The sequence below is a fragment of the Astyanax mexicanus genome, chromosome 18, assembly GCF_023375975.1.
Source record: "Astyanax mexicanus isolate ESR-SI-001 chromosome 18, AstMex3_surface, whole genome shotgun sequence".
Classification (NCBI taxonomy): Eukaryota; Metazoa; Chordata; class Actinopteri; order Characiformes; family Acestrorhamphidae; genus Astyanax; species Astyanax mexicanus.
Genome location: NC_064425.1, coordinates 29,869,358 through 30,013,536, shown reverse-complemented (window position 1 = coordinate 30,013,536; position 144,179 = coordinate 29,869,358). Strand labels below are relative to the sequence as shown.

Sequence of the window (144,179 nt, the reverse complement as noted above, 5' to 3'; positions counted from 1 at the left end):
GGAGTGGCTTTACTGCGCCTTACTTTATTTTAAGTGTGCATTATAGTTTGAAAAATATGGTAAATTGATCATGAAGTGTTACCTCAAGCTTGGGAATGCCCACACCTGTATAAGTTGTGAGGTGTTACCTTGTAAAAAAGGCTGAACTCATGGCAAGGCAGGCTGGCCAGTGTTTACCACCACTCAAAAGACAACACCTCACCACCCTGAGGTAAAACTTTATAATTAATGTATTTACTTATGTCCCAAACCTTTAGCATATTAGCATAGTTTGCAATTGAATCAAATTGCTCTTCATCAGAAACCACACAACCAGTTTCGACACATTGCTCTGCGTAAGCATCAGTATTTTCCAATTGGTTTGTACTTGAACACTGAACCTTCTTTACCCAAACTCCAAACTCAGACACTCGTTTACACAAGGTAAAGGTTCTCAAGGCTCAAGACAAGAGCTCAAGTATTCAGGTCTGGACATGACATCACTTGAGTTTCCTCACTCCTCAACCGCCCATGACTTGAATCCTTTCTTTTTATAACTTCTATACTAGTAAAACAGCTGGTTTAATGCTGTACATAGACTGTGTATAGCTGGACAGAGCATCGTCTCTCAAAAGTGAAGCCACCACAGGTCGGGCGCCCCCTGCTGTTCGGTTTCAGAAAGCCGTGTAACCCCACCCATCCCCATAGGTTTCAATGGCAACTTTCAATCACATTTTTTTCTAATATACTGTAATTCTATCTCCTTTATTTAAATACAACAGCTAGCGTAACCTCTGCTTATATTGTTAAATTTTATATCCCCACAGAATTCGTTTTTTAAAACGTTATTAAGCTCTATTCAAAAATGGTGTGGTTATTGTAAAAGGGCTGGTTATGGGCGGGACCAATAACAGACCGTCAGCTCCGCTCCGCCCCGCTCTGCAGTCTGTGACCGCGAGGCAGCCCTCAGGGGCGGGGTTATTCAAATGAGTAGGCTGCTCTCCACAGTCTTTCTCCATCCTCTGGTCTCTACTGCGCAGACTCGTGTTTCAGGATCGCCAACATGGCGGAAGATTTTGGCTTCATTTTCATTGAATGAATGGGAACGGCGACACGACGTCCATCTTTTTTTACAGTCTCTGGCTGTACAGAACACATTTAGGTTTAGTTGCCTTAGCCAAATGATATAATTTGTTTATAGGCCCAATCCCATTTCACCCCATGGCCCTACCACTTACCCCTACCCCTCTGTTTTGCACGTGCACACCAAGGGGTTTAAGTGGTGTCCCGATTCCTGTTAGGCTGAAGGGGTAGATTAGGGGAAGGGATAGGGCTTGTTAGCCCTTCAAACTGAGATTTTTTAGAGGCACACTTCAAACCAAGGGTAATGAGAATCACTGGTAAGATTGCAGAACAAGTGACCAAAGAAACCCACAAATATTAGAGTATTTTCCTTGTTAAAAGTGACGATTAGCACTATATTTCATTAATTATTAATTGAGTAGTTTCAATGTTTTATGGCCAAATTACATGGTGCAACAGATGGCATGATGACTGATGATGGGGGCAAGATAGCAATGAGCATCACAACGTGGCTTGTACAGGGTGTAAAGGCCAATTTATACTTCTGCGTCAAACTTAGGCCGTAGCCTGTGTTGCCACATACCATATGCTGTAGCTTGCCGCGCACCTCTCTGGAAATGTAACTACATGTTGCGCAACATATATAGCCGCAGCTGGGATTGGTCTGCGGGGCCTCGTGTCCCGCCTTTGCGTTTTAAACTGCAGAGCTGCTGATATGCGCACGCAGAAGTATAAACATGCTCTGCTGCGTAACGCACTCTCGTTGAATACACATAGGGCTATAGCGAAGGTAAAAGCAGAAGTATAAATTGTGCTTAAGATAGCAATGAGCATCATGACATGCCTTGAACCGGATGTAAGATCGCAATGAGCATCCTGACATGCCTTGCACAGAGTGTAAGATAGGACCTAGATATTATGTGGGATGCTATAGGAGGCACTATGAACAATCCATTCCTACCTTCCTATCTTCCAATTCTTACCCTATCTATCAACTCAGCTTCATACAACACATTGAAACATTTCTGTAATGATTTGATTGTATTTGCCAGTGAGAGCACTAGTAAGGTGAGGTTCTGATGTTGGACGGCTTGTTATGGATTGCGAAATCCACTCATCTCAAAGGTAGCGATTGGAGCTCCATCACTCCGGAGAACACAGTTCCATCGCTCATTAGTTCATTGCTGGGAGGCTTTATACCCATCTAGCTGACATTTGGCACTGGGCATGTAGCATTTCCTCCAGGACTTTTAGGAGAGCGTGGGGAAGGGAAAGTCAATAAGTGCCAGGTTCATGTTCATTTTACACTCTGCTTAGATTTCATAGATTTCATAAATTACATAAATAATTTGGCATTATGTACCACGCTTAGAATCAGTTTAATCAGTTTACTAGCTTTCTAATAGATCTAGTTTTCCAGCTGAAAGATACAAGCTGTATAGGGATGGCATAGTAAAATTAGCTGAGCTACTTAGCTAACTTAATTGCTTTACTCTTGGATCTACTGAGGCTTTCTGAGGTTTTGATATGGCTAATGTAGTATTGTAAACATGTGGAGCAAAGTGTAATCCAACATTGCTCAGGGTAAAGAAGCACCTGCATGTGTCGACAAACTATTTCAATGTTAGCTAATAATGCTAGCTAGATTAAAGGTGTCCTTCTGCCAAAATCCACTTTTTCGTGTTCTTTATAAAATACAGTAGGTCTCTTTAAGTTGTATATGATGCTGCACATGAAACTGTTCCTAAACCTCCATTGTCTGCAGTAGCTAGTAAAATAAAATACTCAGAAAAACGAGTCGAAAAGCAACCAATGGATTAGTATTTATGGCCTCGCCCACCTTTGCTCACAATCGCCCACAGACAGAGCTGAAGACAGGCAGCCATGCACATCTCGTCAGACAGAAATTAACAGTACTAGGAACAGCATTGCAGTTCGTTCCTGTGTTGTTTGTGCAAATAACACATCAGTGTTCTTTCTATGCTTTGCCCAGTAATTCAGAGCTAAGGAACAAATTGTTAGAATTTTTCTATGGAACACCACCAGCGAAATACAACTGAGATAGATAGGTATATATTTTTAGAACAATTCTACTTAGACTAGTTAAAAGTAAAAATCCGCTTGGGGTTTTGTTCCAACTGCCTGGGTGGCTCTGCTGTGGCTCAGCCAACAAGACCTCTGTGTTTACATGGGATCTCCAGTGGATTTGGCATTTTACAGAGACTCTAAGACTAGGTCAGTGGCTGAACTGCACTTAGCAGGTCATTACACTACATCATTACATGTTGTAAAGTAACATATGACATTATAAAATTGACATTGACAGTGTAAAAAATGTCTTAATTTTAAAAAGTTTCTAACTGTTGTCCATCTTGCTGCATTGCAGTGCTGTTAGCCAATCAGAGGCGATATGTTTGCAAGTATGAATATTTATGAGCAAGAGCCAAAATCCTATCCTATCTTCACTTGCATGCATTGTTTTATATTAAAGCCCATCTGCAGTGTTTTAAAATTGTGATTTCAATACATGTAGTAAAATTCTGAAGCACCAGCTGCTGCCCATTCTACTGCCAACGCTTTTCTACGCCTCTTGACAGCAATAAGTGAATTTTATAGAGTGAATTTAACTGAATTAGAATCATTTTGACACTGGTTATTACTGTATCTCACACTCTTTCCATATGAAATGATTCTTTCCCAATGCAAAAACACATCCATCAACCAACTCCTAGAAATCTCTGCTGCAACAGATGAATTCATACCCCTGTAACCTAAGGCACAAATTAGCCCAGCAAAGCCGTGTACTGTTGATATCCATGCATGGGCCTTTTCACTGAATGTTACTGCTCAGTTCCACAGTGTCTCTTGACGCTACATGCTTTTTAGCTCTGGATATTGACAGTGCATTAAGTGTCTGAGAGTAATGGGATAGGACTTGGGCGAGCTCCAGGACGGAGCACTTTGGGAGAGGTGAAATGAGGACAATGCGAGCCATTCCTCACAGCTCTGTTTACATTTACCCCACACCTGCTTCCTCCACACTGCTGTACATATCACACCACTCCCTGCTCGGGCCCTCAGCGCACTGCAGAGTGCTTTATCGGCTCATTTCTGCAAACAAGAGATTCTTTTGTAAAATCGGAGAGAAGGAATGAAGGAGGGGATTTTTGTAGAGATGCGATCGATCTGATACAATATCGGTATCGGGTCCGATATTGACGTAATTTAACGTTTCGGATATCGGGCGAATGCGGCCCATCCACTTACCACTTATCCATATTCCAGTCCACAGCTTAAACTGGACAATAAACCCGCTGTAACGTTAACACAAAACTCATCACTGATCCGGATTCCAGTTCCAGAGTTTACCCTGAACACCCAGCAGCTTCAGTCTGCGGCTGACTGAGTAAACTTTAGCTGTTTGTCTACAAAAAAAATGTCGATGATCTGGAGAGTTTTGACTTTGGAAACGCCGAACAGCAGAACGGCTACATGTAATATTTGTAATTTGAGGGGTGAACAGATTAACACCAGCAGTCTGTTAGCCTAGCTAGCACTAAACCCACAGCAGCTGCATTCTGGTGTTGTAAAGGTAATAACTACAGACTGGAGTAAACTGTAGTCATAATCCACATAGTCTATAAAACCACAGGATCTACCAACACTAACCAGCACAAACACACCCTTCTGCTGTTAAAAACAACGATTAATTTAGTTCGGAAATACAGTTAGCATCACCAGTTTGCCGTTAGCCATCTCCATTAAGATCTGCAGTCTACTAGCCTTGCTAGCATTGGGCCGTCTGCTGCATTCTGGTGTTTTAAAGGTAATAAGTAACTATTTCAAGTGAACTACAACCATAATCCACATCGAATATCAAACCACAGATCCTACCCACTCTAACCAGCACTGAGAAATCAATCTGTTATTAAAAACAGTGATTAATTCAGCTCGGAAATACAGTTAGCGTAGCCGGTTAGCCGTTAGCCGCTGCAGCTAATCCACTACGCTACACTCTTAAAAATAAAAGTCTCATGCGCAACCAGTACAAAAAAAAATTATTATATATTTAATACTTGTCTATGAAAAGAAAACTATTGCGTGTTTGTGTATGAAGTGTGTCAAATTACTCTGAAATGCATTTACATTAAATGCACTTGTTTATACTCTTCAAAGGGCTGTGTGGTCTGTTTCAGCCTCATTATGTAACCTTAATCATAGTACTATTTATAAACAAGAAGAGCCCTTTCATCGGTATTTGTATCGGTATCAGCAGTTTTATATCACTTTTATATCGGAATCGGATCAGACCTGAAAAAAGCGCAACGTTCCATCACTATTTCTTTTTTTATTTATTTATAGGAATGTCTGATGTGTTTACATTTAATCATATAATTTAATCAATATAATGAACTGAAAGATTGAAAGGTTAAAGATTTCAATTCATGAAATTAACAGAAATAAACACATGAAGAGAAAATACCATTAGTAACAGCCACAATAAAAAAAATACATTTTTGAAATTACAAGATTTGCAGTAAATGTATACAATGACATGCCAAAGGTAATGGGGAGCAGGGTACAACTGCTTGGCAACACCCATATCTGTATAAGTTTTGAGGTGTTATCTTGTGAGCAATGTGAGCAGTGGACAGCGCAGTCCATGCAAAAAGACAAGCCTTCCATAGTCCATTATCTTCCATAGTACACGGCAAAAGTCATGGGATACCCACTTGTAAAAGAAAAGTGTATTAAGTATACTTTTCAAAAGTATACTTAACATGCAAAAGTACACACTTTTTAAAATAAAAAATGTACTTAAATACATACTAAATGTACTATTTTACTAACTTATGGTAGCTTAAGTATATATTTATAAGTACTATATTTAAACACAACATAAATTTAAAGTATTAAATTGTGATTTTGAGAGATTTTTTTGTACAACTGCAAACTTTAGATTTAAGTATGTGGTTTCTAAACACCTTTTTTAATACACTTATATTGAAGTACTGTATATTGTAAATGTACAAATTTGCGTATTGATGCACATACTGTGTTAATGCTACTGAAAAAAAAACACTAAAATGCACTTTAAGCTGTATTTAATGCCACTAAATATATTTTCTATTATGTAATGTAAAGCTTGGTTTAAAAAAACATTTTATGGAAATGCAAAGAAAGTATATTTAATGTGTATTTACATAAAGTATATTACATTAAAAATGCACTTTTAATTTGGACATACTGACATATATTCCTTTTCATAAGGGACAATACAAGGTCCTGTCCCATGACATATGGCATGTCAGTGTTACATGCCAAATTCTCTTAAAAAATTTGTTCTGTATTGCATACAAAGTAGTATAACACATTTATTCATCTTCAGTCATGAATATACACTCAAATTAGACCCAGATTACCCAGGACGGATATTAGTAAGTATAAAATGCCCACTGATTGTATGGATTACCAATTCAGCAAATCAGCTTGTCATTTCCTAAGTACATAATTGGTCCCTGTAATTATCACACTGACCGCTCCTTTCATGGCACTGTAACAATACAATGGTCATTAGGACAAGCTGTTAATAAACCATAAAGAACTGGAAATGGTGAAAAAAATGAAAAGAACAGGGACTCTTGATTTTAGGACTTTACTGCCATCTACAGGCAACAACAAAAAGTGTCATTAACATACAGCACTGAACAAAGGTTTTTACTGTATTTACTGTAAAAACCCAAGATCACATTAGAACAGGTGCAGCTGAACATAAATACACATTTTTTAATTTTTGTTAAAAGAAAATTCTTCTTTTTAGGGTTGGATACCACTGGTTTAGACACTTTCATACTATACAAGACTTTAGCAATCACAAAAAAGCAACCAAAAAAATGTCATGTTTTAAGGAGCTACTCGAAAGAACTAGGCTTGCTGATGTTCAATTCCATAAGCAGCTTACTTGATTTAATATCATTAAGCTCTGATTTACCAAACCAGGTGTTGAATGACAACTACAACTCCAAATCAGGAAAATAAAATGGAACAGCAAACATGTTTCTTACATTTATTTTACTTTGAATTAACTGCAGTCAGTTCAAAACAAAACAAAACAAAAACATAATGTCAAATCTATTTATGCATTTCAGACCTAAACATTTTAAACATACAAAGTTAAATTGGAGCAAATTATGGCTAGAAAAAAAAAGAAAAAAAAAATCTGCAATATTACAAAGGCGTGGCTGCATGAACAGAGGGTATGATATAGATAATAATATATAATATTTTTGCAATAACGATATTCTTGGCGATGTGAAAAAATATTGAATTAAAAATAAATCAAGAATACACTACTGCAACAAAATGAAAACCTAATTCAATAATTGCATATGTTATAATATGTGGCACCCCTAACTGAGATATTAAAAAATACAAGAATTTTATCAGGCCTGATATATCCCCAGTTCAGAATGTGTGGAGAATTTTGAGACAAACAAAAAATTATTAATGATATTTCTATACTCTTACACACATTAATATATGTAAGACACATAATTCAAGAAGAATGGGACACCTGAAGAACTTCATCACTTGGTATACTGAGAGAAAAAACATCCCTTGTGAGAAGGAAAGGCAACATTATAAAGTGGTGAATTATTTACCGTCCAACTATTTTTGGAATGTGTTGCAGGTCTAAAATGCAGAAATAGTATAATAACAAAAAAAAAAATAAAGTTTACAAAACAAAACACGAAATTTAATGGTTGTATACACAACTCTGGAAAAATTTAAAGACCATTAAAAATTATGAGTTTTTTTATTTTACCAAAAACCGAAAACCTCTGGAATATAATCAAGAGGAAGATGGATGATCACAAGCCATCAAACCAAGCTGAACTGCTTGAATTTTTGCACCAGAAGTGGCATAAAGTTATCCAAAAGCAGTGTGTAAGACTGGTGGAGGAGAACATGCCAACATGCATGAAAACTGTGATTAAAAACCAGGGTTATTCCACCAAATATTGATTTCTGAACTCTTAAACCTTTCTGAATATATGAATTTGATTTATTTGCATTATTTGAGGTCTGAAAGCTCTGCATCTTTATTTGTAATTCAAATAAATGCTCTAAATTACAATATTTTTATTTGGAATTTGGGAGAAATGTTCCATACTTTATAGAATAAAACAACAGTGTTCATTTTAGTCAAACTTATACCTATAAATAGCAAAATCAGAGAAACTGATTCAGAAACTGAATCCAGAGCTGTAGGGGGTTTGGCATATTGTAAATGAGGGTCACTTTCAATGTATTCTAAGTTTAAGTAAAGGCCTAGATTTATCATAGGTGACCAAAACCTTTGCACAGTAACATATAGTGGGGAAAATACATATTTGATGCACAGCTAATTTTGCTAAAAAGTTACAAAAGTATGGAGAGGTCTGTACTGATTCTGAGAAAAGGTCAGGAATCAGCTCAGAACTACATGGAAGGACCTGGTTAATGACCTGAAGAAAGCTGGAACCACAGTCTCAAAGATTACCGTTACTAACACACTACGCCGTCATGGATTAACATACTGCAGGGCAGTATGTTAATCCTGCCACAATAGAGGTTTTGGTGTCAACAACACTTGCTGTATTTGGAAGAAGAAGAAAATTTGTGAGTACAACCCAAAGAACACAGTCTCAACTGTGAAGCATGTTGGTAGAAACATCAATCTTTGGGGTTGCCTTTCTGCAAAGGGGACAGGATGACTGGACGGTATTGAAAAGAAGGCAACATTTTGGTCAACAACTTTGGCCAATCTCCAGACCTGAACACAATAGTATTCTTTTGGAGGGACACTCCAAACCAGCAACAGCCCAGAAACTTGAAAGATCTGGAAAAGAATTGTATGGAGGAATGGGTCAAAATCCCTGCTGCAGTGTGTTCAAACTTGAAAACTTGGTCAAGAACTACAGGAAATGTCTCACCACTGAAAAGCAAGAATTTGGTACCAAAGATTAAGTCCTGTTTTTCAAGTCGATCAAATATTTATTTCATGCCATAAATTGCTAATTAATAATATAAAAAGCACACAATTTGACTTACTAGATTTATTTTTAATTCTGTCTCCCACAGTTAAAGTGTCCTTAAGTGTATCAAATACTTATTTTTCCCACTGTATATAGAAAACATCTACGTTTTTTTTTCACCAAACAATGTGAACTTAAATGGTATAGATATTAATAAATGGTCAAATAATTTTATTTATTTATTTTTATTTCCATTGCCAAGTGCTTAATGGCTCGTTCACCAGAGAAAAACACATTCTAATATAAAATAAAATACCCACAGTTTCACTTGTGTATCGTTTTTCACAGAATAGCTTGAAGTCCTCGGCACAGTTCGTTCTTACTGCTGCTGTTCCGGGGAGGGAAATGGGCACAGGTGCTCAAAAAGGGTACATAGAGTTCTGCATGAGTAATCGTACCATGCTGTACCTCACCGCACTGTCAGGTGAGAAAGCACTATAAGTCTTTTCAATCAGTGTCTCCCAGTCCTGCTGCTGTAGTTTAATGTGCTGAATATTGTAGTGTTTTCCTGCTCCAACCCCTCCAACTCGTTCAATCATTAGCTCATTAGAAAAACCTTCTGAGCATCTTATAGTGAAGTTAACAGCAGGGAGATTTATGAGTCTGTACTACTATATAGCATAGAGTTGTAAACTTTTCTCCAGAGCTTAATTCTTAAAGCTGGTTGGTACGAACTGGTCTTTGGTTGTTTGGAGGTAAGTTGGTTAAAAAGCTTGGGACAGCAGTCACAATTTTTTTGTAGTTGCAATTCCTACTCAGACCTTTGGGGGCAGTACTGGTTATTTACCCCAGATTACAAGCCAGCCAAAAATGTAAGCAATGTGGTGATCCTTTTTCCCCCTAAGTTTATTATTTTTATTATTATTTATTTGTTAATTTTTTCTTGTAATTTTTTGTATTCTTGCCTTTCTCCTAAATATAATGTTTTTTTTTATGCGTCCAGTAAGTGTAGGAGTGCCAACTGCCATAAAACCGACAGAAGAAGAAGAAGAAGAAGAAGCCATGTAGTAACAATGGAGGTTCAGAAGAAGCTGTTGCTTCATTCATCTGACTAATGAACCTTTAAACTTAAAGTTCAAAGCTCAACATAAGTGGTTTAATTATATTTGTGTTAGCAAAATCTTGGTACTTATTTGTATTCATTTTTTTCTTTTGTATTCATGTTTTTCTATTTTTGTTCTCTTCTTTGCACTGTCTTTTAAATATGGACAAATCCTGCAACCATATACAACAATTTTATTGAAGCTTTTTCATGGCCATAACAAAGTTGGATTGGTTCTTTACTGTTTCACTACATTTCTCAGGATTTATAAGGACTTCTAAGGACTATTTTAGCCGGACCTGGTGAGAATGATCTAATTCTTTTTGGAAGATCCTTTTGAATAATGTTTTTGTGCATTCATCAATCAAGAAGTTGTAGATATTGATTTTTATTTTTGTAATTTTGTACTTGGTAAATTTGGGGTTTAGTAAAACATTTATCTGCTCTAATAAGGTGGTACCCTTCTCATTTCTAAAATAAAAAAAATACATAACGTGTTATTAAAACATAAATGTTACAAGCTGCTCATCCAAGAGAAAACATACCCCATACTGGTATACTACCCAGTTAAACTGGTTAATAAGCTTAGCTCTTAACCAGCACAGCACATGCTTTCATTTGAGTTTGATGGCTTAGCTCAGAGACTGTAAAAAAGATGGACGACGTGTTGCCATTCCCATTTATTTAATGAAAATGAAGCCAAAATCTTTCTCCATGTTGGCGATCCTGAAACCCGAGTCTGCGCAGTAGAGACCAGTGGAGGGAGAAAGACTGTGGAGAGACAGCCTACTTATTTAAATAACCCCGCCCCTGAGGGCTGCCTCCTCAGAGCTCACACAGTCTATGGTCCCACCCATACAGTCATTGGTCCCACCCCGGCTAGGTGTAACCAAGCCCTTTTACAATAACCACACCTTTTTAAATAGAGCTGAACTCTGTGGGGATATAAAAATTGAAAATATAATCAGAGGTTACACTAGCTCTTCCATTCAAATAATGGAGGTAGAATTACAGTATATTGAAAAAAAAAAACATGATTGAAATTTGTCTGTTTTGCCATTGAAACCTATGGGGATGGGTGGGGTTACACAGCTTTCTGAAACCAAACAGCAGGGGGCGCCCGGCCTGTGGTGGCTTCACTTTTGAGAGACGATGCTCTGTCCAGCTGTACACCGGCTATGGTTTAGCTGGCCTACTAGCATGTCCATCTTGACCAGGCTGGTCATACTGGAGCACTAGCTTGGTCATGGTGGTCATACTGGTCAACGTACTTAATAATACTAATCACCAAACTCAGTCATGCTGCTTTAATAGCCATCTTAAATGTTTCATGTTTGTAGACAAGCACAACCACAAAACATAAAATTAATGAAAACATCATCTTTGCTGGTTTAAATGGGTAAGCTGGTCAACCAGTGGGATCAGCTCCAGTAAGTCACTTACTAACCCTCCACCATAAAACTTGAGTGATCATTAGAGAAAATTAAACCTTAACACAGTTTAAATAATGTTATGAGCATGTAAATGTAAAATGACATATCTACTGTTTTTAATGTGTAAGTTCATAGATGTTTATATTAGACACATACATACATACATACATACATACATATACACACATGGGTCATTGTTTAGCATTATTGCTATTACTTACAGTTAAACATAACAAAAGGGTAAAGAAACCTAATTTATCACTTTTGTGCTTCTGCCATCACCATTACAATCACTGTATTTCACTTTTGTCAAGAAAAAACTATAACATATGTACAGTGAAAATTAAAGATGGACTCTTGGTGTTTTGGGCCGATCACCCCTACCAACTGAGGACGTGGCTGGATGCCACATTAACCTTTTCAGACAAATTCATTTTTTGTTAATTTCACCTAATTTTGGTCACCTCATTAACAGTGGAAACCTAATCTGGTTGTAAATTAATGTAAGGGCTGTACTCACCCAAAAATATTTACATAATAGATATACGTGTAGATTAATGTCAAAGACTTGTTTGCCTTTAAAAGGACACCAATCCAAACTAATTTTCTACAATACAAAAAGATAAGAGACCACATAAAAAATTATGAGTTTCTTTGATTTTACCAAATTAAAAACCTCTGGAATATAAACAAGAGGAAGATGGATGATCACAAGCCATCAAACCAAACTGAACTGCTTAAATTTCTGCACCAGGAGTGGGATACAGTTATCCAAAAGCAGTGTGTAAGACTGGTGGAGGGGAACATGATGCCAAGATGCATGAAAACTGTGATTAAAAACCAGGGTTATTCCACCAAATACTGATTTCTGAACTCTATGAATATCATAAACTTTATGAATATGAACTTGTTTTCATTGAAAGCTCTGCATCTTTTTTGTTATGTCAGCCATTTCTCATTTTCTGCAAATAAATGCTGTAATTTTTATTTATTTTATTCATTATTATAAATACAGTTTGCAGAGCACAGTGATGAGTCTAGAGAACTCTGTCCAAAAATGTGCACAAGCAACACAATAAACTGATTTCTGGGATATTATACATGATTTGCAGGCGTCAGAGACACTATCAATATGCAGGAGATTTAATATCTCTGTTAATGTGCCATACACTCTCTTTCTCATCATATAATGTACTTTACTTTTTACAACCAACCACATAAAAAAAAAAAAAAACTGTGAAACTCTATACTGCTATTCACAGTATGGGCTAAAAGCTGCACTGTTGAGAAAGAAAATATTTTTTGTGTTTTACACATTACATAAATGTCCTTACTGAGCTGCCTGCTGCTAATGAGTGAGTGTCTGCAGCTGTGCTTCAGCTCCAGAGCTCCATCTAGCAGCTGAATGAGAAACTGCAGATTTTTCCTGAACCAGGCAGCTTCAACAGTGAGCAACACAGAGCTGCTGTAATCCTTAAATCACAAATATAAACTGATCGGCTCTCAAAATTGGCTAATTCGAAAAATATGGCTTTGTATCGGTATCAGCCAATTTTCAGCCAAAATATGTGACTGGCCGATAACGGTAGAAAGCCATTCTATCTTTCTACCTGTATTAAAAATAATTACAACATGAAAAAAATTGCCAGTCAAAGTCAAAGGCACTCTGATGAAAAAAATGACTCAAAAGCCTTTAATGTGTCATGGCATGTAAATTTATTTATTTATTTATTTATTTATTTTTATTTGCCATGACACATTAAAGGCTTTTTTAGCCATTTTTCTTTTGACTTATATATTTTTTCATATTTCAATTTTTGCCCAGCTTCAAAACCTGCACCTGTTGGAAAGATTCACAATTCTAATACTCCTAGCGCTTCAGCCCATATTTTTCTTTAATAATTACAACATTATTAGGAAGTTGTTTCATTAACTGAAATCATTTTACTGAAGTCACTGCAACATAACGCAAATCTGGCAATTATTTTTTACATTGTATCAAATGAATGTAATATTCCAGTTAATCAAGTTTCTAGAATTAGAAAAAAAATCTATAAAAAATAAAGCTCTACAAAGTTTAGAAGTGACAATGACAAATGGCTGTTAGTGAGATTAAACAAAAAGGGCGTGAGAGAAATTCACAGTATATAAGCTAACCTGAATATCTTATGGGCTCAGTGAGCTGCTGTTCTGCTTTATTCAGTCTAACGTCAGTCAAAATGTAGATCTGGGCGTTTTACCCATGCATGGTGTACTTTTCCCACATTACCCACAGTTCCCGCTGGTCGTCTTGGTACCACAGGCAGCCGTGCTGCCCGTCTTCGAACACTGCTTTATGCAGGAGCCCAGTCTGTCTGCCAGCTGGAACGGGTTCAGGAGGTGATACTAAAAGCACAGAGAGTAATATGGTGCGGTTTTCTTTTAAATATGTATGCTTTGTTTTTCAGACTCTTTGTCTCAGCAGCATCCTTTCAGCTGAACTATGAGTCTAATGTAGCTAAAACGTAAACTGAAAGTTTATTCTACAAATTAGCATCAAACAAACTGAAATTAGCTTAAAAGTAAAATAAAATGCATTTATTGTGAATTTTAGTTGTTTTGATGGATACATATTACACATGTGAATATGGTTGGGAGTAAAAAATGCTTAGATGTGGTTTTATAAGTTAAACCATAACCTGTGTAGCAGAACATCTCATAGAAACTACATATCTTATCATAGCCTAGCCTAAACTAGGTTAGCTTTGTTTTTAGCATTGCATTGTTTTTGTGATTATTCCTTAGCTTGCTGTAGAGCTAGAAGCAGACATAGTGTTTAGCGTCTGAAGGCTTTAACAGTGAGCTGGGTGTGTATGGGTGAATACCAATATAATGTGCCTTTTGTGTAGCAGCCTTATTATTTAAATTTCATACTACTACCTGATTAAGTTCTATTTTTTAAATGGTTCAATAACACATTGTACAAGGATAAGGTCACCATGAACAATTCAAAATGTTTGCAACTCTAGGTGAGCTATATTTTTAACTATATCATATATTTATGTATTTACATATATACATATATACATAATTATATATTTTAATATATATTAAAATCTTAAGTTTTCTTTACAGCTTTTTAAAGCTTATGTGCACTATTACCAGTCACCAGTAATGTTTAGTTGCACTTACTGCTGAACAAGGGAGTTATGTCAGATAGATTTTTTGATTGTTTGCATTATCTACTTTTTGGTCTTTTAAGAAGTTTTAGGTAAAATGTATTCAGAAATATTAATAAAATGCTTTTAAGCAACACTGTACATAATCAAAATTTTAAAATATGACAATATGAAACAGTATATTAAACAGTATAGTACATTTAAAACCTTACCAAGACTGGTAGTATATAAACAATTTTACTCAACTATTAAAAAGCCTAGATATTGTATATTACTTTAATTATGTTGTTTGTTCTAAATATGTTGTTTGTTCTCATTGTTGTTATTAAAGACACCTGCTCCACATATTTTTAATAGTTACATATTTAAATATATAAAACTAATAGCGACCATTTGCCTGTAATGAATTACTACTACCTGTCGAGTAGAGTCAAGGCTGGGATCAGGTTCATCCGTCATCTGCACGGTGAAGTCTGAGGAGAAACGTGTGCACTGAAGGATTGCGGCCATTTCTGCATCTACATCCATTGTCAGGTTTGTCTGTGCAAAACATCAGCAGTGATCAAAGTAAAGATTACTGGTACATTCACATGATGGTGTGTGTTTATATCAATTTGACTGCTTCAGATACAACAGCAGCTACCCCAGAGAACACAGTTCAACTGCTCCACATACCAAAGATATGTTTTTTTGTTGTTGTTTTTTACCATTGCTCTAGCCTGCTATAGAGCAAGGTGACCAGGCTTTTTGGTGCTTGATTGACAGCAGAATTCACTAATATATAGGGGTGTCCACAAACATTAGGTCATATTGTGCATTTTAAAGTGACATAGTGGATGTTTGTTAGCATACTATTATTACTATATACATATTTTTTACTATATCAGCTTTATAGTGCTTAAAGAATACCAGCTATATAAAAATGTGAGCGTTAATCTGGAACTCTGATTATGTATCGTAAGTGTACAATACCTTAAAGGAATATGAAGCATCAAATGCAAAATGTTCTTCACAGTCTGGCACAGTCCCTTTGTATGTAACCAGTGCTTTGGACCGAATGGAGTGTTTGGGCAGTTTAAAAATACGGTAGGTCCCGGATGCATATTTAATATCACCTAAAAAATATAATTAAAAAATGACAGTATTAAAAAACATAGCATATAACTAAATTAATTTGAAAGGTTTTCATTCATTTTAAAATGTCTAGTTGTGGTCTCTAGTAGGAATTAATGCCATGTGAGACGTTTTGTGGGGGAAAAAGTGTTGCGGTTTCTAACAACAGTTAGAAATGTTTTAAAAAATAAAGACTAGTCTTAAGGTCTATGTAAAAACATGAAATCCACCGGAGAGCCTACGTAAACACACAGAGCTGAGTAGTACTGGTCCAGAAAGTACAAATCCACCCCAGGCTTTTCTTGGCTGAGCAGCAGCTGAGCTGCCCGGGCAGTTGGAACAAGACCCCGGGTTGGATTTTTACTTTTAACTGTAAACAGAACTGTTTTAAATATACACCTACCTATCTCAATTGTACTTCGCTGGTGGTGTCCCATAGACAAATTCTAAACATTTGTTTCTTAGCTCTAAATTACTGGTAAAAGCATAAAACACTGATGTGTTATTTGCACAAATAACACAAGAATGAACTGTCATGCTGTTTCTAGCGCTGTTAGCTCCTATCTGACGAAACCTGCCTGGCTGCGTGGCTTCAGTGCTTTTCCTGATCAACTCATTTTTCTAAACATTTTCTTTTACTAGCTACTGCAGACAATGAAGATTGAGGAAATGTTTCATGTGCAGCATCATATAAAACTCAGTGGAACCTATTGTATTTTATAAAGAACAAGAAAAAGTGGATTTTAGCGAAAGACCTTTAAGCTTAAGCTACACCTACACTAGCACAGAAAGGGATTTGACTTATAATAGGATGCTTTAAATCAAACTGAGACTCTTAGGTAATAAATTACACACACTGTATACAAAAAGTACTCTTATCAATTAACATGCAACTAAACAACTTTTTAATAAAAAACAGCTTAAAATTCAAGTGAATTGACCTGATATTACCTGCTTTCTTTTGAAGCTCTTGATTGTGGATTTGAATATGACTGGCTGCAACCAGGTAAGGCGTGCTGAAGCCCAGTTCCTTCACGAGGGATATGAGATCTTGCCAGTAGAGACCACCAGCCATTCCTTCACCTGACACAGGAAAACATTCAGGTCAGATTTGGCTGTATAGAGCATGTACAATATAATCCACAGATTAACAGTGATGGTTTGGAAAATAGGAAGAAAAATCTTTACTTTGCAATTGTTTGTGTGTGCTGTGCAGCTATGGTAATGCCTAATTAATACATAAACATTTAGGATTGGTTTCCCAGACAGGGATTAATCCTAGTTGTACACTTAATTTTCCTTTCCTTTCCTAAATCTCGATTTAAAATGGTTTAGGCCTTGTTTAGGGAACTGCCCAATAGGGTTGGTTTCCAAGACAGTGATTAAAGGAGAATTCCAGTGTAAAATTGACTTTATGGACAATATGTCAACCGTCGAGCATGAACGAATAGGTAGGATAGTTGAGCAGATTGCAAAATTAATTTCTTGCAAATGAATTCCAGCTGTTGCTAAAAAAATATCTGCTTACAGTTGATATTAGAATGCAAAGAACCAACAACAAATTACATAAACATTGCTTAAAATGTTTTACTATTCGTTCGTGCTCGATGGTCGACTTATTGAGACTTAAATTTGAGATGGTGACACCTAGAGATTTACCTACACTAAATGCCTCATTATGAATATCAGGGCTCTCTGGATTCTATCAATGAAGTGTGGAGCTACTCTGAGCCTGGAGAACAGTGGAAAAGTCGATTTATCTGCAGGGGAAAATTATGCCCCATCTCACTCATTTTAAAGCATGTTTGGTCAAAGTGCACAAACTACTGGATCTCAGAAAGCTGCAGGTGAGCGGAGGTGGGCTATTTAACAAGGTTAAGTATTTTTTATTACGTTTTAATACATCCAAAGTCCATTTCACACCAGTGTTCTCATTTAAGCCTAGTCCTAGTAATCTCTATTGACAGTGCTGTATAGACCAGGACTAGGCTTTCCTTCCTGGCAAACCAACCCATATAAGTATATGAACAAATAATCTATTTTCAGTTCAAATCCAGTCTTTCAAGTAAAATAAATATAATTTTTTTTTTACATTATAATAATACAGAAGTAAAATCAAATAAAAAGTCAGTTTTCATAAACTCTCTACAATATGACACTATTCAAAGTGTTCAACGGGCAATAACTCTGTGCTTTGTGATTCACTTGATTATCAATGCTTTTAGAGCTTTTGGATAATTCACAATATTTAGTAAGCTTGATTCCACAGATACAGAACCACGCTATTTTTCTAGAGCTACAGCTCTGGAAAAAAAAATAAGAGACCACTTAAAAATGATGAGTTTCTTTGATTTTACCAAATTGAAAACCTCTAGAATATAATCAAGATGAAGATGGATGATCACAAGCCATTAAACCAAGCTGAATTGCTTGAATTTTTGCAACAGGAGTGCAGGCATAAAGTCTTTTTTGTTATTTCCGCCATTTCTCCTTTTTTGCAAATAAATACTCTAAAAGTCTATTTTTATTTGGAATTTGGGATAAATGTTTTCTGTAGTTTATAGATTAAAAGAACATTGTTCATTTTACTCAAACATATACCTATAAATAGCAAAATCGGAGAAACTGATTGTATGTATGTATATTTATTTACAATTGTGCTTAGGCATTTTAGGCTATGGTCACTCTCAGTATGCTGCCATTGTTAACAACTTCCTACTCTCTCTCTCTCTCTCTCTCTCTCCCTCTCTCTGTGGGATATTTGAGCAATAGTTGTTTGTAGATGCACAAAAATGTAGGTCAGTAGTAGAGAAGAAAGATAAATATGTGTTTAAAGTTGTAAAAATGTGTCAGTAAACAGTGATGAGAAATCATTGCGAAATCCTGGATATTTTGCTACATTGAGAAATCCTGGTCTGACCCATTTTTAGATCCAGAAAAAAAGAAGATATGTTCGGGAAAAAGAGGACATAGGGTCACACTGCTTTTTGTGACCTTCTGACATATTTTTGAAGATCCATTTGTCCACTATTCAGTGTGCAAAGGAGCTGATAATAGTATGCACAAATATCAAATTTTTCCATCTTATTGCTAAAGAGATTTTCACCTAGATAATTTACAAAATAGTTCAGATACCCCAAAGAACTGCATCCTCTCTGAAAGAGTCTGGAACCACCTTATTTGCGTACATGTCACTGAAGTAAAGTTCACCACCTTCCTGTAGGTTACAGAAACAAAATAAAAGCAACATTAATAAGTGCACAACAATAATATGTCATTAATAAATGTTATTTTTATTTCATATACAGTGGTGTGAAAAAGTGTTTGCCCCCTTCCTGATTTCCTGATTTTTTGCATGTTTGTCACACTTAACTGTTTCAGAACATCAAACCAATTTAAATATTAGTCAAAGACAACACAGGTAAACAAAAAATGACATTTTTAAATAAAGGTGTTTTGATTAAGGGAGAAAAGAAATCCAAACCTACATGGCCCTGTGTGAAAAAGTGATTGCCCCCTTGATAAAACATACTGTCTTTGTTGTTTCTGACACCTGAGTACACTGTCTTTAGCCACACCCAGGCCTGATTATTGCCACACCTGTTCTCAATCAAGACATCACTTAAATAGCCTGCCTGACAAAGTGAAGTCCACCAAAAGATCACAAAGCTACACATCATGTTGAGATCCAAATTCAGGAACAATTGAGAAAAACGTAACAAAAAAAGGTGTAACAAAATGCAAAAAATCAGGAAATCAGGAAGGTGGCTTTTTCACACCACTGTACAACAATAACTCTAATACACTGTACACAAAACAGAAATATTACACACTTGTGACAACCCTAAAAGGTAAGTTCTTTTCTGCTTTGTGCAATATTTAAAATTTCATTATTGATATTTAATGTGATATGAACTATATAGACCAAAGTACTAAGACATTTTTTTATGACATGCCTTTCTACAGTTGCATCTCAAAAATAAGAATATCGTTGAAAACTTACTTTATTTCAGTAATTCAGTTCAAAATGTGACACTATGTGATCTTATATAGATGTATTACAAACAGAGTGATCTATTTTAAGTGTTTCTTTTATTGTTATTGATTATGGCTTACAGCCAATGAAAACCCAAAAATCAGTATCTCAGATAATTAGAATATTAGCTTTTGGTACTTTTTTCAGTGTGGCAAGTCCTGCTGGAAAATAAAATCTGCATCTCCGTAAAAGTTGTGAGCATGAAGTGAAGGTAAGCATGAAACACTGCACTGACTTTAGACTTGAACACAGTGGATCAACACCAGCAGATGACAGGTCTCTCCAAACCATCACTGATCATCAGTTAATTTTTACATTTCATTAGGAATCAAGGAACCAGAGTCTGGAGGAAGAGTAGAGAGACACACAGTCCAAACTGCTTGAGGTCTAGTGTGGTTTGGAGAGCCATGCCATCTGCTGGTGTAGGTCCACTGTACACAAAAAAGAGAATATTAGTTTTAGCTACTAGAGGAAACATCTCACCTTGAGTACCTTGTAAGCTTCTCTCAGGACAGCTCTTTTGTCTGGACACAGGCATATCACACAGTTTGATCTGTACACAGGAAGAAAAGTTTATATGTTTTGTATGATTTTAGATAATCATTAAATTTAGGATGTTAAGCAGAGAAGAGGCCTGATACATTGAGTGAGAAAGTGAAGAACATGAACAAGACTGGTGGGAAGAACATGCCAAGGGTTATTCCACCAAATATTGATTTCTGAACTCTTAAAATTGTACGAAAATGAACTTGTTTCCTTTTCATCTGAAATCTCTCCATCTTTTTTGTTATTTTCTGCAAATAAATGCTCTAAATTACAATATTTTTATTTGGAATTTAGAAGAAATGTTGTCTGTAGTTTATAGAATAAAACAACAATGTTCATTTTACTCAAACATAAACCTATAAATAGCAAAATCAGAGAAACTGATTCAGAAACTGAAGTGGTCTCTAAGTGGTCACTAGGCTTAATTCCTGTACAGGAAACTGCACCATAATGTATTAAAGCAACCCAATATGTTATAGTTTAAGAACTGTGGTTAATTACTGTGTTGTTGCAGTGTATTTTCTAATGCAGAAATAATGCACATATTTCAATCAAGTTTTACTTAATTTAATGCATAATGCTTAGTCAATGTTTTTTATATATATAATATAAGGTGGGATACATACACAATCACATCCACAGAGCTGTCTTTGATCCCTGCTTCACCGAGCTTCTCCATGTACCCTTGAAGAAACACAGTGTTTGGCTTGGCATAACCAAATAGCTCCTGGTGGTACTGGATATATTTCCTTGATGCTTCTACCTGAGTAAAGAAAAATCATGGATTTCTTGCTTAGTGCTTGGCTAAGTGGACCTAAAATAATATCATAATATTATGCCACTGAAAAAAAACCTAGGTAACAGTCAACAGTTAAATGTTCATTGCTATCTTGGCTACACAGTGTCAATGTTGAAGCATGGAGAGATTGTGGAGAGCGGACGCAAATGCAAGTCATTTATTTACAAATGAAGAAAACAAACAATAAACCAAAAACGTGAACAGCAAAGAAACACTGAGTACAAAAGGACTAAAAGAAAACAAAGAATGATGCGCAGACATAATCTGAACAGACATAATAACATACAAGAACCGACAAAGGAAACAGGAAACACAGGGGGCTATAAATACACACAAGGTGGGGAAAGGAAACAGGGAACAACTGGGGAAAGGTAATGAGGGGCGGAGCTACAGATGAAACACAGGTGAAGGCACTAGACGGGGGCGGAGACACGGAAGAACACACATCAGAGCACATGCAGGACATAAACAAACAAGAGGGCAGTAAAAACATGGCGAGAGGACAGGACAGACACGGAACAGGGCCAGGACGTGACACACAGACAAGTCATGTGCGCTTAATGTGTATTGCACACACAGAAGGACACGCAGCAACACATAAAGAAAAATAACGTTGCTGTTCATGAATGACCTGCTCGTGCACCTTCTCAGCTGAGATTACATTACATTACATTTGGCAGACGCTTTTGTCCAAAGTGACTTACAATAGTGAAGATGCACTGGACGTATCCAGGCAGCTGTGCCATTAGAATAGCAATCTGCCAAAATAAGTATCAGGGCTGATTTTTTTTTCTTACAGATTGAATTACTGTATCTGTTTTAAACAGTATAATTGAACAGATACACAAGTTGATGTGTAATTAGTAAAGTACCAGTTCTGGTGTCATGTCAATGCCAGTCACATGACCATCTTCTCCCACCAGTTTGCTGAGCATGTAGCAGTCCCTGCCTGATCCACTTCCCAAATCTAGAATCGAACACCCCTTCAGTTTCTCAGGAACCACAACACCACAACCAAGGAACCTGCAGTAGAGACCAAACCCTGAGTTACACTCTGAAGAACTGACAAGCTGAAGGAATTAAAGTGAATGAGGAGAGAGCAGTGCACTGACATGCCAAAAATCATGGGCCTTAAATCATGAGAGACAATATGTAAGCTGACTACACAGTGCAAATGTTGTGAGGTGTTTTCTTGTGAGAGAAGCTGAACAATGTAAGGTGATGTGAATTAGCAGAATTAGAATGAGGTCTGACAATGGGTGCCCAGATGTGTGGGTATTTAACATTCCTCGATCCAGTGTCACAGATGTGCCGATAATACACCATAGAAGGTATTACCACCCACAGTGAACGGCGCAGGAGCACAGTAATAATTGTGACTGGCAGAATGAGGCTAGAAACAGTCAAAATACTCTGGTTAAAATCACATCCACATTGAATGTAAAAGGCCCACATTTGTGGCAGAACAGTATATAAAGTATTTAATCAAACCACACTTTTGATTTAGAATTGAGTCACTGTAACAGATGTGCTGAATGTGTATATCTGTACTGTACATCACCTCTTACAAACATCTGGATGGACTTGTTGAAGGGCTGTTTTGGCGCTCGGGGACAGAAGACGAGAGGGCGCTGGGCAAGCAGCACTGGTCTGCAAATCTTCTCCAGTCTCCAGAGAACTGTAATAACTCTAAACCAAAAGAAAAAAAAAACCACAGATCCATAAGAAACAATGCATAAAATAATTCTCTGGATACTGCCCAGAGAGAACACACCTCTACACAACAGAACAAATGATAAGCAATAAATAATGTGTATTATCTTAATTTCTGCTTAAATTTCTAAATACAGTTCTTAATTATTTCATCCATATGTTTTAAACATCTTGAAATCAAGCTACAATTAGCTAAATCTTTAACATATTTAAACATATGGGTGCATCTTAAAAAAAATGAATATCATTAAAAAGTTTCTTTAATTCAGTTAAAAATGTGATTATATATGATATATTATATAGATGTATTACACACAGAGTGATCGATTTTAAGCGTTTATTTATTTTATTATTGATGATTATGTCATACAGCCAATGAAAACCAAAAATCAGTGTCTCAGAAAATTTGAATATTAGAATTATTTATATGTTATAGAATTATATCGAATATTATATGTGCCAAGGCCTGCTGGAAAATGCGAGAGGAAAATGAAGAGTGGAGAGACACACAGTCCAAACTGCTTGAGGTATAGTGGGAAGTTTCCACCAATCAGTGATGGTTTGGAGAGACATGTCATCTGCTGGTGTTGATCCACTGTTATATATCAAGTCTAAAGTCAGTGCAGTGTTTTCCCACAAAATCTAACAGCACTTCATGCTTCCCTCTGCTGACAACTTTTATGGAGTTGCGGATTTCATTTTCCAGCAGGACGCGACACACTGCCCACACTGCCAAAAGTATCAATTGGTCTTATTTAATATTTTAATTTTCTGAGATACTGACTTTTGGGATTGTCATTATATAATGTATATATAATGTACACAAAAAAAATCACCTTCAGCAGAACAAACGATGATAGCTCTGATGAATAAAAGGAAAAAATCTTAATTTCTGTTTAAATTTCTAAAGACAGTACTTAATTCTTTTATCCATATGTTTTAAATCTGGAAACTAAGTTACATTTTGCAAAAAAAAAGTTTTAACATATTTAAACATATAGGTGCATCTAAAAAATAGAATATCATTAAAAAGTTATTTTATTTCAGTAATTCAGTTAAAAAGGTCATGTGAAACTCATATATTATATAGATGTATTACACACAGAGTGATCTATTTTAAGTGTTTATTTATTTTATTGTTGATTACTATGGCTCACAGTCAATAAAAGCCCAAAAATCAGTGTCTCAGAAAATTAGAATATTATATAAGACCAATTGGTACTTTTGGCAGTGTGGGCAGAGTGCAGCAAGTCCTGCTGGAAAATGAAAACGACTTTTAACGACTTTTTCCATATTAACATACAGTTACGTCTCAATTTATACATATATGTTTGCAGTGAGGATAAAAAAAAAACAGAAAACTGAGGTAATTTATTTCAGCAGTGATACTACAGCTAGTCTACTGTTCACCTCACCCAAAACCACAAAAACTCACCTTCACTTTCTCATGCACCACAGACGCCATGCTCACAGCCGGGTTCTGAGGTAAAAACACCAAAATAATTCAGTATTAGGATGAATATAATGTAAAATACTGTTTTAAGCTGCAGTTGACTGGTTCTCAGACTCTACTTTATCTTTCCAGCGCTGAAAACTCAGTAAACACAGAGTCCACAGTATGAGGAGGCGGTACTGACCTGGCGGTTCTGTATCGAGAAGTACTGTCGGTTCCGGTATGAAACTTGCAACAGAGCTTTCTGAGGGAAGATTTCCTTTTTAAGTGCAAGACGCAGAATTACCTTCCAGTCTGTTTTATAACACCCGTATTTCGACAAACGAGTCGATATAAGAGGCGTGGCCTGGCGGAAAACAGGTAGGAAATTTAAAAGGCTAAAGTCCAACTAAAGGAGCAGAGGCCGCAATACCACCGCCAACCACAAGGTGTGAGTAAAGCCATATATATATACATCCTCAATTCTCAGGCCTTTAAACACAACATAAACATGTCCAAAATACACAATTTCTCACAATATAAACCAGGGGTGTCCAAACTTTTTTTGTTGGGGGCCAGAAGGAGAAATATTTGAAGTCACGGGCCACAGACTCTATAATAACACAAATAATGTAATATACCACTTTAATTAATAATTTTCTTGATTATTTTTATGTACACACCATTTTACTTGACTCACTATCTTTATCTATCTTTGACAGTGTTGTGTAAACTAAGATTTTTCAAATTGGTGTTTAATTTCATGATGTCTCTTAATATTAAACTTTTAGACTGTTTGCCCCGTTTGTCTGCGCTAGAAATGCACACCCTCTCCGCTTTTAGACTCTTTGGCCCGTTTGTCTGCGCTAGAAATGCACACTCTCCGCTTTTAGACTCTTTGCCCCATTTGTCTGCGCTTGAAATGTGCACCCTCTCCGCTTTTAGACTCTTTGGCCCATTTTTCTGCGCTAGAAATGCACACCCTCTCCGCTTTTAGACTCTTTGGCCCGTTTTTCTGAGCTAGAAATGCGCACTCTCTCCGCTTTTAGACTCTTTGCCCCATTTGTCTGCGCTTGAAATGCGCACCCTCTCCGCTTTTAGACTCTTTGGCCCGTTTTTCTGCGCTAGAAATGCACACCCTCTCCGCTTTTAGACTCTTTGGCCCGTTTTTCTGCGCTAGAAATGCGCACTCTCTCCGCTTTTAGACTCTTTGGCCCGTTTTTCTGCGCTAGAAATGCACACCCTCTCCGCTTTTAGACTCTTTGCCCCATTTGTCTGCGCTTGAAATGCGCACCCTCTCCGCTTTTAGACTCTTTGGCCCGTTTTTCTGCGCTAGAAATGCACACCCTCTCCGCTTTTAGACTCTTTGCCCCGTTTGTCTGCGCTAGAAATGCACACCCTCTCCGCTTTTAGACTCTTTGGCCCGTTTGTCTGCGCTAGAAATGCACACTCTCCGCTTTTAGACTCTTTGCCCCATTTGTCTGCGCTTGAAATGTGCACCCTCTCCGCTTTTAGACTCTTTGGCCCATTTTTCTGCGCTAGAAATGCACACCCTCTCCGCTTTTAGACTCTTTGGCCCGTTTTTCTGAGCTAGAAATGCGCACTCTCTCCGCTTTTAGACTCTTTGCCCCATTTGTCTGCGCTTGAAATGCGCACCCTCTCCGCTTTTAGACTCTTTGGCCCGTTTTTCTGCGCTAGAAATGCACACCCTCTCCGCTTTTAGACTCTTTGGCCCGTTTTTCTGCGCTAGAAATGCGCACTCTCTCCGCTTTTAGACTCTTTGGCCCGTTTTTCTGCGCTAGAAATGCACACCCTCTCCGCTTTTAGACTCTTTGCCCCATTTGTCTGCGCTTGAAATGCGCACCCTCTCCGCTTTTAGACTCTTTGGCCCGTTTTTCTGCGCTAGAAATGCACACCCTCTCCGCTTTTAGACTCTTTGCCCCGTTTGTCTGCGCTAGAAATGCACACCCTCTCCGCTTTTAGACTCTTTGGCCCGTTTGTCTGCGCTAGAAATGCACACTCTCCGCTTTTAGACTCTTTGCCCCATTTGTCTGCGCTTGAAATGTGCACCCTCTCCGCTTTTAGACTCTTTGGCCCATTTTTCTGCGCTAGAAATGCACACCCTCTCCGCTTTTAGACTCTTTGGCCCGTTTTTCTGAGCTAGAAATGCGCACTCTCTCCGCTTTTAGACTCTTTGCCCCATTTGTCTGCGCTTGAAATGCGCACCCTCTCCGCTTTTAGACTCTTTGGCCCGTTTTTCTGCGCTAGAAATGCACACCCTCTCCGCTTTTAGACTCTTTGGCCCGTTTTTCTGCGCTAGAAATGCGCACTCTCTCCGCTTTTAGACTCTTTGCCCCGTTTTTCTGCGCTAGAAATGCACACCCTCTCCGCTTTTAGACTCTTTGGCCTGATTTTCTGCGCTAGAAATGCACACCCTCTCCGCTTTTAGACTCTTTGGCCTGATTTTCTGCGCTAGAAATGCACACCCTCTCCGCTTTTAGACTCTTTGGCCTGATTTTCTGCGCTAGAAATGCACACCCTCTCCGCTTTTAGACTCTTTGGCCTGATTTTCTGCGCTAGAAATGCGCACCAATTCCAATATATAGAAATACAACGTTGAATAAAAGGTAAATGGAAAAATATTTAGCTCCAAATATTCACCAAATATTAACAATTAACAGTTAAAGAATGCTATATTCATAAATAATTAGAGCTGTCAACATTAAAGCATTAATGCACACGATTGATTTGGAATTAGTAACACATTATTTATTTTTTTTAGCTAAATTTATTACGCCACAATGTTTGACCTCAACATTTTTTTTCTCTAAAGCGGTTCACTTGTAGTCAGAACGTGATCCAGTCTCAATCCGACTCAGGTTTTAAATAGACTTCTTTTTAATTAAGCTAAACTGCTGATAAGGAGGTGGAGATTACTCTGATATATTAGCCAGAAAATATATTGCTATGAACTAACACAGTCTTTGCTGCTCCATGCTGTTTACACATGCTCCAATGTGCAGAGGTCACTGTTCACAGTCGTATGACTCTACGCTGCAGGTTCCATTGAAAACACTGGGTTTGAAAGCACAGCGACAGATTTTCAGCGTTCTGTGTTAAAGCAGCTTTACACTGCACTGTGCCTGTGTGAAACCAAACCAAATAGAAAGAGAAAACGTTTCAAGTAAACAAACTTATCAATCCGTACCATAAAAAACAACTACAAATGTGAAAATGCACTTTTATACGCAGCAAATTAAGTTCTAATTCAGAAATCCTTATAACCAAGCTGAGACTTTCCTCAAGCCAATTTGTCATGCATTCTTTATTTCAGCGCCCCACATTTTGGCTTTTATCTCCCCTCAAACTACATAAGTATAAAATAGTATTTTAATTGACACCACAAATATAAATAATATATATAAAATTATAATATAAAATGTCATATAAAATTGACATTTCTTAAATTCATTCTTTTATTTGCATTTAAATATCCACTATAAAAACTTGCGTCTTAAGAAGAACAAGTGCGATTAATCGCAGTTAATCACAGAATATTGTCATGATTAATCCGATAAAAATGTTTAATCGATTGACACCACTACATATATTACACAGGAATAAAGAACAATTAAATCAACACAGATTCAACAACATTACTATCCATTTCTCACCTTATTTTTGCTGAATTCACAATGAATGTTGGGTATTTCCATACTTATTTTTTGGCAAGTGACCAACTGATACATCCTTGGTTTTTGAGGCAGAACAAGAACGAATCCAACTTTAACTTTTTCTTGGTAAATGATAGAGATGACAAGAACAAGGCAAAAACAGAAGGAAACCACAACACAAAAGAAAGCATATGAAGTAACTTATTTAAAAAAAAAAAAAGAAAAACAAAGGTAAAAAGGTAAAGGTTTATGGCAGAGTAAGTCATAGGCACCTGAGAAATTTGTACTTAAACAAATTATCCCTATGCGGTTATCCTCCAGTTAGGTTAGGATATATTAGGTATATTAGGTTAGATCTGATTTAACTTAATTGTCATTGAGAAAGTTCAAGTACATGCCAATGAAACACAGTTAGCATCTAACCAGAAGAGAAAAGTAGCAATCACAATACCTGGATTGGGTAATCAATATTTCAGTGAGGTGAAACAGATGTGCTGCTTTTGAATTTGAACAAATCAATGCGATTCCATACTGCTAGCTGGTTTTTAATGGTCTAACTGGTCTCTGATGTTTAAATGTGTTGAAAAGCTGGTAATTCAGGTGAAAATATACCCTGTAACGGTAATCAGGCCCAGTAAACAAATTTGTATCCAAAGATGTTCAGTTTTTGTGTAGATTCTTCTTTCTGACAATATTTTGCATTTATTCTAATGACACACTTTGGCTTTAATGTCAAAAGTACATTTACTATTGAAATTTAAACTGGGTTTTTTAACTGAAACATGTAACATGTAAACATGTAACTAATTGACTTAAACAATAAAACCATCTAAATTTCTTTATTTTGAAATAATAAATCATTTTTAGGAAGAGCCTCTCAGAACCAAATATGGGCAGTGGTTTTTTAACCTGCGTTATCACCAAATTGTGGACAATTTTTTTTATAAAAATGTTCCTCTACATAAAATTGTAAAGACTTTGGATATCCCACTATCTACAGTAAGTAATATAAACAACAGATTTATGGAATCGGAAGAAATTTCTATGCATAATGTTGCTGTCCAATGAAAAACACTTATCTTCAAAACAGCAACTTTACAGGCGATAGAAAAAAAAATGTGTAAACTTGGAAGACACTGTAAAAACAGTTTATTCCAGGTAATTTTGAAGAGTTTTTATCGGTCCGTTCATCATGAAATTTTGGCACAGTGTAAAAGACAGTTTGTTTGTTCAAATTATGTAGTAAACTAAAAATCGACAAAAACTGAGATACGAGTTTTTCATTGGACAGCGGAGATATAGTCCAAGGTTTATGGTCAATACTGGATGCTGGTGATCTTCGCGCCCTCATGTTGCTGTCTTCTCTGAGCCAAAGCACAAAGTATCTGCCTCACTTAATTTTCCCTATTTATACCCAATCATGGTAGTTAGTAAGTTGCAGATGGCACCTATTGTTGCTGTTTTTTTATTAGTACAACTTTATTTTCCAGCCATTTCTGTTGCCCTGTTCCAACTATACCATATGTCAGGTTCAGACTGTCTACAATGAAATAAAATTAAAAGTAATCATTGTTAAAGGGGAGCTTTGAGGAGCCTGTCAGTTTAAGTCTTATTTAAAACACATTCAAATTGTTGTAGTGAGTGGATCACCACAGCCAAATCCAAAAAGCCATCTGAAGCCTTAAGAAAGAATGGTGTACATGCAGATGAGTCTGGAAAGGGATTTGAAAAGATCTCAGAACAATCAAAAATCATCTATTTTACTGTCCTTAATCTATGAACAAATGGAAAACATTAAACATAAAATTTTGCCACAAGTGATGCAAAAGTTTCTACCACCTGAAAAAGACCAAAGACCATTTTTTGCCAGTGAACATCTAGACAAAGACTAGAATGTCTTTAATAATGTGCTCTGAACAGATGAATCCATAAATAGCTTAAGACTTGCTGAGTCATGCCATGCAAGTGACCAATCACTCTGAACTCTGCTGAACTCTGCTCAGCAGACGGATCAATCTGAACACATCATGCACATGACACACACTACATGACATATCTTTGAAGATATAACTTATAATACCCTATTAAATGACCATGAAGAAATACATTTTACTTAAGTTACCATGGGAATTTACTGGGAGTCCATACTTTACATGCTCAATGTACACTATTCAAATTCTTTGGACACACCCTCTAATGAATGCATTAACCTTCATGTACTTTATGTTGCACCCATTGCTGACACAGAACTATGCATGTACAGTAAAGTCACTGTAGGAAAATACTGCCACAAAACATATTCTCTAAAGCAGATGAACGTTAAACAATTGGCACAATACTTTTTTTTTTAAGTTGTAAAGTTAGGGATAATGACTTAGGTGATGATCATTCAACATCCTGACCTGACTAATGCTGTTGTTGCTGAATGCAATCAAATCCTTACAGCAATGCTCTGTAATCAGGTAGAAAGCGTTCCCTGGATAGTAGAGACAGTTACTCCAACAAAAGCACAATGAACTCTCTTTTTTTCAATACCATTGCTTTCAGAAGAAACAGTGAATGAGCTGGTGTCTCAATACTTTTGTCCATATTGGGTATGTACAAAGAGGTTCAAGGAGATCCATTAGAATAATCAATGCAAATAAAAGCTGGGTGTGTAATAGCACAAGTGTAATTTGTCGGTTTTATGGTCTTATTTATTGGACTGTGAACTTTTAACCATTGCCACATTGCCATTGATTGTTGACGCCTTCCTCATAGTCTATACTAACTGTGATTATACCTGTAACTCTTTAATATTTGGACTTTGTACTTCCATTATTTAATAGTCAGACTTAATAATAATATGCAGTTATCCCAATACTTCTGTTCACATACTGGAGCTAGAGATGCTAAGAAATGCTGCACTGATCAGTAGGCAGGGCTGTTTCAAGGCATTTGGGGGCCAAAAGTAAAATTGTTACTAGTTTCATATTTTGCCAGCTGCAGGACTCACCAACCTGGCTGGCTACTGTCAGTAACTAGTGGGAGGAGCCCCCTTAAAGGGGGATTCCAATAACAGTGTCATTTTGGTTTGGGCACCCCTGATAATTTTCATGATTTTTCTTTATAAATCATTGGTTGTTCAGATCAGCAATTTCAGTTAAATATATCATATAGCAGAAGAGCACATTGACATTTTTGAAGTGAAATGAACATAACAGCCTTTAAACTCTTCCTATAGCTTCCAATGAGAGTCTGGTTTCTGGCTGAAGTTATTTTGGACCATTCTTCTTTACGAAACATATCCAGTTCAGTCAGGTTTGATGGTTTCTGAGCACGAACAGCCAATATAAATCACACCACAGATTTTCAATTATATTTTTATATCTGGGGACTGGGATGATCCAGATTCAAGAAGGTTGTACTTGTTCCTCTGCATGAATACTTTAGTAGATTTTGAGCAGTGTTTATGTTTAGGGTCGTTGTCTTGTTGAAGTATCCAGCCCCGGCGCAACTTCAACTTTCTCACTGATTCTTGAACATTGTTCTCAAGAATCTGCTGATATTGACTGAAATCAATGGGAACCTCAACTTTAATAAGATTCCCAGTACCTGCACTGACCACACAGCCCCACAGCATGATAGAACTACCACCAAATTTTACTGTGGGTAGCGCTGGGAAGTGTTTGTCTTGGAATGCTGTGTTCTTTTTCCACTATGCATACCGTCCTCCAAATAACTAAATTTTAGCTTTATTCGTTCACAGCACCTTATTCCAAAATGAATCTGGCTTGTTCAAATGTGCTTTAGCAAACCTCAAGCGACTCTGTTTGTGGTGTGTGCTCAGAAAAGGCTTCTTCTGCATTTCTCTCCCATACAGCCTCTCCTTGTGTAAAGTGCATTGAATAGTTGAACGATGCACAGTGACTCCATCTGCAGCAAGAAGATGATGATGTAGGTTTTTGGAGCTGATCTGTGGTTTGACACTAGAACTCTGAACTAGAACTGTGCCTGTGGTTCTTCCATTTCCTCACTATGATTCTCACAGTGGAAACTGCAGCTGAAATCTCTGAGATTTGAGCTTATTGTATCCTTCCTCTAAACCATGATACTGAATAGTCTTTGTTTTCAGCTTATTTGAGAGTTGTTTTAAGGCTCCCATGTTGCCACTCTTCAGATGAGGAGAAAAACTTACCCTTTCCCATATTTGGATTCACGTGTGTATGTAGGTCAAGGGTTAATGAGCTTATCAAACTAATTTTGTGTTCCAATAGTTAGTGCTAAAGGTTTTGAAATCAATAGAACAACAAGGGTGCTCAAATCTAAGCAGATGCCTATTTTTGTTTAAATAATTATTGCACACTTTTTGTAAATCCTATAAACTTCATTTCACTTCTCAAATATTACTGTGTTCAACAGCTATATGATATATTTAACTAAAATTACCAATGATTTATAATGGAAAATCATGAAAATTATCAAGCGTGCTCAAACTCTTTCATACCACTGCACAGGTCATGAACAATTTACACTTACTCTTACTCTTGTTCCATGACTTTTGTCATGTCAGCGTGCATTCTGGGAAGTCCTGTTTAGTGTGAATCACTGTGCGTGCACAATTGGCTTAGTGATGTTGAAGGTCTTGGCATAGTCTGAGCACTGTACTATGAGGAAATGCCTGATCGACTGTGATGAATCCTGACATTTGTGAGTGTGTGTGTGAGTGTGGCGTGTTTGGTATGTTTGCGTATGCCGGGAACACTCTCTTCCCACAGTGTTCTGCTTGATATTAAGTTGAATCATTCGGCTGTGACCCCCTCCGTATGCCCTCAGTGTCCTGGGTCACTCTCAAAACAATAGACCTCACTCAGGACTAAGGGTGGGCCAAGCATGTCTCGCTTCACCTCCCTGTAAGTAAATAGCTGTGGGATTTTCAGAAAGGCCTCTTAAACCTGCTTGACCTGATGCTGGTTTGATAAAAATGTTCAAGCTTTGCTTGACAGATGTTTTATTTTACTGGATTAAAGACAAAGACAACAACAACCGACATTCATCATTTGTGTTTGATTCAGATGGAATCTGGCCTCTGTCCCATTTATTCAGTTAGCACATACTGTACATTCACACTAGAGGACAGGTCAGAGGACATGACAGTTCCTCATTCTATTCACCTAAAGACAAGACAAGACAAGACAACCATTTATACAATGTGTTGGGCACAGATAAAATTTGGCCTCTGCCTTTAAGCCATCCATGCAGTGAACACACACACACATACACACCAGTGAGTACAGTAAATAGCCAAACTCGCATAGTGTCATTGATGATAGATAGATTGATAGATTTCTAGCGCAGGAAAACGGGGCGAAGAGTCTAAAAGTGGAGAGGGTGTGCATTTTTAGCGCAGAAAAACGGGCCAAAGAGTCTAAAAGCGGAGAGAGTGTGCATTTCTAGCTCAGAAAAACGTGCCAAAGAGTCTAAAAGCGGAGAGAGTGCGCATTTCTAGCGCAGAAAAACGGGACAAAGAGTCTAAAAGCGGAGAGTGTGCGCATTTCTAGCGCAGAAAAACGGGGCAAAGAGTCTAAAAGTTGCCGTAATTAAGGAGTTTTATATTAAGAGACATCATGAAATTAAACATCAATTTGAAAAATCTTAGTTTACACAACACTGTCAAAGATAAAGGTAGTTAGTCAAGTAAAATGGTGTGTAAATGAAATAATCAGGACAATGTATTATTTAAAGTGGTATATTTCATTATTTGTTTTATTACAGATTGTGACCCATGACAAATATATTTCTCCTTCTGGCCCCCAACAAAAAAAGTTTGGACACCCCTGGACTAAACCCATCACTCACTGCATTTTATAACTACTACTGTGCAATATTTATTTAACGTGCATTAACCAACACTGTATATAACCATTATATTTATGCATAGAGACTCTTTTAATATTTAAACACCACACAATCAACAGAGGTATATAACATATTTCTTTTGTAAAGATACTATATTGTAACGTGAGCAGCTCCTTTTTTTGTTTTTATGTTATATGTTTGCACTTTGTACATGTGTATAGTGACGATAAAAGGCATGTATTTATTCATTCATCATAACCACTGAGCCACCACTGTTGATATCCCAGTGTTTTTTTTTTTTGTTACTATATAAAAGTACTGGGACAGCTGCCAATTCACTGTTTCTTCTGGAATCAAGCATATTCAAATCAATGTATCCTGTTTTTGTTGGTGTAATTTATATCTAGGGTAAGGTGGTCTAATAGAATGTAAAACTACTATACACCAACGTGTTAAACAACCACTCAAAATACTCTGTAAAATATTTAGGTGCTCTTATCTGGAGTGCTGTTAACATGTGGTTCCTGAGAATGGTAACTCTGATGAACAAATCCTGTACAACAAAGGTTGATAACTGATAACTGGTCCTGATGAGAGCCAGTTTCATCAGAATGTTTTTTTTTTATTTCACCAAATTGAAAACCTCTGGAATATAATCAAGAGGAAGATGGATGATCACAAACCACCAAACCAAGATGAAGTGCTGCTTGGATTTTTTGCACCAGGAGTAAAGGCATAAAGGTATCCAAAAGCAGTGTGTAAGACTGGTGGAGGAGAACATGCCAAGATGCATTAAAAAAAACTGTGATTAAAAACCAGAGTTATTCCACCAAATATTGATTTCTGAACTCTTAAAACTTTATTAATATAACTTGTTTGTTTTTTTTTGCATGTTTTGCGGACTGAAAGCTCCGCATCTTTTTTGTTATTTGAGTTATTTCTCATTCTCTGCAAATACAGTAAATGATCTAAATGACAATATTTTGTCATGTTCATTTTACTCAAACATATACCTATAAATAGCAAAATCAGAGAAACTGATTCAGAAACTGAAGTGCTCTCTTAATTTTCACTGTATACCTTTAACTCTACCTCTTAACAACTTTACTACTGGTGCTCTCAAACACACTAAGAGGAAAGAAATTCAAGTAATAAACTCTTGAAAAGTACAACACAGCTGTTAACTGAAAGCGTGAATTCTAGGTGACTCTACCTGGAAGCTGGAAGCTGACTGAGAAAATCTAGCCAATCTAAGCATAAGGTGCCATCTTTTTGAAGATTAAAAAAATATATAAAACATATTCTGGGTTGTTTAACACTGTTTTTGTCTTTCTTCATAGTTTTTCCTCATAGTTCGGATGACTTTAGTATTAATCTACAGTAAAAACCATTTTTAAATGATGAAAAATCACTGAATTTAAGGTGTGTCCTTGTGTTGATTGGTACTGTGTACAGTGCGAATGACTTTGTCTCATTCTGTTAACACAACCCTTTAGTCACACACACTCCAGTTTTACAAACAGCATAATAAACACAGCGAGTAAAAGCTGTGGCGTCGGAATCAGTGGCCCTTTGTACTCCATCCAGAGTCCACGGCTAGTCCACTGCAGGCCACGACTTCAAAGCAAGCCAATTTTTTTCTGTGTTTTTTTTCCACTCTGTCTGTGTTCTCTGACAAGCGAGCAGTTGTCAAGCACCGGAGCTTGACCTCGGTCTTGGTCTCAGACTTATTTGTTTAATTTCTGTTCCTTTTTTTCTGGTAGTCAAGGCGAGCGCGGGGTTATTTTCAGTTCAAGCCTAACAAACACGTACTGTACGCCGCGGAGAGTTCACTGCCAGACCAAAGGTTACGAGAAGTTTAAGGAAAGGGTAATCATTGGAAGATCAAATAAAGTGGAAGCTGAAGGGGGGAAGGGGGTGGGGAGGACGTGTGACACAGACAGCCTTTTCCTCAGCAAACAAAACCACACTGTTCTGCTCACACACACGCACACACACACACACACACACACACATGTGCACCACACTCATTTAACCCCCGCTACCCTTTGAACTCTCTTTGTGAGAGCGTCTAAGCAGGCAACGGCAACGCACTCAAGGTTAGTTATTTCCCTTTGAGAACAAGAACAATGCAGGTTGGAACAATTTCAGCCCCTGCTGGGCTGAGTCACTGTAGATGCAGATGCTGTATGTGATGCACGCCAAAGAGATAAAACAATCAGACTAAATATATAAGAACAGAGAGCCACCTGGACCGTGCTTTTTTTTTGGTCTGATGACAGATACCATTTGGAAAACAAGAGTTTTTAAAGTTTCTTTAATGAAGTAAGTGGACATATAGTTGAAAGAAAAAGTATGTGAACCCTTTGGGATTACTTGGATTTCTGCATAATTGGATTTCTGCACAAAAATAGACAAACACAGTCTGCTTAAACATGGTTTTATTGAACACAACATGTTAACATTCACAGTGCAGGGTGAAAAAAAGTATGTGAACCTTTGGATTTAATAACTGGTTGATCCTCTTTTGGCAGCAAAAACATTTCCTGTAGTTACAGATCAGACCTGCACAACAGTCCTCTTCACAAAACTTCATTTTCAGTTCAGCAATATTCTTGGGATATCTGGTGTGAATCGCTCTCTTGAGGTCTTGATGCCCCAGCATCTCAATTGGGTTGAGGTCAGGACTCTCCAGAACGCATAATTTCTTCTGTTGAATCCATTCGGTTGTTGATTTACTTCTTTGTTGTGGGTCGTTGTCCTGTTGTATCACCCATCCTCTGTTGAGCTTCAGTTGGCGGACATGGTCTTAAGTTGTCCTGCAAAATGTCTTGGTAAACTTGAGAATTCATTTTTCCGTTGATGACTGCAATCCGTCCAGGCCCTGAGGCAGCAAAGCAGCCCCAAACCATGATGCCCCCTCCACCATGTTTCGCAGTTGGAATGAGGTTTTAATGATGGTGTCCTGTGCTTTTTTGTTGTGTGTGTTCCTTTCAAACAACTCAATTTTGGTTTCATCTGTCCACAGTATATTTAGCCAGTACTGCTGTGGAACATCCAGGTGCTCCTTTGCAAACTTCAAACGTGCAGTAAAGTTTTTTTTTTGGACAGCAGTGGCTTCCTCCGTGGTGTTCTTCCATTAACTCCATTCTTGTTTAATGTTTTCCTTATTGTAGATTTGTCAACACAAATGTTAGCATCTGCCAGAGATTTCTGTAAGTCTTCAGCTGACATTCTAGGATTCTTCCTCACCTCATTGATCATTCTGCGCTGTGCTCTTGCAGTCATCTTTACAGGACGGCCACGCCTAGGGAGAGTAGCAAAAGACTTGCAGCTGTAATTGAAGCAAAAGTTGTCTGTACTAAGTATTAAAATAGGGGGTTAAATATTTTTGCACGTCACACTTTCAGATTTTTATTTGATTAAATAAAAAAAAATAAAAACGTTTATAATTTTTATTCCACTTCACAATCATTTAAATTTCAATGAAATATGTTTAAGTTTTTGATGTTGTAAGGGAACAAAATGTGACAAAGTTTAAGGGGTATAAATATTTAACAATTTTTTTAAGTGTTTGTATAATTTTTCACAAAATGTAAAATAATTTAGGAGCCCTTACCTTATAGAACCTTTACATTATGGTGAATTTCTGTTAATTTTATAGCACTGATCTAAGCGACTCTTTTGACCCGACATGTGAGCCAGGCCGAGAAGCACGTAGGCACTTTTATTTTTAATATTGTTCCTCTCACTCGCTCCATATCCTCCCTCTCCTATAAGCCAGCATACATCTGATCTGATATATTTCTGTCATTTACATAGACATAACTGGGTCACATGGAGTGCCTGTTATGGCTTGTGGTATTTGATCAAACATGGAATATGCATGGTGTGGTTTATGCATGATCTTTCTTCACTCTCATGTGTATGTGTTTTACTATGTGTGACAGTGTGCATACTACACTATATATGCATGCATATATACTCATATACATACAAATGGTCACATTACATAAGAAGATAAAACAAAATCTTCATATATTCTAATGGAAGTAAATATAAAAAAGATTTAAGACAAAAAGATAGGAGTGAAAAAAGACAGAAGTAATGGAACACTCAAGTAATACTTATTTGTGGTTTCATCTGAAATCAAAGGTATTAAAAATAGCTTATACTGCTTTTGTTGGATTAATTGTCTCTACTGACCAGCAAAGGCTTTCTAAACGGTTTTGCTAATTTCTAAACATTGCTGTGGTGATTTGATTGCATTTAGCGACAAGAGCAATAGATGACTTCCACTGACTTAATGCACCTCATCTCTAACTCCTCAGTTCTTTCCAACTGCATTGGATGAAGCACCATCATTCTCTAGAACAGAGCTCCACTGTTTTGCTTTATTATGCCCCTCTAGCACACGTCTGGCGTTAGGCAAGGTGCATCTATATATCTTAAACTGTTGTATAGCTTGTTAATTTTCCTTTCAAATGGAACCACATTTATAAGTGGTCCAGCGGGCTAAGTGCTGCCACTATGATCAGGAGATCACCAGTTCGAATCCCTTGTCATGTAGCTTGCCATCAGCTATCGGAGCCCTGAGAGAGCACAATTGGCTTTGCTCTCTCTGGGTGGGTACATTGCGCTCTCTCCCCACATCTCTCCAAAGTGTGATGTCGATCAGCACAGGGCGTACGTGAGCTGATGTATCAGAGCAGAGTCGCTGTGCTATCCTCAGAGCGCACTGGCTAGTCGGCATGGGATAAAAATTAGAAATTAAATTATTAATTAATTAACAAATGGAGCCATATTTGTAAGGAACATACATTTGTGGGATGAGCAGCAGAGTTGAGTATGTGGGTTGTGCCCATTCAAAATTCCAATAAAAAAACTCTTCTTTGCCAGTGCCGGAGGGCGGGGCTGGAGCCTATCCCAGCCGCTATTGGGTGGAAGGCAGTATACACCCTGGGCAGGCCGTCCATTGCAGGGCAGACACACAAATACGCTCACACCTAGGGGGCAGTTTCAACCAATGCCCAATTAGCCTGAACCCGGAGGAAACCCACGCAGACACGGGGAGAAAGTGCTAACTCCTCAAAGAATAACCCGGCTCACCCCAGCCAGGAATTCATGGTGCTCCATCCAATACTTTTGGAAGGAATTTGAGAGTTAGTAGTAGTCATGTTTTGCTTTTGCTGCTGAATGCAATCAAATTACAACAACTATTATATTTCACAAAGAACAGGAAAAAGGGGGTTTTAGTGGAAGGACACCTTTAAATAATTCTGTGGAAGCATGGTTGAAAAACCACTGTGTGTTTTTTTCTTTCATTAACCGAGGGGTACCAACAATTGTGTCCACATATGTACTTAATACATTTTTTGTGCTTTCTAAAATCTGAAATACTGTAGTTAAGGCAACAAGGTGAGGTAAGCGTTCGAGTGGAACCCACGTTATCTCACCACCGGCTTGTTCCTCGCCGTAAAGCGAAGTGGAGTAAAAACAGGCAGTGCTGCAAAAGCGATAAGGAAGTAGAAAATGAGAACAGCATGTTTCACTTCCAGAAAGCCCGGCTGCATAGCTGAGGAGTCCTGCGCTTAAGGTTACTGTGACTTTTTGGGCGCGTGCCTCGAGGACACGGCCCGAGAGCCGGCCAGGCGGCCGTATTCCAGAAGAGCGGCTCCCTGCGCCATAAATCAAACGTATGATTTAGAATTTCCCACTTAAGCGCAAGGGTCATTAGCGATCATCAGCCGAGCGGGCCATGCTTTATATGTATTGTTCCACATGGGCAGATTCATGCCAACTGTGCAACTTTCTTTGATCCAACAAAAATGCACGCAAGCTCTCGGCCAATTACCAGGGAGCGGATGTGGAAAAGAAACTCAGCAGGATGGTGGAGCTTGTGTGTCCTCCACTCTTAAAGGCTGCTGGATGCTGCTTTGGCAGCTGCCTCTGCAGTGGAGAGTTCAGAAAAAGAGAGAGAGAGAGAGAGAGAGAGAGAGAGAGAGAAAGGGAATAATAGCAATCATGACTGAAGTGGATGGGCACTCATATTCGGCTCATTTTATCAATCACGGGGTTGCTCAAAGAAAAAAGACGAAGCAAGAGTGAGCGGGAGGGAGCAAAAGAGAGAGATAAAGCATGTTTTGGAGAGTGTGTGTGTGTGTGTGAGTGTGTGTTTTTGTGTGAGTGTGCCACTAAAAGCGCTTTACGCTTTTCATAAGTCATGGTTATTGAGGTCTGAAAGTGCTTTAACAGGAAGTTAATCCTGTCGGCGCACACATTTCTGCCTCCCACCGACCCCCCACGCCACTTTGACACACAAAAAAAAAAAGAAGCCATACGTGATCTGACCCAGTTTCCCAGCGAAATATAAAAGAAAGCCCGGATTCAGAAACAGCCTTTTCATGATTTTCCTCGTTCCGGCTGCGTGGAGCATTGCCGAGATCATGCAGAGACACCTGAATGACATTCTACAAGGCTACACTCTGCATTTCGTGTGATCATGTGCCACTTACATTCCGTGTCTCACTCTTTTTTTTTTTATTGGACAGATATATATATATATATATATATATTTATGTGCACGCTTGTGTGTGCAAGAGATGCAAGAGAATGCGTGAGCTGAGAGTAAGAACATACACAGAGAAAGAGAGAGAGAGTATAAATAAAAGACGAGAAGCTCTTTCTTCACTATTTGCTCAAAAAAATAAATAAATAAAAAGAAGAAGAAGAAGAAGAAGAAGAAGCATTGTACCTTCAGGCCCTTCAGGGCTACAGCCTCCCTCGCCCCGCGTTCCTGCAGAGTGTCCGTTTCTTCCAGGTTTCCACTTTACAAGGCACTGATGTATCTTGATGCTGACCCCAGCCAAGCACGGGGGCCATCTCTGCCCTATCACTTCCTCTCACGTCTGTGTCACGCCGACCAGCAGGAATTAAGGTCACAACACAAGGCCCAGCGGAAAAATTTGGGTCAGCAGCAAGGTTGAGACCGGCTGAAAAAAAATGCTTTTAGCGTAAATCAGACGTGCGCTTTTCGGACAAGCTGTCCTTTCCACACTCGGAAAGGTAGCCAGGGTGCAAATCTTCCTCTATTGTGCAGCTGAGGTGGATTTTCGAAGGTGGACTTTCACAGTCGTGAACGTTTCTTAACATTTGGAGGCTCATTTGAAGTGACCTTCTACTGTTAAAAAAAACATATTTTGTCCCTCAATTTTTAAATTGGAATATTATTGAAAAAAGTTACTTTATTTCAGTAATTAAGTTAATTAAGAAAATGTGAAACTCTCTCTCTTTCTCTCTCTCTCTCTCTCTCTCTCTCTCTCTCTCTATACTCTCTATATAGATGTATTACACACAGAGTGATCCATTTTAAGCTTTTGTTTCTTTTATTGTTGATGGTTATTGCTTACTGCCAATGAAAACACAAAAAATCAGCATCTCAGAAATAGAAGAATATTAGAATATTATATAAGACCAATTGGTACTTTTGGCAGTGTGGAGTTGTCAGCAGAGGGAAGCATAAAGTGCTGTAAGATTTTGTTGGAAAACACTGAACTCACTTTAGACTTGATAATAAAACACAGTGGGTCAACACCAGCAGATGACATGTCTTTTCAAACCGTCTCTGATTGGTGGAAACTTCACACTAGATCTCAAGCAGTTTGGACTGTGTGTCTCTCCACTCTTCCTCCAGACTCTGCTCCCTTGATTTACAAATGAAATGTAAAATTTACTGATGATCAGTGATGGTTTGGAGAGACATGTTATCTGCTGGTGTTGGTCAACTGTGTTTTATTAGGTCTAAAGTCAGTGCAGAGTTTTCACTGAAAATCTTACAGCACTTCATGTTTCCCTCTGCTGACAACTTTTATGGAGATGCGGATTTCATTTTTCAGCAGGACTTGGCACACTGTCCACACTACCAAAAGCAATACTTTAACTGGTGGCTAGTTAGCTAGCTATGCTGTATGTATAACTTGTTAGCTAGAAAATATTCAATACATGTTGCTGACTTTATTTAGCTAGCTAGCTAAAACTGTAGGTTTACACAAGAACAAATGTCTCATCTGTCCAAGGTATCCCAACGCTAGCTAGCGTGCTGATACTGACGCTTCATGCACACTTTAATTGAAGAAATTAGCCCCTCTCGCCCACAGCAGTTATTATTTTGGTGTTGGGTCTCAGCTATGCAGTGGCACGGGCATGGTTTTGCATACTTTAAAAGCAAATAATGAAGTTGTTTTGAAGTGATCTAAGACTTATTTGTGTGATTATAAATGTTTATAAATGTATATTAAGAGCTACAACCTGCTATAGAACTTGTTTAATGTCAGTAGTAGTCAATTGTAGTAGTAATGTGAATTCTTACTCTTGTTCATTTTTACAATTCAAACTGCTTAATTTTACTTACTGGAGAAACATTTTTTTCTAAGTAAAGCTATGTAGAGAAACTCTTTTAACCTTATTATTGGTTAATGTCTGTTTTTAATGTCTGTTTTAAGCCAAAATTACCAATTTCTGTTCTAGTTCTACTTAAAAATACAGTGCAACGTTTTTTGCAACCTTATTTATAAGCAATGTCAGTTTAAGATTTTTAGTAAAGATTTGAATACCATTTGAAATGTTTTACTTTATTTCAGTAACTCAATACAAAATGTGAAACTCATATATTATATAGATGTATTACACACAGAGTGATCTTTTTTAAGTGTTTATTTATTTTATTGTTGATAATTATGGCTTACAGCTAATAAACATCCAAAAATCATTGTAAGACCAATTGGTACTTTTGGCAGTGTGGGCAGTGTGCCAAGTCCTGCTGGAAAATGAAATCTGCATCTCTATAAAAGTTGTCAGCAGAGGGAAGCATGAAGTGCTGTAAGATTTTCAGGGAAAACAAAATTGCACTGACTTTAGACTTGATAATAAAACACAGTGGATCAACACCAGCAGATGACATATCTGAGGTCTAGTGTGAAGTTTCTATAATCAGTGATGGTTTGGAGAGACATGTCATCTGCTGGTGTTGATCCACTGTGTTTTATCAAGTCTGACAACTTTTATGGAGATGCGGATTTCATTTTCCAGCAGGACTTGGCACACTGCAGAAAGTACCAATTGCTCTTATATAATATTTTAATTTTCTGAGATATTGACTTTTGGGCTTTCATTAGCTGTAAACCATAATAATCTATGGCAAATTCAATAGTTATTAACAGCTATAATTCCATGTCTATGTCTGTGATACACTCCTATTTAAAATACAAGACAAAGAAGAAGAAGAAACAAATTGATTTTGATTGTGCATTTTTGAACTTTATTCAAAATCTGTGCAAGTAAACACCAAAATGAACACATTTCAAAAAAATGATATCACAATAATATTCAATATGCTGCAGTGATCCTGCTCGAAAACAATTTCTTCTCAAAACACAAGATAATTCTTTGAAGCATCAAAGGAACCCATATTTGGAGCTGTACTGTATTTGATACTGTACTTGATGTGATTGTTTTTTTTTATTATTATCTTTATTATTATTTTCACCTGTTTGGTTTTAATCTTGTAAAAAATAAAATAGAATAAAAAGAAAATAAATATTTTCATATGCACATCTGTTTCAAAAGTTCAAATTACAATATTTTGCTCAGCAGTCTATTTCTCATAATAAACAGACAGAATACATTTTACATATCGGGCTTCATGACAAAATAGTTATGCTTAAGACTTTTTGAACTCCCCCATGTCCAGTAATACATAGGAACCTTCTCATGCATCTGCATGCAACAGGCAGCAGTGTACTGTTGAATATTTGACATAACACAACATGTCGCAGAACGGATTATCGTCTTTTTTTGTTTTTTATCAAGAGACACATGCAAAAGAAGGACGAAAAAAAAAGGGAATAAAAGAACATCCTCTAAAGTATGTACATATTCACACAGCCGGTACTGTGAAGTCTCTTTAGGAAATTCCAAAACTAAAATGCTTCTCTTTTCATCCATATAAAATAGCTGTCTTTCATAAAGATAAAGATTATGGTATGTACATAAATATAGTTTTCTAAGAGTCTTTAAGATCGAGGGGACAAAAATAACTCGGTAAATTCCCATATTGTAAATGTAAGACCATACATTGCCATGTGTGGAATGGTAATGGTACCACGGTACTCCCTTCATTAGTACGACACACCCATTAAAATAACACATATTCTTCTTAGCATAACTAGAACACTCTCTACATCTCTGACAGGCTTGATTTGTCTCATTTTAATGCAACCATTCAAATTTCTTGCAACACATTTATTTATGGCACATGCTGATGCCAAGACATATTCATAACAACAGATTAAAGTCAAACTTTACCTGATCAGGTTTGTACGCTTTTTTTTTTTTTAATTCATCTTATAGAGTATTGAAAATCTTAACTCTTGGCTCGGTGCAACAAAATGCTGAGTCATTGTAAAGCACTTCACAAATCAGTCAAAACAACGACGAAATGAGTAGAATAATAAGTAAAATAAAATAAAATAAAATAAATCAATAAGTAACACTAATACCAAAAAAGTATACGAGCTTCACATATCATACACATACATACTGTTTCATATGTTTTCATATGGATGAAGTTTGTCCATCTATGATGGTGAACAAATTGGCTAGACGGAGCAATACAAACGCAGACAGTTCTGTCTGAAGTGGGACATACGTATCTTCATATTTCATATTTTCTTTTTTTCAAATGCCTGCATGAAGGCTATGAAAGTTACAGCAGGTCAAGGTCTATTCCTGTGCAGCATCACAAGGGAAATTAATATCTGCTTAGTGCATGCCTACTGAACTAGTCAGGGGAGTCGCTGGGAAAAACAAAACGCAGCCCTGCAACATAATGTAGCTACCAGAACTCAGCTTTAACCATGTTGGTGATAATTATTTTTATTAATTTGATTTAACTGAAAAAATTCAGCTCACATTTTAAAATGACATTCTTAAAAAGGGGTGCTTTACAGTTTCTTTAGTAAAAACCTGTAACTAAAAGAACCATATGGATGGATATTTGATTGTTTGCCTGATTAAAGGAAACCTTAGTTGCATTCCAAAGCCTAGGCTGCAGCTAATAAGTATGTAGAGGATATCCTCTAGGGCTGCACAATATTGAAAAAAAAAAGACATTGCAATATATATATATATATATATATATATTTTTGACGATATACAACGCTGGAAAAAATAAGAGACCACTTAAAAATGATGAGTTACTTTGATTTTATCAAATTGAAAACCTGATGAAAGATGGATGATCACAAGTCAACCAACCAAGCTGAACTGCTTGAAGTTTTGCACCAGGAGTAAAGGCATAAAGTTATCCAAAAGCAGTGTGTAAGACTGGTGGAGGGGAACATGCCAAGATGCATGAAAACTGTAATAATTCCAGCAAATATTGACTTCTGAACTCTTAAAAACTTAAAACTTAATGAATATGAACTTGTTTTCATGGTTTCATTTTATTTCAGGCATTTCTCATTTTCTGCAAAAAAATGCTCTAAATGACAATATTTCTATTTGGAATTTGGGAGAACAGCAATCTTCATTTTACTGAAACATATACCTATAAATAGCAAAATCAGAGAAACTGATTCAGAAATGGAAGTGGTCTTAATTTTTGCCAGAGCTGTATATTTGCAGTCATTATATCAGTAGCATTAAAAGCTCTTACATGATAATTGACTAAAATAATTATAGTGCAATTATTTTTGGGACAGTATATTTTCCAAACCAAAAACATATTTTATTGCACGGGCAAAGCATAAGTGCCGCAGTTGCAAGAGGTGGGACATTTCCTGTAACATCAAGACAAGGAAGGCCTCGTTACAATGATCCATTACATATAAGTTACCAAACATACGTGACCAATAGGCTCTGGAAAAGAAGTCTCCATATGACTGCAGCCTTGGCTTTGGAACGCAACTCTTGTGAAGGCATTTTTACTTCTTTTTTTAAGTAGGGTGAATTCAGGGTGATTGGGATATATATGGTCAGATGAAAGAGTTTAAATGAGCAAGGTTATATTTCTTGTGTGAAGGGGAAAAAAAACAAGAATGTGAAACCTTAAGATCAAATTTGACATCGGTATTACAGAACTTGACATCCCAATCACCCTTAATTCACCCTACCATAACCCTTTTGGCATACAGTGTGGGTTCAAATTTAGATTTAGAAAGCAAATGTTTCATTTCTGCATTTGTGAATTTGAGGAAGTCATCCAGAAAACAGCGCTAAAGGACAGGAGATTAAGCAGTGGGGCCATGAACGTACACAAAATCAGACGGCTCAGCTTTCATCAGTTGACCAACCAAATGGCAATACAGATAAGGAAGCAGAGTGAAGAAAGACAAGCACATTTTCATTCCAAAACTCCAGAAGTCTTTTGATCTGAATCACTTTGTGACTAAGATTTCTTCAGTGACCCGTTTAGCCGCGGTGAGTCACAACTGAGAGTTCCGTTGTGAATTTGTGGGTTTAGTTTGAAGTCAAAGACCTCAGACTCCTCTTTCACCTTCATCTGCACCCTGCACTGTCCTGACCTTGCTTCGAGCTCTGCACTCTCTCTAACCAGATGTGCATTGCTCCTCTGGAGCATGTAGTATAAAATAGGGTTAGCCTTAGTCAATCGTGGAGATTCTAGCTGGCAGTCTTGTTGCAATTTATCATCCAGGTTCACCAAACTAACTGATGCTTTCAAGTCCCGGGAGGTTGGGGCGATGTCAGCTTTTGACCTGGAAGAATCCTGCTGTGTTACGTGGACAGAGATCTCTGAACGAGATTCAGGTCTGTTTGTACCTGCTCTCACAGTAGACACACTGCTGGGACTCAGGCGCTGACGAAGGCTTTGTAGCTCCCCATTGTTATGTGGCTCTTTGATTGTACTCCCATTTAGCGTGGGATGTGCCAGTGGACTGAATGTACTCCTGGACTGGGACAGTTCCTTCAAACAGTTATCTGAAAGAAGAAGCTGTTTCAAAACATTAAATCCACGGCCATCGTTACTGTGAGATTCACACTGTGGAAACTTAGTTGGTGGACTGTCAGCTTCCGGAGGGCTGGATGGGTTGCTGGATTTCTGATTTTCAGGAATTCCAGAGTTCGAGTAGTCACTACTGGCCTTTTGGGTACCAGGACTGTGACAGACGTCTTGTCGGCTCACTTCAGCTCTCTGGTCCTCTGGTTCAACCGATGAAAACTTTCGCTTCTTTGGGATGGTTGGTCCCTGATGCTCCACTGGTTCCTCTTTAACAAAGCCCTTTTTTGAGTCCTTTGTGACTGTGGCTGGCTTTAAGGTTTTGTGTTGCTGTTGGAGAAGATGACAAAGCAGACCATCTCTGGCTGTATCCACCGGTGACAGTGGCTCTTCTTTTATGCTTTCCTGATAAGCAATATGAGAGCTGTATCTTGGTGATTCTGCTAAATAGCTTTGCTGCTGCTTCGTAACTTTTTGTAAGGTGTCATTATAAATTTCATCTTCCACTGGCTCAGTTTTGACTGAAACATCTGTTGAGGATCTACTCAAATTATCTTGGCATTGCGAGTGGTTGGTTTGCTTTTCTGTGGAAATGACCTTCGCAGACTCTCTCTTTCGTTTATGACCAACTCTTTCTCGTTGGGTTTTATTCCCAAGAAGAAGTTGCAAGACCGTGCGCCTCTCGAGAAGATTTTCAATCTCTGACCCATGCTGTGTTGGCTCTGCTACACCTGGGACTTTCATATGACTTCCTTCCCAGGTTGGGGTGTTGCTTTTCTGAACGGGCGCTGTGAGCCTTTCTAGCAAAGCTGCAGAACCTGATGATGATTTAAGTTCTTGTGTCTGTCTTTTGATGGGAGGTAACGAAGCCTTTGGTGGGGGAGAAGAAGTGGTGGGAGTTTGTTTCCCACACTGAGCCAAGTTCTGCAAGAGTTTGCTGGCAATGAACGGTTCTTTAACACTTGAAACTCTTGCAACAGTTGAAGGTGTTTTAGTTTTACACAGATCCAAAGGGGCAGACTGGGTATGTGAAGGGCTACATAAGTTGTATGGTGAAGCACGGGTATTACAGTCTCTGGAGCCTTGGGAGAATGTTGGCAGTAGCTTAGGACTTCTCGTATTCAGTCTACAATTTGGGCTAAGTTCCCTTGTATCCTTACACCTGCCAGCATAAAAGGGACTTGGACTGCTTGTAGATGGATTACTGACCTTAGATTGGATTATAACTGGCTGTAAATCAGGATTAACTAAGGCCTTGCTTGCCTTCTCGTTGTTTTTGTGATCGAGAAGCAACTCCAAAAGGGTAACCTTGTGATGAGGTTTCATCTCTGGACAAATGTTGTGTAACTCTTTTGGTTCTGTGGGGACTATGCCAGTTGGACTCCCTGACTTCCACCTGTTTCTCAGAGACTCAGTGACCTTGTCAAGTGCAGGTGAAGATGAGGAAGACAGTGGTGTTGGCATATTTACTTTATTCTTTAGAGAGAGGTCAATCGGAGAGCAACTGGAGTAAGTGCTCTCAGCATCACTGCTGTCTTTTTGTACACTGCTACCAGAGTTTGAATGCTCGCTGTCTGAAAACAGTGGGGAACCGCGATTAGAGGGGACACTCATGTCCTCCTTAAGGTGGCCATGGCAGTTCGGTCGTTGTGGAGTGTTATGGCTATTTAGAAGCTGAAGAAGCAAACTGCTGCAGTTCTGCGATGGCCTGCCTGGCCGGCGCTCTCTGAAGGGTTGTGTCCTCCGCATTGAACCCTCTGACCTACTTTGGCCTGTACTAACGCTTGGACTTTGTCTGTTGGAGCTTGTTGACATTTGAGCAGGTATCCCATTTTTGATTTGTAAGGAGCTTAGTCCGTCCTGGTTTGTCGGAGGCTGTGCAGAAGTTGAAGGTTGTGTCTTTGCTTGGGTTTGGTGTGTGGCCATAGCTGCAAGCCTTTCGCTGGCTGATCGCCCAGCTAGCTGAGCTTTAAGGGCTTGTTCTCTGGAATACTGCTGCAGGTGAGCTTCACTAGAGAGCAGTAGGGCCAGCTGACTGCAGGCCACACTAGGTTTGGGTGATGGGGCAGGGCTCGACCTGATATTTACCAGATTAGCAACAGCTTTCAAACGCTCAGTGCAAGGAAGGGATTCTGTTGAAGGGGAACGAGTATTGTGCTGCAGTGCCATTGGAGACTCTGATGACCTCTCCTGACTTGGCCGTCTGTGGCGATATGACTCACTGCTGATGGCTTTCTGGACTTTGCTGCTCTCTGTCCTCCCTTTGAAATGACTTGGCCCTGATCCATGACCATGCCCGGGTGCCTTGTCTTCTGGGTCAGGTTTACTGACTGGACTGGAGGCATCCTGTGGCATCAAGCTCTGGACAATCTGCTGTGACAGGGCCACGTTTTGAAGTCTTGTGTTGAAGGACTGGAGCAGACTTGCTAGCAGCGTGCTCTCTCCTTTACACTGCGATGAACCATTCAGGCCACCGTGGTGCTCTTCCATTCGCCCATTAACTTCCACAGAAGGTGTTATTCTCCTTTTGCTCTCATGCTCAGTCCAAGCTTCTGATCGGAGAAGCCGAGCCTTTCTGAGATGCTGCGTGGTCCCTCCATGGGGAGTTGTTTTGTCCTGCTCTTGTGGAGTGCTGTGTCGGGGCAATGTAAGCCCTGATGTTTCCTTGTTTTTCTGCTCCTCATTGGCATTGCCAGCCTCACCTCTGTCTGTTGCGGTGGCAGCTTGCGCTCCTGCTACCCGATGCATGAGTAAGCCTTCCAGATACGTTAGAACAGCAGAATCCTGGTGTGTCTCAGGGCCAGTCTCTTCCCCATGAGTCATGTTCAATATTATAGTCCTTTCTATGGCTGACCACCACAACAGAGGAAAAAATGTTCAGTTACTTTCCACCCAATGATCTAATGGCTTTTAGATTCAAAACAGGGAGGAGGGGGGTCCAATCGACATAGACAGAAGAAACCAAAGTCAAATGCAAGCTGACTCTATATATTAATTGACTGGTTTCACTGTTGAGATGCGAACAGTGCCATGGTGTTGAGATCCGTAGAAGCTTCTATGCTCATAAATGTACAGCATGTCTTCTTCCAAGTCTTGGGTGAACACTGAGGCAGTCGCCCGTACCCTGATTTCCTGACCACAGGCACAGCTGGAGATGGTCCTGCATAAAGAAAAGAGAAAACTCAATTACAACACTGACAATGATAGACACATACTGTTTAATATAAACACTTGATAAATCCAACAAGCCAACTTCACTACTAGTGTTGCTCCCTTTATAATGCCTCAAATATAAAAAATAATTATAAAATATGAAAATAAGTACATAAGTAAGCTCTAAACCTGATTAAAGGCCCACATTCTCAGCACCAAGCTTGCCAGTAAAGTAAAACAAAAGGTCTGTTGATGTACAAGGACAACTGAGAAAGGGCATAAAGCTTGGAATCAACCTCAAGTACCTCGAAATTTATAGGTCTGCTCTTGCATGCACAGGGGGTTGAAGTGCCGTGACTCGTTTTATTCCTCAAGCAAAAGATCATGACCAAGGATTAGCCTTGTTCTCACACTAAGAGGCATCAGTCATCATTCAATCCTGCTTTCACCATCCCCCCAAACCCACTCAACCCAGCTGCTGCAAATAAGGTAATACAGAATCCTTGATGTGGCAGCTGGGAGTCAGTAGCAAACCTCATTTTGCTTTTTGTACAACTCTGGTCTCTTGGTAAAGCAGTGAGAATTAGCCTGCTGAATCTCATTAAGTCTGAGTACACATATGCCTCGACTGATTTGATGGATATTAAGCAGAAACAACAAAGTGTGGCATTCCAGAGAGGATTGACTGTTTTGACAGAACCCTTGCCAAGATAACCCACACAACTGCCAGGTCAGTACTCCGCTTCTATTTAGACTTCAGTAGACTAGGGCGAGGCCTGCATTTTTAAATGAGATATAATGCTTGTTCAACTGTGGAGAGATTATAATAGAATAAGTCCTAAAATGTTTTGTAGGCTTTACTCTATTCATATTATTAAATGTGATATTTAAGACAACAATCTCTAACAACATAGTAAGTTCTATTATATCAGACACAGTGCCTGGACCTGTGTAAGGTAGCTGTGATGCTGTGAAAAAGGTATTTGTCATATTTATATAATTTAAATGATTCATATCATCTAATCATATTAATGATAATTCAGAGGTGAAACCTTTGGGACAAATTGGATCCTGTAACATCTGGCATAAAAGTAACAGCATGAAATGGTGAAATATGAAATACCTTAAGAATATTTTACCAGTAGGCAAACATGGTGGTGGTAGTGCAAACACCGATCTAGGGCTGGACCTGTACGACCCCTTAATCTGCTCTATTTAACAAAATGCTGAAGAAGAAGAAAAGAATGTCCACGCATAATTTTTTAAAAGCTAAAGCTTAAACTTATTTGGATTATGCAGCAGGACAATGACCGGAAGCATAAAACCAGGTTCACTTCTAAATGGCTCAAAGTGAACATAGTGAAGGTTTTGGACTGAATTACATTAAGATTCTATGGACCTTCTAAAGATCTTGAACATGCAAGTAAGTGTGGGCCAAAACTCCCCTATAGCAATGCCACTGCAAGGCTGTATGTGAAGGCAGTTGCACAGAAAGTAGACAGCTCTTTCAATCTCTGCCTCTTTCTCTCGCTCTCTTTCACAGTGTCTTTATGTCTCTCTCTGTCTGGTCAATGTTCTCTAGAGCTGTGTCAGCGCCCACATACAGTACACCTGCCAACAAGTCAGAGCCCTGCACTGTCATAGCACATTTACATTCCAACTGCGTTATTTCATAGAATGTACCACCTACAGTTCAACAGACTCATCAACTGTCGCCGTAATGCAGGATGACGCAGTGCCCTAAAGTTCCACTGAAGTCTACTGAAGGCCAATGCAATTACAGCAGGTTTGCCAGACCTCTTAACAAAACTGTGGTCCCACCAAATTATTTATATATCATTTCCTGCTTTGGAAAATCCACTACAGACAGTCTGACCTGCGCTTGACCTGTTATGATGAATGGTATTTACGGGTCCATTTAGAAAATGGCAGAATCATTATCCAACACGACACTAGGTATCTTGTCAGCAGCAGAACGCGCACTCTGCTTGATCCTGTCAGAGCTCAGTGGTCACTGCAATGTCAGAACATGGCTTTTTGCTGCTCCTAATTGGCACCTCTGCTGCATTTGCTTTCAGGGGGGCATGAAGGTGAGGGAGATCCCACAACCTTGTCAAGCTAAAGCTCCATAAGGCAAAGGGCTGCCAGTGACAAACTCTTTCATAACCTTCTAACTAACAGAGAATGTAATTGAGAAACCTCTGATATGGATCTTGTTACTTTAAGAACACTGTGGGAGCATGAATGAACATCTATGTGAAGATACTGGATGCCTATTATTATTAGTATTAAATGAAACACCTCGAGGGTTTTGTAATTTTTTTTCTTTCATCATGTTCTTTGTAACATTTCGTAGAATTTCACCAAAGGAACTGCAGTCAATAAAGCATTCCCTGAGATCTGTACAGGAGTTCAGTGAATGCATGGTCAAAAGGTGTCAAAAGGCTGATTTTATCGATTGCAAACGTTACTGACACTTCACTCAATGCTTTTGTCAATAGGGTTATTTTGCTTGGTAAGCCAACACAATGAGGATGCATGAAAATGATACTGATGATACATGACTGAGGAACAAACATGTAAGCTCTTCAATGGCAGGACTACTGGCCAGCTCTCCTACAAACATCTAGGTTTAATTACTCTTTCTAAAAAAGTCAGAAAATTGTTGAAACCTAGTGATAATGATGTCTTTGACAGAATCCTGGTTAATTATGACCTATACTCACAATATAATGATCATCACCACAGGAGATAGGTGAAGACACTCCTGAACAAGTATCCTGGGGGAAAAAAAAGCCTTGCGAAATGAGTGGCCTGATATAAATGGAAAGGACCTGATATCCGGGCTGGATCCAGAATCATTTCTCAACAGCGAGGTGGAAGATTAATTGAGCCCTCCAAAAAATATCATATCATAAATTATGTCCACGGTCCAGAAATTGTAATCCATTTATGCTATTTAAAATGCATGATGAGGCAAAAGAAGCAGAACCTGCTGCACGCCCGGTTTGAAGTCAAGGTCATTCGCTCAGCCAGGGCTGTTTGAGTTGATGCAACAGCTGGCGCCCATACAAAGCATTAGGTCTTAATAAAAAGTGACAAACCTGCCCTTGCTCTGCGCATTCGCGTCCAGCGTCTGACAACTCTTTACTTCGCAGATGTGGCCTCAGCATTAAACTAGAGCTCAAGGTTGACATGGCCCGACCATCGACACAATAAGTGACGTGGTATGATTATCCTCTGTCTGGTTGCATGGAGAGATGCATGAAAGCCCGTAGAACTGCGACAACACATTCCTAAGATAGCGTCGGGTGACTTACACGATCAGGGCCGTGGACCACTCAAACTAGGTCACTGTGACCTACTTCCAGTGAAGCATGACGGGCATCGCGCATTGACATTTCCCAGCTGGAGCACGCCCCCTCATGCCCCCTCATTACAGCTCCACCAATCAAACTGGGGTTAAAAGCACGAGTTTGACCTAAATTGCTGCAAACCAAAAACGAGCTGCACAGGGTCTTTTGCAGGGTCAAGCTTGGGGTGGGGGGTAAGGGGGGTAAAGGGTAAACAAGCGATGTGTTCCCCACCAAACCGTGAGGAATACTTGTTCAGGTCAACACTCTTCGTGTTGTGACTCTCAGCAGTCTTCACTTCTCTGAATATCATTTCAGAGCCCTGTCAAGAGTTACGGCCTTGGCCTTAGACTTGTAGATTTATGGCACTGGGGTATTGTTAACGGCAGTTCTCCGAGAAGAGAGGGCTGGTTCGCCTCTAAGCCCGAAGGGCATCCATCAATGTCTGTGCCGTGTAACAAGATAGATATGACATGCTAAAGTCATATCGAGCACACTGGTACCACTCAAGGCCAAATTTGATTACAGACCAGAGCTGGGATGAGGGAACAAGCAAAATGTTTGCAGCCTACTACTAATTGGCTGTGGAAAATTGCCCAATTTCCTGGGAGGAAAATTGCAGTAGCCATGGGAATCAGTCTGGGACCATTAGACGACCATTATTTCGCAGAACTGTAGTAGCACATTAAGGGCTGTGCAATGTGAACTGCTGGGAGTGGGCCTTATCAAAATGTGCCTGACTCTGTGGAGAAAGTGAACATGGTGACCTACATTATCCAGGTTAACAATTACAGATCTGCCACACGGCGTGTAGGAGAAGCAGGCTAGTAAGTAAAAAATAGTTCTAGTAGATAGTTTTCCCCCAAGAACTCCTAACACACAGGGATAAATGAGTGTGTGGACTGGGCTGGGGGACCCTGAGGACTGGTTTGAGAGCCCACGCTGCTCTGAGGACATGAGATCTTTGATCACTTTCTTACACTTGGGTTCTTGGGAAAGAACAAGACCTCCCACACCACTATGTATATAGCACACAGGAAACACATGACAGAGATAGCAGAGATAGCAATCATGTAAATATATAGAAGTAGCTGGTATTTAACTGAATCTATTTTTCAGTCTTACTAGTAAAATGTCCCTGTGTAACTGAACTGGCTGCAACACAAGCATAACAGTTGGAAAGGTGTTCTTTTTATATACTGTATGAAAACTTGCTCATTCAAATTGAAGGGATTAAAAAGGGTGTATCTTGCTTTTGTAGAGTCCTGTTGTATCTACCGTCCAGGGAAGACTGTCTATTACATTTTAGAGAACTGTTATGAGAATCTGATTTCATTCAGTGACAAGAGCATTAGTGAGGACATGCTGAAGGAGGCATCTGTCCATCATTTCAGACAACACAGCTCACTGCTCCAAGGCACAATGCTGTTGAGCCTTGTAGTATCTGGGAGCGCAAACAGTAGACAGTTCTGGAAGAGCAGGGCAATGGTATTTTTCAGACAAGCTCTGGATTTGTTGTCCTTTTAGAATGTCTAAAGCCAACCCCAGCTAATAAAATAAAAAATAAAAAATGAAACAGCAGAAGAGAAGCTAGCTTATAAGCTTCTAATTCCTCCATTTCTAATCCAGTTGAGGGTTTGATGCCATCAAATAAGCCACAACACAGAATCAGGGCACAAACCAAAAGCAGGAGATGCAAACAGCACACTTTATCTGCTCTCATCTCAGACCCTTAAAGGTCACAGTAAGCAGGCTGGAGGGCTTTCAGTCACACACACACACATACACACACATACACACACATACACACACATACACACACATACACACACTCTACACTATACACTGCTCCCGTCCTGCTGAGCTGTGATGCCAAGAACAGGTACAGTGTAGTAATCAATTTGCTCTGCAGACTGGAGGCTGATGTGAATACTAATATATATCCATAGCACCCCTCCCTCACTCCCTCCCTCCCTCACTCTCACTCTCTCTCTCCCTCACTTACTCACATTCTCTCTTTCACTCACATTCTCTTTCTCTCTATCTTTTTCTTTCACTTGCGGTTTGTCATTGTGCATCCTTTTCTCCATTTCCTCTCTCTCTCTGTTTCAGTTTTCTCTTTGTGTGTCTCTTTCTCTCTCTCTGTTTATGTATCTTGTGTTTTTCTCTTTCCTTCTTGTCTGTTTTTCTCTGTCTTTTTCTCACTCTACTTATTTCTTCCTGTTTTTTTTTTACTTTAATCTTTCTTACTCTCTTTGGTTACCTCTCTTTCTCGTCTCAATCTTTCTAATGTCTGTTATTTTTTTTCTTGTACATTTTCTTTCTTTTCTCTGTTCTTTCTCTAGTCTGTATCTCTCTTTTTATTTCTGGTCTCTTTCTGCCTCTCTCTCTCTTTGTGTTTATCTCTTACATTCTTGCTTTTTTTTCTTTGTGCCTCATTTGTATTTTTTCCTTCTCTATCTCTCTCTGTCTCTCTCTCTTTTGTACTATATATCTATTTTCCCTTGTGCCTACCCTCTCTATCCTTTTCCTTCTCTATCTCTCTCTCTTTCTTCTATCTTTTAATGTTGTCTCTGTCTTTCTTACTTTTTTGTTCTTTATAAGCCTCTCTCCTTCATACTCAATTTTTATATTTTAACCCCCATTTATTTGTGTTCCTTCCTTTCTTATTCTCTCTTTCTTCCTCTGATCTCTATCTCTGATATCTCTTTATTAGTTAGATACAAGTTTGGATACAATCAGGGTTAGCACCTGAACATCCCTTTCAGACAGCTTCCTCTTGCGTCCACAGTTAATCCTGTTGGATGTGGTTGGTCCTTTTTGGTAGTATGCTGACATTACCCTGGATACCGTGGCTCTTGATACATCACAAAGACTTGCTGTCTTGCTAACAGATGCGCCAGCAAGACGTGCACCAACAATATACATATGTATATATATATATATATATATATATATATATATATATATATATATAATATATGTGTGTGTCTCTGATCTCTATCTCTGATATATATATATGTGTCTCTCTATTAGTTTTTGTTCTTTCTCTGTGTCACTGTTTCTTTGTGCTCCTCTCTCTGCGTGTGTGTGGTTGACACCTCGGTGTGGCCCAGTAATGACCGGTACACCGAGGTCAGCAGTTTTGTCCTCTGTGCAGATAACCACCGCCACTAATCAAGTGTGTGTGTCCTACAGTGTGGGATTAGAGGGCTCGCTCAGTGCAGCCCAGCACTGAATAGCAGCTAAGTGCACGCACAACAAGGTCACCATTAAACCTGCAGTAACCTCACCACCCACACACACACACACACACACACACACACTGTCTCTCTCCTCTCATTTCTCTGCATGCTGTACTCTTGCCCTCAATAGACACATGCAAGCACATACACATATACACACACGCACACACACACACACACACACTGAGGCTTACCCTCTTTCACTCTTTTAAATGCAGAGACGTGCACACACAGACACACACACAGACACACAGGCACTTCTACGCCCACACCGGAGCGCAGTCTCTGCTGGCTCGGGATAATTCATCATATTTTACTAGTGACTGCTTTCCACCTCGGCTGAGCGATATTGCAGCCTGGCAGAGTGACAAGAGTGAGGCACAGGCACTCTCCGCCTTAGAGGATGCTCCACTCCATCGCCACACACTCACTTTTATACCACAGCAGTCTGTGTGTGTGTGTAAGTGTGTGTCCGTGTGTAATAGAGGAGGAATTAGGCTTTGCTATGGCTTCTTCGCTATGCTCTGGGAAGAAAGCTAAGCCAAGCTGAGATGCTTGAATGGACAAGACCTTTATTGCTTGAACTTGCCCTGCAGCACTTAGCAATAGAACTTCTTTTTTTTTCTTCTTCTTCTCCTTTTTCCTCCTCTTCTTCTTCTAACAGAGGCACAGAAAAAAAAGAGAGAACAGAGAAAGCTGGACCTTTCTTATAGGCCGAGTTTCTATTCAAATGTTTTCGCATACACCTGCTGGGAGTGCAAACACACCAGACAGTTCTGGGAGAGCAGTGCAGAGCCATTTTTTTAGACAAGCTGTGAATTTGTCATGTCATAATGTCTAAATCCAACACTATAAGGCGCACTGGATTATAAGGTGCATTTTGAAAGACTATAAGAAACTACTAATTCAGCAGTTCTCAGTTCCGCTAAGGTAAGTAAAAAAAATAAAAAAAGACTTTCTATTAAAGTCAAACAAGTTTTCTTTCCTGAAAACTATTTATATGGGTGAGTAAAGTGCTTCCGTTTATTTACAGTAAGATTAGATTACCAAATTTCTCCAGCACTAAGGCTGGAGCATTAGCATTAGCTGCTAACCGCTCCAGCAGTGCTAGCTGGGGTTAGGAGCAGGCTACAGGCCGATTATACTCCCCTCTAAACGAGGAAATAGTGAGCATGGTAAGCGGATAAGGTTAATGCTGCTCCAGAAGTGCTAGCTGGGGTTAGGAGCAGGCTACAGGTCAATAATACTCCCCTCTGAACGAGGAAATAGCGAGCATGGTAAGCGGGTAATGCTAATGCTGCTGCACCAGTGCTAGCTGGGGTTAGCAGCAGGCTACAGGCTGATCATATTTACTATATGATCAGCCTTTACGATATATCATATAGAAATATCGGTTAGAAGCTAATGCTAATACAGCTCCATCCATGGTGCTGGAGAACTAAACTGAAACTCCTGAATAACAATGCAATTTGGCTTTAAGAGTGACTTTTTCAGTGCTTCTTTCAACCTGACTGGTAAAATTCATACATAAGACACACTGGATTAAAAGGTGCACTGATGGTTTTAGGGAAAATTAAAAGATTTAAAGTGTGCCTTATAGTGTGAAAAAGGTTAATAAAAAAACAACAACAGAGGAGTACATGATAATATCGGCAGTATAGGATAGTATAAACAGTACAGGGTAGGGCACGGAGCTTAGTATAGGATAGTAATGGGTGTATATGTTAGTGAAGGAGTATAAAGAAAAAAAAAATAGTATATAGACTGAGAAAAGGAGACAAAGTCAGGGAGAGACACAAAAAAGAGAACAAAGCAAGCGTGTATGTGTGTGTGAGAAAGAGAAAAAGAGAGAGAGTGACAACCTTTAGCTAGTTGTAATATACAGTAAATTAAACACAGAAAAAAGAGCCCATTTGTAGTCATTACACTGCAGTTTGTTAACCAGGCAATAATAAAGCACCAAGGCCTCAACACATTCTTCAGATCTCAGCATATTTCCATTGTAAGTGGCCACAGCTGACTTTTATTTAGAGTCAATATCAGTTACCTGGCCTTTGCTGTACAGAATACGCCGAATTCAATACGCATTGAATTAATTAATAGTGATAAAGACCATTAGCCCAGTCCTCTTTACAGCAGTACCAAACACAGCCTGACAGGACGGATCTAGGAGATTAGGGCGGAAAGTAGTAGAACATTTCCCTTTTGAAAAAGATCTAAAAGATCTATAGTACTAATTCCTTGTTTTATACACTCACTGTCCATCATTTTATGCAGCTTTTTTTTACTGACCAAATAGGAGTTTCTCTGCATACTTTATTTTCCTTCTTTTATTCTGATTTTCAGTGTCCAAGATGGGAGCACGAGCTATTATTTGGGTACTAACCAACACAACCTTTACAATGCATGAGATTTAGAGCTTTTGACTCTGACTTTACTTTTTTATTTTACATCTTCAATGTAGAGCAGCTACTGTAGGAGGACAGTGAGTGATTAAACACAGTGTTTAAAAACTCCAGCAGCACTGCTGTATCTGATCCACTCACTGTATCATCAGTACAACACATTGTGCTACTCTATATTATATCTTATGCAATTATATCACCCAAAATTCTGACACGATAAAAAAACAACTCCATATTGTGATGTCATGATGTTCTTACATGTCGATTCATTGCAAAACTGTAAGCAAGTCGATATATATTAGACAAACAGTATTTTTACATTAGGCACTGGATTATAAGGCGCATTTTATGGGACACTAGTAACTAGTAACTAGTAGTAGGAACATGGGTGTTGCCATGTGTTCCTTCTAAATTCAGCGGGTCAGCAGAGACCTATAACGCTAAGCTAAGTTAAGTAAACAAAAATGTAGATCTTAAAAAAAACATTTAAGACGAATCAGACAAGTCAAACGGGCGCTAAATGTTAATCTACACAGATTTATCTCCAGAAAACTGTTTTCTATTTGGGTGAGTAAAGCACTTCGGTTTATTTACTGTAAGCTTACATTTACAGATTTCCACTAAAGCTAGAGCATTAGTGGCTAACCGCTAGCAGTTAGCAGGTAACGCCACCCGACAGAGCTACACTGATTAACCCTGAGTATTCCAGTAAGCCAGGACAATATTAGCTAGCAGTTTATCCCACGTAGCTTGTTTTAACATGGTAAATGCGCAGACTACAGTCTGATATACTCGCCTCAGAACAGCAAAAGAGCTAGCACTTAGCACGATTAGCGGCTAATGCTAATGCTGCTCCAGCAGTGCTATCCGGGGTTAGCAGCTGGGTACTGGCAAATAATACGCACCTCTGAACAGCAAAAGAGCTTGCACTTAGCACGGTTAGCGGCTAATGCTAATGCTGCTCCAGCAGTGCTAGCCGGGGCGATAATACTCACCTCTGAATGGCAAAAGAGCTAGAACTTCGCATAACTCTATATAACTCTGTACTTCAGCGGGGTGGCTTTACTGCTTCTTACAACCTGACTGTTAAAATTCATACATAAGTCACACTGTTGATTTTTGGGAAAATTAAAAGGTTTTAAGTGCACCTTATAGTGCGAAAAATACAGTATATCAACGACATAGAATGAACCACTCCCTAACACCTATCTTTACATGTAAACTTGATAGTTTGATATACATTCTTTTACCTAAAACCTAAACTTATTTTAAACTTAATCTTAAACTTAATCTTTTTTTAACTTAATCTATTTTTAACTTAATCTTTAACTTAATACTCAAGTGTGTCTCTATTTTCTTACAACCCATATGATCCAATGTTCCTATTTTTATATATAGTACAAAATACAACACAAAATGCAACAAAAATATATATTTTTGGTTACTGACATCAAAATAGACCATATTATTAATATGATTAAAAATAAAAATATATGCGCATCCACATGCACATCCTTACTAAAAACAGCGGAAAGAGACTCTGATCGTGTTTCGTTCACAAAATAAAGCATACATGTCTGTTATAGGCAAGATGATGGGGTTTGACAGGAGGTGCCCCATTTCTGTCAATAACACCACAGAGAGCATTAAAGGGTTACTCAGTACATAACGAGCATCATTATCACTCTCAAACAGAAGGATACGACCTCCCTGATGCTGTTTCCTACACAGTGGGAGGGTGAGCGAGGAAAAGAAGACTGACAGTGAAAGAGAGAGAGAGAGAGAGAGAGAGAGAGAGAAAATGACATGCAAATGAGAGGAAGGAGAGAGAAAATGAGAGAAAGAGAGAGAGGGAGGGAGAGATGGAGAAAAACAAATGAACAAACTAAAGCACTCATAGGAATTCACTGCCTCTTATTTCATCGCTTTTAGACTGCAGAGCGAGACGAGAGGGAGCTGCCGGGGCTAAAGCACATTTATATGTGCGCAAATGCGTGTGTGTAAAGGTGTGTGTGTGGTTGTGTGTGTGTGTGTGTGCATGTGGGGGGAGTGTATGGTACATTGCCACTATCTTTGTCCTTGACATACTGACATCAGGCTACTGTCATGTGACACTCTGTCATTGGCCACCTGGCAAATCGTCCACCTTCTCACGACCTCATCCTCCAGTGACCCGAGGCGCTGCATCGGCCTCCCACCCTCCCACCCCTCCACACCCAGACCCAGTCAGCCCCCACCCCTATAAACACCCCCCCCCCTTGCTGGGAGAAGGTCGAATGGGTCACTGTGTCCTCATCTGTAATCCGCTGCCATTCGTCGGCAGCCAGGGCCGGAGGAGGCAGCCTCGCTACGAGGGGAGAATGCCCAATTAGGCAGCTGTCACACAAAGCAGGGGCTGCAGAAAGAGAAAGAGAGAGAGAGAGAGAGAGAGCAAGCAAGCGTGAGTAGGAGAGAGATAGAGAGAGAGAGAGAGAGAGGTGGGGAGGGAGGGAAAAAAACATCCCCTCCTGTCTGCTGAAAGGACAAGCAGCTGTGGGTGCCAATTACAGCGATATGTTAACCCCTTGGACCCTATTCCCATCATTCAGGTGTCAATCTTAAGACTTACTGTCCACTCACTACTATGAATAATTCAGTGCCCACTGAAAATCATCAGTGCTGATCATTTATAGATATACAGCTCTGGAAAAAAATAAGAGACTAACTAAAAACTATTAGTTTCCTTGATTTTACCAAATTGAACAACAAAAAAAAACCCTCTGGAATATAATCAAGAAGAAGATGGATGATCACAAGCCATCAAACCACAAGCCCAAGCCGAAATGCTTGAATTTTTATTGCACCAGGAGTGGCATTAAGTTATCCAAAAGCAGTGTGTAAGACTGGTGGAGGAGAACATGCCAAGATGCATAAAAACTGTGATTAAACCAGGGTTATTCCACCAAATATTGATTCCTGAACTCTTAAAATTTTTCTTTGCATTATTTGAGGTCCGAAAGCTTTGCACCTTTTTTGTTATTTCAACCATTTCTCATTTTCTCATGCAAAGAATTGCTCAAAATGCATTTCTATTTTTTTTTTTTTTGCAATTTGGGAGAAATGTTGTCTGTAGTTTATAAAATAAAACAACAATGTTCATTTTACTCAAACATATACCTATAAATAGCCAAATCAGAGAAACTGATTCAGAAACTGAAGGGACAAAATACTTTTTCACATAGGGTCAGGTTAGTTTGGATAGCTTTTTGTTCCTTTAATCAATGAAATCATTATTTATACTTTTTTCACGACACTGTAGAGCTTTAAAGCTTTATGGTGGCACAACTGTCTTACTGCTAGCTTGTTTAATAGAGGGTCCAAACTTTTGGAACAGACAGATCTGTACGTAGATCTGTCAGGAGACAGAATATCACAGGAGATCACCAAATCCAAAGTTTAAATTCCATCAACAACACAAACCTCTACGATGAGGGGGCTTTGAGCATAGAAAGGCCTGCCCTTATGTAACAGGGGGGCCTTAACCTGCAGTCACTCCTTGATTCTGATTTCCCATATTTTTATACAGTATATTCTGGGTAATTTTCGATTACATAAAATGACAGTAGCTTTTTTTCACATTGTACCCCTGACTTGGCACCTAGCTGCGATGTGTGTCATCTGCTGGGTGCTTCAGATTGTTTTGATCTGTCTGCCTGACATTTACAATTCAATATAGGGATCCCTTTGATGTTATTTTTAGATGGGAAAAGAGTTCAGCTATCAAAACAAATCAAAAAGTTATGTCAGGTTCGTGAGACATTCGTGCGACTCTTTACTGAAGGTTAGATAACTTTTATACAACCATAAATTGCTAACACTTTACTCGAGCCCTGCTTCATAACACTGATATAACCACGCCATAACCATGTCATAACAGATGATGTATGCAGTCATGATAGTTTGGCCAGACTCCAAGAATCCATAGAGCTGAATCGGCTGAGGGAAGTAAGCACATACTCACTATGGAGGTGTGTAGTGGGTCACATGTCACAAGCTGTGACGTAATGGCTGTTTAACTAGAGCATCTATATAAGCTGATGTAGTCTTTTCAAGTTACATGACTGTTAGGATGCAGCCTACTTAGACAGCTGCTTACAGAGTCAGTGCCTACATACACACTAGGTTTTGAGACACACCCCCTATGTTCATTAGGTGTGGCCAATATGGCAAATTTTACGATACATATAAGCCTCGACTTTATTTTTTTTTTAATAATTGTCATATTATCCATGCATTTATTTGTATGTTTGTTCACGTGTATAACAGTAAACAGTATTTTAGCTAGTCCTGCAATGATCAATGCTTCAATAACTGCAACTCCATACACACAATATGTAGGCCAAAAAAAAGTAGGTAAAAAAAAAAACTTTACAGGAGAGAGAAAAAACCTTTTAAACCTTCAATGGAAGTCAATGTAAAAGGAGTTTATTTCAGGTCATTTTGAAGTATTTCTATTGGTCCGTTTATCAAGAAATCTTGGCAAAATGTAAGGGACAGCATTAATGTATTAATCTTTTAATATTTCTAATAAATCTTTTTATTAATTTTTATTAATATCTATTAATATTTTCTTTCTCTTGAAACCACATTTATCAAAATGTCACAGCTTTTATTTATTATTGGACAGAACTATGATAAGATAATGATAAGATATAAATATTAAGACATTGTCACGCCATTGTCCTGTCATTCCTGCTGAGCACAGGAGTGACAATGAGCCCAAAGACTACAATCCCCAGCACTCTACGGACTACAAACGCAGAGACACATTCTGCAACGTCAAGCTTCACTTGCAGGCTATTGGCCAATTCAAATTGCAGCTTCTGCGACTGAAAAATCCCATCCATTCAAATTGTGATTTCAATTAAAAAACGATTATTCGTTCAGCCCTAATTAATATTTATTATAATTTTGCTGAAATACCATATTCTAATAACATTTTAAAATTTAATGTTTCGTCATTTCGCTAAAAATATCTGTATCGCAAAATTAGCCTGAAATATCCAGATATTATTTTAGGCCCGTATCACCCACATCTAGTATCATATAACCTCACACTAGTATTACACACTTCTAACAGAACTGCAATAGAGGGCACATGCATACAGACCCTTAAAAGGGGTTAATTGCTCCCACCCAAAAAGGCGGGGAGACCAAATGACGAGTTGGTCAAGTTCACTTCTACTTTATCCAGCTCATAATAGAATATCTCTCTGTTTACAGCCAGTGTCACGCTCTACTGAGGAACCTGGCTCTGCTTATTTAGCGCCTCGAATGGTACTAGCGTCATGCCGGAAATACATCCCCATATATCTGTTGGCCATGCACGTGGCTCTGTTCCAGTTAATCATATGTGCATGTGTTAAGCCACGGGTCTAGAAACACTGTGGAAAACAACTAGACAAGCTTCAGTAATTCTGATTACCGTATTTTTTGGACTATAAAGCGCACCAGATTATAAGGCACAATATCAATGAATGTCTATTTTCTGGTCTATTTTCATTCATAAAGTGCACCAGATTATAAGGCGCATTAAGGGACAATTGTAGGGTTGCCTTCATTAAAGTGAGCAAGGGTATCACCATGTTTTCCTTCTAATTCAGTAGGTCTTGCAGCTGAGGGGGGGCAGAGTAAAAAAAAAAAAAAACAATTGTCCAGCACTAAGGCTGGGTGGAGCGGAAGTAGCATTAGCTGTGTTAGTAGAATTAGCAATATTAGTATTAGCTGCAGTTAGCGCTAGTAAACGCCGCTTATTAGCACTGCACTGAAGAACCCTGAGTGTTCAGGTAACCAATGGATATATCAGCTAGCGGGTTATCCCACATAGCTTGTTTTAATACAGTAACACGCAGGCTGCGATCTGATATACTCACCACTGAATGGCGAAAGAGCTAGCACTGTGGTTAGCGGCTAATGCTAATATTGCTGCACCCAGCCTCAGTGCTGAAGAAACTTCACAGAAAACTCACCCTTATAACGCTGTACTTCAGCGTAGTGACTTTTCTGCTCCTTACACCCTGACTGGTACAATTCATACATTAGATGCACTGTTGATTTTGGGAAAAATTAAAGGACTTATAGTCCAAAAAATTTACTGCTGATGCTAAATCACTTCAGTAGAAGCACAAAATCCAAGCACACCAAACCATTACAACAAACCATGTGAGAACAACATTCTCTTTGCCTATTGGTCAGAGCTGCCTGGGGTGTAAGCAAGAAAGTAAATACAGGAAGAAGGTTCTGTGTTCTGGGCTAGTGTACATGTGTGAGCAATTTAACATGGAGTAAAATCATAGATGACATTTGTCTATCTGGGAAATATACAGTAGCAGGGTAAACTGCATACAGGAGCAATTTAGCTTAAACTTACACTTAAAATACCCCTGATAGTACCTGATAAGGTTAGAGCAAGGTCAGCTCACATTGTGAACACAAACAAACCACTACAGATTTCATTAGGCACATGACCTTACTCAGAGGGTCTCAAGAGGGGCTGTTTGGTCTGCATCTGAGTGTGATTACTGCATTTATATCTGCCTGAACTAATCACATTAAGGTGAAAATGAACCAGAACCCAATTTAACTGCACTAAATCCACAACTTTGTAGAACATTATGTAACAACACAATATTTTAATAATATTTTATCTTATCTAGATATTTGGTAGCAAGTGAACATTCAGTTCTAGAAGGTGATGTGTTGAAAGTAGAAGAATTGTCAAAAGTGTGATGGCTAGCTGACTGGGTCTGAACATCTAGAAGGTTTTTTAAGTCTTTTTTTGTAGAATACACTGGAATCAGTACCTACCGAAAGTGGTCTAAGGTCTAAAGGACAACCAATGGAATTGCCACTGAGTCATAGAAGCCAATGGAGGACTCACCAAATACAGGACACAAAGAATCTTCTACTAACATTAGGACACCTTCAGAGTTCATGTGGAGTCAATGCCTCGAATGGTCCATGGTGGAAGCACAAGAAGAAATTGTGAAACTTATTAAGCTGATGGAGTTCATTTTATTGCTGATTGCTGCTGGGTTTAAATATCATCTGCTGTGTGCTACCAGTATACCAGTATGGTCAATATACTGCACATCAGCCAGGACTGGAACCACCGAACATGTCAGTCGCGGGAATGCAGCTCCAGAAAGAGCTGACAATGCAGCAAGGACAGGAGTTCTCAGAAGAAACACATTCACCTTCCCCTGTACTTTTCCACCGTGTTCATGCAGCCCTCAGGTTCTTCCTTTTTTCTCTTTTTTTTCCTCCTTCGCTGTCACAATCTCTCCCATTTCTTCCCATGCCCCGGAAAAGAGCAGGCAAGTACAGTTACTGAATATTACAAGTTTAATCAGAGATAAATGAGGCCCTGGAAGGGAGAGCGAGCTGACTCTGGGCTGAATAATCTCCCCATTCTTAATTAAATGATTGAAGAAAAGCCAGCACATTAAAAGGAAGAGAGAGAGAGAGAGAGCCTGGGTCCCCTGCCTTTTCCCTAGATGGGAGAGAAGTTAATAAGACAGTCGAGCCTAGTCAGTCATCAGAGCCAAAATCGGGAGCCCAGAAGAACAGAGAGTTTTCAAGGATGTGACCGGGCTCTGACGGAACGAGGCTGAAGGCGAGTTAGATAAGGTATGGCAGGACTTAAATTGAAACTACTACTTTAATTCCAAATCAAAGACAACAAGCACTCTCGCCTGATAACTTCCAATAGGTAGCGAGTGGAGCTGCACAAAGCACAGCACAGGCACTGTCTGGTGTATTCTCTGTTTTGAATACACTGTGAAAGATTTAAATGCCAACAGAGTATTTCTCCTATTTAGTCCAAAAGTTTAGTCCAAAGTTTAGTCCAAAGTTCTGCATTCCAAAGCCTAGGCTGCAATCAAGATTTGAAGACACCTAGGGGTGAAACGATTGGCCAAGTAATTTGAGTACGAGTACCTTGATAACCAAAAATGATCAAATAATGATCTGCCTCAAGGAATCGTTTATTTAATTGTAAAGCTCAAACCACGCAATTTCGCAGGGACTACTTTTAATTTGGCACAAAGCAACAATCACAATGTTTTCAGATTAATAACTCAAGAATATCTCAACACATCATCATAAACCAAATACATGGGAATTCAGCTGGAAAGAGATATAAAAAAAATCCTAATATGTCTAAAAACTCAAACCTAAGTGTCACTGGAAAACACTTGACAATAAACTCTTCTTCAAAGTTTTTTTCAAAGTAACTTTTCGTGACTCGTTTACTGCTTTCAGTCACAAACTCGCGTTCTAAAGTATTATCCAGTGTCTGAGGCTCTGAGCTATGTGTGCATGATATCAACGCATGGGCTTGTAAACAATGTTTCGAATCATATATTTGAATCTGCGCTCGATTCATGAACCGATTCACTCAGCGATTCAACTCGACAACGATCTATCTTGTAAGCGACTCAAAGCTTTCAAACACCACACGGATAATTCACAAAATATCAGCAGATTTTAAATGTTAAAAGTTTAAATGCCTTTTAGTCATAATTTTGGTATCGTAAGAACACTATTCATTACAGTTTGTTTCAATTTACAATTGCTCTTTAACCAAAAAAAAATCTATTTTTAGGAATTTTTCAGTTGAATACTTAATAAAAATAATTGATGGCTGCAGCCTTAATGGCTACCTTTTTAGCAGCTTATTGGCTGTGATGTCTGAGTGGTTGAAGCACTGGACCATCAATAGCAAGGTTATCAGTTCAATACCTGTGCGTAGCAAGTTGCCAATGTTGAGCCCTTGAGCAACTCCCTTAACCATCACTGTGAGGGTTGCCCACCACTCCGGGCACATATGTGTTCATCTCAATGTGTGTATCTTTGAAGTGTGTGTATGTGTGATGTATGTGGGTGTCTAATTTAACGAGGCTTTGCATTTTTTTCACAGAATTGAAATACAAATATGACTTAAATAACATTTTAAAACAAACTCTGCTGTGGAGACAAAGTTTTTTGCTTAATTTTCATGGCACATTCTTTTACCTTCTCACCTTTTATGTGTCCAAAGGACTGTGGGTAAAACAACAGAAAAAAAGAAATGATACATCAGTTGCGCCCTCAAATTTGGTTTAAACTATATTTAGCCTGTATTGTTTATCTTAGCTGTAAAGAGAGGTTTTCTTTGGAACTGACATCCAATGACACCCCTAATGTTTTCTTGCTGCCTTAACTTAAACTGTATTGTTCTTGAGTCTTTCTTTAAGGCTTTTTCGCTCAAATTGACTTTAATAAAAGTCAATCAAACTTTGTTACAAACAGTACAGGCTTCAGGAGCCTCTATTTAATCACTGTCAGCTGTTTTTGAGAATCAACTCAATATTTTTTTTGTTAACCTAACAGAGATGCAAAAGTCAAATAAGTGAAAATGTGAGTTAGAAGAGGTTTTGGCTATAGTGAGTTAAGTAAGTTAACTGAAAAAATACACACTAATCAGTCAAATAAAATAAAAAAAATCTCTTTATTGTTATCTGACCTGACTTAAAATTATTTACATCATATCAATCTGAGGTATTCTCAGATGACGGAAAAGGGAAATTCTGGTTCTAATAATGAATTTTATCTTTTTTTTTTTGATGTACAACCAAGTAGGTAAGGCAGAAAATAAAACGTCAATCTCCTAAAACATGAGAAAAATTCTATGTTTCAGCGATGTGCTTGTGTGTCACAGCAAACGGCCAATGTAGACCTAAAACCACACCAACCTAATACTAATCTGGGGCAAACAAACATCTGCGGTGCCACGGGGCTCGGGCTCGGCTCGGTCGAAAAGTAGAAAGTTCAGATTTGGATGGTGAAGCTGAAAATAAAGGTGTTGACAATGGGGCTTTGTATGTTCTTCGGCTTTTCTTCAGCTGTTGAGATGTCATGAATAATAAAACACCCCCGTCCACACGTCTGCTAAATTTAAAAGCCGATTCCCTTTCAAACCACTCGTTTTCATGCACAATCACAGAAACGCTTGTCATAGCAGCGGCGTGTACAAAGATAACGCCTGTCTCCACATGAGACGCTGGAGGGGTAGGCCTGCTCTCCCCCCCTGTGAACGGCTTCCAGATTCTAGCCCATGGCAGCAAATGGATCATACAATGAGAGAACAGTGGAGCCTATTTTTAACCTGACAACTTCAGAACAGGGCATAAACAGATAGGATGCGAACCGCTACGATACACACACACACACACACACACACACACACACACACACACACATTTACACACTAACAAAAGAGATCACTGCTAAACAAACACGAAAGCAGGCGAGCGAGGTGAACGTGTGGCCTATAAGCTTTGTGGTTCCACCCTCTAACCAATGCAGGAGCTCATCTAGGCTACAGCATATAATATAGGCCATACCACATTCAACACATCCGGCTAGGTCTGTTTGTAGAGCAGGACAATGTGGCATTTTGGCACACATCTTATCACAATATATACTTTGCAGTCAGTGTCAATAATAATTGATTGAACACACATAAGTCAAAGACCGCCTTTTATTTATTTAAAAAATACGCGAAAAAACGTTTCTGTATTTAAAAGTGACTCTACTTTTTCCTTCTTTACAGCTTATATTCTTTTCAGGAGACTCGCTTTCAGTGTTCCAGCAGAAATCTTTTAGAAGTTAGTTAGAAGTTTGAGCATTTTCTATTTCTCACCATCCAAGTCAACATAACACTGTAAAACCTAACTGCATTTCTTACTGAACTAATTAAAGTTACCGTAACTTAAATATTACAAAAAACACTGGCATCACTTATTCTGATAAAGTCAAACTAACTCAAAAATGATTTGTTGCCTTCTTGCATTTAGCGCTTTAGTGTTTGATTTGAGTTAGTGTAACTTAAATAATTTAAGGCAATCGGTTTCCTTAAAAGAAATAAGTTGATGCTGTTTGATATTAAGTTTTTAAAACTACAGCCTAATTATTTTACTTTAATATTTAAAAATGAGTTAGCTCAACTTGATTTGCTGGAGTTGTGTAAAAACAGTGAATTTAAGTTGCACAAGGTGTAATGCACGTCTGTTAAATCAGACATACATCATTTTAATTATAGTTGGCACAATTATTATATATATTTAAACTGAGATCTTTGAGTTAAACCAACTTATAATAACTGAATTTAGTCTGTTGCCATTCAAATCTTCTTTTCTATTGGCTTCTGGCAAAAACTATTTGCATACTGGGTGTGTCCAACAGTTTCTGACACAACACTCACCATCAGTGTGTAGTGATTCCCCCAGGGCTACATCAGGTAAACTTGTAGATCATATATTATGATTAGCTGCTTGGTCTCTGTGTTGTTTTAGGCTGTAAGAACAAGCAGCATCATTTTCTGAGCTACAGTAATTCTCTGTGTTGGCTGTGCTCTCATTACTGTTCACTCTATAGCTTATTTATGTGAATTAATCATTTTGAGAATGAACGTTTGTTTAACTCAACACAGTGTTACAATTAACTTAAAATTAACCACTAGGCCTGTCATAATAATTATATATTTGACTTATTGTACAATGAATGGACATGACCTCAGTAATACTTGTTAACCGTGATATCGTCTTTTTCATGTGTTTATTTGTACATTTGTTCACATTTATAACAGTGAACAGTAGGAGTGTGCCATCTTGTATCATACACAATAATATCGCCTTTTTTTTTGTATATTGTGAACGATATTATACCCTGATATATCGTGCCATATCACCCACTCCTGATTATCACATCAGGGTACAACTTTTTTGCTGTTTTTAGCAAAAGAAAAATTCACACTGTTCTCATTTTCCATTATATATCTACTAGAGACAGATTATATCTGTCCGGTATCATTTATTTTACTTTAATTCTACATATATGGAGTGCATTATTAGTACAATGACATACTGAATCATTTTCCTCTGTTATAATTTCTGTATTTTGTCATATCGCCAAAAGTATTGTTATCGCAAAAATACCATGAAATATAGTGATATTATTTTAGGGACATATCGCCCACCGTCTAGTAAACAGTATTTTAGACAGATGCGCAATGACTAATGCTTTAATAAATGTGACTCCTTTACAAGAGTATGAACGCTTTGTTATGCCATTTAATATCATTATATTAGTGGCATTTAAATGGCCTTAAAATGTCAATATTATCGTTTATCACAATAATTTCTGGAGCAATATATCGTCCACAATTTTTTTTTATTGTGACATACCTAAGTATGTTCAGTCCAGTATGTTCCTTTATATCCTCTCAATCTCTAACCTTTTATCCTCCAGTTATTAATCTTCCAACTTTATTATACAGCAGCTATACCATTAATTATTCAACTACTATGAAACTAATATGCATGTTATGTAGTTGCGAGCGTGAGGAACTGAAGTGTGCGCCCACGTAAGAGCCCGCAAGGTCGAAGAGGTTAATAGAGGTCTAAACTTGTCCTCTATTACAGCACAATGTACATGAGTCAGCTAGTCACATTAGCATACGCGCGCTAACAGTAGCCAACAGAGTGTTGAGTAGTGTTGAGTGCTGAGCCGCACCCACACGTGGGTCAGATCTCATTGCCTGTCCCTCCCGTGCTCCTGCAACGCTACGCTGTGAGTACCGCGGTCCGAGAACAGCTGACTGCACACTTTCCCTTGCTTTGACTTAAATAATAATAAGCACTTTTGAAGGACTTGAAAAAGACAAAAGTAATGAACGCCGCTCCGGAGAGGTAACGCAGCTCCTGACACAGACGAATGGGCAGGGCGCGGCCTGTCAGTGGTGGCAGTGCTCAGTCTTACCAGCGCTAATTAGTGGAAATAAAGCGGGATTAAGAAGTTAATAGGGGGAAAACGGCATGACCCACAAGGCCAAAACGAGTCAGCAAACTTCTGAAGAGGCCTCTGTCTCTTTAAGCAGTGTTTACACTGCTGCTATCACTCCTGCGCTCTTTGTCTGTCACCTGGAACTGTGTACAAATACAAAGAGCTCTCAGCAGGGTGCTGGAGGGCCACTTGTGTAATGCAGCGTTAAAAAAAATGTGTTAAAGGCAACCTACACATTAATTTTATAGTAGTGTGCCTATATATATATATATATATATATTTACAGCTCTAGTAAAAAAAATATGAGACAAATTATAAATGATGAGATTCTTTCAAGTGAAAGATGGATGAACAGAAGCCATCAAACCAAGACTGGTGGAGGAGAACATGCCAAGATGCATGACAACTGTGAGTAAAAACCAGGTAACTCCACCAAATACTGATACAAATTCTGAACTCTTAAAACTTTATGAATATAAACTTGTTTTCTTTGCATTATTTTATGTCTGAAAGCTCTGCATCTTTTTTGTTATTTCAGTCATTTCTCATTTACTGCAAATAAATGCTCTAAATGACAGTATGTGTATTTGGAATTTGGGAGAAATGTTGTCCGTAGTTTATAGAATAAAACCACAATGTTCATTTTACTCAAACATAAACCTATAAATACTGCAGCAAAATCAGACTAACTGATTCAGAAACTGAAGTGGTCTCTTAATTTTTGACAATCTCTGCGTACTGACTATGTGTGGGAATCACAATCACAATACATTGCCCACGATAAAGATGATATCCTGATTAAGGATTAATTGGTCAGTTTCACAGAATCTGACAAACAAAATTCTTTGCCACAGGTTTTAGAGAGTTTATAGCCTGTGTTTCAATAAAAATATTAATATAATACGATATGATTGAAAGAATACAATATGGTTGGAACAATACAATATGATCAAAATGATACAATATGAACAAAACAATATGGTATGGTTAAAAAAACTAAACAATATGATCGAAACAACATTATATAATCGTTGCGATATGATCAAAGCAATATATCTATATATTGACCCACCCGTACAATATAGACAGGACAAAGCAATAAGCACTTGTGAAATTAATAACTGACAAAAAAGTAGACAATATATAAAACTATTCAACAAATGCAGGATGTCAGTGTTTATAAAGATGTAGAGAATGGCATCCAAAAATGAAACATTACTTAGAAATGGTTTGATGGGGTGAAATATATCTTGTTTTTACTATGTTTCTTATTCTATGCTTACTCCTTATAATACTTAAAAAAATGCAATGTAAAATCTGCACTAAATTGGTAAAAGGACTTTTTTACGATTTACTAAGTAATTCAATATTTAATTACATTATAAAAGCAGAGCATGAATTACATATTTAATTTTTTTTTTTTTTAAGTAGAAGTCAAGCTAAAGACTAAAGGCATGTAAAAGCATCATAAGAGTGTAAACTAGAAGGTACGAGTTCAGCGTAACACCACAGGAGCGCAGGCCTGTGGAGCAGCAGCCAGGGAACAGCATGTCTCAGGTTGTCTGCAAATGGGAGAGATGAGGGAAAGCGTCTGAGCAAATGAGGCCCTAGCAGCGCTCAGTCAGCGCCCGCTGAACTCTGTTTGCCCAGCGCACACAGGCACACAGGGGAGAGATGACTTTTACAGCAACCCCATCCTTCCATCCTTTCTCTCTCTCTCTCTCTTTCTGTCTCTCTCAGGACTCAAACATATACAAACATGCTTTTATACCATATCAGAATCATACAGGGAGTTATACATACTGTATGTGCTATTAGACCTGGGCAGTTTGGCCAAAAACACATTTTTTTCACGGTATTTTTCATGATTCTGACGGTTTCACTGTATATCACTGTATTTTTATCATTATTATTTTTTTATATTATTATTTTTTGCATGACTGGGCTTTAATATAGGTTTGTGAGTAACTGTACTGTTAGGAGTACATATTATATAAAACACTAAGGCTTTAAATTAAGGCTTTGATTAGTATTGGCTTTACTTTGTCCCACAAAATTACACAATATATAAATAAATCAGACTTTATTATCAGAAAAATAGCTAAAGAATGTAAACAATAAACATTAAAAATAGATATGCTAACAAATTTAACACGGCTCCCTTTACAAAATTAAATATTTGAATAAATAGTTTCATAAACACTATAAACAAACCTAAAATACTCAATGTTTAAGTATTTAAAGAGATGTTTCTCAAAAGTTCTATTGCACAAGTTAGATACAAGTTTACTATATGTTATTCCTGAGGCCATTAAAGACATTACAGTATTAAAATCTACAGCTACAATTCCTTTCTTTCCCCAGTTAACAAATACATTAAAATATCCTTTAAGCTACAGTATTAATATATTTAAAAGGGCTGTAGTTACTGCTGTATTTTACTGGGAAGAAAACACTCATACAGTAGAAACAGCAGCAGGAGGTGTTCTGATTTTTCTGCAGGTCGGAGCTACACCAGCGTTTGTCTCTCTTCTCTGACGGTTCTGTTCCGCACGGCGCTCCACAGCGCCTCTAGTGGTATGGCAGTATGAGAAAAATGAATACCCATTCAAGTTCACCCCAGCACTATGTGCTATATGTATTATAATACAGCAGCTGGTACAGTGTAGTGGGTTCAATTTCCAAGAAAGCACACCACCGTATACCAACAACAGTCCCTGTGCAAGACTCGTGTGCTACATGATTCTAACATGTGTAAGCTGCTCTGGATATCTGCTAAACACTATACATAAAAAATACATATGGTTATCAGGAATGTATAGCTTCACAAAATTCTCTTCTGTTTACAACCTGGCCCCAGGAACTATAGTTACAAATTATATTTTGTATGTAATACATATATGTCCCATTGTGTAACATTTTAAATGTTAAAAATTGTAAAAATATAACATTAATTATAGCTTTAAAAGCACTAGCTGTCCTTTACAAGACTTCACAGTAAACACACCAACAGTTCAACAGTTGAATTATTACGAAATTGTACTGTATCTATGTCAAATATGTAGTCAAGTATATAGTATATGGCGTTATATATGTAGTTATATATGTCACTGTCCAATGAAAAAAATACTTATGAACTCAATTTTTGTCAGTTTTTTTTTTTTTTGGCATTTGAACACATAAACTGCCCCTTACACCGTGACACACATTCTACATGAATGGACCAATAGACATAGTAAACTGTTTTTACATTAACTTATATTGAAATTTAGGAAGGTTTTATCTCTCCCCTGTATAGAGCTGTTTTTGATTGGACAGTGACGAAAGTTATATATCAAGATAAATATAAATAAAGTAGTATTAAAAGTACCCAAATACAGTTATAATGTAATTATACAGTAAATATCAATATTAAATATGTAATTACATTATAAGTAGGTTTTTATATATAATATGCAACTCCTGTGTTTTTATCTATATGTTCAAAAAAATGCAATAGTACTGTAAGTACTAAAATACAGCAATGCAACTGTACTAGTAAAATGTAAAATTATATAATATATGAAAAATATATTGTGTATTTACCTTACAGGAACTTATGCATGTATACCTATGTGTGATATGTAATCATACTGTAGATATACATGTATTGTGGCTGCCCAATAAAAACATGTTCAAAAAGCTATTTAACAGGTTAGAGATAAAACCTGCTTAACTTTTATGGATGTAATGTAAACAGAGTTTATTTCAGGCAAATCTGGAGAATTTCTGTTTGTCCATTCATTAAGATATTTTGACATGGTGTAAGGGCCAGTTTATTTGTTAAAATTATGGAGTAAACTTAAAATCAACAAAAATGGAGAATCTTTTTTTTTTTTTTCAATTGGACAGCGACGATATGCATGCAAGATTTCAACATGTTATATGTAATTGCAATGTTGCAAAAATTCTGGAAGGAAATAACATGTACTGTAAATAACTATATACCTATATAAGAATTTCCTAAACCTAGTTCTACATTCTAAAACTACATTCTAAATCCTAATCTAATCCTAATCCTAATCCTTACATGAACCTCCATACAATTGGTTTGTCCCCTTCATTTAGAACAACACCAGCAACAACAACACCAGAACAACAACCCAGAAACAAACTTGAGAGCAGGGAAATTCTGTTCATCCTGACAGTCTGACTAGCTCTGTTCATCCTCCTGTTTTCTTACAAAGTCAGGACATTTAAAAATGCACACACACACACACACACACACACACACACACAAAAGACACAGATACACACTATCACAGACACCCATACGCACTCAAATTCCCTCTGCCACACACACACACACACACTCTGCGTCTCTCGTTCTCTCTCTCTCTCTGGTGGCTGAATGTCAGGGGGTGAGCAAGTGTGACCTTGAGTGGCGTCAGAAGCACAGCGAGGGTCGCACCGCCTGCAGCCGCCCTTGAACTGCATCTGCAAGACAAAAAGCCCCGCATGCTGCCCTGATGGATATCTCAAATATCCTGCCTCTCTCCAGCCGCCGAGCACATTATCAGTTTAGTGACGGGAGCTTCATTCAGACAAGACACCTTAAATTCAACACCTAGCAGACCAGCCCTCACAGCAACACAAACAAAGAGAGGGTGTCCCTGTTTTAGACCCGTCACTATAACCATATTTTACAGGATGATAATTACATACAGTAACCCAATGCAATTTTAATAACAATAGTAATTTAAAACAGGTCATAAACAGTTTTTTTTTATGTGTAATATTGATTAATATTTTGTGTTGCAATACTGTATCACTTCCTAAAAACACAGTATAGTACTTTTTTAAAGTTTATATGTAAAACCCAGTGGTGGGTTCATTTTGTGTTGTGATTAAGGTCCACACACTAGCTAGCAGCGTTGTAGTTTTTTTCTCTGTTAAAAATAGATCCTACTGTTCTTATTGGACAAAAAGTTCACTTTTTCTTCTTTTACTCAGATTGTATCAATATGAGTTTTTATGTTTTTCTAATGGAGTGATACAGAGAGGTGTTTTAAAGTGCTTTAAAACAAGACAGGGTCAACCAATCAGAATGCAGCTCATTTATATACACCAATCCTAAAATGTTAGCAGCAGAGTATACACTCTGTTTAATTTATATGAATAAACTGAGGTTGAAAAAGTGTATATTGAAAAAAAAGAGGATGTGATTTTTAGCAAGCAGCTAATTGGTTAACAGTGTACAGCTGATAAGTAGCAATGAAAAACTCTGAGCTTTGGAAATGGATAAAAAAAAAGTTTGTCTGTAGAGTAAAGCAGTGCTGGAACAGATGGTGTTTACTGCAGCATTTACACACTTACACACAGCACAATTACACTTTACTAATAATAACTAGTAAAAGTGACAGAAACACAAACACAAAGAATTCTGTAACTATTAAACAGTAGAGGTCTTTTCCTTAGATAAATAAAAGATGAAGGCAGAGAAAGGATTGTTGGAAACTGGTGAAAACTGATAAAGAAAGAGGTCTGGCTGACCCACATGGCAACACTTTTAACTCTGGAAACTGCACTCAGTCTCAGTTTCAGCAGTGAGGAGTAAAATTATAATATATAAAAAAACATATAATGTGTATTTACCTTAAAGGCACTTATGTTTGTAAACATATGTATGATATGTAATTTTTTGTAGATATCTCTATCATGACTATTCATTGAAAAAAACAATTTCCAAAAAAGCAATTTAACAGGTGAGAGATAAAACACGCTTTACTTATCATGGAAGTCAATGTAAAAAAAGTAAAAAGAGTTTATTGTAGGCAATTTCTGAGAATTTCTATTTGTCTGTTAATCAAGAAACTTTAACATGGTGTGTTCAAATTATGGAGTAAACTAAACATTACCAAAAAAAAAAAGATTTTTTTTTTTTTTAGACAGCAACAATATGCATCATAAAAGTATATGTATGTATACTATATATGTAAACTGTAAGGTTTCTACATATAATATGTAATTGCAGAAGAATTTGAGACCTGACAGGTGAAGTGCAGATATATATATATATATATATATATATATATATATATATATATACTTCATGTAAAGCAATGAGAAAATACAGAAAGTCCCTTTCAATAAAAAGTAAACATTATACTCATTTGCGCACTTGTGTACGGGTACAGTCAGACTGCTGCAATGCCATCTATGTCCACAGACACGTTACACAATCGCAAGCACAGCCAACCCCAAGGCACGACACAAATTAGTGTGTATAGCATTACATTAACACTTTGTGGAGTGACACCCAAGACAGGGAGCTTTTTCGGAGAGGGTGTTCGATGCAAACAGAACATTTATGACGTGAATGATGACAGCTTCTCAGAGGCACGGGCCCCCTTCCGAGGAAACGGAGCTGGCCCTCATGGCCCATGAAACTCTACACTGCGCAGACGGCGGCTATGCCCGCACCCAGCTGTTCTTGTCCTGCACTTGGGTGTGCTTCAGCCCGCACCCGGCGCTTTCTCGTTTAACCTCCAGGGAGTCCTCAGGGAGGGAACGGAATTCAGTGTTGTTCATCATCCTATTCTGGTATGGCCGAGAACATGTTGCCAGATATCTTATCTGAAAATACTGGGCCTGTAAGGTTGGCCCGTGCGGCCCGCGGCATAACAGCTAAGTTTATAAGAGCTGGCAGGATGCTGGGACAAAGGTTCCCTTTCTGAAATATACAGAAAAGTACTGCACAGGTTTCGCTCCATTAAACCTTTTAAGGCATATTATGCAGCAAATACTACAACAAAAAGCATACAGTACTGTGCAAAGGGTTTAGGCACCAAAGCAAATTACACTAATCTATTTATCTCAGCAATATGAGTGTTTCTACCTGAAAAAAGCAACACATATGATTTAAACAGATGCAAATAAACATAAATAGAGTAAAATGCAACAAGGAATCTCATTTTTAACTATAAGTATGTTATATCCTGTGAGCCGAGCTGAAGAACAAAGTGTAGAGACTCCAGATTTCTCCTGGATGCTCCTCAGCCAGCATGTGTATATTATGTTCAGTTCCGTCAGCAGCTCACCTGATTTACCACATTTACCAGTTTACCAAACCAGGTGCTGATATGTTGAGAACTAGGAATAACTCTATTAAATTCTATTAGATGAGGAGAGATTAGGAAATGCTTTAAGGAAAACATGGCTGTAAAAGCTCTGCTTTTTAGAAAAATTGCTGTTTGTATTTATTGTAATGCTTTAGTGTTTTACTAAACTAATAAACACTTTACTGAAATTCCCACAGGTGCCTAAAACCTGTGTACTACAGGAATTATATTACAGTAAATCTGGGCAATATGACTTATAAAAAAAAAAAAAAAGACTGATTTAGTACATACTGCACTAATACTATAAAGTAAATAACTATGAAAATGAAGTACTGTGAGGTTTTTTTTTTTTCAGATTTAGGAGTGTAACTAAATTCATGCAATATATCACAATATATATTATATATTCTTGGCAATATGAAAAATACAGATAAAAAAAGACATTTTAAGATTGTGCTATAAACAGTATTTGGTATAAATATGACAGTTTTATGCCTTTGTCTATATATATCTGCCAATGTCAATGTCATTATCGATATTCACATTTACTGTATAACTTACAGTAAATAAAGAGACTAGACACCCTGGTATAACTTTACAACTTAAAAACTTGAATGATGAATTTTAAAGTAGCATGGCCATTTGAAGTACTATAGCCAGTGTACTTTTCCATATGCTGATGATTCCAAAAAAAACAACAACAGTGAATTACTAAGGCTCTGATGTTGAATAAAAAATAATAGTTAATAAAAACTAAAACTAAACTGACGTCCGACCCTGCAATGTGATTGGCTAAGAGGTGTTCTAGTATGAGTGCCGTTATCAGCCGGTAATGCACTGTAACCAAAGCTCTCCATGTATTACTCCGCCACATACAAGTAAGCTAGCAACAATGCAGCGCTTACAAGCCAAACAGTGCAGCTACAAACAGAGCAGCTATGAAACTATTGAAACTATAACTCACATAGTGTTTATAATGGAATATATGATTAGATAATTGGAAATTGGGGATAAATTGATGCTGATCTCTCTAATGCTCCTTTGACTAAATGCAATCAACATCTCACAGCAATCCTCCAAAATCTAGTAGACTGCCTAGAGTAGAAAGTACAAACAGATATTCCAACAAAAGCAGGATAAACTCTTTTTAATCCTTTCTTTTTTTTAAATTATAAACAAAGATTAAGCATGTGTCCCAATACTTTTGTCCATACAGTGTACCTTCGATACAGTTTTGACACAGAGTGGTCGATTACATTTATAGTGACCATGACTATGTTTATATGTGTCGTCAGTGTATTGGAGCATCCAACATTTAAACTGTCTTCATTTTTCCTCACAGCTCTTGATTTCAAAATAAAGAGGAGGGATGTTCTGTCCTCATAGTGGACCAGCACAAAGTGATCCGATTACACTTCATGCAGTATAATCAGCATTAATATTAGCACTCATCTGTCAATGTTCCTAAACTCAAAATAACACAAACAACACCAACAACCAAACAAAACTGATGAAACTTTACTTCAAGATCAATATTGAAGAGTTTTTATTAAACATTACACAACTCTTTTGGCTGCCAAATAGCTTTTCCGAATGCCAACGGATATTAATTTTAATATTTATATGCCTTCACGCTCTGAACACCTGTCAGAATCCTGATAAAGACTTGAGTGATGAGGTGAACCTGAATCAGGGGCTCAGTTTGAATAACCAAATAAAAAAGGAGGATTTTTTACAGTCCTTATCCTGCTATGCGACTTCAAGGGTTTTTTTTTGTCCGTAAGAGTTACTCGAACTTTGAAAAGAAAGTACCGTATTTTTTTTTGCACTATAAGGCGCGCTATCAATGAACATCAAGTTTTTTTTTTTTGTCTATTTTCATATAAAAGGCACACCGGATTATAAAGTGCATTATGTGACACTAGTAAGGAACAGAGGTGTTGCCATGTTTTTTTTTCTAATCCAGCAGGGCTCGTCACTGGGGGGTGAGACCTGTAAAGCTAAGCTAATATCGGGTAATGCTAATGATGCTCCAGCAGTGCTAGCCGGGGTTTAGCAGCAGGCTATAGTCTAATAATACTCACCTCTGAATGCCAAAAGAGCTAACGCATAGCACAGTCAGTGGCTAATGCTAATACTGTTCCAGCCTCTGTATAATGCTGTACTACAGCAAGAGTGGCTTTACTGTTTTCTACAACCTGACTGGTAAAATACATATATAAGGCACACAGATGATTTAAGGGAAAATTAAACGGTTTTAAATGTTCCTTATAATGTGAAAAATATGATAGCTGAGAAATCTTATTTTTTTATCACCACGTCTAGACTGTAAACTTTATGTAAAATTTATTCATGGACATAAGGAACTGTGGTATGCTGAAAAGCTGGTGCTGTCATCATGTTTTAGGGTGCACTCATGTCTATGTTACCTCCTGGCTTTAGTTAGCCTGTTTTAGTCAGATCTGGTAGAGTCGCTAATCACACACTGATGCACTGTTCATGTTCTTCTGCACTTTTTATTGGAAATCTACATTTATATACAAAAGATTTTATTTTGAGTAATTTTTTTTGCATTTATTTTGGCTATTCATCATAAAATCTGGACAAGATAAAAATATTGGCATTAAAATCCAGATATGCCTTTAAACTACCAAACAAACAAGCAAAAACAATAATTTAAAAGTGAAAATAATGGAGAAAAAATTAATTTAGTTTGTAAAAAGGACACTTTTTATGGTTATATAAAAATAATAACTTTATGTTAGATTTATTGTTTTCAGCTATTTTTAAGTAAAATATCTGGAAACAACAGAACTTTAGCATTAAAGAGCCTTGGAGTTATCAAAATAATGTGATAAATATCTTACTTTTGAACTTTCACAAGTTTCAAATCACTCACAAGATTAACAGCACACACACACACACACACACACACCCACACACACACACACTACCCACGACTCTACAGAGTCAAGGCCAGGCTCTTTACAATACATTCCTTCCACACGCAGCTTCGCTTTGTTGGAGAGCGAGTGGGTCAGACGCTCTTCTTTTCCACCCAACAGAAGAAAAGTTCCAGTGAGTTTTATCTCCCAACTCTAAGGAGACCACCTTCATTAACCCCAGCAAAGAAAGATCAAGCACTCATATGGCGAGATGCGTTTTCAGGCCCTTATCAGGCAGCCTGTATGTGAGACAAGCTGATCTTAATTAAATAGCGCTCCCAGCCACAGGCTATGCAGCGGCCCTGTCTGCCGCTCGTTTTCACCCACTTCACGGCCCGCCTCGGCCCAATCAGCACGAAGATAAATCCAGCAGCTAATGGCCAAGGACTCCTTTTTACTACGAAAATCCTTCGCCTTATTAAATAACATATCGTGCTGTGTAATATCTACAGCAAATGGTTTTTCTGGTGACTGTATGAAGCAAAGACTGGGGGGTAAATTGGATCATGCAGCTGATCAGTGTCAGGTTCCTTTGCTGTGGATTTGCTGGGGTCAGTTCAGAAGACCTCAGTGACTCTGAGACTTGTTGGTCTGGAGGACAACAGAGGACATACTGCATTAAGGGCTGGAATGCATGATGATATCTTTCTAATAATTATAAATACCACCTAACTTAATTCTAAAAAAAAATGAAGATGTTGTTTATACCATTTCTAATATGAACTAGGCATCCTATAAACCTTTCTGAGCCACCTGATAACGTCACCCATACAATTTTGGCTGTCAGAACTACGTAAGTGGAGATATTAATATTTAAAATGACAAACATAAAACATTAATAAGAATAAGACAGAAACAGACAGAGAAATAAACAGATATATAGAGAAACAGACAGAGAAATATAGCAACAGACAGATAGATACAGAAACAGACAGACAGATAGAGAAACCGAAGGACAGACAGATAGACAGACAGAAAAACTAAAAGACAGATAGACATAGAAACAAACAGACAGAAAGACATATGGACACAGCTATGCTAAAAAAAGAACAGAGATACAATTAGACACTAGATATTAAAACGAAAAATAACGCAATAAGAAAGATGCATTTCCTTTTCCAGTTAGAATTAGTACTTATTTCCATATTTTATTCTCAATATACATTGCTATTATCTATAACTTTTAAATTAGTAGATATCACCATCGGCCCACAATTGCCATAACAGAATAATCTCACTGTTGATTCACTCTTCTGACTTCAGTTGTACTAAATCATTATACTGAAATCATGTTCTGATTATAACACTTACTTATAATACTGGAATATCCTTTCATTTTCTAAAATTTCCTTATCGGTTTCCATCTTAATCTCCTCCCTGAGGGACTCAGTAATGAATTCTCTTTATGTAAAGGCTGTTCGTAATCTCAGTGCATTAATATGGCTGGATACAGACTCCACTTCCAATAGTTCCTCAAACCAATGTAAACAGAAGGTCTGTATAAAAATAGCCTTTTTGTGAACTGGAAAATGTTCTTGTGCTGGACTGCAGTGTGTGTGTGTGTGTGTGTGCTCCGTGTCGCTCACATACCTTCCTGCCTGCGAACTGCCAGTCTAACCCTGGCCCGACCTTCAGCGCGGAGAGGCAAACAAGGCTGACCCACAGCTAAACTTTCCCCAGCTGGATGATAAGCGCCTGTTTAATTATATTCATCTACATGGATCTGACATTGTTCCAGGATGAAGTCAGAGCTCTGCAAGGTTACCGAGTGCTGAAAGCGGATGGGAATTTTAAAAGGTGCACGCTGCAGCGCTTTGCAGCCAGAGACTATATTTTCTTCTTTGTTCCATGAGCCACAGAGGACACAATCCCTATCTGTTAGCATGGAGGACAAACAAAGGGCCTCTGCAGATTAGAGGCACATTCAGCCAGATTATCAACTGCAGAATCGCACAAAGAGCTAAATGTCACTCAAAAATGAAAGATTTCTGTACTATTTCCACTTCTTCTGCTTTGTGTCCCACAACAAAAGGCCACAAAACACAGAAAGGACGTCACCTCTAAAAGCCTGCATTCATTTTAGTTTTGAAGGCAGTAGATCTGAATAATATGTAGTATTATTTATTATTATATATATTTTTTTTTTTCGACTATATATATATCACAATATTAAACAATGCAACTATCAACAAAAACTCGCATCCGGACCAATCAAAAACAGGAGGAAAACAGCCAAACAACAGGAATCTGCCCTTAAATCAGACATTTAAATTGCTTTTTAAAAGCTAAATAAGAGCATTTAAAGCGTGAATCAGCTGTAACTGGAAATATCTGCGCAAAACTGTGCTGGACTGAGGTGCACAGCTTTCGACATGTGCGTTTAAAAGCACTTGCCCAACCATGTGGATGAAAGTAGCAGCAGTCTGTCATATACACAGACACAGAGACAGAGCTGTGCATCTACTTCTTGTGTCAAGAATCAAAACATTGCAACATGACGTGTTTGATTCATTTGCCTTACAAGTTACATCACACATCCTGCGATGTGACTATTGCGCATGCACACTTTGTAATGACAATGCTTAAACGATATATCGTGCAGCCTTAGAATGCAGCATGGGAACTTTTGACTATTAAAGGAACATTAAATGCCAGCTTCTGTTGAGAGCCCTGTTCCTTCGACATGGGCTTTCGACGTTTTCTCCTCTACATCTATAACCTTTATGATTTTGTAGCTGTTAGGAACAAGCCTGCCTCTCTTTCTCTCTCTCTGCTGGGAGCATGTCCCTAGTTTTCAAAGTAAAGAAAGCCTCAGAAGATTTGTGAGTGCGATGAACGAGACTTGTAAATCTGTGAGAGTAGACCAGGAGCTACTGAACTTGCAATCGGGTATTTTCTTTTCCTACAGACCACAAGAGCGACCGAGAGAACCTTTATTCTCACTGTAATGTCATGTTTAATCAACTCAAACAATATGAAGCACACTGATTAACTGAAAAATGTCACATAGAGTGCCTTTAAAGCAAATCCAATGGTTGTTCCTTACATTGTGTCAAAATGTCATTATGTGCCAATATAGAAATGCTTAAAAGTGACTTGGAATAAAATCTTTTTACACTGACTTCCATTGTAATTCAATTGTGCACTTGTGTAAACTTTTCAGCATTGCAGTGATGAGACGTACAGCCATTACGTCACAAAATCAATGACTTTGAAACTGGCAAAAGATAATTTTATGACAAAACTGCGGTCCAAAACTACCAGAGACAATTCAGACAATTTGCATGATGAATGATGGACGCTTTAAAATGTGGATTCTGTACTTTGTCTGACTATAGATCCGCTCTCACACGCTTGTTTTATTTGGGGCAAGCGAGTGATCCAAACTCTACTACAGGAGCTCTATGAATTATTACAAAGAGTGGAAAAAAGCCCATCAAACTATTTAATTAATTGAAATTGGAGTGGAGGCGTTGTGGTGCCGCTCTCTGTGAGTGTGTGTGTGTATATGTGTGTGTATATGTGGAGGACATTGAAGTTTTGATGACAGCAGTGGGCCCCATCACTCACAGGCGGGTCAATTCTCTCTGATAGATAGGTTTACATGTGTGTGTGCACGGCAGGGGGGGGTGAAGGGGGAGAAGCGCGCAGGGCCGCTATAAAATATCTTTAATGGCTGCACCCAGCGCTGCTCCGGTCTTCATCACATTTACAGGCAACTTGGATGTTTTATCACCTTCATCTCTCCTTGCTTCCTCCACCTAGGTCTCGCGCGAAGCATGCATGCAGGCGGGCGGGTGAGGGAAAAGGCCGCAGCGCTAATTAGATCATTGCCCTTATTTACAGCATTCAAATGTTTTCAGGTCAGCTCTAATCTCATCCTAATCAGTAAGGTCAAGCCACAAAAAGTGCAGATGGCTTAGAAAGGAAAAAAAAAGGCCAGCCCCATCAGTTGTCTGGCTGGAGCGTCAGCCGCTAACTGCTAAATAGCGTTACGTAAGCAGAACAATGGCACAGAAAAAAGAAGGTTAGCGTCGAAGCGTCGGAGCGCTCTCCGCGGGCTGCGGGTGAAGCCGAGGTTCGCTGAACCATATTTGAAACGGTGTCACAGCAGCTGACCGGAGTTTTAGCTCCGCCGGCCGAAGGTCGCGCACCGCGCCGCGTCTCGCGGCTGACAGGTTCAAAAAAGGTTGCTTCAGACTATTTAAAATCTCCTCCGCTTGACTTTGACACGGCGAAATGAGATAAACTTGTCTGTGAGGCTGTGTGAGGATGTAAGGAAGGGTGAGGGAGGGAGGGAGGGAGGGGTGTTGGTGGGTGCTGGGTGCTGTATTCAGCACCTGAATTCAAGGTGACAGCTTTGTCACCTCTCATATCTTATGCAACGCTTCCTTTGTCAGGGAAAACACATTTGGCTAAAAGCCAGCGCTGGAAACTTTCTCAAAAAGGAGGGAAAGAAGGCATCCGAACCCGACTCCCACAGAAGACACCGACTAGCATATCAAAGGAACGTGATCCATCCCGCTATCACCAACATCTAGCAATCAAACAAGTGCCACTGATTTTTTCATTATTTTATGTGTGTGTGTGTGAGAGAGAGAGTAAGTGTGTGTGTACCTTTGGCCCAGATAATTTTCACACAGCATAGCAGTTCTGGTTCCGTGTTCCACTTCCATTATGCTGATGTCTCAAATGAGCGCAGCACTCTGCAGAAAGAGTACGAGGTCTGCGCTCAGCCACATCACTCTGCCCTGCGAAGGGATTTGTATAAACCAAATCTGTATAAACTGCGCTCTCAAAATAGAGGTGCGGGAAGTAGGACTGTGAACGCTGTCAGAGAAGAACCAATTTGGGTCCCTAAAGAAGTATGTTATTAACATAGTGCCTTTTCCACTGTATACACGACACGACAAGACAAGACAAGAGAAGACACGACATGACACATCAAGACACAACTCGACCAAAACCTTTATTGGCAAGTCAAGTCCCTCTGTGGCCATCTTTGCAATAAGACCATGCTCTAATTTCCAATCATAAAGGACCAGCTTTCCATTTATTTCAATGGGGAGACAGCAAAATACTTAAAACCAAATGGCACATTATCATTTAAGAAACCTATTTTAAATAACAGATAAAATCAATAAATAATCTGTAGCATTTGACTCAATAAAAATAACAATATTTTTTTGCTTGTTCTGGCTACTGCGCTTGCGCACATCTCCACACAGAGACGGGCTTCCCCACCAGCATGCTGTTCCTCCTCCACTCTTGGCACATCCAAGAAGCTGATTGGCATTTTTTGCAAAAGCGCAGAACTTTATCCTTGAACAGACACCATTCACCTTTTCATGCATACTGTAGTCAGTGGCTTGTCTCTGCATTAATAAAGCTTCTGACTCTACTCAGTAATTTTGCCTGAAACAATGTCCTTTTTTAGCTTTTTACCTGGTCACTTGTGTTTCCAAGCAAGCCAAGTAGAACCCAACATGATACATAAACCTTTCAAACAAGGTGCAGATAATGCAGGCGACAAGTTGAAACAGTCTTATTACAAAATGAATCAATCATGAAAGTCCACAGCAGATAACTTCCATACTGTACGTAGCAGACTGCACCTCTTGAAGAGAACCCCAGACCATCGATTTCATAAGTACCAGAGAGTCGCTTGACAAGCAAGCGGATAGACAGGAAAGGTTGATTTCCTCAGAACAATGTTTTCAGGTAGTGTAATTGCACAGCTCTGGGTGGCTCTATGGTCTAACTGCTGCTCATCAGATGTGAAAAAGGTCATACATTTAAATCCCAGCAGGAGCTCAGTGCTCCATTGTCAAAACCCTTGAAACTAAGTCGACCTTGGACATCATATAATAGGCTGGGTTCTGACTTACAGTACAGATAGAAATGTACAATAAACAAATTGAGGGTGAGGAGCTAGTACTCAACTCAATTCAACTTAACTTAATATGTACTGCTGATCAAACTGAGAAGAAGACTTTCCATTTTTACAGTGCAGTAAATAGGAGGCAAAGCTTATCTGCTAAAATGTATCAAATAGATGAATGCAGATTGCTCATTTGGAGCAAAATCTTGCTACTTTTCAATTTTAATGCAATGATCCTCTAGTGTGATCCTATTATTTTAATTTATTTGTTTATCCAGTGCAACTAATTTTTAAAACAAAATTATGCAAAACTGAAGCAAGCAATATGTACTGCTGACTAAACCGAGAAGCTGAGGTAACTTTTGATTAAAACCAATCAAGTTAAGTCAAAAATGCTCTGTAATCAGATACTTTATCGTTTAAAGCTGCCCTGACTTTACATTTTTTTTTTTACAGTGTAATAAATAAGAAGCAAAGCATATTTGCTAAAATCGATAAATTGATAAATGCAGATTGCTCATTCAGAGCAAAATCTGGCCAATTCCAATTGATCACTCGCTCCTTCCCATAAGACTGGCCTTTTTCATGCCAGGGTGAATAACTCCTTCCCCCCCGTGACCTTTGCTGGTAAGCACATTTAAAGCTAATGTTTCAGTGGGCTGCCTGCTAAATGATGAGTGATTAATTAAATGAGTCACCTATGATTCATTCAAACAGCCAGCGCAGGACGGACTTTCCAAACAGGCCCCCTTTCTGCCTATTGCTGAAAGGCTGCCTGCAAGACATGCTGAGGTGCTTCATTTCCTCGTACCTTTTTCCGACACGCCGCCAGGCCTTATTGAAGATAGCGTGTCTTTCTTGCTCTGGCTAAACAAGGTTTGAAACCCTGCTTGACCTTGACGTGACTCCTGCGTAAGATAACAACCTTGAACTATCGGTGACATTCAACAAAGGCACAGAGGCCTTTATCCACTCCACACAATGATCTGGATCGGGTTTCAGGCCCCATTATTGGAGATGCCCACTAAAAATACACTAGTGAACAGAGAAGAGCAGGCCCAGAGTGGTATGGATGATAATTATCTCAGGTTGGAGAGAAACAAGCTGCCCATCTGGGTCAGATCTGAGGCTGATATCTCCATATTTATCTAATTCACCATGACATAACCACTGTCTTGCCTACACTGTAATGGTGGAGAACGTAGAAGGACTGATTACTTTACAGAAGATAAGAAGAAGAGGAAAGTAGAGGCCTAACAATTCACTGAGTTCTAACGTACTGGGAGGTACATACACTGGTCAGTATTTTCACCTCTGGTTAATTCTTTTTTTTTTTTTTACTTTTATATATACATTCTGAGTCATTATATAACATTAGTCTAAAATGCCAACATGATTTCAAGCTGAAACTGAATATTTTTACTATTTAAAATTTCCTGACATGAAACTATAAAATCTGTATTCATAGTATAACATATCTACAGTACTACAAAGTAATTCAGACAAGTAATACTGACGGACAACAACATTTTGTCCTACTTATTGTAATTTTGATTAGTTAAATTGTACAGCTGATTTAAATGGAATGTCATTCTCTTTTATCAATAATTTCATTAATTAATAATCCATTTTTACTGTTAAAAATTCCGATATGTACACTATAAAACTTATTGGTGAATATTTCCTGAATATCTAAATGATAATAATATTACTAGTCAAAAAGTGTATTACTGAACTCTAACTATCTAAGATTATATTATAAAGGTCTGAAACTGCACATATGTTAAAAAAATCAGAAAAACAATTATCTATAAAATTCTATTTACATCAATAGTAACATACATAACCAGCAAAAATTACATTAGTATAAATGACTATACATGAGTAGCAAAAATTACATGCTGTCCTTGGAGAATGCAGAATGGCTTTACAGATCTGTTGGTCTGGCATTACCAAACTAGTACAAATATTTTTAATGCTTTTACAAAAAGCATATTAGTGCTGTCTCTTGATTTTTGGCATCATGTGAATTTGGCAGTTGTTCACAAATCTGTTTCAGAAGTTTATAATAAATGGGAGGTATATTTAAAGTTGATATTTTAATAGCTGGCATGGGACTACAGATGAAAATCAGCCTTCGTAGCTATTTTTATGTTTATTAATGAGCAGTCTCCATGTCAAATAAATAAAAATTAATAAATAAATAGAATAAAAAATGCTCCAAAAAGATTTGGAATAAAACCTTTTTTTACATTGGCTTGTTATTATAAGTTAAAAAGTTAAAATAACAGTTTTATTTGTGAGACAACAAATATTTTCACAGAAGAATACTACAGAAAAATCCTAGTGTTCTAGTCGAGTGACAGGTATGAAATGGTTCAGCAGCTGTGTTCATCTGATGAAGCTGAAGCCATGCTTCTCTCAGAAAGGCCAATGGCAGCAATAAAAACAAACCAAAACACGGATTACAAAAGACTCCCGGCCCACAGGCTCCACCTTTCTTAGAGGGCAGGAATTAGCATATCAAAGTGCTGTAATATTTACTCAGCTGTCTCTGCTTGCTTCTGTCCTCCCCACACCACAGATTCCTCACACACACCCAAACACGGCAAACACTCCGCCGCCAAACAATGAGCCATGACCTGAACTTAAAACAACACCACGTCAACTGTATACCCACCCACGCTGAGAGGGGCCACCACGGTTGCTCAGCAACAGATTAGCCCCGCCCACTCTCCAGCTCAACATTCACACCCTCTCGTACCACAGAGAAGAGTTTCCACACGCTGATCCCAGAGCAGCTCTTCACAGCTCTTCATCAACTGACCTCAACTGATCACAACTGAATCCCTCACTGTGTTCAACATCACACTGCTGTGACTTTTTTATTTTAATGGATCTAGTATAAATTTCTATTACAATTGATCCTGAATACATTTTTATTACAGTGGATCTAATTTACATTTTTATTAAAATGGATCCAGTGTGAATTTTTATTACAACTGATCCATTATATATTTTTATTACAATGGACACAGCAGATTTTTTTATTACAATGGATCCAGTATGAAATTGTATTACAATGGATACAGTAGGAATTCCAATTACGATTAATCCAGTATTATTTTTTATTACAATAGATACAGAAGGAAATTAATCAAACCTGTTTTATTAGTTATTATTCCAGTTATCCAATCTAGTGTGACTGTGTTTTTGATTACAATGACAGTGGGATTCATTTAATTTTTGTATTAAAATGTATTCAGTGTGATTGAATACATGGTATCTACTGTGTTTTTATCACACTTTATTCAATTTGTGTTTTTTTTTATTATAATGGATATGTTTTTTAATTTATTGATTGTATTTTTATTGCATTTGATTCAGTGTGATTTTTTATTACAATGCATCCAATGTGATTTTTTAAAACTGGATCCAGTGTTAAATGTTATTTCAATGTGATTTTTCAATTATTTTTCCAGTTCAACTAATTTTATAACAATTTATACGATGTGATTTTAAACTATTTATTCAGTATGAATATGTGATCTTATGTATTTAGAGTGCTTCTAATTAAATTAAAATGTCTCTAGTGTGATTGTTCAGTTGCAGTGGATGCATTATTTTGAATTAATTACAAATTAATTCAGTGGATCCAGTGTGTTTTTTTAGTTTGTTTATCTACAGTGAGCAGATGTGCCATGTGTCTTTATAGTACCATATCTGTAACAATACTGGAACATTGTTTGATGCTATAAAACAATCTACAGAGTTTTCCTCAAAAAGTAGCCTTAAAAACATGTAAGTAATTCTCAGAGTTGTCATGCTTTTATACACACACTTATCTACCGCCTTTACTAACAGAGCCGTGAAGAAGCTTTTATAAGTGTTAACAAGCTGTTAAAGGTTCAGGCTTTCACATCCTAATGAACACCATCATATAAACTCTGAGCATTTTTATTGACATGCTTGATGCACAGGAGTCTGAATGTCTGTAGTACTCTGTAGTGTCAGTGAAGCTCATTCAGTATTCACGGCTGATTCTGGGTAGCCAAAGGGATGAATCTGACCTGCCCACGACGATTCAACAGGTCAGCAGAAGCCGGTCCCTAAGCTTTGTTTTTAAAGCTGAATTCTGAAAGTCTGGAACAGGCCTGGGGGAAGCCCTGCGGTCAGGTGCTCTTTGAATGCATTAATATCTCATTATAGCATTTGATTACTTATTTGGGTGTTATAAAAATAAGGCAACAAATAAAGCAATCATAGACTTGGCTACAGTATTTACAATATTAATTCTAACAAAGGTTCTTTAAAATTTAAATTTAATCGTTGATTCTGTAAATAAGCGCAACTGCAAAAGAGATATGGGTGCATATAACTTTTTAAAAATGAGTTTATAAACTTTTAAAATCCACTTTTTAAACCATTAAACATCCTTCAAAATGCGTCTCTTTAGCAAAAATGTTTTTTTCTAGGTCTCAGAAAAATGTTCAGTATTGCTCCAGGAACTCTTTGTAGAAGCTTTATTTTAAAGAGTGTAGGTTGAAAAAATTAACACAGGAAACAAATGGTGATGCTTTAGAACACTGATACTGTGTGTCCCTGTTTCAGGATTACTTCAAATACTCTTGTTTTCTTCTGTGGAATTTGCTAAAATTGGGTCAAAATGGAAATGTAATCATTATATTATTAGAAAGGGGCATAATACTGTATATATCTTCCACGTTTTCATTTTTAGATCTAAAAGCAACTCAACTGGCTTGGATACACTCTAAAAAATAAAGGCTAAAGGTTCAATCAAGGGTTCTTTGAACAACCATTACTGATTCCATAAATAATTGGTTTTGGGAAAGAAATATATGTGTAAAGAACCTTTAAACTGGTAAAATAACATTTGCATACATAACGTACATTCCTTTGAACCTGTAAAGGGTTCTTCAACATTTTTCTGAAAAATGTTCTTTTTGGATCCAATAATAATAAATAATTTCTCCCTTGTGTTTTTTATTCAGGATAATATATAGAACCCGTCAAAATGTTTGGACACCCATAAATTCTGTTTTTTTTTTTTCATTATATAATTGATATATAATCCAAACTATGAAGAACAAAGTGTTAAACAAAAAACTTCAGATTTAGTCACTTCTTGCTTAGGTGACACCTGTGAACATCTTAATATTTTCTCAGTCAGCTTTATGAGGTATAGTCACCTGGAATTCAGGCTTTCAGTTAACACCTGTGCTGAACTTGTCAAGAGTTAATTACTGGAATTTCTTGCCTTTTAATGTGTTTGAGAGCATCAGTTGTAAAGGTGTGAAGAGGTAGAGTTGGTATACAGGGAATAGCCCTATTTGAGTAATGTTCTAATTCATATTATGGCGAGAACTACTCAATCAAGTAAAGAACAAAAATTACTTTAAGAAATAAGAACTTTGAAAAGAAATAAGAAATAAGAACTTTGAAAGTATCCAAAAAAGCAGTCAAATAGGCCATCAATAACATTATGATGAAACTGGCTCTCATCAGGACTGGCCCAGAAGTGGAAGACCAGGCGTTACCTCTGTTGCACAGGGTAAATTAACCACAAATTGACAGCACCTCATATTGTTTTGTACTTTTAAATATGTTCCTTCATAGTCGGGATGTGTCTAAATTTTTTTCTCTTTGGAATTTAATGAAATGGGGCAAAATGGAAATTTTGCTAGTGGTGAGGTTATAGCCTTTGTGTAACAAACCCTGCCTTCTGTTAAAGAATTACAGATTATCTTGTGCAACTCCTCACCATATGAGCTGGAATTAAAGCTTCACTCAGCATCTGAAGGACCAGAGATCCCATACACAAATGATACGAGCTGAACTCACAGCCAGGACTTTAAGACAATTGGTGACACCATAATCTTGCCTAACCATATGCTATAGATTACTGGTAAATGGATTCACTTTAATTAACTCTTAAGGAACACGCAAGCCTGCCAAGATCATGCTATGCATTAGTCAGGTGATCCATCCTTGTTTTAGTCTTTATGGACTACTACGGCTTGAGAAAAAAAAGCCTTTATTATCATTTTCTCTAGCCTAGCAGAATATAGAGCTGGCAGTGATCCAGTAACCAGTATCAGTATCGGGCCAGTACTAGCAGAAAGTACTAGATCAGATATCTGGGGAAAATGTGAATGAATCTGGCTTTAAATACAGTGGATACAGTGTGTTTACAATTGTGTATTAAAATTTTTATTGTGTATTGCAGTGTAATACTGTTTAATATATTAACACTGATATACTATGACTTTATGACTTTACACCTAACTGCCTAAAGACATGGGATAGTATGCACATTGATCTTGAAAGGTTTAGTTGAGGGGGATGCTTGGGAACACCCATGTCAATATGTCAAAGTGGACAGTGCATTGGTAAATGGTAATGACTGTGACTGGTAGCGTCTGGCTAGAATTGTCCATATGAACAGATGAGCAACTCTGTCAATAATCACATACAGATTCAATACAGGAGACGCCACAGTACGGGTTGCCTTTAAAATAATATTACAAAAACAATATTACTCTGATTGGGAGAACGCTGGTTCGAATCCCACTTATGTAGCTTGCCATCAGCTGCCAGAGCCCTGAGAGAGCACAATTGGCCTTGCTCTCTCTGGGTGATAGGATGGCGCTCTCTCTCCCCACATCACTTCAAAGGGTGATGTCGATCAGCACAATGAATCTGTGAGCTGTTGTATCGGAACCAAGTCACTGCGCTTTCCTCCGAATGCACTGTGATGCTACTCGGCAACACAATGCTACATGAGCAGCAGTTTGAAAAGAGGCGGTGGCTGACTTCACATGTATCGGAGGAGGCATGTGTTAGTCTTAACCCTCCTGGTGTGTTGAGGCATTGCTAGTGATAGTGGGAAAAAATAAATAATATTACAATATTGCAATATTACAAAATTAAATAATATTACAATATTCCAGGGTATTTTTGGGGTAACAATATTCTTGTTGATATGACAAAACACTAAAGTACAAAAACAATAGTTTTAAGAATACACTACTGCAACAAAATGACTATAAAATTTTATTTGGTGATATTATTGCGAACGATATGATATGGTGCACCCCTACCCCATACATATAGCCCACAGGTCAGGACAGTGTTTATTAGCTTCCATGGGTCATGCCAAAAGTCATGGGTCACAAAACCAGTTCCTGATTAACCTCCAAACAGTATTCCACGACAACATGGTACACAAATGTACAGTCATGCATCTGCAACATATGCTAACATGCTAACATGTGCATGTTCATGCTTATCCTAACCTTGTGACACGTTTACGGAACGAGTGAGAGAGACGTTTCAGTACACGGCAGTAAATCCATAACCCTCGTCTTTCCTTCCCTTGAGGCACATGCCTCCATCCCTCCATTCCTTCATCCTTCCATCCGTCCTCTCTCACCATATATCAATCTTCTCAGTCATTCATAAAATCTGGAAAAAAAATCCCCTTTTAGTTAATTGCTGGGCAAATTTAATTTCTAAAAAAGCTCTCCAAAGAGCAAGACTTAATGAAGTTGGGATGTCTCAGCCGCCACCCCTCCCTGCCACCGCCGCCCCACCCCTCATCGTCAGGCCTGGTGTGAGTGCCCCCACCGTGTCAGATGCTTGCATTAGAGTCAGATGATTATGTAAGGGTGAAGTGCTCGGCGGCTCAGCTTATTGTAGCTGACACAATGCCCTTGCCTGAGCTGTGAAGGCTCCAGAAAGGACAGACGGCTAAGAAGTTGTGAAGGACAATGCCCCCCTCCCCTCCCCTCCCTCCCTCCTTTCCCCCCAACCCCACACCTCCACCACCACCACCACCTCCTCCACCACCAACGCCACTCCACTCCACCCCACCCCGACAGGACGGCACTGCGGCGGCCTTGGACTCGGAATTCTCCGCTCGACAGGGGACATACATCAATCCGTCAGGCCCCAGCCAGAGACAGGCCCGTAACCTTCAAAAGTCTCAGCATCCGTATAGAATGACTGGCATTCGGAGCGAGCCACTTTTCTCTGTGGGCTTTACTTAATATAACCGCAGGGTAGTTAAATTAAGACACCGTTGAATAACAGCTCTAAGTCCAATTTAACCATCACCCCTACTGTGTCCTCTTGAGCCCTCAATTATGCTGAGCCTGGCACACACTAACCCACTGCAGCCTTTCTTCTTCCTATGGCCATTAGAGCTGTCCAGAGACATGCGATGAATCACTATCACTATCGTTTTATTGTGTAAAATATAGTTTTCACAATAAAAACAAGGTGGCAGGTAAATTAAGGTAAATTACGGTAATGTGAGGTAGAGTCAGTGGGGCAAAGTAAAGTAGAGTGAAGAAAGGTAGAGTGATGTAGAGTGGGATAGAGTAAGGTACAGTGAGTTAGAGTGTGGAAGAATGTGATAGGTAGAGTGAGGAAGAGTAGACGGAGGTAGAGTGAGTAAAGCAAAGCAGAGTGGAGTAGACTCAAGGTAAAGTGAGGTAGAGCAAGCGGGATTGAAGGCAGAGTGGGGAAGACTAAGTAGAGTGGGGTAGAGTGAAGAAAAGCAGAGTGAAGTAAAGTGAGGTAGCGTGAGGCAGAGCGATGTAGATTCATAATAGTGCCAGGTAGAGTGAGGTAGAGTAAACAGAGACACATTGTGATAAAACGAGGTGGGTAGAGGGAGGTAGAGTAAGGCAGAGTGAGTTAGCGTGTGGTAGAGCAAGGTAGAGTGGGTGGTTAGAGGTAAAGTGAGGTAGAGTGTGGTAGAAAAGCAGGATTGAAAGCAAAGTGGGGTAGAGTAAGTAGAGTAAAGTAGTAGAGTGAAGAATGGTAAAGTAAAGAGAGGTAGTGTGAGGTAGAGAAGAGGAAGGCAGCGTAAGACAGAGTGAATTAGAGTGTGGTAGAGCAAGGTAGAGTGAGACAGAGGGGGGGGAAGTGCCGGGGTAGAGTAAAGTAGAGCGAGGAGGATCAAAGGCAGAGTGAGGTAGAGCAAGTAGAGTGGGGTAGAGTGAAGAAAGGTAGAGTTAAGAAAAGTGAGGAAGAGCAATATAGATTCATGGTAGAGAGAGGTGGAGTAAAAGAAGGTGGAGTAAGGCAAAGTGAGTTAGAGTGTGGTAGAGCAAGGTAGAGTGAGGCAGAGTGGATAAGTGTCATGGTAGAGTGAGGTTGCAAAGACAGTGTGAGGTTAGTAAGGTAATGAAAGGTAGAGCGAAGGCAGTGTGATGTAGAGAAAGGAGAAAACCTAGTGCTCAAAACCTTTAAAAAGTTAAATTTATTTAGGATCTTAATCTTAAACTCAGATTTTATACAAATTATATTTTCCTTTTAAGATTGCAATATATTGTCTTGCTTAAAGTATTGTAGTTTATTATCATATATTATCACAGTATAAATATTGTGATACATATCGTATCATCAGTATCGTTCTTGCCAATACAAAGTCCTAATAGATATATTGTCCTAGTTCAACTCTATATCTCTATATCTACACTATATAAATACTCCCCAACACAGATCTAAAATAGATATGCAATATAAAGCTGCTCTAAAAATTGCCAAACTGCTGTTATCTCCACGTTCCTGGAGCAATTCTGAACTCTGCTTTATCTCTTTAAATACAATATCACTGAAACGATGCTGAAAGGAGCAAAACAGACAAAGACTCCACTCTTAAGTTGCTATTATCACAGCATGTTTTGAAAAAGAGCACAGGACATGCAGTACAGACCTGCCCTGAGAACACAGGACACCCACAAGAAAGTTCAGAGACAAAATCGGGTCCAGAAGGGAATGCCTGTGATGTTCCCATTTAGACAAACACACTATCATTCCTAAAAACTAAAGTCTAAAAAGATGAAGAAACTGATGCATAATATTAAACGAAAGTGATAAATTCTTTCCCAAAGAACTGGAGAATTTATTTAAACACATTCAGCAACATTGAACATGATGTAAATAGGGCTTCCATTACATTTATATTGGAACATTTCTCTCACAATGTTCCCTACAATAAACATAACTGTAATATTGGAAAAAATGTTTTAGAAATGTCCAGACAGCTTGACATTTCTAAAATGTTCTAAAATCTTAAAGTCTAAATATTCAGATATGGTTCTACTAATCAACCACTTTAAGAGGGACCTTCCCAGCTAACCAAGGACATAACAAGATTGTTCAGCAATGTTTATATAAAGGTTTCAGGAACATTCTGGAAACTTTGCACATATCATTTGACATAATAATTATTCGAATGTTCCCACAACCCTAACCCTGACACAAAACACTCTCCACAAAATGTGAAAAGCCCAAATTCAACTCGGAGAATAAACAAATGTACAAAAATAATACAAAAATGGAAGGTTACAAAAATGTTATAGGAATATCCATCATTAAAAAAAAAACATTCAGAAAATGTTAGAACCCAAGATGGATTAGGCCTGTTTTTTTTTTTAAGTGCCAAGTAACTTAAGTCATATATAATGCTACAGAAAAATAATCCCAGGAACATTCTGAAAATGTTGAATGACATACAAAATGCCCTTTTTAGAACGTTCCTGTAATGTTCACTGTAATGTAACATTAATGTCACAACACAGTAGCCACCACATTCTCTTGTCGTGTTCTTGCATTTGGAAACTGTGAAACTGTGCAATCTGTGAAACCTGTTGGTGGATGCCCACATGCTCAGCATTTCTGGCCGTCTGCACCTTCCTTTCTTTCTTTCTTTCTTTCTTTCTTTCTGTCTCTCCCTCCCTCTTTTTTATTTTCTCTCGCTCTACATTCAGGCTGCATCCCACTCTGTATTAGCATCTCAATATGAAGCAGTGTGTGCTGTGCGCTGGTGAAAACATCATTATCTGGAACTCCAGCCTTATTGACTCAATGAAAGCTGTGCTCAGGAGCAGCAGCCACCTTAGTTAAAACTGAAGAGTGCTTTCTTTTTCTTCCTTTTTTTTCTTTCTTCTTTTCTTTTTTTCTCTCTCTCTCCCTCTTTCTTTCGTATGTGCAATGCAGTGGTGCCTCGTCGTACGTGGGCCATAAATCGCGTGCATAATACCAGTCCACTCTATAAAAATGTCACCGATACACCTTGCTCGCCCTGGGCTGACATTTCTATTCTACAGATGGAAAAATCATTCCGGTGCCGCACCGCTGACAGATGAGCTGGCACCCCGAGACATGATTTAAGATCCTTCTTTTCCTTTTGCCCTCTACTTTTGCTTACGCCATTAGTTTAATACAGGACTCTTTGCTTGCATTTGTCTCCCCCCTCCACCTCCACCGCCACCACCACCACTACCACCCCCTTACCCCCCTCCACTCGTCCGCCGTCCTCCTCTTCGGCTCTCCTCCTCTTCGCAGGCCGTAGCGCCGGCCAGTTTAAGAGCTACTGTAAATGTCTAATTCTTAAAAGCTGCTGCAGTGCTGAGATCTGAGATCCGAGCTCCTCGCTGGCATGCTCTCATTGATCTGGGGTGTTTACAAGATCACGTCCATCGCCAGTGTCTTCTGAACAAGGCGATGCTTGCGTGGGCACCTCTCTCTCTCTCTCTCTCTCTCTCTCTCTCTCTTTCTCTCTACACTTGATTTATCTGACCTCGATCTCAGTGCAGGCCTGTTTACTTTCTGTTTTTTTTTCCTTTCCACCTTTCTACAGTTATTTTCCTTCCCCAGACGATGAATAATGCAGCTCAGTCTTCATTACGAGCCAATCAATTATAGCCCATGATTGATGGACTGATAGATTTGCTGACCTTAGGTCCAATAGATGAGCAGATAAGTAGATGAGTAGGCCTGTGTCATTAACTTGCGAACAATGACCAAGGCCGTGTCTATATAAGGAGTGTTGCAAAACAATAGATTTTTATCAAAGTATTGCAATTTTTGTTTTGCAATACTGTATCGGTTTTACAGTAAAGGTCTACAATATGGACAAAAGAAAATGATGTGCAATAATGCTGTAAGATATCCTGATATTAATGTTAAACACAATAAATTACAGCTACAGTTCAACTGAAGGCCAAATAGAGTTGTTTGTAAGTTTAGGCAAAGGAGTCTGCTAGATGTGCCTCAAAACATCCACTTAAATGTCTGCGCAGCTTTATCTTCTGATTTTGAAACTGGACTGTTTACACTGGAAAGAACTACTTTCCCACAGTCCAGGGTCTCTCATGTTATTCTGCATTGTCACTGATTGACTGAGGTAAGATAATAAAATTATACTTTGTATTTGTCAGTATTTTACCCTTATTTTGGCTCTGCATCTTCTTTTCTTACACTGCACACTTTCTAAACAAAAGTTTTGCAACTATTCAAATATTTTAAAAGTGTAAATTCAGAAGGTTGAACAGAAAATTGCATACCTAAACAATGGTAATGATGATCATTTAAATTCAGTGATTTTGTGTGAATTAAAGACAAGAAAATAGATACACAAGCAAAACAAATCAGTTTAGACCAAAAATATCACATTTATATATCTAAAAAAAACATAAATCAGTTGATCACTAGTTTGATGTTCACAATTCATCTTTTTGCAGCTTTTCTGATGTGTTTATTGAGAAAACTCAAATTGTAATAACAATATACTATGAGTATTCCTACACTCTTAAAACATAGTATTGATTTTAGTTTGTTGTTATTAGTTTACATGTAAACATTGATGTCAGACAGTTTTCCTAATTTTCTTTTAAACAAATTACAATGTATTGCCTTGCTTTCAGTTTTACATTATGTTGTACTACAGTACAGAAGCATAACCCATACGCATCCACACACACACACACACACACACACACAACACACACATGTACTTGTATTCAGAGCGTGTAGTTGCATGTACAAAGACTGTGGAAATGCACACAAGGCCACCAAGCCACTAAAATCTTACATGGCACAAACACACACACACACACATACATATATATATATATACATATATTACATATTCCTTCAATGTCACCCCTTTCCCAGACTCATACCCAGACACTAAAGTGGTATGTTTACTGTTTGGGTTCCTGTCATCACACTCTGAGACCTTCAGACAAAGTTCATGACTAATTCGTACAGTTATGCGTACGGTTAATTGCATTCAGCATTAAGGTCAAAGTCCCGTCACCCAGGCCTTGTAATTCAAGTCCCCATGTGATAAACTGCCGAGGTAATTTCACTGAACAAACACGAGGCAAGAGTTCACAAACCTGTATTTTGTACTCCGACTGTCTAGCCTGGGGTCATCTCCCAGCAATGCAACACAGCTGAGGCGTACACACTTGAAAATTACATTTATCACTGGCTGCTGTCAGATACAATTCCAGAATTGAGCTTTTCCTTCCCGCCTCTATTCAGCCTCGCTGACATGAAAAAGAAGGAGCGCAGAATAAAGCAGCTCAACGGGAGGACACGCATCTCATAAAGCACTTCAGAAGCTCAGGAACATTCCCAGCAGTAGAGCAGCTAGCAGCAGAAGAGGACTAGCTGGGTTTTATACAGTAGCATCAGGTTTTCAAAAAAGTGGGCAATATGACAACATTATTTATCATATTGTGATAAATCTGATTATCATATTGACAATATGAGAAAACTATTCGCTTACACATCCAAATCATCAAACTCAAGTTCCAATAACTTCCATGGCCACAGGTGTATATAAAACCAAGCACACAGACATGCAGCAGAACTGCCTGTACAAATACTCCACAGTCAACTGTCAGTGATATTATCTGTCTATATGTAAAAATAACAGCGCCGGGTCAGCAGATGCTGAAGCAAATAGACACATACAGAGGTCACAAACCTTCTGCAGAGTCAATCACTACAGACCTCCAAACTTCATGTGGCTTTAGATTAGCTCATGAAGAACAGTAGAGCATAGAGAGCTTCATGGAATAGAGAGTTTGGAGTATGGCTGAGCAGTTCCATCCATGCCTCACATCACCAAACACAATGGAAATGAGGAGATACTTTTGGCAATACAGTGTATCGAGGATATCAACAATGCTGCTAAACTGGAAAATAATTACAATTAAAAAATTAAATATAAAAACTAATTGTAGCATTTAAAGATCTTTCATTACTGATCTTAATAGAGTGTGTATTAAAAATAGTTAATAAACATAACAGAAAAAAAAAACTAAAAACCAAAGGTGGGTGAGTGTGTATCAGTATTACGTAGTTTTAAACAGAGATGATTGACATATTAAGCCCTGTTTTATGCCAATAATGTTGTCTGATAATAATACATTTATTAGCTTGCTCTGTAGCTATGAACTTGTATGTATTTACAATATTTAGACAATGGATTTAGAGTATATGTTTAAATATCCTACATAAATAAAATAATACAATAAAAACAGCTGTTTTAAACAAAAGTCAGCAAACATCCTCATCTATATTAACAGATCATGGTCTTCTTAGAATAATTCACAAAAAATTTATTATTCTAAATAAAATAAATTAATTAATATTTGGTCAAAATTTTATATAGTTACTCACAGAAGCCTCTACTGTCATTACTGGGTTAAACTGGCCAGAGCAGTAGGTGTACAATACTGTATAAATATACTTTTTATAAACATACATTATCTTTTTTTACAAATAATCTGACACATTAAATTAGTTCTGTTCGATTTACACTTGTAATGAGTACACATGTTGTTTTATCTTGTTTTCATGATTAAAAAAAAGTATAAAAATGTCAATATTAGTATGTCAATAAAAACTGGTATAAAAAACTTGCGTGAAGAAAAACTGGCATCATGCCATCTCTATTAATAATAGCACGTAAACTAACAGTGGCAGTACAAATCAAACAGATCAAAGTTAGATGTACTGAACTGCATTGATAGGAATGGGCTATGGGTCAGACATCACACTATCCACACTGATCCAAAATAAAACATTTCCCTAAAACTCATTTTCCTGATTCAGCATGTAGAGAAAGATGGCACTAGAAAAAAAATGTCAATAGAGAGATAAGGAGATTTATCTCCACAATTAAAGAGACCCATCTCCAAACACCTGGACTAATAAATCCATGACCTTTTAGCCTGTGACTCCTGACCTTCTGACATTTACTACTGCTGCTCTCCACCGCTTCACATTGATTGCAAAAAGATCGTGAAGAACGTAATAACATCTCACAGAGCCAACATCTACACTGACCAAGTCCTTACTCACACCAGCGTCCAATAGTTCACTACCATCATCATGAGGGGAAATGACTCACAGTTTGCTTATCTCGATCTGTCTGGATTTGGGAAAACCCACCAAAACACTACTAAAACAGTAGTCTGAAGCTTCAAAAGTCTATGGAAGAGTGTGATCTGAACAATAGGTTAATTGACATATATTGTTAAGATTGAGTAATATGTTCTTTACAGGCTAAACAACACATGTATGTCCCCATAACACAGTCAGAACTGTATAAGATCTGGAGGAACTACACACTTCTAATGTAAGGTGACAAAGGCTGCAGTGTCCCCCATCTCAAGTCCAGTCCAGCCACCTTTTTTTCCCCACCAATATACACTTAATAAACAACAAGTGTCAGCCAACGTGCTGTACAATAAAATAAAAAATAAAAAAAATAACAGGACAAAATAAACCAATGCATAAGATGTGACTAAAAGCTTGATCTTTTTTAAGTGCTAGGGATTTACCAAATCGTAAAATTCTGTCCGAAACAAACTAAAAGTACTAAATGAAATACAAACATTACTTCCACTGTGTTTTGTCTTGCTTTCCATATAACATCATAGTTTGGTATTAATTAGTGATGTACAGAAATTTAAATGTTTGTTTAAAAACAAAAATTGAACAAAATTAAACATTTAGAAGAAGGAATGAATACTAAAACATTTTGTTGTTTTTTTGCAGGTTTTTGCTATTTTTTTGCTTTTTTGTGTCTTTTCAAAGAAAACATCATTGTTCGGTATAAATTAAGAATGCACCAAATTTATGGTACTTTATTATTGGGGGAAGGCTGAATACAAAACAAATATATTCACCACTGCACAAACTAAACATCCTTAAAGTATATATATTTGTCTTGCTTTTCAAAGAACATGTCATTTTTGTAAATGACAAGTTATTTGGTTCCCCACTCTCCACTTCCAATTACATTGAAGTTTATATGAACTCTAACAAGGAATTTTCTAGCTGCTTCCGCTGCTTCTCTTTTTAACATTAATTTTATCTGACCAGATGAGGAGGAATCCCCCCTTTAATATATATTAGCATTGATAGTACAAGTGATAGTAGAAGGTACATGTGAACCTTGGTTCATCCCAAGATTTTTCCTCCTACAGCTCTGAGGGAGTTTTTTCTTGCCTCTGTCACTCTATGTTCAATGTTCTGTCAGATTCTCTGTCCTGCCACTACATTTCTGTAAAGCTGCCAAACACTGAAAGCGCATTTTGAGTAATTCTCGCCAAATATTCGGTGCATCCTCTAAAAAACGGCACATACGCCTAAGAATATAAACAGAGTCTTAAATTCAACTTAGATCAAAAATTATCTATTGCTGTGATTCCTTTTAGTATTATTTTGTTCTAAACAAAAAAGTGGAGCACTGTTTCAGAACACCAGCAACAACATCTATACATCTATCTATCTAATATATGTGCTGGTGAAATGCCAGCAGAGAAATGCCCTCTGTCTTTGTGTCCTGCTGTCCTGTGATATCTTGTGACTGGGATAGATAGCTTGGATAGAGAGCATAGACAGGATACATGACCAGCAGTTTATATAGCAGCCAGCGAGCCTTTCCAAAAAACACATCTTCATCATGATCATCTTCATCTACATGCCATCCGCTTGTGTGTGTGTGTGTGACTGTCCACAGTCAGTCACATGAAACAAAATGTCAACCCCTGCCTGCTGAACAGATACACACACACACAGACACACACACATACAAACATTTACTGTCTAAACTAATTGGAGATGGCATTTTCCCCCAATTTTTGCCGTCCCCACTTTACAGGTGTGTACTCTGACATTTGGCCCCAAAAGTGTTGTAAGTCAACACACACACATACACACACACACACACACACACACCTAGAGCCTAGCTAACCTACTGTTTAGGAGTAAACACTGGCTGGGGGCCCTCTGTGGAAAGAAAATACAAGCCTGGCCACACAATAATGAAACAAAATGGAATTTGAAATTCGCCAGCTCCTGGTTTCTGGTGCTTCATTAGGCTACTTCAGTTTGAATGGTGTGTGTATATGTGTGTCAATATATGACATGTAAGTTATATATTTATTTATTAGCTGTCATATGGCTTATTTGAGGCAAAACGTCCAAATCATAGAGCTTCCCAAGCTTCTCCACAAAGCTTCCTCACAAGCTTTAAATCATATTTAATCACTTAACGCAATAACACTGTAACAATACTGAACAGACAAGTCAAACCAAGCCAAGGTAGTGGGTTAAGGAAGGTAGTTAACAATAATAAAGCTAATTTAGGCTTCCTATTTTCTCCCCGCTACTCACACATACACACACATAAATATATATATATATATATATATTAGCGAGTAACTGAGGACCATCCATTTCTCTCTCCAGCAGCAGCAGCAGCTAATGTTACCCATCACCAGGTCTGTGTACCCTCAGCTGAGCACGTACCTGCTCTTCAAATGGCTTCATGTGATGATGAGAGTCCTCTGAGAACTGAGGCTCGTTCAGGGCTCCACTCTTCTCCCCACATGTTCACGCGTGTCTTCACCGCGTACACCAAGCCAAACTCAGCGTGTTCGGCTATTAAAACTGAGTAGAAACCAAATAAAAAAAAACTCGCACGCTCTTCACGAGCTGCGCACGCGCTTGTTTTTTTTCTCTCTCTCTCTCTCTCTCTCCGCTTTGAGTCAATGCAGTCGCCTGCCTGAATTGTTTATGCGAGGTATCCCCGGCACTCCGCAATGCCATGTACGTGCACACCTGTATTGCGACAGGCCCCGCCCCTCACGTACCTTCCTGCACCCTGATTGGAGGACCCTAGCTCTACCCCCAGCACACTGGTTGGCAAAAACCACAGTACAAAGCTCGCCCCCGCTCTACGATTGGCGAACAGTTCACACTTGCCAAGGCTCAGCCAATCACGGAGCGCAAGGGGCGGGGCTTACCTAAAAACAGGTGTGAAAACAAAGAAAAGAGCAGAGCGAGAGAGCGAGCGAAACAGCCCACTAACGTCATGTGGACTCCTCCTAGTCTTAAAGCCACAGCAAGAGCTATTTTCCCAGTCATTCCAAGGCTGTGATATAATTAGGCAGGTCTATATTAAGGTCTTGTATGATTACACGTAACCAGCACAGGGGAGCTACTCCCCAATCTCCTCAGGCTCAGACTTGTTCACTTACATGTTACGCGTTGTGCTCGTGCACTTCAGAGACCTGACTGCCTTCTGCCTTTCTGACAGTGTTAGATATATATTTATCTATCTATTAATGAACACATTTACAGCTCTGGAAACAAAAACGATGAGTTTCTTTGATTTACCAAATTGAAAACCTCAGGAATATAATCAAGAGGAAGATGGATGACCACAAGCCATCAAACCAAACTGAACTGCCTGAATTTTTGCCCCAGTAGTGGCACGAAGTTATCCAAAAGCAGTGTGTAAGACTGGTGGAGGAGGACATGCCAAGATGCATGAAAACTGTGATTAAAAACCAGGGATATTCCACCAAATATTGATTTCTGAACTCTTAAAACTTTATGAATTAACACCAATCAAGCTCAACATAAATGTTGGTATCCGCTGCTCCAATAATATGCGTGGCCACATTTGACTGATCTGGTGTTCTGCAAAACCTAGTTGCAGAATTATTTTAAGCGAGCCCTGGTTCTGTCTCCACCAAATTAAAGGCCAAGTTTCATATAATGGGATGTCAAAAACAGGCTGCGAAGTGGGAGTTCCAAGAAGGCGACACTTCAAGAAGATCATCAAACACCAAAGGAGTCAATAGCAGTTAATGTGGTATTAAAAACTAGACAGCAAAATAATTTGCATCCAAATATTAAAATCAACCTCATCGTTTAATTACTATGGAGTTTGTAATGATTACCTTTCGTGTTAAACTCTCATTTAAAATCATGTAAAAAAAAGTACATACAACAAATAAAAATCCAATGAATCCATTATGCTCTGTGACTTTATTTACCCCCTAAGGTTCACTACCTGGTAACTACAATGGAAGACATAAAAAATAAAGGGGTGTACCTAAGTTATAGGCTACCAGTGGGGTGAAAAAATCTTTAAGAGGTTAAGATCTAGCTGTGAACCAGAAAATATATATATATGTACTGTAATGATTTACATATACTTTTTTCAATAAACAATGAAATACAAATGTCTGGATTCAAGTCTTTAAAATGTAAAAAAAAATTGAATAAGGTGCTAAGTAAAGATACTGAAGATGTACCCTTGAAGATACCACCCCAGTGACAAGCAAAGTACCACCCATGTGACAGTTTGGCACCTTTTTTTGGGAGTGTAAAAGCAGGGTGAAGAAGTGTCCTCAGTGTAAATTCTTAGAAATATCTGAGTATTCAGAAATGACATCATTATGGATATTTAAGAGGATCTGAAAGGAGAAAACATGTTACAGTTTCCTACAATAAAAGTCCACCTCATTTTACAGTGAAGTCTAAGAATTAGTGATTCTTAGATTACTGACATAATCACTTACTTATAAAATCCTTATAAAATCAATGTAAAATACTTTATCCTTATTTTATTTTATATTTAGTCATTTTAGAGCAGTTCTATCGGTCCACTTATCAAGACATTTTGAGTTTTGAGAGAGCAATAATAATATGCTTTTGAGGAAAAAAATAAATATAGCGTTTAGCTTCAGAATCAACCATGTAAAACTTTGTATATTTGCAGAGATTATACTTGATTTAAGCACTGAGAAGGAGCATGAATATTACTATACACACTGATATGCCAAATGTCATGGAACAGGAATTATTATTATGTCCCGTGACTTTTGCCATAACCAGTGATGTCCAGTGCTAATACACACTGCACTGAGCTGTTGGATGTGTATGGGGGTCTGCATTTAATATGGATGTGATTTTTGCCAGTCACTTTTATTTTAACATGTACCGGAACCGTTAGCACTCACTGCACTGTCCACTGTGTTTGATAATGCCCTTTCTGATGTATTTTTGTACACACGTAACACTGTCGATTGTCGTCTTGCCATAAGCACACTGGCCAGTTTTAACCTAACCTCACTCACAAGATAACACCTCACAAAATATAATGCAGAGGAATGGGCATTCCCAAGGTAACACATGATCAATTTACTTACTGCTGTATAATGACTTTTATTAAACATTATTAAAATCATCGTTTTATTTTAAAAGTTTAAAGCATTAGCTTACTGAATATTATATCACAGTTAGTTTCAACCCTGCAATGTGATTGGCTGAGAGGTGTTCTATGAGTGTCGTTATCAGCCGGTAACGCACTGTAACCGAAGCTCTCCATGTGTTACTCTGACATATACAGGTAACCTAGCAACGATGCAGCGCTTACAAACCAAACAGAGCAGCTACAAACAGAGCAGCAATGGAACTATTTTAACTCGCAAAGTGTTTATAACCAAACAGATCGTATTTTATCGTCCCCTTTAACTCAAATTCTTTCAGTATGCAGCAATAATGGAACTGTGGTATAATCACAATAATATACTGGAGGTTTGTGCTATAACATGTAATATTGGCACTGCTGTGCTGCGGTCGTAGGCATGAGGGATGTTTAAATATATTTAAAAATTTGTATTAAAAAAGGAGTAAATGCAAGGTTTTTTTTTTTTTTGGCATGACAATAAATATGCTACTCAAAATCATTATTACCAGCATTTCACTATAGTATAGCAAGTGAGCTTGCAACTGCCTTTGAAGATACTTTCAAGTTCTTGAAATTTTTCAGATTGTCTGACCTTCATTTCGTAAAGTATTTTTTTTTGTCTTTACTTAGTTGAGTAGTTCTTGTCAAAATATACATTAGAACGTTACTCAAACACTGAATTGTTGACTGACTCAACTTTCTGTAATTTATCTGAAAATCTGAATCATCTAGAAAAGGTAGAAGTGAAAGCACCCTTAAGCTTAAGTTTGAGCTTCAAAATCAACCATATGAATTTCAACCATAAATAAACCCATTTACTGTGTATTTATATTTATATTTTATTTTATATTGATACACAATAATAGATAAGGGTATCATATAATGAGTCTAGCATGTACAGTAATGTTTAGCCTTGTTTGCTATATATACCCTTGGGAATTCACAGCTTTTGACTTTACACCAAGTTCTCACCTCCCTCAGCCCACATGAGCCACGTCAGTTCTGGCTAAAGCAAACATGCCGTGCTGTGGCTTCAGAAGGCCGGGATCCTGCTGGGAAACACTATCAGCCATGTAGAGTTTCACAGCTTGCTGGAGTACAAAAAGATGTGAAGGTGTCGCTGCCCCTCCCCGTCAGGACCGCAGGATCATTCAGAACTGTCGGACGGGTGGCCGTCGTGTTGGGCTGCCTTTTGCTGCTGCTGGACATTGATTATGCGTTTAGGGGTCAAAGTGAACTTCACTTTGCATTTGGATTTGTTTCACATTAAATGATAACATTCAGCTCATTGCTTTTGTCTTTATATGGTTATACATTATGTTGGCAAATGTGATTTACACTAAGTGTATGAAGTAGCTTCACACTATTTACTACTATAATGGTATTACTAGGTACATTTAGTGTACATTATATCTATATATCTATAGCACTAACTGCACTTTTTTATTTTAAAGTCAAACAAGCGCTGGATGTTCTACACAGGTTGAAATAAACATAAAAACGGTTTATTTGCGTGAGTAAAGTAAAGCGCTTCCATTTATTTAGATAAATAAAGTATCTATCTATCTATCTATCTATCTATCTATCTATCTATCTATCTATCTATCTATCTATCTATCTATCTATCTATCTATCTATCTATCTATCTATCTATTTAGCTTAGATTTCCAATTTATTTCTATTTTGTCTAGGGGTGAGTTTTCAGTGAAGTTTCTCCAGCACTAAAGCTGGCTGCAGCAGCATTAGCATTAGCCGCTAACCACAGTGCTAGCAGGATGTAAATGCTGCTCAATAGTGCTAAACTGAGAAAACTTGAGTGTTCTAGTAACCCAGGGCTCTATAAGCTAGCATTTTGTCCCACATAGACTACAGTCCAATATACTTACCTCTAAATGGCAAAAGAGCTAGCGCTGCGATTAGTGGCTAATGCTAATGCTGCTTAGTGCTGCAGAAACTTCAATGAAAACTCACCCTTATAACGCTGTACTTCAGCTGCGTGGCTTTACTGCTTCTTAATACCTGACTGGTGAAATTTATACATACTGTAAGGTGCACCGGATTATAAGGCACATTGAAGATTTTTGGGAAAATGGTACACAGTGTTAACAGTATATTACTGGTATGTAAATCCTATCTACAAATACAATCTGCACTAATAATTCCAAGTATTAGAAGTTTCCAAGTATAAAATTTGCCAGTGGACTTATAAAACAATAAAAAATACCATATAAAAGTACCTTAAGCTTAACCATTTAGATAAATAACATAAACAAGCGTATATGACTTTACCTAATCAGCTGCATAAGTGGTACACTGTATTTTTCACAGTAATATCATAGAGTAAATTTAACATTTTTAATGATGTTCTAACAATGTTCAATTGCATATCTGTAGAATACAATGCATATATAACCGTAATATTTGGGGGGAAAACAGGAGGTTATATTTAAAATGAGGATTCTTAAGAATTTTCTGTTTTATTGAAAATCTCATAAATCCACCACAAAATCTAATTATAGACTGTAGAAAATAAGCTCTTCAATATATTGTAAGCAACTGTGTACTCTGACTTTGTTTGGGTAGAGTTTACTTCATATTTTGAGCTAAATTGAAGAACCAAGACCCACTAAAATCTTAATTTGTTTAGTATATTACACAAAAATACATCTTTCATATTGGCCTCTGATATCCTTTATTTGCATAATGCGTGTGTCCACTACCCATTCTTTTTACCGCCTGTATTTGTTTTTTTTACAGTTTATACAGTGTATATTTAATTACATTGTTATAATGTATTTATTACTATACAATAGTTACTCTAAGTAACTAAGTAACTGTAATTAATTTAAAGTAAATTATTATTCTTGCTATAGAGTAATATGCTATAATCTTCATCTTAAGTGAATTACTGTAATTATACAGTCCCTTATTAGCAACTTTTTTACTTTTTATATTTATCTTTGAGAACAGATCTGCACACTCTACATAATTCCCCTTAATGTGTCCCTTATTTTTTTTTGTCTTTAATATTAATCTGCGATGTAGAAAATAATTTAAATAAATAAATAAATAAAAAAACGTTGAGTGAGAAGGTATGTTCAAACTTTTGACCGTGTTATTACAATAAGACAAAATTAAAACCTTAATGAGATGCTCAAATAATTGAACTGATTCAGTTATTGTTAATAAATATTCAGGGACAGCTGGGCACTCGCTCTTTTACATGATAAGAGTTTAAATATAAGAAATATCAAACAGAGGTTCTTGTACGCATCACCTGCATAAGCACACTGATGTTATTATACAGCTTTACCAAATTGAAAACCTCTGGAATATAATGGATGATCACAAGCCATCAAACCAAGCTGAACTTCTTACATTTTTGCACCAGGTGTAGAATAAAGTTATCCAAAAGCAGTGTGTAAGAGTGGTGGAGGAGAAGATGCATAAAAACTGTGATTAAAAATCAGGTTTAACTCTTAAAACTTTATGAATATGAACTTATTTTCTTTGCCTTATTTGAGGTCTGAAAGCTCTACATCTTTTTTATTATTTCAGTCCTTTCTCATTTTCTGTAAATAAATGCTCTAAATGACAATATATTTATTTTGAATTTGGGAGAAATGTTGTCTGTATTTTATAGAATAAAACACTGAAGTTCATTTTACTCAAACATATACCTATAAATAGCAAAATCAGAGAAATTGATTCAGAAACTGAAGTGGTCTCTTCATTTTTTACAGAGCTGTGGTTTACGTTACAGTTCTATCTCTTCCAGTTCAGTCAGAGGGGAGGGATTGACTTCCATCCTTTCCCTCAGTTTAACAACAAAAACAAGCGGAGAGCCGTTCAAAGAGCACGTCAGCCCTGAGCGGTGCACTGTGTCACAGAGCAGACCGAAACAAAGCAGACTTTGGCCTCAGCACCTGATGATTCCAGACAAAGAGCAGCGCGGGGACTGCCAGAGACTCTGACCTTTGATTCTGCTGCTTCTGCCTGAGCTATCTATGAACAGGAAGGAGCGCGGGCTCCCTGGGACGGCAGGTGCAAACAAGGATATGGGGCGAGGGAAATGCTAACTGTGATGTCACCTTTGGACTCGAATACAAAGGTTTGGCTGGTTTATCCAGCGGGGAGAGCGGAGTGCAGTACAGCTCAACACAATATTGACAGAACAAAACATAGAACTAAAAATAGGCTTTTTAGGGTAAGCAGTTTAAAAGCAGGGAAGGGTAAATTAAATAAAATAGAATAAAACAAATAATAAAATTTTGAAATAAAAAAACGTCCTGTTTTACATTATTTAAAGATTTAAAGTGCATTTATTGGGTATTATTTTTTTTTTTGACAGGAATTGGTATTGGTGTCCCATGACTTTTGTCAAGTCTCACAGAACATAAACACTGCGCTGATCTGCTGACCTTAGTAAAACTAAAAAACGTTGTAATCATGGTAAACATGGTAACACAATAGAAAAATGGTAAAACTATAAAAAACATGATAAAAAAAATCTGGTAAAAATTGTAAAAACATGGTAATTATGGTAAACATGGTAACACAATAGAAAAATGGTAAAACTATAAAAAAATGGTAAAATACAGTAAGCATGGTAATCATGGTAAAAAAACATGGTAAAACTATAAAACACATGGTAAAAATACGGTAAGCATGGGATTTATGACCTGGTAAACATGATAGAACTATGAAGACATGATAAAAACCTGGTAAAACTATAAAAAATTGTAAAAAAAAAAAAAACATGGTTAAACTGGTAATTAGAGTAAAAACCTGGCAACCATAGTAAAACATGGTAAAACTGTAAAAAAAAATCACTAAAACTTACTAAACATGGTAAAAACATGGTAAACATGGTAAAAACATGGTAAAAACATGGTAAACATGGTAAAAACATGGTAAAAACATGGTAAACATGGTAAAAACATGGTAAACAAGGTAAAACTATAAACACATGGTAAAAACATTGTAAACATGTTAAAACATGGTAAAAACATGGTAAACAAGGTAAAACTATAAAAATATGGTAAAAACATGGTAAACATGGTAAAAACATGGTAAACAAGGTAAAACTACAAAAACATGGTAAAAACATGGTAAACATGTTAAAATATGGTAAAAACATGATAAACATGGTAAAAACATGGTAAACAAGGTAAAACTATAAAAACATGGTAAAAACATGGTAAACATGTTAAAACGTGGTAAAAACATGGTAAACAAGGTAAAACTATAAAAATATGGTAAAAACATGGAAAACATGGTAAACAAGGTAAAACTATAAAAAACATGGTAAACATGGTAAAAACATGGTAAACAAGGTAAAACTATAAAAACATGGTAAAAACAAGGTAAACATGGTAAACATGTTAAAACATGTTAAAACGTGTTAAAAACATGGTAAACAAGGTAAAACTATAAAAATATGGTAAAAACATGGTAAACATGTTAAAACATGGTAAACATGGTAAAAACATGGTAAACATGCTAAAACATGGTAAGAACATGGTAAAACATGGTAAGAACATGGTAAACATGTTAAAACATGGTAAAAACATGGTAAACAAGATAAAACTATAAAAACATTGGAAAAACATGATAAACATGTTAAAAACATGGTAAACATGGTAAAAACATGGTAAACATGTTAAAACATTGGAAAAACATTGTAAACAAGGTAAAACTATAAAAACATGGTAAACATGGTAAAAACATGGTAAACAAGGTAAAACTATAAAAACATGGTAAAAACATGGCAAACATGGTAAACAAGGTAAAACTATAAAAACATGGTAAAAACATGGTAAACAAGGTAAAACTATTAAAAAATGGTAAAAACATGGTAAACATGTTAAAAACATGGTAACACATGGTAAAAACATGGTAAACATGTTAAAACATGGTAAAACATTGTAAACAAGTTAAAACTTTAAAAACATGGTAAAAACATGGTAAACATGTTAAAACATGGTAAACATGATAAAAACATGGTAAACATGCTAAAACATGGTAAAAACATGGTAAAACAGGGTAAAACATGGTAAAAACATGGTAAACATGTTAAAACATGGTAAAAAGATGGTAAACAAGATAAAACTATAAAAACATTGGAAAAACATGGTAAACATGGTAAAAACATGCTAAACATGTTAAAATGTGGTAAAAACATGGTAAACAAGGTAAAACTATAAAAATATGGTAAAAACATGGTAAACATGGTAAAAACATAAAACATGGTAAAAACATGGTAAACATGGTAAAAACATGGTAAACATGGTAAAAACATGCTAAACATGTTAAAATGTGGTAAAAACATGGTAAACAAGGTAAAACTATATAAACATGGTAAAAACATGTTAAAACATTGGAAAAACATGGTAAACATGGTAAAAACATGCTAAACATGTTAAAATGTGGTAAAAACATGGTAAACAAGGTAAAACTATATAAATATGGTAAAAACATGGTAAACATGGTAAAAACATGCTAAACATGTTAAAATGTGGTAAAAACATGGTAAACAAGGTAAAACTATATAAATATGGTAAAAACATGGTAAACATGGTAAAAACATGGTAAACATGCTAAAACATGGTAAAAACATGGTAAAAACATGGTAAACATGTTAAAACATGGTAAACATGCTAAAACATGGTAAAAACATGGTAAAAACATGGTAAACATGTTAAAACATGGTAAAAAAACATGGTAAACAAGATAAAACTATAAAAACATTGGAAAAACATGATAAACATGTTAAAAACATGGTAAACAGTAAAAACATGGTAAACAAGGTAAAACTATAAAAACATGGTAAAAACATGGCAAACATGGTAAAAACATGGTAAACAAGGTAAAACTATAAAAACATGGTAAAACATGGCAAACATGGTAAAAACATGGTAAAAACATGGTAAACAAGGTAAAACTATAAAAACATGGTAAAAACATGGCAAACATGGTAAAAACATGGTAAACAAGGTAAAACTATAAAAACATGGTAAACAGGGTAAAACTATTAAAAAATGGTAAAAACATGGTAAACATGTTAAAACATGGTAAAAACATGGTAAACATGTCAAAACATGGTGAAAACGTGGTAAAAACATGGTAAACATGTTAAAACATGGTAAAAACATGGTAAACAAGGTAAAACTATAAAAACATGGTAAAAACATGGTAAACATGTTAAAACATGGTAAAAACATGGTTAAACATGTTTTAAAAACATGGTAAACATGTTAAAACATGGTAAAAACATGGTAAACAAGATAAAACTATAAAAACATTGGAAAAACATGATAAACATGTTAAAAACATGGTAAACATGGTAAAAACATGGTAAACATGTTAAAACATTGGAAAAAAAACATTGTTAACAAGGTAAAACTATAAAAACATGGTAAAAACATGGTAAACATGGTAAAAACATGGTAAACAAGATAAAACTATAAAAACATGGTAAAAACATGGCAAACATGGTAAAACTATTAAAAATGGTAAAAACATGGTAAACATGTTAAAAACATGGTAAACATGGTAAAACATGGTAAACATGGTAAAAACATGGTAAACATGTTAAAACATGGTAGAAACATTGTAAACAAGTTAAAACTTTAAAAACATGGTAAACATGGTAAAAACATGGTAAACATGTTAAAACATGGTAGAAACATTGTAAACAAGTTAAAACTTTAAAAACATGGTAAACATGGTAAAACATGGTAAAAACATGGTAAACATGTTAAAACATGGTAAAAACATGGTAAACAAGGTAAAACTATAAAAATATGGTAAAAACATGGTAAACATGGTAAACATGGTAAACATGGTAAAACATGGTAAAAACATGGTAAACATGTTAAAACATGGTAAAAACATGGTAAACAAGGTAAAACTATAAAAATATGGTAAAAACATGGTAAACATGGTAAAAACATGGTAAACATGGTAAAACATGGTAAACATGGTAAAACATGGTAAACATGTTAAAACATGGTAACATTGTGAAACATTGTGAAAAAACGTGAAAACATGGTAAAACATGGTAATCATGATAAAATTATAAAAACATGGAAATCAAGGTAAACATGGTGAAATCATGGTAAAACCTGGTAAAAATGGTAAAAACATGGTAAACATGGTAAAAAAAACATAGTAAACAGGGTAAAACTAAAAAAAACATGTAAAAACATGGTAAAACCTGGTAATTATGATAAAATTATAAAAACATGGAAATCATGGTTAACATGGTGAAATCATGGTAAAACCTGGTGAACATGGTAAAAACATGGTAAACATGTTAAAAGTATAAAAACATGGTGAAAAGTGTAAAAAAACATGGTAAAAACATCATAATCATTGTAAACATTGTAAAAAAAAACATGTTAAAACATGGTAAAACTATAAACACATGAAAATCATGGTAACATGGTAAAAACATGGCTAAAGATGGTAAACATAGTAAAAGATTTCAAAAATTGTAAACATGGAAAAACATGGCAAACATGGTAAAACTATCAAAACATGGTAAAATATGGTAAAACATGGTAAACATAGCAAAATATTTGCAGAAAATGAGAAATGGCTGAAATAACTAAAAAGGTGCAGAGCTTTCAGACCTCAAATAATGCAAAGAAAACAAGTTCATATTCATAAAGTTCAGAAATCAATATTTGGTGGAATAACCCTGGTTTTTAATCACAGTTATCATGCATCTTGGCATGTTCTCCTCCGCCAGTCTTACACACTGCTTTTGGATAACTTTATGCCTTTACTCCTGGCGCAAAAAAAATCAAGCAGTTTAGCTTGACTTGTGATCATCCATTTATCTTCCTTTTGATTATATTCCAGAGGTTTTTGAGTTTGGTAAAATCAAAGAAACTCATTTTAAAGTGGTCTCTTATTTTTTTTTTCCAGAGCTTTATCAAAACTCAATCTGGATCCAATCTAGATAGGGCAAAATTGATTTTGAGTAAACTAGTATTTCAAATTCCACCTTAAACTAAGACATTGTCATGAAAGGTTACATTTTTAACAGATTCTTATTATTTTCTTAAAGGAAAATGATTCTTCTAAAACTCAAAAACCTTGGAATGACTTAGTCCAAGATGTCATCGCTTCTGCCAAGGCCAGTATTATCTTTTAGGCTCTCCCACCAAGAGAAATGTGAATAATGTGATTAATAAATAATATTAAATGTGATAAATAAATTAAGAATAAAATAAATAAATAAATAATTAAAAATACAAATAATAAATAGTAATAAAGAGTAAAGGAATACGAACAGCCTGGAAAAAGGTCTATTCCCAAATCATCCTGATTAGCAAATGATGCTGTTCCACAGTCCTGTCCACTGCTCAGCCTGACTGCCTCTTATTCTGAGCCAGACTCCACTGAGTTTCAGTGCAGCGGCGTGTGTGTGTGTGTGTGTGTGTGTGTGTGTTTGTGTGTGAGGCCGCTGTGTGGATTAGGACCGTATCATAACGTCACCCTCGCTACTACAGCAGGCCGTGTAGATCAATACGCTGTGTTTATGCATGCTGCCTGCATACGCAGCACTACATTTCAGAGAATGAAAGGCAGCTATTATGGCTGCTTAAGACCTGGCACAGGATCAGCCACTGAAGAGCTGCTGAAAACACAGCACTCTAGAGCAGATCACCTGTGTTCACACACTGAAATCCATGTACAGCCTTTAAATGAACAGGTTTAGTGATTACTAGCATATGCAGGCATTAGTAGCAGTGTTGCAGTAACCATACACTAATGTCTTTATATATGTGTTTATATATTAACAACAGATAAATATTTAGAGAGAGCGTTCGTCCAAAACAGACACTGTTAACAATAGAGTTCAACAAAATAGTTATTTTTCTGATTCTTTTTCTTTTTATACTGTTAGTAGATGTAGTAGTACTATAGAGTAATAGAGTTGTAGAATAAGATGTAGCTGTAGTTCTACTAATAGAAGTAGAAGTAGTAGTAGTAATAGAGTAAGAAGTAGAAGTATTAGTAATAGTACAAATAGTAATAGTAATAGAGTAAGAAGTAGAAGTATTAGTAATAGTACGAATAGTAATAGTAGTAGAGTTAAAAGTAGAAGTATTAGTAATAGTACGAATAATAATAATAATAATAATAATAGAGTAAGAAATAGAAGTATTAGTAATAGTACGAATAGTAATAGTAGTAGTAGAGTAAGAAGTAGAAGTATTAGTAATAGTATGAATAGTAATAGTAGTAGAGTTAAAAGTAGAAGTATTAGTAATAGTACGAATAGTAGTAGTAGTAGAAGTAGAGTAAGAAGTAGAAGTATTAGTAATAGTATGAATAGTAATAGTAGTAGAGGTAGAAGTATTAGTAATAGTACGAATAGTAATAGTAATAGAGTAAGAAGTAGAAGTATTAGTAATAGTATGAATAATAATAGTAATAGAGTAAGAAGTAGAAGTATTAGTAATAGTACGAATAGTAATTGTCATAGAGTAAGAAGTAGAAGTATTAGTAATAGTATGAATAGTAATAGTAATAGAGTTAGAAGTAGAAGTATTAGTAATAGTACGAATAGTAATAGTAGTAGAGTTAGAAGTATAAGTATTAGTAATAGTACGAATAGTAATAGTAGTAGAGTTAGAAGTAGAAGTATTAGTAATAGTACGAATAGTAATAGTAGTAGAGTTAGAAGTAGAAGTATTAGTAATAGTACGAACAGTAATAGTAGTAGAGTTAGAAGTAGAAGTATTAGTAATAGTATGAATAGTAATAGTAGTAAAGTAAGAAGTATAAGTATTAGTAATAGTATGAATAGTAATAGTAGTAAAGTAAGAAGTATAAGTATTAGTAATAGTATGAATAGTAATAGTAATAGAGTTAGAAGTAGAAGTATTAGTAATAGTATGAATAGTAATAGTAGTAAAGTAAGAAGTATAAGTATTAGTAATAGTATGAATAGTAATAGTAGTAGAGTTAAAAGTAGAAGTATTAGTAATAGTACGAATAGTAATAGTAGTACAGTTAGAAGTAGAAGTATTAGTAATAGTACAAATAGTAATAGTAGTAGAGTTAGAACTAGAAGTATTAGTAATAGTACGAATAGTAATAGTAGTAGAGTTAGAAGTAAAAGTATTAGTAATAGTACGAATAGTAATAGTAGTAGAGTTAAAAGTAGAAGTATTAGTAATAGTACGAATAGTAATAGTAGTACAGTTAGAAGTAGAAGTATTAGTAATAGTACAAATAGTAATAGTAGTAGAGTTAGAACTAGAAGTATTAGTAATAGTACGAATAGTAATAGTAGTAGAGTTAGAAGTAAAAGTATTAGTAATAGTACGAATAGTAATAGTAATAGTAATAGAGTAAGAAGTAGAAGTATTAATAATAGTATGAATAGTAATAGTAGTACTGTCACATCCTGGTCTCGTCTCGTGTCTGTGTGTCTTCCCCACGTGACCTGTGCTCCCCTGTGTCTCCTGTCTCAGTACTTTTCCACCTGTGTCTCATTTGTAGCTCCGCCCCTTCCCCAGGTGTTTCTAATTTTAGTGTTTCCTGTTTCTTTAAATAGCCCTCGTCTACCACTTTGTCTCCGTCGGTCTTTGCACTAACCCCTGTTGTTTTGTCTCTCCGTGTTTCGTAGTTTCTCCGTTTTTCATAGCCTCTGTTCCTTGTTATTTTCCCTGTTTATTGCCCTGCTCAGTTTAGTCTTCCTAGTCCTGTTTATTTCTAGTTTCCCTTGTTATTCTCTTGTATATACCCTGCTTTGTGTTTATTTTCTAGTTTTGCTCCTTATATATATTCCCTGTTTGTTTATCATTATTATTATCTCTAGTTTGTTTATGTTCTCTAGTCTCCCTCGTTTATTTTGGTTTATTATCTTTGTTACGTGTTTACTTGTTTCTTTGTTTATCTTTGTTATTTATTTATTAAATATTTCCTTTTGTTCTTACCTGCACTTGTGTCCGCTTTCCTCGTCTCCCTGCCTGGGTCTACCTGACAAGTACAGTTAGAAGTAGAAGTATTAGTAATAGTACGAATAGTAATAGTAGTACAGTTAGAAGTAGAAGTATTAGTAATAGTACAAATAGTAATAGTAGAAGTACTAGTAGTAGAGTTAGAAGTAGAAATATTAGCAATAGTATGAATAGTAATAGTAGTAGTAGTAGTAGAAAGAGCAATTTTAGAAGTAAAGGACGTAGCAGTAATAATAGTAGCAGTAGTAGTAGTAGAAGTAAAAGTAGAAGTTGTAGTAGTAACAGTACTATTGTTGCTAATACTACTACTAGTAATACTACTGCTACAGCTACTACTATTGCCACTAATAATAATACTCCTAATCATACTACTGCTATAAGTACTAGAAAAATGACTATTGCTGCTACTAGTACTACTACTAGTAGTAATATTGCTAGTAGCAGAAGTTGTAGTAGTAGCAATAGTATGACTATTAGAAGCAATAGTATTAGCTGTAGCAGTTGTGGAATAAGTAGTAGTAGCAGCAGTAGTACTAGTAATAGTACTAGTATCATTAGTAACAGCAAAATTAGTAGTATAAGTAGTATTAGCAGTAGTACTAGTAATAATAGTAGTAGTTACAGTAGGAGTAGTGGTATTAGTAGTAGCAGAATAGTAAGAGCAGTAGTAGTAGCAGTAGTAGTAGTAATCATAGTAAGAGTTACAGTAGGAGTAGTAGCAGTAGTAGTAGTAGTACCAGAAGTAGTATTAGCAGTGGTACTAGTAATAATAGTAGTTATTACAGTATGAGTAGTAGCAGTAGTAGTAGTACCAGAAGTAGTAACAGCAGTAGTACTATAGTAATACAGTAGTACTATAGTATTACTACTACTGCTACAAGTACTATAGTGACAATAGTGATAGCTGAAGCAGTAGTAGAAGTAGCAGTAGCACTAATAATAATATTAGTAGTAATAGTAGTAGTAGTAGTAGTAGTAGTAGTAGTAGTAGTAGTTTGTTTGTATGTTTGTTTGTGTTTAAAGCCAATTTAGCAGCTGTGGCTATGGCTAATACAAGTAAACAAAATTCACTCAATAAGTAGTAGTAGTAGTAGTAGAAGTAGCAGTACTAGTAGTACTAGTGATAGTAATAGTAGTAGAAGTAGCAGTAGTAGTAGTAGTATTACCAGTAGTACTACTAGTAGCAATAGTAGTAGTAGCAGTAGTAGTACTAGTAATAGTAGTAGTAGTACTAGTAGTAGTAGTAGCAGTGGTTGTAGTACTAGAAATAGTAGTAGTAGAAGTAGTATTAGTACTAGTGATAGAAATAGTAGTAGAAGAAGCAGTAGTAGTAGTAGTATTACCACTAGTACTACTAGTAGCAATAGTAGTAGTAGCAGTAGTAGTACTAGTAATAGTAGTAGTACTGATACTACTACTATTACTAGTACTACTACTACTGCTACTACTACTACAAATACTCCTACTGCTGCAACTATTATTAATGTTGCTAATATTACTATTGATGCCACTACATCTATTCCTGTTAATACTACTCCTACAAGTAGTACTTTTACTACTGTTACTACTACTACATTACCTGCTACTACTACTAGCACTACTGCCAGACTACTTCTAGCACTGCATTAACTACTTTTGTTACTTTCCCTCCTATAATTACGACTACCACTATTACTTCTACTACTGAAACCACCACACCTACCACTACTGCTACTAGTACTACTACTACTACTACTACTATTATAGTACACATCTAATTCTAGTGATAATAATAACTACTATCACTAATAATAACTACTACTACTACAAGACTACAGCACTGACTACTACAACTATTATTTTATTACTACTATGTCTACTACTCCAACATCTTCTACTCCAACTACTGTACTCCAACTGTACTATAAAACTAACTGATACTAATAACCTGTAACTGGATGCTTGTAAATTGTACATTTATTTAGAATAAATATAGCTTCGGAAAAAAAAAGAGAGCACTTAATGATGATGTTTTTCCTTGATTTTACCGAATTGAAAACCTCTGTAATATAATCAAGAGGAAGATGGATGATCACAAGCCGTCAGACAAAGCTGAACTTTTTGAATTTTTGCACCAGAAGTGGCATAAAGTTATCCAAAAGCAGTGTGTAAGACTGGTGGAGGAGAACATGCCAAGATACATTAAAACTGTGATTAAAAACCAGGGTTATTCCACCAAATATTGATTTCTGAACTCTTTTCTTTGCATTGTTTGAGGTCTGAAAGCTTTCCATTTTTTATTTTTTTTTGCTATTTCAGCAATTTCAGCTATTTCTCATTTTTTTGCAAATAAATGTTCTAAATGACAGTATTTTTATTTGGAATTCGGAAGAAATGTTGTCCGTAGTTTATACCTATAAATAGCAAATTCAGAGAAACTGATTTAAAATTGAAATGGTCTCTTAATTTTTTCAGAGCTGCAGAGAGACAGAGAGTAAGAAATAGACAGAGAGGTAGTGAGAAAAAGACAGGAGAGAGGTAGTGAGAGAAAGACAGGAGAGAGAGAGAGAGAGAGTGAAGGCATTAACATGTGCAGGGTTGTGACACATTGTGGCTCTCTCTCTCTGTGTGGATGGATGTGAGTGTGAGTGTGGAGCGTGGGGGCGGAGGACTTGGCGGTCTGTGCAGGACAGGACTCACTGTGTGTGCACATTGTGCAGTCATGTGTGCTAACACCACAGTCTATATTTTACACTTGTACATTCTCCCAGCCTCTCCCACAGGCATTGGACACTCTCATGGGCAATGCTCCCATTTTTTACCTTTCTATATTTTCTTTCAGTTGCTTAAGCATGAAACATCATTGACCTAGCTGTGGGGTATTTGTAGATGGAGGGTAAAAAGATGCATGATCCATCACATCCTCGCTCATTCTCTAACATGTGATTCAGGTTTTTCATATGTAAACGGAGCAGGAAACTTTAACAGTGTTGCTGCTTATTTCTTATTTCTACTTGTGTACTTCAGGCTACAGATCTAGTTCAGGTTAATCGTGAAAAAAATAAAAATAATAATTGAAACACATTTGGACCCATTTGTTCTCTTCTCAAACCCTTATTGACATAAATGTTTAATTAACATTTGCTTATCTTACAGTTTTTCTCAATTGGTTTGGCTCATTTCTTGAAACTGAGATGACATTCCTATAACTAAAAGGTAAATTGGCCAAACAGATTTACAATTCTGCGCAACACTTCAGATAACCAGCAAAATGTCATTTGTCTCCCAAAACGTTCATTCTTGCTTCAAAATGAAGTCCCTCTCCCATATAAATAGTCAGTACCATAAAAATGGCATAGATCCTTCTCAATTGCTTTGGCACATTTTCATTAATTTTGCCCATCTGTCAAAATAAACTGGATGGTGCAGCAAAACTACATGGATCCTCATCACTGCTCATATCACTCCAAAAACAGTTTACCCATGTGTCAAAACTGATTTCCTTTCTCACACAAATCATCAGTGCCCCCAAAATGCATTGTCCCTTTGGCATTGTGTAAGTACTGCAAGTCAAAATGCTTAGATGTTTTGTCTTTATAGCAGAGGTCTAGCTAAAGGAATACAATTTTCACACCACACACACTGCACTCATTCTGCTGAGGAAATTGTAACTATTTCTATTTACAAGTACATCTTTACACATTACTGTAGGTAGAAAGAAAAGAAAATACTAAGGAAAATGTATCAAATATACTATGTATACAAATTACAAAAACCTGCAAAAACAAAACAAAATACATTACAGTAGGTAAAAAAATAGTCAAGCATCACAAATGCAATACAGTAACATTCTGACTACTCTGTGTCACTCCCCTCTCTCCATCACCTTCCTGGCCATCCATCCGCTGCAGTCTGTTTGGCCATAAATTCTCATCAACATTGCATCTGATATGTTCTTTAGCAATGCACTGTGGGAAGAATGCCTGAGCCATCCTCTACACTGATCGCCACAGGACTATATAATCATTATATCATCACAGGACTATATCATCGTTATATAATCACAGGACTAGCATCAAAGAACTAGCACCAGGCCAAGATGTATACAGTGGATAGAAAAAGTCTACACACCCCTGTTCAAATGGTAGGTTTTTGTGATGTAAAAAAAATTACAATAAGACAAATAATTTCTACCTATAATGTGACCTATAACCTGTACAATGCAATTGAAAAACAAACAGAAATCTTTCAGGGAGGTGAAGTAAAAATAAACAACTGAGATATTGAGGTTGCATAAGTGTGCACACCCTTTTATAACTAGGGGTGTTGCTGTGTTCAAATTTAACCAATAACCTTCAAACTCACTTTAAATTGGAGTCAGCACACACCTGTCAACAATTAAAGTGCCTCTGATCAACTCCAAATAAAGTTTAACTGTTCTAGTAGGCTTGTCCTGATATTTTTGTAGCCACATCTTTCAGCACAAGCCATGGTCCACAAAGAGATGCCAGAGCATCAGAGGTATCTCATTATTCATAGATATCAGTCAGGTGAAGGCTACAAAAGTCATTAAATATACCATGGAACACTTTGAAGACTGTCATCATCAAGTGGAGAAAACATGGCACAAAAAGACATTTGACAAAAATTGATGATAAGACAAGAAGAAAATTGGTCAAGGAGGCTGCCAAGAGGCCGACAGCAGCACTGAAGGAGCTGCAAGAATTTCTGGCAAGTACTGGCTGTGTAGTACATGTGACAACAATCTGCCGACTTCTTCATATGTCTGTGCAAAACAAACATCCAGAAAACATCTAAGCTCTACTTAATTTTCCAAAAATTCATCTGATATCTACCAAACGCATGTGGGAAAATGTGTTAAAAAGGTTAAACGTTTTGGACATAATTCCAAAAGGTATATTAGGCGCAAAAGCAACACTGCTCGTCACCAAAAGAACAGCATACCTACAGTGAAGCATGGTGGTGGCAGCATCATACTTTGGGGCTGTTTTTCTTCAGCTGGAACTGGGGCTTTATTCAGGGTGGACGGAATTTTGAACAGTTCCAAATACCAGTCAGTATTGGCAAAAACCTTCGGCCTCTGGTAGACAACTGAAGATGAAAAGGAACTTCATCTTTCAGCACAACAATGACACAAAGGACACATCTAAATCAACAAAAGAATGGCTTCAGCGGTATAAGATTAAGGCTTTGGAATGGCCCAGCCTGAATCCAGACCTGAATCCCATTGAACATCTGTGGGGTAATCTGAAGAGGGCTGGGCACAGGAGATGCCCTCACATTTTGTCAGATTTTGAGCAGTTATGCAAAGAAGAGTGGGCAAGTTTTGCCACATCAAGATGTGTCACGCTGATAGGTTCCTACCCAAAAAGACTGAGTGCTGTAATAAATGCAAAAGATGTTGCACCAAAGTATTAGTTATATGTATTTAACCAGGTGATTTTAAGTTTTTTGCTTTATATTTTTTCGCTGTAAAGATTTATGTTTGTTTTTCAATTGCATTGTACAGGTTATAGGTCACATTAAATGTGAAAAAATTTATGAAATTATTTGTCTTGCTTTAATTTTTTTACAACACAAAAACCTGGCATTTGAACAGGGGTGTGTAGACTTTTTATATCCACTGTATATAGAGCAATGCCAGCATTCAAAATAATAGACAACAAACTGATGGATTGGTCACCAGTAATGTGGGACACTCATTTTCGTCAAAACCTGCTTTCACCTGTTACCTACTCACCTGATTGTAATGAATTTATGAAATGTTCCAAAATATGAGTTCTGTATTGTAATACAATTTCTTAATTCATTTTGAGAATTGAGCAGACTATTCTGCAGATGATGACTTATATGATGAAATTGTGCTGACATGTTTTGAAGAGAACAACCATTACACTGAGAACTAACCAATTAAGATAGATCAACAAGATGCATTCTTTTGGAAAATGTACTAAATGTAGGATGATTGTGTTAAGTGTAGGCTACTTGTACATAACCATTTGCAAAGATGTACTAAGTGCTTAAGACATGTACAAAGCATTTGAAATGTGATGAAAGCAGTGAGAAATGCCATTCTGTTATGAGGAACTGCAAGTTAGTTTGGGAATTTGTCCATGTCATTTTGAGAATGTCATCTCAGTTTCAAGAAATGAGCCAAACCAATGGAGAAAAACTGTAACATAAGATTAAGTTATTCATACAAAATATACATTAAAATGTATCTTCTGAATTCATATATTTGAATTCTTCTTTTATTAGTCCGTGCTGAATGACTCAAATAATTATTTGAAACAACATTTGTTATATTTACGAACATATATGTATCCTCGGTGTGATGCTGATATTTACCTGTTGCTGCAGAGCTTCAGTGCAAATTCTATTCTATTTGTTCTCTAATTGAACCATTATTGACATAAATGTTTAAAAATCTGTAGGTTAAGCGTCCACAGATTTCTTTTTCTCCTTTTTCTTTTGATGTGTGTCTTTACAAATTCTTCTATTTTTAGTCTGTGCTGTATCCAGAATCTGTTCACATTAGAGATGTCCTTGGTGTGACGCTGAATTTGGCTCATAACTGGGCTCATTATGGAAACATATTTTTTTTATTATAAACTCTTTTTAAAAAAAACATTGTGAAAAGAATTCATTTTCATAAATATACAGTACATGTGTCCTTGTTGTGATACTGAAATTTGCTGTAGCTGTATTATAGCCTACTTTAATTCAAATTAGATATTTTGTATCCTTGGTGTGACACAAAAATTGTAACGTGTTTAAGTTCTCTGTGCAAAAGGAATAGATAACTTGAATCATTTGAAGTATCTTTATTTTCAATAAATTGTGCATTCTTCCTTTATGAGACACTAAATATAAATAAGCTGAGCTTCTTTCTATCTTCTATCTTAGGTAAAGATTTAAAGGGGTACTAAACACCCTGATTTTAGCTGACTCCACCTTCAGCTCAAATTTGAAAAAGGGTAAAAAATGAGAGGGGTAGTTTGGGTGGGGAAGTGGGTGATGTATGGGTTTAGAGGTGGGATAGGAGTGAGAGCTGATTGGCTGAGTTGCTCTAGCAGCAGCAGTGTGCCTTTGAATGTGGTGAGATGATTGGACATCAGATGGTTGTACGTATAGCACAGATGAACCTGAGAGGGCGCTGCAGAGGCGGAAAAATGTTTTTAAATACTAAGAAATGTTTATAAAAAAAAAATTAAGCAGGACTGGTAGGTTTTATTACTTTTCCAAATTCCAGATATTATTGGAAAAAATATGGTTTATGCTTTAGTGGTCCCTCTTGTTCTCTTTATCATACAACTCATCATAGATAACAATTCACACATAACAAGCTTAAATCCAGAAGAGTGTTGTTACAGCGTTACTTGTGTTGCAGCAAATCCAATCCCATCCATTTCAGAGTAGCCGGTTTGAGCTCCCGGTATGAAGTTGAAAACGCTGTCTGGCTTGTCTCTTATTGGTGCTAAAATCATTAATCTCCTCCCCTGCACTGTGGAGAAGCACTATAATCCAAGAAGCTCCATTTGAGTGGGGTACCCCATCAAACGCTGAACTTTTCCATGACAAATTGCTTATGTTAATCTCTACACGAGCATACCTCTTATCAACGTGCTGAAGCTCCACATTTATTTTGCCTTGGGCTGGTGTCTCGCCCATGTGAGAGATCTTCCATTTTAATCCTCAGATCAGCCTGAATGGGACGTGTGTCTCATTGCTCATTGTGTGCTCCCTTCATTTAAAGAACATGATAAATGGAAGCTGACTAAATGGGTCTTCAGCTGGAAGGAGGCTCCGGCGGTGAGGTCTGCTGTGTTAGGGTGGAGAGCTTTAGCCTTAGCTTATCTCAGCTCTGTGTGTAATACAATGTCAAGTTAATGCTACCTGAGAAAGTCAGGCCCAGCCACCCAGAGAGGCCTGTTCACCATCTCTTCATATCGGGTGGGGATACTAGGAAACTCTGGATCCAGATTCAAATGAAATGTATTGGGGGCCGAATTTGTCAAGTCAATGAAATCACATTCCTCTGGAACCATGATGCAACATGGAACCAATCAGTACGATATAGACAACAAACTGCAAATGTGATACAAATACAAAAAAATACAGAGTAGAGATATGTAACATGCTATGAAACCCCCTATTTTTTTGCATGTTTTCACTTGTAAATGTTTCAGATCATCAAAAAATAAATAAATATTAGTCAGAGACAACACAAGTAAACACAAAAAGCACATATTCTATCTCCTATCTGTATCATATTCTACAGAGGAACTGTAGAAAGCATCTGGAGCACCTGCATTAGTGTCTGGTTTGGGAACTCCAACATCTTCGATTGCAAGACCCAACAGTGGATCGTGAGAACAGCTGAGAAGATCATCCAAAGATCAATAGATGCAATTCTTTGCATGATGTTGTGGGGTCTTTTGTGACCTCTTGGATGAGTGGTCGCTGTGCTCTTGTGGTACTTTTGGTTGACCGGGCACTCCTGGGAAGGTTCACCACTGAGTCATTCTTTCGCCATTTGTGGACAATGGCTCTAACTATGGTTTTGCTGAAGTCCCAAAACTTTAGAAATGGCTTTAACCTTTTCCTGACTGATAGATCTCAATTACTTTTTAATCAGATGTTGCAGCTTCCAAACCAGACACTGAAGCAGGTGCTCATGATGGTCTCTACAGACCCTCTGTAGAACATGGTCAGAATTGGAGGTGGGAGAAGTGCTTTCCTCAGTCTCCGCAGGAAGTAGAGGCGCTGCTGGGCTTTCTTTTTTTATGGAGCTGGTGTTGAGGGACCAGGTGAGGTTCTCTGCAATGTGAATTGCATTGGTGTTCAGCGGGTGGTGTACACCTGGTGTTCTCCTGAAGTTGACAACCATCGCTTTGGTTTTATCCACGCTTAAAGATAGATTGCACCTCTTCTTTGTATGCTGACTCAAAGTTCTTTGTTATGAACACCAGAATGCAGAATGCATTGGCTCAATGACTTTGGGGACATTTATTATGAAGCTCAACATGGCGGATTAGTCATAATCCTGACCTTACTAATGTTTCTGTCACTAAATGTACTAGAAAGTATTATTTCTTGGACAGAAGAAACCGTTGCTCAAATAAAAGCAGAATTAAACTATTTAAGTACTCTTTATTTTAGAAGAATCAATATATAAGCAGGTGTCCCAATTCTTTAAACTATATAGTTAGTGTTACTGCATTTTTGAGGACTACATTTTGAAAGTCAGCCTTTTATATTGTTTGTTTGTTCTCTTTGGACCTTCAACACAGTGGAAATTTGGTAAGTGGGCCTCTAAGACATACAGCTCTGGAAAAAAGAAATAAGAGACCACTTCAGTTTCTGTATCAGTTTCTCTGACTTTGCTATTTGTAGGTATTTGTTTGAGTAAAATGAACATTGTTGTTTTATTCTATAAACTACAGACAACATTTTTCCCAAATTCCAAATAAAAATATTGTCATTTAGAGCACTTATCTGCAGAAAATAACAAATGGCTGAAATAACAAAAAAGATGCAGAGCTTTCAGATCTTAAATAATGCAAAGAAAACAAGTTCATATTCATAAAGTTCAGAAATCAATATTTGGTGGAATAACCCTGTTTTTTAATCACAGATTTCATGCATCTTGGCATCATGTTCTCCTCCACCAGTCTTACACACTGCTTTTGCATAACTTTATGCCTTTACTCCTGGTGCAAAAATTCAAGCAGTCATCCATCCATCATCAATCATCCATCTTTCTCCTGATTATATTTGAGACGTTTTCAATTTGGTAAAATCAAAGAAATTCATCATTTTTATGTGGTCTCTTGTTTTTTTTTTTTCCAGAGCTGTGTATTTGAGGACCTTCTGATCTAGGTTTGGTCAGTTAGCTTGGTGCTAGGCTCAGTATGATGGCAGAGACTCGGTATATCATGTGGCAGAGATTCTGGGTTGCAAGAGTAGCTTTGTGCTGTCAACGGGATGAATACATGCGAAGGCCTTTTTCATTTACCATACTGCATAATTCATGTGTTTTTTTTTTCTTCAGCTGTTCTAAATATAGAAGAGAATTTCTGAGGAATTCTAGATAGGGAGGACTTGAAAAAAAAAATCAAAGTCAAAAGCTAGCCAGTTGGTTTACTCAGAGGAGGGAACAAGTGAACAAGGGAAAAAAATGGGTTTTATTGGGTCTAGCTTATGGCTCAATATCAATATAATGTGCCTTTTGTATTCACAGTATACTTTACACTGTGTAACAATGGATCTTTGAAAACTTAATTTTGACTTAACTTTAAGGTGTTGTTTTTTCACTTCATAGTGTTTTTTTAACCTTTTATAATTTTTTCTTTAATGGGGGGCACTGGTGATTCTAGTGGTGGGACATGGAGGGGTAATGCCACTGTTAAAATCTGATTCACCCCATTTTTTTCATCTATGTACAGTAAAAACACATGTAAAATTAGAATAAAAATATGTACTATGTGGTTGAAATTATACTTGGCCCCTCTGTGCATAATGTGGCCCCTTGATGGCCTCTTACTTCACATGTGATTAAACTACACAAAGCTATTTAACCAAGATTTTGTTATTTGAATATTTTGTTTGAATAATTGCGGTATATATAATGATTTAGAAAATATTAAAAATGAAATAATTATTAATTTAGCTTTTTTATGTGAATAAACTAAGATATTCCCTGTTCCTTTAAGAAAGTAACATTTGAAATCAATGGCATCACTGTTTTATTTTCAGTGGTCTGAAGACCTGTGCTGCTTGCTTGGTGATTGATTATATTATCTTCACTTATTATTTTTCATATCTATATTTTTTCTGTCTCTACACTTAGAGAGGTAAATCTTAAGCTCAAAAAAAAAGTCACACACTCTAATATTAAGTTGGACCAAATTTAGCTTTGATTGTGGCACACATTCACTGTGTCTTTGTTTCAATAAGCTTCTGCAATGTCACAATATTTATTTCAATCCAGTGTTGCAGGATTAATTTTTCACCAAGACCTTGCAGCAGCATTGATGATGGTAGAGTCTGACCGCTGCACAAAGTCTCCTCCATCCAGCACATCCCAAAGATTCTCAATGAGGTTAAGATCTGGACTCTGTGGCGAACTCTCTCAATCCATGTGTGAAAATGATGATCTCATGCTCCCTGAATCACTCTTTCACAATTCCAGCCCCATGAATCCTGGCATTGTCATCTTGGAATATGGCTGTGTCATCAGAGAAGAAAAAATCCATTGATGGAATAACCTGCTCTATATTCAGTATATTCAGGTAGTCAGCTGACCTCATTCTTTCAGCACATACTGTTGCTGAACCCAGACCTGTAGACCAACTGCAGGATCAACCCCACATTATTTACTTACATAAATCCAGGTGGTGATTTTTTTTTTTTCGCCAGGCAGTGTACAAAGATAACTAAAATATGATGTTTTTAAATGTTTCTGTGAAACAGAACAAGGTCACTATAAACAATTTGTTGTGCAATCTGCTGTGACAGAGTGGACACATGATCATAGAGACGGCACTAGCAATTTGGATACCCTAAGCTAAGCAAGCAAATGTTTAGTAGTGTGATAAGATAACCCTGATATTTTATTTTCTAATTTTACTCCAAATTCTTACAATAAGATCATTAGAAATTAAACTTCATTACTACTATGGAAAGTGTTTTTCAAGACATTTGTTCTTTCAATTAAGGACTCCGTGTGGTCCAGCGGGCTAAACCCTGCCACTATGATCTGAAGATCGCCGGTTCGAATCCTGTTCATGTAGCTTGCCATCACCTACTGAAGCCCTGAGAAAGCACAATTGGCACAACTGGTGGGTAGATGGCGCTCTTTCCCGTCAGCACTCCAAAGTGTGATGTCTGCAGCACAAGGCATCTGTGAGCTGATGTATCGGAACTGAGTTGCTGCGCTTTCCTCCGAGCGCGCTGTGATGAAGCAGCTAGAAAGGAGGCGCTGACATGTATTGGAGAAGGCATGTGCTAGTCTTCACCTTGTCCTGGTGTTGTGGCATCACTAGTGATGGAAGATAAGCAGCTGTAGAAGCTGAGCAGAAGCTGAATGGGTGGGACAATCAGCCTTGCTAAATTAGAAATAAAACTAAAAGAAAATAAAAATACACGCATTAGACGTGCTTTCCAACTTTTGCACAGGAGATTTATCTTTTGTATTCTTTATATCTAGTAAGACTCTCTTAACATATTTTTATTTTAAATATGTCATTACATTTATATGATTATGATTACTACTATTACTACTATTATATCTTGCGTGATTCGTGTGGGCAGAGCTTTGGCACTTCATGCACAACAGGAAATAAAAATAAAAAATAAAAAGTGTTTAAGCTGTGAAAACACAGAGGAGCAAAAGAACCAGTATTCTAATAATGACCCATATAATGTTTATTTAGTCAGTTATCAGGGACAAAGTGCTTGTAAAAAATGCTTTTCACAAACATTAGCCGCGAGCTAACTTTCCCCTCGTCAGAGTTTGCTCTGCAATTTTCTGTGTTTGGCCTACATTCCCTCCAAAAACTGGCGTCACGATTGCCCGCACGCGTCCCTCGGCTTGAGGAGGCGGTTCAGGCCGCGGGATCCGAGCCGCGCACGGCGTCGTGGAGTGCTCGTCCGGGGACCGGGACCCTGCTAAGCCGCAGCAGCCGAGACGTGTCGGACCTGTTCCCGTGACATTCGTTCTCCCAGCATGCTTTGTTTCCGCATCTTGTTGACCTACTTTGTGCTCTTGAACTAATCCCCACGGCCTGTGCCGCGGGTGGTCGGGGTGGAACCCTCCTCTCTGCCTCTGCCTCATTAGAATATCAGATAGCAAGAAAATGAGGCTTCTCAAAAAACAGCGGGGGAACGAAAGAAAAAGAGGAAAGGAAGAAAAAAAGAAGAACAAGGGCCGTCGAGGGATTTGGAAGTGGAGCGTTGCGTGTGTTGTCTCAAGGGCCCTGGCTTGAACTCATTTACCAGGGCCTTGGCCTGTAATCACAAGGACTGTTCTGAGTCAACAGCTTTGTGTGCTGGACTAAGGCTATCTATTCTTAGTGAGGCACACTCAAAAATTGGTGCTCAGTGTCACAAGGCGCGGTGAAATATAACCCAGTTTGGAGCTGAAGTAGTTCTATTCATCAACTGACCTCTCCCCAAGCTCATCTGTGCTCAAAGCTTGCTGCCCCCACTGGGTGTTGCCTTGTGGGAGGTTTGTTTCTGTAGTCGTCTTGGTAAGAGTAAGTCTTACTGTAGTCAGCGAAACAGAGTTTATACCGTTTAAGCACTGGTGGTCACTAGAGCTGGGCAATATGATGAGATTTTATCGTATCGTGATAAAGGTTTTTCAGTGCTTGAAGAACTTTGACCCAACTATACAGTCAATTATACCACAGGAAGTTTGGACACTGCAATGTGATTGGCTAAGAGACAATTTCTGAGGGCTGTTATCAGCCGGTAATGCACTGTAACCGAAGTTTTCCATGTATTATTTTCTTCACATACTGGTAACATAGGAACTATGCAGCGCTTACAAACCAAATAGAGCAGCAATGGAACTATTTTAACCCATCAGAGTGTGCACTCACGTTCACGGGAAACACAAACAAACGTCAAACATTGGTTGGCACCCAACATCAGGCCAACATAATCCCAACGTCAAACATTGGTTGGCACCCAACGTCAGGCCAACGTACGCCCACTGGCCAAAATGACGTTGGACCAATGTGTTTAGCCAACGTCATGCAAACGTAAACGTTGAAGTTAACCCAACGTTGATTCAACATATACTTTTAATATCTGGGTAATATGTCCAGCTTCTAACATTTTTAATACATTTCACTGTATATTGTCAATTAGAGCATTTATTTGCAGAAAATTAAAAATGTCTGATATAACAAAAAAGATGCAAAGCTTTTAGACCTCAAATAATGCAAAGAAAACAAGATCATATTCATAAAGTTTCAAAAGTTCAGACATCAATATATGGTTTTTAATCACAGTTTAATGCATGTTGGCATGTTCTCCTCCACCAGTCTTACACACTGCTTTTGGATTACTTTATGCCTTTACTCCTGGTGCAAAAATTCAAGCAGTTCAGTTTGGTTTGATGGCTTGTGATCATCCATCTTCCTCTTGATTATATTCCAAAGGTTTTCAGTTTGGTAAAATCAAAAAAGAAAATCAGAATTTTTAAGCGGCCTCTCATTGTTATCATTACGCCATTTAATACTGAAATAAAATAATAAATGATTAAATTATCACACTAAATTCACAGAAGTCTCACAAAGTAAAATGAAAACAAGTTTAAATTGACTAGACTTGACCTGATATCCTAAATAGAGGATCTTTTGTGTGGAGCTCTGTGTGAAGTTCTGAAACGATCCACCTCAGTTCATCAGCACAAAGCCTCATTTCGAAAAGCTGAAAGAGATCAGAATGAGGTTTTGATTACGTCGGAACTTTCGCTGCTCTGATTTTTACGATCCTTCTCAGATTGCTGAGTCCCTGGTTAATAAATTGGATCTTGCTCAGGCGCTTCCCTCTCTGAAGTAAGCAGCATAATTACAGAAACGATCTTTAATTAGGGCAAAGAGAAGAATTATCCAGCTGTGGCCAAAGCAGTCTTCTCCAACATCATTTTCTCTTTCAGTGAGCCAAAAAATCAAAGGAGGACTCGGGGAGGTGGCAGAACGGAGAACGAGGACGCAGTGTCTTCATTTGTAAAAGGCACCTTGATTGTTTTGCGGCCTCTTTATTTGCCTTTCATATAACAAAGCAACATGAGAGGAGCATCGCTGCCTCTTGGTAGAGCCTTTTGTTTAGTGTGGGTTACGCTACACAGATGTGAATTTCAGGTAGTGTGTACGGAGACCACTTCAGACCAGTCGGAACATATCAAATATGTTTTCGGACTGAATCTGCGCTTAATCTATGTATACTAGAGGTACACATAATGTATAATAGAGGTGTAACTTTACAGAAAATTCACATTTCAGTTCACACCTCGGTACAAACCTCACGGTTCGGTATGTTTGCCTCATCTTTATCATCCCTTTGTCAGTTCCTCTTTCAGGTCTTATAACACAGTAATTATATCAGACAGCCACATGCCCTAAGCAAACTTTTACCAAGCGCCTGTTTATTTTTGAATGTATAGACTTTAAATATATTCACACCTAAGATATATTTTTAAAAATGGTTAGACTAGAGTGTATATGAGTTGAAAGCATAAGAATATTGATGATAGTTCATTACATGGTTTATTATTACTTTGGCAAAATACATGGAGAAACAGCATCAGGGGGATTTATTTTTCTTGATAATCACACCTCTAGGATACATGTAGATTATAAAAAAAACCTCATACTCAGAGCAGCCTATACCTTTCAGTATTTTCATCAGGACACACAAAGTAAACTATATACAAAAATGTAAACTTTTTAGTCTAAATAAATAAAAATGTTTAGTGCAAAATAACTACTTAGTAAAAATGTGCAAGTAAAATAGCTTTAGTTTGAGTGCAGCTAGTTTGACACTTTTTCTGTGGACACTTGTGGGTCATTTACTGATATTATTTGGTTTGAAACATCATATAAATATGTTTGAAGCACTAAAGGTAAATAATATTGGTTGGGAAAGGAGATCTCACTTTTTTAGGTGTTTTTCTCGAAGGGTTTCTTGTAGATGCTTTACTGCACTGGTACGTCATTGTGTCTCCTTCCTGCTTCAGTACATAAATACATAACAGGGACCAGTAGTAAGTATTGTGTTATCATTAAAAATAATATAAAATATTACAGGGATTATTCAAGGAAATTAAAACTTAAATTTACCTGCATTTTTCCCTTTACCAACTTACCAAAAGATTTTGCGTAATGTTTTTTTTATGATCATTTTATGTTTATTCATGTCATAGCGTATTTTTTTATGTAATTGTTCAATGTGTAGAATGGGTACCTTTTTGTTGTGTAGTGAAAACTTGAAAATAATGCCTTTTGTTTACAAAAAAAAAATAATAATCTCAGGGAGAGTAGAATTTACGTATAAATAAAACAACATATGTTAAGATGTAGGCCAAAATTGAGCTTCCCCTCATTGAAAGACCAGCATCCGCCACTGGTTACAACATTATTGACTCCACCTTATTTGTTTTTTTGTAGCTCCGCCCTCCTTCGTTACCTGCCCCTAGGTGTGTCTTGTTTTATCTGTGTGTATTTATAGTCCTGTGTTTCCTGTTTCTTTTGTCGGTTCTTTTACGTTTTTACGCCTCTTAGGGTTTTGGTTTTTGTAGTTTCTAATCAGCGAATTCCTTGTTTCTATGTTTTGGTTTATTTCTCTTTATTTCTGGTTCTTTGTTTGTTTTCTTGTTTCTATTTTGAATAAATTACTTGCATTTGCATCTGCTCTTCATGTCTCCTCCCTGCTCCAGCCTGACATGCTGTGTGAAAGTAGTCTTAAACTCATGCTACATTTTTTCAGACAGTTACAACAGTACTGACTCCATCTTTCCTTTTTTTTTCACCTGTTCTCATTTGTAGCTCCGCCCTCCTTTGATACCTGTCCCCGGGTGTTTCTTGTTTTATCTGTGTGTATTTATAGCTTTGTATTTCTGTTTCCTTTGTCGGTTCTTTCATGTTTTTACGCCTCTTAGGTCTTTGGTTTTTGTAGTTTCTAATCAGTGAATTCCTTATTTCTATGTTTTGGTTTATTTCTCTTCTCTCTATTTCTGGTTCTTTGTTTGTTTTCTTGTTTATATTTTAAATAAATTACTTGCATTTACGTCCGCTCTCCACTTCTCCTCCCTGCTCCAGCCTGACATGCTGTTCCCTTGCAGAAGGAGTCTCTCGGCTGAGGCTGGCAGACAGACAGACAGACAGACAGACATAAATAAGTTCAGTAGAAGAGAGCAGGGCACTGAGAGTGGGTTGGATCGGGAGGGTAAAGGAGGGAGGGGGTCAAGTCAAGCCGCTTACCAGCCGCGTTGCTGGGCTGCCGAGCAGCGAGCGCCAGCAGGGTCAGGCCAGTTCATGCGCTGCTATTGACATGCGGCTGGCCTGATTACTCATTACCAGAACAGCGGGAGGCAGTCTGGGGCACGCATCCCAGCATTCGGGGGCCAGACTGCATCATTCACCGCAAATCCAGCCTTATTCCCCTGTTATAGGCCGAAAGGTTAATGTCCTCTGACCCTCCGGCCACAGTTAAGAGGGCATTTGGAGGATGCTGACATTTAAAAACCAGCCATGCTTAGGGTTGCCTGCTTTTCTGCACATTTGAATTCAGCCAAGTTCAGGGCGAATGATTAATGATAGAGGAAAGCTTGATATTGTTAAGAAGAAGTGTGCACAGAATAAAACCCTGACTTTGTTGGAGAACTAGAGCAAAGTGGATTAACCTAGAAATGGTCCTGCCTTTGTAAAATATGTTTTTTTTTATGCAATAAGACTATTTAATTTTTGCATGCAATTCAACTGCTGCAAACTTCATGCAAAATCTTCCAATCTCTTTTATTTTTTGTCATTTTTAACTTTTTTGACACACTGTGTCCAAAGATTATGATGAATGGTTCAATAGAAATGCTTTAGAATGACTTAAATAAAATTATCATATCATAATCAATAAAATTTGACATTTTTATTTCCGATTTGGGTCACTTTCACACATAATATTGAAATTTGGTACATATCTAATATCTACGGCCATGCAACTCTGAACAGCCAGATTAAAAATCATGTTTTTTATGGGAATTAGAATAAATAAAAGGCTGTGTGGCAGTGTTAGCTTGATATTATCAAGAAGAACTGTGCACGGAATAAAATCCTGACTTTGTTGGAGAACTAGAGATAAGTGAATTTACCTAAAAATGGTCCTGCCTTTGTAAAATATGTTTTTATAAGCAGAAAGTATATGTAATTTTTGCATGCAATTCAACTTCTGCAAACGTCATGAAAACTATGGTGCAATAGAAAAACTTTAAAATCACTTAAATAAAAATAATACATAAAATTTGACTTTTTTTTCACACATAATATTGAAATTTGGTACATATCTAATATCTACGGCCAGGTTTTATGGGAATGAAAAAAAAGGTGTGAGGAGAAAGGAATATAGGTGTAAGAAATGGATGACAGCAGTGATAGCTTGATATTATTAAGAAGAACTGTGTATGGAATAAAAGCCTGACTTTTTTGGAGAACTAGAGACAAGTAAATTAACCTAGAAATGGTCCTGCCTAACTTTAGCATGCAATTTAACTTCTGCAAACGTCATGCAAAATCTTTTTTGTCTTTTTTTATCATTTTAAACCTTTGACACAATGTTTTCAAAGAGTATGATGAATGGTTCAATAGGAAGGCTTAAAAACAACTTAAATAAACTAATTTTACAGTGAAGACCGAGGACCTTACTAGGTTCATCTAATTTCTATCTCCTCTACTGTAAAGTTGACATTTTGGTGATACAAGGAGGCCAATAGTCATGGGACGGCAGTAACTGGAACTTGTAACTTGAAGTATATTTCTTGAAGTGTTGCCTCAGAAGAAGGCTTGGAATAGGCCGGCCTGCTTATGGCAAGGTGACGTGGATTATCAGAGTTGTCTGGATGGAAGGGATATTCCATTTCTAAAGTTCTGCAGTCAATTGACATTCCTTGATCTGATACAGTATGTCATATACGGTATGTATTGTGAATATGTCATTTGTTTGGTGGCCATTGTCACAAGAACATAGTTAGAAGAACACAGGTTTGGATTCTGATCTTCTATGTGAACTCCAGACACTGTAGTCACTTTTTCACTGGCATGGAACCGGTGCTGGTGCCAGGTTCCCGATTGGTTCTTTGCGTTTTTACCTCAAAATCACAGGTTCTGAGGCAGAAAAGCCGGTTCTGTTCTGGCCCCACAATCTTGCTGGCCTGGAACCAGCAACCTGTGACGCGTTCAGCCAAAAGGCGTGGCGTTGAAGTGTCTCTGGGACAAAGTTGTTTACAAATCTCACCTCCATTCACAGCTAAGAGCAAATGAAGCAGCTTAATGAATGAAAATGAATCAACAGTGCTCCACCAAGGACAGCAGCACAAGTTTTAAAAGGAGCTTGGGTTCCACCATGTTGATTTCAAATCGCCCCCCGACTTCTGTTGACGCCCACATTCACATACATAGTGAGTGACTCCTTAGAGCAGTGGAAACACGGGCCAGTTCTTAAAAGGTTCGCAGGAACCGGCTCCGGCACCAGCACTTTGTTGGTGGAAAAGAGGTATGTGGGAATAAGTTCAGTTTGTCCAGCAGCTCACCTCCTCTAATTTACTTTAATGAAGAACTAACTGATTAGATAGATTAGGAATTGGATGGGAACTGTAAACACTGGGAAGACTTCCTCCAGGAAATGGAGCAGAGCTTTGGAAATGATTAAGCCCAGACACACAAACACAGACAAACACACATCAGATTAAATCACTGTTACTACGTGTTTGGCTGTAAAATGTAATTACGCTAAAGTTTACATATTTTTTCCTCAAATGCTTCTCAAAAATAGCATCCAGGTCATCTCCACAAAGATAAAAGCAGACTGAGAGCAGGTCATCTTCAACTTCCTGTATGTGTCTTGGTAGAGGCCATCAACAAATCTGTCTGTGAAGATAAACATGTTGTTGTTACGTGTCACATCACATGAAATTTCACATGATGCCTTTATTACACGCATTTTGGCTATACGTTCATTTTGGCTTACCCCCCACAAACAGTCTATTTACACGCCTTCCTTCTGCACTATTTAAATAGCTAAGGAGCTTACGAATATATCTACAACGATGGGTGCGCAGCAGTGCGCAAAACCCAACTTTAACATTAACAATAAACAGAATACAAAATAAAATGACATTGTTGAGGTGCAAAAGTGCTGCGCTGTTCAGAGGGCACCTGGCTCTTAATAACAAGTGAATGAGGAGTGACACACTGATTAGTTTATTCCACTTTATGTCCCCAAAAACACACCCATGATTAATTAAGAAAAATGTCTTTTGCATGTGTCGGGCCACACAAGGCATACTTTTCCAGTTGTTACAATAGCAAAGACATACTGACACTCCTTAAATCAAGCTGTGCAGTGTTTGGTTGATGACTTGCCTATAGATCACTTCAATAAGGCTCAATAAATATTGTCCATACCTTGTCTAAACTCTTAATCATTTATTGTCCCTGGTTAGTTTTTTATCTATTTTAACCAAACAGCATTGCAAACCCACACTTCCTTCAATGTGCAACTATTGTATTAAAAAGCAGCTTGTAGTGTGGGTGTGTGTATGTGTCTAAAAGTGTTGTGAGTGGGTGGGTGTTGGAGATGGAGGTGGGTGTCGAGTGCTGCTCCAGCAAAAGACTCATATTATTAGTGTGAAAATGGTCTTGAGCAATGAGGGACAAGCTTCATAAGCCTGCTCTATGAGCAGAAAATAATGGAAGTGGATGTCTTGAATATTGAATGATTCCAATTATGGGACTAATAGATTAGATTAGGAAGCCGAAGACAGTAATGCCGAAATAAAAAGCATCGGACTCCCGTTTCTCAGCGTTCCGAGGAAAAGGAATAGGACTCCGAGGACGGCCCGTGTTTATATGATGATGCATATTTGTGGCCTAAAGCTGGAAAAGCAGGTGTTTAAAATCCATGCGGTCACACGTCATAAACTCAGCTGCTCTATTCAGTACTCAATTAATTGCATTCCCATTGGGCAATTATTTCCCCCTATGATTATTTCATTTTACAGCTCATATAATGCAGATACTTTTCTTTTTTTTTCCTCCTCCCCGCCAGGAGAAAAATGAAACGGTGACATTTGGATCAGGTACGCTCTGATATCTATTTAAGGGTATCTCTCGATTTGTTTGTGATACTAAATAAAACACAGATGATGAAACCACAGAGGTAAACTAAGTAGCCTGACCTTGGCCTGCCTCTGAAACACAAGCCTCAGAATGATCTGCAGGTCAGCAACCTTGCACTGCCCTCTATTATCAGACCCCTCTCTCTCTCTGTCTCTCTCTCTCTCTCTCTCTCTCTCTCTCTCACACTCTCCTTCTCTCTCTTGCTCTCTACCAGGGGTTTATATCTCCTTATCTCTGTCTATAGGCACAGATTTTACATGCATCAGCTATTAGACTCCATTGCTCCACTCACTTTTTTTTGAACCGTCATCATTTTCCTCTCTAATCCAATATAAAACAGAGAAATGTCACCAGGTCATATAGGTCATGTTCCACCCCCTCCAAACATCTCCATGTTAATCGATATGCAGCCGAGACAAAGCACGTGAAAGTCTTTCACTGCAAAAAAAAAAAAGAAGAAGGAGAGGATTAGCTGAAAACAAAACATTGATTCTAAAGGGAAAGTTGCTTAATACTAATAAAATTATGATAATTTTACTTTAAAACAATTAAAAAATGAAAATAGAATATAGTAAGTTGGCTTCAGTCTACAGAACGAACTAGCCTCAAAGGTTTGAAACCCACTAAATTATAGCAAATAATGCTTAATTTGTGGTTTTGCTCTCTAACTTTTGACATACTGGTAAAAAAAAAACAATAAATGAAGGCAAAGGAATAAGTAAATAAAGCACTAATTTAAAGCAATATAATGCATTATTTTTACTTTACAATAACAGCTTATTAAGTCATGTTGATGCCCCACAGGTTTGTAAAAGGGACAAAATAAAGAATAACGTTTGTATTGTTGTTGCTTCAAGCTCAGCACACCAGAAACTGCACTATATACAGTAACTTTAATGAACCGGGAAGGTAAATGCTTTCAAACTAATGTGTAATGCTGCTTAATTCACAATTATAATTTTTATGTGTAAAAGGCAATAGTATTACCTTACTGCCTCAGTCCACATACTTATTTTACTTCACAGATGTCCAATAATACCGACTCTTGCATAATGCTGCTTTAAGTAAAATAAAAGAGTATAAAAAACATTACAATACATAGGCCTAAATCCATATTTAATGTCAAACTAGTCAAGCTTGACCAGCAAGACCAAACTGGTAGACCTACATAACCACCATGAGCAAGCAAACTTACCATGACCAAGCTGGTCGAGCAGCTACATCAGCAAGACCAAGCTCGTCGACCAGTATAACCAGCATGTCAAAGCTGGTAGACCTACATAACCAGCTTGACCAAGCAAAATTACCATGACCAAGCTGGTTGAGCAGCTTGATCAGCAAGACCAAGCTAGTTGATCACTATAATCAGCATGACCAAGCTGGTAGACCTGCATATCCAAGCTAGTCAACCAACAAGTCCAAGCTGCTTGACCAGAATAACCAGCATGACCAAGCTAACTGACCATGACCAAGCTGGTTGAGCAGCTTCATCAGCAAGACCAAGCTCGTCGACCAGTATAACCAGCATGTCCAAGCTGGTAGACCTGCATATCCAAGCTAGTCCACCAACATGTCCAACCTGCTTGACTAGCATAATCAGCATGACCAAGCAAATTGACCATGACCAATCTGGTTGAGCAGCTAGATCAAGCTAGTTGACCAGTATAACCAGCATGTCAAAGCTGGTAGACCTGCATATCCAAGCTAGTCCACCAACATGTCCAACCTGCTCGACCAGCATAACCAGCATGACCAAGCAAATTGACCATGACCAAGCTGGTTGAGCAGCTTGAGCAGCAAGACTAAGCTAGTTGACCAGTATAACCAGCATGTCCAAGCTGGTAGACCTGCATATCCAAGCTAGCCAACCAACATGTCCAACCTGCTCGACCAGCATAACCAGCATGACCAAGCAAATTGACCATGACCAAGCTGGTTGAGCAGCTTGAGCAGCAAGACTAAGCTAGTTGACCAGTATAACCAGCATGTCCAAGCTGGTAGACCTGCATATCCAAGCTAGTCCACCAACATGTCCAACCTGCTTGACCAGCATAATCAGCATGACCAAGAAAATTGACCACGACCAATCTGGTTGAGCAGCTAGATCAAGCTAGTTGACCAGTATAACCAGCATGTCAAAGCTGGTAGACCTGCATATCCAAGCTAGTCAACCAACATGTCCAACCTGCTTGACCAGCATAACCAACATGACAGCTGGCTGAGCAGCTTGATCAGCAAGACTAAGCTAGTTCACCGGTATAACCAACATGACCAAGCCAACTGAACATGAACAAGCTCGTTAAGCAGCTAGATCATGCTAGTCGACCAGTATGATCAGCAAGACCAAGCTAGTTGACCAGCATAATTGGCATGACCAAGCTGGTCGCGCACCCTTATCAGCAAGACCAAGCTAGTCGAACAGTATAACCAGCATGACCAAGCTGGTCAACCTGCATGACCAGCCAATCCAAAAATGACTACATTCAAATGCTTCCTGCCCTGTTCTGATCAAGTTCTGTATAACCTTCTGGCTTATCAGTATAGGGGATATTTTTGCTTAAGTGGCGCACTGCAGCAGGGATTTTGGCCCACTCCTCCATACAGATCTTCTTCCTCCCATGTAGTTCTGGGCTGATTCCTGACCTTTTTCAGAACTGTCCCATCATCTTTAACCCACGAGGCCAGAGGAAGATTGACAGTCATCTTGTTTTTCTTAAAATTTCTAATAATTTCTCCAACATTTGTTGCCTTCTCAAGGCAACCAGGCTGCTTGCCTATTGTCCTGGAGTGTCCTTGATTGGAGTGTGGTTTATTGATTGAGTGTGTGGACAGGTGTCTTTTATACAGGTAACAAGTTCAAACAGATTCAGTTCATTTTAGTTTAAATTTTAGTTTCATCAGTCCAGAGCACTTTTTTTCCAAAATGAAGCTGACTTGTCTAACTGTGCTTTAGCTTTAGCATACCTCAAGCGACTCTGTTTGTGGTGTGTGCTCAGAAAAGGCTTCTTCTGCATTAATTTCTCT

The 144,179-nt window shown here is 37.6% G+C and overlaps 2 protein-coding genes across 2 annotated transcripts; both read right to left on the bottom strand.

Annotated features, from left to right (window-relative positions):
- Window positions 1-11,709: 11,709 nt before the first annotated feature.
- zgc:153372 (uncharacterized protein LOC767695 homolog) lies at window positions 11,710-24,775 on the bottom strand. Its single transcript, XM_022682027.2, has 11 exons — window positions 24,618-24,775; window positions 24,416-24,460; window positions 22,829-22,956; window positions 22,140-22,290; window positions 21,095-21,231; window positions 20,406-20,475; window positions 19,022-19,103; window positions 16,838-16,969; window positions 15,746-15,888; window positions 15,191-15,313; window positions 11,710-14,000 (listed from the first exon to the last, which is right to left on the bottom strand). Exons 2-11 carry the CDS (start codon window positions 24,443-24,445, stop codon window positions 13,881-13,883), a joined length of 1,116 nt encoding a protein of 371 aa, XP_022537748.2. The 5' UTR covers window positions 24,446-24,460; window positions 24,618-24,775; the 3' UTR covers window positions 11,710-13,880.
- Window positions 24,776-45,122: 20,347 nt separating this feature from the next.
- On the bottom strand, window positions 45,123-105,800 carry nrip1a (nuclear receptor interacting protein 1a). Its single transcript, XM_007229240.4, has 2 exons — window positions 105,538-105,800; window positions 45,123-50,099 (listed from the first exon to the last, which is right to left on the bottom strand). The coding sequence occupies exon 2, from the start codon at window positions 49,760-49,762 to the stop codon at window positions 46,370-46,372; it is 3,393 nt and encodes a 1,130-aa protein (XP_007229302.3). The 5' UTR covers window positions 49,763-50,099; window positions 105,538-105,800; the 3' UTR covers window positions 45,123-46,369.
- Window positions 105,801-144,179: the final 38,379 nt, after the last annotated feature.

Bases quoted from the DNA above. Each gene is read 5' to 3' on its own strand.
- zgc:153372 (XM_022682027.2), bottom strand. From the start codon at position 24,445: ATGGCGTCTGTGGTGCATGAGAAAGTGAAG. The intron at 22,957-24,415 runs GTGAGTTTTTGT...CTTTTGGTTTAG, and splicing joins TGGTGCATGAGAAAGTGAAG to AGTTATTACAGTTCTCTGGA. The intron at 20,476-21,094 runs GTATGTATCCCA...TCCTGTGTACAG, and splicing joins AGCTCTGTGGATGTGATTGT to ATCAAACTGTGTGATATGCC.
- nrip1a (XM_007229240.4), bottom strand. From the start codon at position 49,762: ATGACTCATGGGGAAGAGACTGGCCCTGAGACACACCAGGATTCTGCT.